This window comes from Mobula birostris, chromosome 32, assembly GCF_030028105.1.
Source record: "Mobula birostris isolate sMobBir1 chromosome 32, sMobBir1.hap1, whole genome shotgun sequence".
Classification (NCBI taxonomy): Eukaryota; Metazoa; Chordata; class Chondrichthyes; order Myliobatiformes; family Myliobatidae; genus Mobula; species Mobula birostris.
Genome location: NC_092401.1, coordinates 8087800 through 8231978, shown reverse-complemented (window position 1 = coordinate 8231978; position 144179 = coordinate 8087800). Strand labels below are relative to the sequence as shown.

General features: G+C 44.5%; 3 long non-coding RNA genes across 4 annotated transcripts in view; 2 read left to right on the top strand and 1 right to left on the bottom strand.

Annotated features, from left to right (window-relative positions):
- Nucleotides 1–7940, top strand: part of LOC140191214 (uncharacterized) — a 9054-nt gene extending 1114 nt beyond the window's left edge. Inside the window, exons 2-3 of the long non-coding RNA XR_011883787.1 lie at nucleotides 1867–1934; nucleotides 7353–7940. This is a non-coding gene — a long non-coding RNA (uncharacterized lncRNA). The remainder of the gene's footprint in view (nucleotides 1–1866; nucleotides 1935–7352) is intronic.
- A 30912-nt stretch (nucleotides 7941–38852) lies between these two features.
- Nucleotides 38853–47929, bottom strand: LOC140191168 (uncharacterized). Its single transcript, XR_011883769.1, has 3 exons — nucleotides 47830–47929; nucleotides 45994–46060; nucleotides 38853–39263 (listed from the first exon to the last, which is right to left on the bottom strand). It is a non-coding gene; the product is annotated as an uncharacterized lncRNA (long non-coding RNA).
- Nucleotides 47930–48078: 149 nt separating this feature from the next.
- On the top strand, nucleotides 48079–125299 carry LOC140191167 (uncharacterized). Of its 2 annotated transcripts, XR_011883767.1 has the most exons (4): nucleotides 48079–48438; nucleotides 49110–49273; nucleotides 114991–115269; nucleotides 124874–125299. It is a non-coding gene; the product is annotated as an uncharacterized lncRNA (long non-coding RNA). The 2 variants fall into 2 exon arrangements; XR_011883768.1 differs by lacking the exons at nucleotides 114991–115269; nucleotides 124874–125299 and adding an exon at nucleotides 102504–102925.
- Nucleotides 125300–144179: the final 18880 nt, after the last annotated feature.

The window sequence follows — 144179 nt, the reverse complement described above, 5'->3', positions numbered from 1 at the left end:
TTTTGACTGAATAATATTGCCAGTGGGCATGAAGTCGCACCCTGGTAAAGTATGCATTGAATAGAAAGTAGAATAACAACTTTCAGAATCAGAATTAGGTTTAATATCAGCTGCGTATGTTGTGAAATTTGTTAACTTTGCAGCAATGCAATACATAATAATAGAGAGCGAAAAACTTACAGTAAGTATATATATAAATAGCTAAATAAATAGTGCAAAAATAAAAATAATAATAAGTATTGAGGTAGTGTTCATGGGTTCAATGTCCATTCAGAAATCGGATGGCAGAGGGGAAGAAGCTGTTCCTGAATCACTGAGTGTGTGCCTTCAGGCTCCTGTACCTCCTTCCTGATGGTAACAATGAGAAGAGGGCATGTCCTGGGTGGTGGGGAGCCTTAGTGATGGCTGCTGCCTTTTTGAGTCATTGTTCCGTGAAGATGTCCTGGATGTTATGGAGGCTGGTGTCCATGGTGGATCTGACTGAGTTTACAACTCTCTGCAGCTTACTTCTATCCTGTGCGGTAGCCGCCCCTCCCATATAGGCACTAACGCAGCCCGTTGGAATGCTCTCCATTTCCACCTCTGTAGAAGCTTGAGTGTGTTTTTTGGTTACATGCTAAATCTGCTCAAACTCATGATGAAATATAACCGCAGTCTTGCCTTCTTTATAGCTTTGAGTGACAAGCTGCAAAATTAATGGCTCATGATCTTTCGAGTCTGCCTGTCATCTCTGAAATCCAGGCTAAACAACTGGGCTCACTCTCCCACCTGCTCTCCTCACCTCACACACACTGATCTCCACACCCTGTGAGACACACGCCCCTGGGCCACTGCCAGAGAGGTGTACGTTAATGGTAAGACAGAGCAGCCTTATAGTGAAGGAAAAAACATCATGAGTAAGATTTCGGGGAGGTTGACACAAAAAAAGCACAAATATTGTAAACTGATACCAAAAAAAAATCAAATTTCTCAAGGATCTCAACAGGTCAGGTCACATCCATGGGGGCAGAGGGATGGATGACACTTTAGATTTATTCTCGGTATCAAGACCGAATATTGGGTATTAAAGAAAATGCATTAAAAATTTTAAAGGGAAAAGATATCTATCAGGCATTTCTGGCAGTTGACTACCTTGTTCAATGACGGTGTGGGGAAATAGAGCAGCCCTCTGCCTTTGAACAGAAAATACTACAAAAGGTAGTGGATTCGGCCCAGTATGGGGAGAGCCCTCCCAAGCACTGATGAAACACTGTGACAGGAAAGCAGCATCCATCATCAGAGATCCTCATCTCCCAGGGGCCTTGTTCTTTTCTCACTGCTGCCATCAGGTAGAAAGTACAAGAGCCTCAGGACTGACACCACCAGGTTCGAGAACAGTTGCTACCCGTCAACCACCAGGCTCTTAAACAATGGGATTAACTACACTCACTTGTCCCGTCATTGAAATGTTCGTACAACCAATTCTAAGAATTCTAAGAAGTCTTTGTCTTCTTATCTCATGTTCTCATTAATTATTGCTATTCATTTGCACAATTTGTTGTCTTCTGCACTCTGGTTGATCTTTCATTGATTCTGCTATAGTTACTATTCTATAGGTTTGTTGAGTATGCTCACAGGAAAATAAATCTCAGGGTTGTATATGGTGATATATATGTGCTCTGATAATAAATGTTACTTTGACTTTGACTTTGACTTAATGCTTGATCTGAGTTGGATATGCAAATCCATCTTCCTCTCAAAGAAGTCAGCAACAATGTTGATTCAGCGCTAACCCTGTGAATTGTTGCATGAGAATTGTTCAGCTGTCAGCATATGTTCTGTGGCAATGAAAACCACTGATATTTCAATCAGCCTCTTTCTGCTTAGCAAGGTGTAAAGACTGCTACGTCACTGGACCAGTGCTTCGGTCTCACTTGGAGGAAAAAGGTTCAAAGGTAAGCTTGACCAATTCGCTGATTGTACGTAGATTGGTAGGAAAATGACATAAGGCTGCTGGGAATGGATACTGTAGATATGTTGAGTGAATGGGAAGATATCTGGCAAATGTGGTTGAATGCGAGACAATGAGAAATTGTCCATTTTAGACCATAACACCATAAAACATAGGAGCAGAATTCAATCCATCAAGCCTGCTCCACCATTCCATCATGACTGTTTCATTATCACACACAACTCCATTCTCCTTCTTTCACCCCTTAACCCCTTTCCCAAAAACCTATCAACCTCCACTTTAAATATACCCAGTGACCTGGCCTCCTCCATATCTGCCTGTGGCAATGAATTTGGCAGATTCACCACTCTGGCTGAAGAAATCCCTTCTCATCTCTGTTCTAGATGGACATCCTTCTATTCTGAGGATGTGCCCCCTGGTCCTAGGCTCCCCCACCATAGGAAACATTTTCTTTTGGCAAGAGATTTAAAAAAAGAAGCATAAAAGTTCAAAGTAAATTTTATTATCAGAATACATACATGTCATCACATACGACCCTGAGATTTGTTTTCCTGTGGGCATAGTCAGCAAATCTATAGAATAGTAACTATAACAGGATCAACGAAAGATCAAGTTGAGCGTAAAACAACAAACTGTGCAAATGCTACTTATTTATATTTGCATTTGCAATAAATAACAGGAACATGAAATAACAAGATAAGGAGCCCTTAAAGTGAGATCATTGGCTGTGGGAACATCTCAATAGATGAGTGTAGTCATCTTCTTTTGTTCAAGAGCCTGATGGTTGAGGGGTAGTAACTGTTCTTGAACCTGGTGGTGCGAGTCCTGGGGCTCTTTCTTGATTGTAGAGTTTGAAGATGCACTTGGATGTTCTTGTACATGATTCATAAAAGACTCGTTTTCAGGTACAACAAATTATTAAGAAATCAAAGTGAACGTTATTTATTGTGAGAGGAATTGAATACAAAAACAGGGAAGTTATGCTTCAGTTATTGAAGGAATTGGAGAAATCATTTTTTGACTGCTGGTATAGTATTGGTCTTCTTATTTGAGGAAGAATGTCAATACATTATGACAATAGGGAGAATATTTACTTGACCAGTACCTAGAATAGATGGGTTGAGTTATGAGGAAAAGCTTGTATCTACAACTTAGAGGAGTGAAAGAGGTCTTGATCAAAACGTATTGAGCGTATGAGAAAGAGTGGAGTGGAGAAGATGTTTCTACTTGTGGCAGAATCTAGTACTACAGGGCCACTATTTTTTAAAAAAGTGGCGGCCCACTTAATTTGTTTTATCTTGCAGTCCTTGAAATTCTCTTGCTGAAAGGGCAATACAAGCAGAGCCTTTAAAGCAGAGGTAGTTCCAAAATGTCTAAATAAACCAGAGATTTTACTCTTGAGAATGCAGGTTCAGTCATCGCTAGCGTCAGATGTTGCATCAAGGTCCGAGAGTGGAAAACAGACCGGTGTTCAGAGCTGTCTGCCGGCGTTTGACCCGTCTCCCTCTCTTCCCGCTACAACCATTGGGCTGAGTCGCAGGAGCCCCGGGTCCCACACCGCTAGGTTGCCATACAGCTATCAGGCTCCTGGACGGGCTTCGCTCACCTCAGCACTGCGGCTGTGGGCTCACTTTCAGGGACTATGCATCTCACGTTCTCGTTACTATTTGTTTATTTCACGATTTGCCCTTTTTTGCACATTGAATGCTTGTCGATCTTTGTTATGTGTGGCTTCTCGTGGATCCTATTGTTTTTCTTTGTTTTGTGGGCGCCTGCAAGAAGATGAATCTCAAGGTTGTTTATGATTGTTTATACTTTGATGATAAATTTGAACTTTGAACTTTGAGATTTATACCTGATGAACAGGTATAGAGATGTTGTTTGGCCAGAGAAGGTGGTTAGGGGTCAGGTTATGATTTAGGGACCTGGATATAGGGTCATTTGAGAACAGGACAGAGTCTAAGCCTCCACTCTGCATTCAAAGGCTAGTGGTATGGGCATGGTTGGATTTTGGGCTGGCATACCGGCGACTACGTTCAGGGTCCTGACAATGATGACACCACAGTTTAAGGCCTAGCTTTCAGGCTCTCATCATTGGCGAGTCCGGTATTCGAGGCCTGGAGTTTGGGCCCTCATCCATGGTCCTCATCATTGGCGAGTTCAGCGCACGAGGCCTGGAGTTCAGGCCCTCATCCCTAGTGCTCATCATTGGTGGGTCCAGCATTTGAGGCCTGGAGTTTGGACCCTCATCCACGGTCCTTATTTTTTCATCATCGGTGAGAATTGGGCCAGTGCCGGAGAGTGAAGCCTGAAAGTTGATTGGAGGTCCAGATCAAAGCCTGAAGATTGATTGAAGGTACAGAAGTCAAGGCCTGAAAGCTGAAGCCCCAGTATGCAAGTCTCCACAAGTCTGTGGGGTAAGTCAGGGCCTAGTGTCTGCGAACCCATAATTTGGAGAACTGTCTGTGTGCGTGGATGGGTGGGAGGTTGCTGGGGGAGGGGGAGCAATGAGGCATGTTTTGTCGTTGTTGCCTTGTTTGTTGTTTTCTGTGCTGTTCTGCTAGGTTGGCCCCGGAATGGGTGGTGACATTTGCATGCTGTCTTTAGTACATCCCTGGGTGTGTTGGTTGGTGTTGTGTATTTAATATTTCAGTAATATTTGAGTAATATTGTAGATATATTGTTTGATTGAGCATTCTTTGTTGTTTGCATAGATTATTACTGGTTATATGTTCGTTTAAAGTAAAAACGAAGCTAGACTTGCACTCTTGGTGACTTAATTTTCCTTTCAATTAGTTTTTGTGTTCTGGATTACAAATCATAAGCGTGGTGACAAGGAAGTTTTAAACAAACCAGAAATGACAGCCTACCTGCTGAAGCACGGAAATACACTCAAGTTAAATAAACAGAGCAGTGCGTGTCTTTTCAGAAAAGGAGAACGAGATGAAAGGGTTAAAGAAAAGGCAGGAAACAGATATATTCATGGGTTTATAAACAGTGAGTACTGGGTGATAATAAGAATACATTTAAAAACAAGAGCAGAAGTGGCTGGCTACATTGGAAAGATTAACACATTAGATTGCACAAGAGACAACGGGATCTTGTAATCTGAGTGAATTGAGCAGTATTTTGAAGTAAGTGAAATAATCAATGAGAAGCAGGTGCCAGTTTTGCTGAGTGCATTGGGTGGAAAGACATACAGTTTAGTTAGGAGTCTGACTCCTCCAACTAAACCAGCCGAAATGAGCTTTGCTGATATCTTAAAAGTAATGCAGGAACATTTAGAACCAAAACAATTGTTGATTGGAGAACACTTTAGGTTTCAGGAGCAGAATTAAAAGGAAGGGGACTCCGAGCACTGTGAGGGTCATGTTCTTTGACTTCTCCAGTGCGTTCAACACTATCCACACTGCTCTGCTGGGGGACAAGCTGACAGCAATGCAGGTGGATGCTTCCCTGGTATCATGGATTCCTGACTACCTGACTGGCAGACCACAGTACGTGTGCTTGCAACACTGTGTGCCCGCCAGAGTGATCAGCAGCACTGGGGCTCCACAGGGGACTGTCTTTTCTCCCTTTCTCTTCACCATTTACACCTCAGACTTCAACTACTGCACAGAGTCTTGTCATCTTCAGAAGTTTTCGGATGACTCTGCCATAGTTGGATGCATCAGCAAGGGAGATGAGGCTGAGTACAGGGCTACTGTAGGAATCTTTGTCACATGGTGTGAGCAGAATTATCTGCAGCTTAATGTGAAAAAGACTAAGGAGCTGGTAGTAGACCTGAGGAGAGCTAAGGTACCGGTGACCCCTGTTTCCATCCAGGGGGTTAGTGTGGACATGGTGGAGGATTACAAATACCTGGGGATAGGAATTGTGAATAAACTGGACTGGTCAAAGAACACTGAGGCTGTCTACAAGAAGGGTCAGAGCCGTCTCTGTTTCCTGAGGAGACTGAGGTCCTTTAACATCTGCCGGACGATGCTGAGGATGTTCTACGAGTCTGTGGCGGCCAGTGCTATCATGTTTGCTGTTGTGTGCTGGAGCAGCAGGCTGAGGGTAGCAGACACCAACAGAATCAACAAACTCATTCGTAAGGCCAGTGATGTTGTGGGGATGGAACTGGACTCTCTGACGGTGGTGTCTGAAAAGAGGATGCTGTCTAAGTTGCATGCCATCTTGGACAATGTCTCCCATCCACTACATAATGTACTGGGTGGGCACAGGAGTACATTCAGCCAGAGACTCATTCTACCGAGATGCAACACATAGGAAGTCATTCCTGCCTGTGGCCATCAAACTTTACAACTCATCCCTTGGAGGGTCAGACACCCTGAGCCAATAGGCTGGTCCTGGACTTATTTCATAATTTACTGACATAATTTACATATTACTATTTAACTATTTATGGTTCTATTATTATTTATTATTTATGGTGCAACTGTAACAAAAACCAATTTCCCCCAGGATCAATAAAGTATGACTATGACTATGACTATGACTATGTTAGTGTATGTGTCTGAACTGAAGAGATCTTCTGAGTATTGTCAATCCAATGATTAATTTGTGGAATCTTACAAGGAAACATTCAAAAAAGACTTCTAAGTGAAGTACAATTTACATTTAAAAGAGCAGTTAAAATTACCGTATCAATGGAAACAGCAGACAGAGATGCAATTAAGCTGCAGTCAGGAATGAAGGTGAGCGTGAACAAAATTGCAATGTAAACAGAAACCGGCCTGGCTGAACAAATTGTGTTACCTTTGTGACAGGGTCTCACATACACCAGACCAATGTAGGTTTAAAGGTGAATCTTGCAGAAAAGGCAACAAAGTTGGACACATACAAAGATCATGTCGGGCAGACAAAAGCAAAAAGCACAGGGAAGAGAGAAAAGATAAAAAATTAAATTGCAGTTTCAAAAAGAGCAGTAATCTGTATACTTTTGATTTAAAAAAAAATCTGATAATAATGAGAGTGACACAGGGCTAAGTAGAGTAACACCCACAACATGCTGAAGGAATTTAGCAGGCCAGGCAGCATCCAGAGTAATAATCAAATCACAAACAAGAGAACCCAGCATCTGCAGATTTCCTCTTGTCCAGGAACTAAGTAGACCTGAGATCTATAATATAAAGGCTAACAGTAGACAAGCAATATGGCTTACACTAGAAGTGAACAATGAATGAATTAAAATGGAATTGGACACCAGCTTGGCTATTTCAGTCATTCCACAAAATGTGTTTGAACAGCTTTTTCATGGTACTGAAGATATCCAACAAAGAACTTATACTGAAGAAAAGATAACTCCTGCTTTCCATATAACTCAGGTCCTCCAGACCCAGCAATTTCTGTAAAATAAATCCCATTGTGACCCTTAATGTTTTTTTTAAACTTCCAGGAAACTAAAGATAACTCATTTGAAGAGAAAGAGGAACTTGTCATCAAAGAGTTAATAATTTGAACAAGTTCTGATTAAGACGGTTCTCTGCAGAAGTCGGCTATTTTTGGTAAAATGAATTGGCTTCCTAGAATTCTGTCGGAGGTGACTGAAGCACGACAAGACACCAGAGGAGCAGCCGTTTCTGACCCCCATTTCAGACAAAGCCTGTGATTATCTTTCACAACGCTGTAAATATGGACAAAATAATGCTGGTGTCGTGAAGTTTTACCGTCCTTTAACTGTGCTGTGTGTGTACATAGGCTGACATTGTGAGCGTCTGATTAGGCAGAATCACTCAATACTGACTGCAAAAATACTCAGCAAACTCATACCGGCTTGCTTTAGCAGGTATCAGCAGCTGAATCTCTCTGGTTAAAACAGAATAAGGTACAATTGAAGAAGATTCAACATTTATAAGGTGCGCTCTTATTTTTAAATGTCAGCACTTCTGTCACCCTTCTCATATGCGATACCAATAACTCCTTCATCCGGTGGTCTAATTTCTATGAAGCCACATAAAAGCTATCAGTGATTGTGGTTACAAAGCAGGGCAATAAATAAAAATACAAATCCTGAGTCCTGATGAATGAACATTGCATATTTATTTCTTTCCATGAGACTCTGGCTTACACAACGGGCACACAAAATCCTGGAGGAACTCAGCAGGCTGGGCGGCATCTACGGAAAAGAGTAACAGTCACTTGATCGACCAAGGGAAGCACCTCCAGGAGGACCACAACCTTGTCGTTGGGTTTGGAGACTTGCGTGCCTCAATGACCTGGAGAGCGATTTTAGCTGGAGTCAGGGCTTTATGCTTTGGCTCTTGGTAGGGTCGCCCATGCCAAACAGGTCAAAAGGTAGAGGCCAGACTAAGAGCAGTCCACGTTCAGGGGGTTCAGCTCAGGGCTAACACCCCTGACTGGTAAAACAAAATTGTTATGGAAACAGCCATGAAAAATCCTCCCGCATCTGAGTGTGACGGTATTCCAGAGTCTCCATCCAGGACTTGCACAACTGACTGTAGTGAAAACCGAGGGGAAGCGAATGACATGATGAAGGAAGCCCTGGCCACCGCCTGAGATGGAATCCCTTCATTGCTGCCCTAGATGCCAACAGTGTAACAGGTGGTAGGTACAAAGCAAAGCAATGCAGATTTGTCGATAATTATTCATGAATACAGGTTGTCACTGTCACTCCACTATTACCCTTCAGTAACTAGTCTTCTGTGCTCTGCAGTCGCTGTGATACACATTAAAATAATGTGGCTTTGTGGAGTTTCATTAACTCTTTATTTCGCACTGTCTTAATGGAATTCACTACGGTTTCATGGGGTGACAGGATGATTATCGCAACTGATAACACCCCCCCAAAGTCAGAAACACAAGAGATTCTCTGGAAACCCAGAGCAACACATACAAAACCCTGGAGGAACCCGGCATGGATCGACGGCTTTCATCAGGATTGGAAAGGTGGGGGTGGGAAGAAGGCAGAATAGGAAGGTGGGTGGAGGGGAAGGAATATAAGATGGCAGGTGATAGGAGAGACTGGGTAAAGGGGAGGAGGAATGAAGTCAGAAGCTGGAAGGTGATAGGTGGAAGATGTAAAAGGCTGAAAAAGAAGGAATCTGATAGGAGAGGAGAGTGGACTATGGGAGAAAATGAAGGAGGAAGGGAAACAGAGAGAAGGGATGGGAGGTGATAGCTATAAGGAATCATATTTATTTGAATCTATCAACTTTCAGCCTCTCTGTGGCTCTACAGTTGCCCTGATTATCCTTATGTCAGATGGAGTCGTTTCTCCGACACAGCTCCCACTGTGAGGCCTCATTTAAGAAGAGGAACTTCAAATGGGCCTGGTGTTCTGTGTCGAGTTCTTTCTCTCTGATTGCTTGTGGCTGTGAGTTACGATTTGCAAAATTAAGTTGTGCCCTTGACTCAGTCATAACCAAACAAGAATAAATCAGGGCAAAGATGAAGTGTGAGGAGGCTTTCATTTCCTTAGAAAAGGTTGGATTTGAAATTCTCAAAGCTGACATGGAAATATTTACACCGTCTGCCAGAGTACAGAAATTTATCTTAGAAGATCTCGGTTCCAAGCTGGCTCTCTGGTGAAAGATCATCCGTCAGGCCCACAGTCTTGGATTTAGACCATTTTACATTTGTATAAACTATAACCATCACCACTGCAGTCTCAATCAGAACATGTCATGCAATTTGTTGTCTTTGCAGCAGCAGTACAATGCAACACCGAATAATAGAGGAAAAACTGTGAATTACAGCATATATACACACACTAGTGGAATTAAATAAGTTGTGCAAAAACAGAAATTAAAAAAAGTTGTGAATGAGGTTGTGTTCATGGATTCAATATCCATTCAGGAATCAACTGGCGGAGGAGATAATCTGTTCCTTAATTGCTGAGTGTGTGCCTTCAGGCTTCTGTACCTCCTCCCTGATGGTAGCAATGAGAAGAGGACGTCCTTATTGATGGAAGCGCCTTTATGAGGCATCGTTGCTTGCAGATGTTCTGGATACTACAGAGACTAGTGCCCATGATGGAGCTGACGAAGTTTACAACTTTCTGCAGCTTATAATGATTCTGTGCAGTAGCCCCTCTCCATACTAGACAGTGATGTAGTCAGTCAGAATACCTGTAGAAATTTGTGAGTGTTTTAGGTGACACACCAGAGCTCCTCAAACTTCGAATGAAATGTAGTCACTGTTGTGCCTTCTTTAGAGCTGCATCGATATGTTGGGATAGATCCTCAGAGATTCTGACCCCCTCAGGGAGATTGCACTGATTTCAAAGTACCGCGATGGTTGCAAATGCTTTGGATACAAGGCTGCTTCCTGGGGTAGGGACAAAGTTAGAGGCTAGATTAGAGAGGCTAGGAATAGTTACTTTTGTGAAGAGAAGGCCAAGGGATGGTTTGATGAAAGCATATGAAATGATGAGGTGTCTGGACAGAGTGGAGAGTGAGAGGCTGTTCCCTTTGGTGGAGGGATTATGGGTCGTAGGTCACAGTAAAATAACAGGGGAAAGGATGACAAATGACGTGAGGGAAAACTTCATTTTGAAATATGTGGGGAGAAGGTACAGGAGTGCTAGGTCCCACGCCAGCTGGTTTAGAAACAGTTATTACCCTTCTGCCATCAGGCTCCAGAACCAGGCTGGATAACTGGACTGATTCCAAACTTATGGACTCACTTTCAGGGTACCTACAACTCATAAACATGAGAAATTCTGAAGATGCATGGAAATCCAAGGCAACACTTACAGCATGCTGGAGGAACTCAGCCCGTCTCAGCCCGAAGCATTGTTTGTTTATTCTTTCCCATAGATGCTGCCCGACCTGTTGAGTTCCTCCAGCATTTTGAGCATGTTGCTCCCCCACTCTCTCTGCTTTCCGCAGGGATCGCTCCCGACGTGACTCCCTTGTCCATTCGTCCCCCCCATCCCTCCCCACTGATCTCCCTCCCGGCACTTATCCTTGTAAGCGGAACAAGTGTTGCACATGCCCTTACACTTCCTCCCTTACCACTATTCAGGGCCCCAAACAGTCCTTCCAGGTGAGGCGACACTTCACCTGTGAGTCAGCTGGGGTGATATACTGTGTCCGGTGCTCCCAATGCGGCCTTCTATATATTGGCGAGACCTGACGCAGACTGGGAGATCGTTTCGCTGAACACCTACGCTCTGTCCACCAGAGAAAGCGGGATCTCCCAGTGGCCGCACATTTTAATTCCACGTCCCATTCCCATTCTGGTATGTCTATCCACGGCCTCCTCTGCTGTAAAGATGAAGCCACTCTCAGGTTGGAGGAACAACACCTTGTATTCCGTCTGGGTAGCCTCCAACCTGATGGCATGAACATTGACTTCTCTAACTTCCGCTAATGCCTCACCTCCCCCTCGTACCCATCCATTATTTATTTATTTATATACACCCATTCTTTTTCTCTCTCTCCTTTTTCTCCCTCTGTCCCTCTCACTATACCCCTTGCCCATCCTCTGGGTTTCCCCCCCTTCCCCTTTTCCTTCTCCCTGGGCCTCCTGTTCCATGATCCTCTCATATCCCCTTTGCCAATCACCTGTCCAGCTCTTGGCTCCATCCCTCCCCCTCCTGTCTTCTCCTATCATTTTGGATCTCCCCCTTCCCCTCACACTTTCAAATCTCTTACTAGCTCTTCCTTCAGTTAGTCCTGATGAAGGGTCTCGGCCCGAAACGTCGGCTGTACCTCTTCCTGGAGATGCTGCCTGGCCTGCTGCGTTCACCAGCAACTTTCATCTGTGTTGCTGGAAATTCCAGCATCTGCAGAATTCCTCGTGGTTGCTCCTGCACCTCATGTTCTCAGTATCATTTATTAACTTGTTGGTTTCACAGTTTGTCTTTTGCACATTGGTTGTTTGTCCGTCTTTCTGTGTAGTTTTTATTGACTCTACTGTATTTTTTTGTTCTACTGTGAATGCCCACAAGAAAATGAATCTCAGGATGGTGCACGGTGACATATATAGACTTTGATTATAAATTTACTTTGAACTTTGAGATTTGAGTATAGAGTGCACCATCTGCAGACGTAGTGGGGGCAGGTTTTATTGCGGCCTTTAAGAACGAGCGGAGGAAATACTGTGACGGCAGAAACATCTGCACGGGCAAAGGGATAATAGGTGAAACCGGGGAGTCGTTCTGGTAGAGAACCAGCACAGATATGATGGGCAGAGTGGCAGGACATGCCCTGTTCTCTTTGTTACCATCGGGAAGGAGGTACAGAAGCCTGAAGGCACACACTCAATGATTCAGGAACAGCTTCTTCCCCTCTACCATCAATTTCTGAATGGACATTGAACCCACGAACACTACCTCACTACTTTTTCTTTCTGTTATTTTTTTTGCACTGCATATTTTAACTTAACTATTTAATCGACATATATACTTAATGTAACTTAGTTTTTTTCTCTATATTTATTTATCATGTATTGTACCGCACTGCTGCCATTAAGTTAAAAAGTTTCCCAACGTATGTCAGTGATATTAAACCTGGTTCTGAAGGTTCAACAGCATTTAGCAGCAGGATCTGGGTCAGTGGTCAACATCTGCCTCAAAGTCTGATCTCATTAGCTCTCATAGTTTATAAGGTTAAAAAGCTAAGCGGATAGGAAACAAGGGGATGAGTAGCTGCCCGCCCATTCAGTTTGAAACATTTTACAGTTAACATTTGACTCCCACCTTCTCGCAGTCCCCCCACTTGTAGATTCAACCTATGCCGTGTCTAAATCTCCAGCGTTACGAAGACTCGCCCCCACCACTCCCTTGCTCTTTTGTTCTCAGTAGCTGAATTATGTGTTATTTGACTTGCCGAATAGAGAACGTTCAACATCTGTAAGTACTTTAATCAGGCCCATGTGAAATACTCTTGGCTCTGAGGGCTTATCTTGACAGTTCTGATGTCACGGGCTCTTTAGTGCTGAGCTGGGGCTCATTAATGTCAACCATTCTCCAGCCACTTTCTCCGCCCTTAGCAATCTGCGTTATCACCTCCGCTGGCTCTCCCACTCTGTAACCCGGCCAATAATAGATGTCAATTTACATTTGATTGCATCCTTAACAAGGCGTAGGCAGTCACCAAGTGATAGACTCGAGACAGAAGGCAGGGCGAGGATAACAAAGTTTCCAGGAAGTTTTTTTTTAAGGTGGATGATATCAGTTCCAGTCTGTCCAGTCATATCGTTGGAAGCTCTCTCTCCTGATACTGGTGAAATCAGGACATGAGGAAGGAGGGGTTGCTACAGAATACCAAATCAGATTTCCCAGATTTCTCAATCTTTTTTCACAGCATCGACACAAGAAATTCTGCAGATGCTGGAAATCCAGAGTAACGCACACAAAATGCTGGAGGAACTCAGCAGGCCAGGCAGCATCTATGGAGAGGGATCAGTCAATGTTTTGGTCCAAGACCCTTTGCCAAGACTGTTTAGACTATCAGCTCCATGTTGGCTCACAGAGCAACTGCAACTCATATGTCATCCGGTAGAATCTTCTCTCAAATAATCATCAACTTTGCCCTGATTTTCCTGTCACCAACTTGATCAATTAGTTGTCTGTCATATCCAACAATGCCATTTGAAAGGAACCTGTGTGGGAGAGCTTTTAAAGTGGAAAGCCATGGCAGTGGGGCAGTCCCACTCTCTCAACCATGGAAGTCTAGGTATTGTGGTGTGAGTAGTTATCTCAACTGGGGTTTTCCTTGGTTGCAGTGGATGACCATGACTTCTTTTGTGCCTTGTTGTGTCTCACGCTCTCCATAAAGCATTGCAGGACTGTCTCCCTGGCCGTTGGATCTCACTGTTGATCTCATCTGCCCAGTCTGTCAGAACTGACAGTGTACACTAGGATATGAAACCCAACAGCTACCTTCACCGGGTTTAGCCTGCCTGTCAGAGCAGTGCACTAGGGTGTGGTCGCTGTCATTTGCAAATAGCTACTTACAGCCACAGGTGAGGTCTAAGTGGACCAAAGGTGAGTGAGCTGCTCAAGAATGGACACGACAAACGCCTCAACTAGAGGTGCTACCTTTCCCTGGACACCCCATACACCCCAAATCAACCTGCACCAGGAGAAATTTACAATAATCAGTTAACATGCATCTCTGGGATGCGGTAGAAAACTGAAGCATCCAAGGCAAACCCATCCAGTCCTGGAAGGAACTTGCAAACACCACATAGAGAGCACCAGATGTCAGGATTAAATGTAGATGGATATGTAAGGAAAGCAGGAATGAATAGAATGGGATTTGTAAAGACTGGGCACAGCAGAGTGCTGGGATGTGGGGATTGGGAGAGTGATATGGGAGGAGTTTGACCATGGCAAGTCAGAGCTAAAGCAAGTAAACGTCAGGACTGCACAGGCTGGCACTTCCCAGTCTCCACCCATCATTCATTTCCAGCATCACCTGCAGCCTATTTAAACCCAGTTCTCATCCGCAGCCCTTTGTTCGCCCAGCAAACCAGCCAGCCTCAACCAGTTGCTCCTAGCCTTCAGTTACCTTGTTGCCCTGTTGTGTTAACTCTCTGTTTTCTCTTGTTGTGTGGCCCCTTGTGGCCTGTTATTTTGCAGTTTATTATTAAGGTATTGTTTACTGATAAGCTGCCTCTGCCGCTCTGCTTTTGAGTCAAACCTCCTCTGCCGTGTCTGACAATAAAGCAAGGGCAGAGCTGATTCGGCGGCACAACAGATAGAGTTCAGACATGATCTCTGGAGTTGCGTGCGTGGAATTTGCACGTTCTCTTTGTGACTAGGTTTCACTTCTGTGCACTGCTTTCCATCCATGTTACAACAGTGGTAAGTTAGCTGGATACTCTAAATAGCCCCTAGTGTACTAAGGTGATTAAAAGGCAGTTAAGGAAGTTAGTGGAGATGCAGATGAAATAAGCTATGGGGAACTCAGTGGGGAAGTGGTAAGAGCCAGCATGCAATTGATGACTTCCTTCTCTATCATAAGCAAATAGTCAGGCAGCATTTAAAATTCGAAAGGAGCAAGCTTGTGGAAGTAAAACATAGAACATAGAAACATAGAAAACCTACAGCACAATACAGGCCCTTCGGCCCACAAAGCTGTACCGAACATGTCCTTACCCTAGAACTACCTAGGATTACCCATAGCCCTCTATTTTTCTAAGCTCCATGTACCCATCCAGGAGTCTCTTAAAAGACCCTATCATTTCTGCCTCCACCACCGTCACCAGCAGCCCATTACACTCATTCACCACTCTCTGTGTAAAAAACTTACCCCTGACATCTCCTCTATATCTACTTCTAAGCACGTTAAAACTATGCCCTCTCGTGCTGGCCATTTCAGCCGTGGAAAAAAGCCTCTGACTATCCACACGATCAATGTCTCTCATTATCTTCTACACCTCTGTCAGGTCACCTCTGTCGCCCCAGGGAGAAAAGGCTGAGTTCGCTCAACCTATTCTCATAAGGCATGCTCTCCAATCCAGGCAACATCCTTGTAACTGTCCTCTGCACCCTTTCTATGGTTACCACATCCTTCCTGTAGTGAGGCGACGAGAATTGAACACAGTACTCCAAGTGGGGTCAGACCAGGGTCCTATATAGCTGCAACACTACCTCTCGGCTCTTAAACTCAATCCCACGATTGATGAAGGCCAACGCACCGTATGCCTTCTTAACCACAGAGTCAACCTGCATAGCAGTTTTGAGTGTTCTATGGACTCGGACCCCAAGATCCCTCTGATCCTCCACACTGCCAAGAGTCTTGGCGAATGTATTTGGTGAAGGAGAGAACTGTTCTGAAGATTTTCGAATACCACATAATCACACTGAAGGTTGGATTAGTCAATGCAATAGTATCTTCCTGTACATTCCAGATCTTATCCTCAGCCACTGTGGCCACACTGATTTAGTCATAGAAAAGTACAGCACAGAAACAGGCCCATCGGCCCATCTAGTCCATACCAAGCCATTTAAACTGCCTACTCCCATCGACCTGCACCAGGACCATAGGCCTCAATAACCCTTCCATCCGTGTACCTATCCAAACTTCCCTTAAAAATTGAAATCGAGCTCACATGCATCAGGTGCTGGCAGCTCGTTCCTCACTCACAACTCCCTGAGTCAAGACGTTTCCCCTCATGTTCCGCTTAAACTTTTCACCTTTCCCCCTTAACCCATGACCTCTAGTTGTAGTCCTACCCAACCTCAGTGGAAAAAGCTTGCTTGCATTTACCCTATAACACTCATTGGTTTGTTTGATTTCTTGGGTAACAGGAAGACGGATATTGCTGACGTGGAGAAATGGGAAAATGAGGACAGATGTTTATTTATGTATTATGTACATGAAGTATATATAAGCAGATAACTAGCCATGAAAATAGAAATCAAACAAATATCTGAGGGCATAGTTTAACATGGTATTTACAGAGAGGTTTAAGTTTGGAACAGCCACGGAGGTTTTGGGAAGGGGGGTATGGAAGGATGGGGCTGAACCGGATAAAGATTGGGGCAGAGAAGAAATGCATCCAGTTAAGCACAGAGCCAACAGTCGGCCGTTCAGCCAATCGAGTCTGCTCTGCTATCTGATCACGGCTGACTTATTTTCCCCCTCAGTCCCATTCTCCTGCCTTTTTCCGCTAACCTTTGTCATCTTTCCCAACCACAAGCCTATCAACCTCCACTTTAAATATGCCCAGCGATTTGGCATCCACAACTGCCTGTGGCAATGAATTCCGGAGAGTCACCGCCCTCTGGCTAATGAATTCCCTTCTCACCTCTGTCCTAAAGGGGCATTTTTGATTCTGAGGCAGCGCCCTGTGGTTCTAGATTTTCTCCCTATTGGAACATTACATCCTCTTCACATCCGCTCTGTCTGGGCCTTTCAATATTTGATAGGCTTCAATGAGATCCCCCTGAATTATTTTAAACTCCAGCGAGGACGGGCCTGGCGGCTACTATGCTTGTGATATTGTGGTCAGAGTAATGGGGCTGGGGGGCAGCAGAAAGGAGACTAGGAGACGAGGGATTGAAAATGGCTTAAAATTAAGGCAAGGGTTAGAACAGGAAGCTGAGACTGGGTGCAACCATCCAGGATACGAGGATAGTTTTTACAAATTTGAGAATCGGGATTCTTGTGGTAGAAAGAATAAGAACCGAGGAGCTGGGTCTCCTGGGACCGATGAGCCTGGAAAACCAAGAGAAACTTCTAGATAATAAGTGTTTATGTTTAATGTGGAAGAAGTAGAGGAAAGACTGGTGGGAAGAAGACAAAGAGGGAGGCAGCTTCCCAAATAGGAACGATTCAAAGGTTTCTCCCCATTTATTCTTATTAATGGGAGTGGAGGGGCAATGGATGAAAGCTTCGTGGGATTATCAGTAGGCTAGAAAGATACGCCGTGTATCCTGAGGGCTTTCGGAGCAGGATCCGAGGGAGTGATATGTTTGAAAATCAGAACTCTGCAGATGCTGGAAAACCTGAAATAAAACCAAACAGTCAGCAAGCCAGGCAGCGACCGTGAAAGTTTCTGCAATCACAGGCATTAAACACGGGAGCAAGGGAGCAACACACGTACAAAGTGCTGGAGAAACTCAGCAGGTCAGGCAGCATCTGTGGAAAGGAATAGGCTGTCAGTGTTTCAGTCCGCGACCCTTCATCAGAACTGGGTAGAAAGTGGGAAGAAACCAGAATAAGAAGGTGGGAGAGGGGAAAGGGTACAGGTTGGCAGGTGATAAGAGAAGCCAGGTGAGGGGGAAAGGTGGGCAGGTAGGGTGAGGGGGGGGTATAGGTAGAAAAGGTAAAGGGTTGAAGGAGGAGGAATCTGATAGTAAAGTATAAAGGTTAATATGGTGACTAAAGACATGGAGCTACCGTGTAGGCATAGACAAGGACAGAACAGAAGGACCTGTGGGAAGAAAAGGGCACATTTAACATACAGTGAGTTAGAAACAGAAGTGGCCACACAACAGTGACAAGTACAATCAGCCAAACAATGCCTATCTGTGGAGCCGGCACTGTGAGAGCTTTTAAAAGGGTTTTATTCAACTGGAAGGTCACCCAGAATATCCCCAAACAACAAAGAGGCATTAGATTATCGGCAGAGTTTATACTGAGACGGGAAGTTGATGCTATTAATAGGCTGAGAAATCTGAGAAAACGTTTTGTTGCTGGCTTTCCAGAGTAAAAAACTGTGGTGTAACGGTCATCACTCGGACTGCGTTCCTGTGTATAGTCCACAACACACAGACAACTGGACATACACAGGCACAAACCTGGTATCACACCAATACCTGGGAAACCACCAGCACCCACTTTATCAGGTACACCCAGACACCCGCTTGTTATTGCAAATAACTAATCAGTCGATCATGTGGCAGCAACTCGATGCATAAAAGCACGCAGACATGGTCAAGAGGTTCAGTTGTTGCTCAGACCAAACATCAGAATGGGGGAGAAATGTGATCAAAGTAACTTTGACCATGGAATGATTGTTGGTGCCAGACAGGGTGGTTTGAGTATCTCAGAAACTGCTCATCTCCTGGGATTTTCACACACAGCAGGTTTTCACTCTCGTTTACGGAGAATGGTGCAAAAATGCTGAAACAGAAATCCAGAGAGTGGAAGTACTGTGGGTGAAAATACCTTGTTAACGAGAGAGATCAGTTAACAGATTCAAGCTGACAGGAAGGCGACAGTAACTCAAATAACCACACATTACAACAGTGGTATGCAGAAGAGTATCTCTGAATGCACAACACGTCAAACCTTGAAGTGGATGGGCTACAGCAGCAGAAGACAACAAACATACACTCAGTGGCCATTTTATTGGGTACAGGTGATACCTAATAAACTGCCACTGAGTGTGAATACCTGGGCAAACAGGTGGCATTCCATAGACACCTGGGCATACATTCAGTGCTCAAATGCTCAGGTGTGATGGCTAGGAGAGTACAAGGTATCCAGTTGGTACCCAGGCTGAGTTTAGTACCTCACAGATACTTAGCATAGTCCAAGTACCCCACACAAGCAACACCCATGGGTTCCAGTGCACGGACTCAGTACCTTAAACAAACGGGCACAAAGCCAATGCTTGTAGATAGCCATGCAAACACTCATAATCTGATAGCTGCAAGCACACTCTTGTTTTTTTCCAAAGATGTCTGGGCAAATATCCGCACCGTACATGCAGGGTGCTCCTGGTTACACTCCCGGTCCTACACCGGTACCGAAAAGGAGCAGAAGATTCGCTCTGGGTCTGGTGGAGTATGATGGGATTGGAGTGCGGCCAGGAAATTGTCTTTGTTCTTGGTATAGCCATGTCTTTCAGCCTCTCCGGCTGTGAAGTTGTGTTGTTTGCTGCTGCCATTATTTACCGTCTGGTTACTAAATCATGTTTATTATTGCAGGTTAGGGGCCAAAATGTGCTGAGGTCCTGCAAAAGAAAGCAGAATCAGGGTAGCCCCATTGTCCGGGATATCTGGTCCCCTCGGGCTCTTTTGATCTGATAAGGTTCCAGACACAACAATTTCATTAGTACGGGGCAGGACCTGGCAAAGGTAAACTGGAAGCATCTACTGACAGCTTTCAAAAGAGAACAGTGAGAAATTGAGGCTAATGTGTTCCTGTGAGGGAGAGAGCCAAGGAAAACAAGTACAGGGCATCCCGGATATCGAGGAAATTTGAAGGTTGGATAAAGAGAAAAGAAGCATATAGCACGTACTAGTTTAACAATATCTATGATTTTGACAATGTTTGTCTTAATCTTGGTTTATATTGCTACTGATATATATATTTGAACTAATTCTCCTCGATTATATTTATGCTTTTTTTAAAATCAATAACAAGTTTAATAAAGAAAGAAAGAAAGCAGGTAAAGGAAACTAAAGGTAAGAGAGACGCATCAAGAATATAGAAACATGAGAAATTCTGCAGTCCAAAGCAACTCATACAAAATGCTGGAGGAACTCAGCAGGTCAGGCTGCGATTTGCCCCGCTAATATGATGAACTGAATACGGAGGCTTTGGGCCTACACTGGTTTGCTCTGGGGATTTGGATCTCAGGACTCAATTTGGTTCAGAATACTGTTGTTGTTGCTTGCTTCAGTTGTTTGCATGATTTGCTTTTTTTTTTCGCTTTCTCTGTGCACATTGGGGGTTGGTCTTTATTTTTCAAAATTGAGTTCTTTCGGGTTCCTTGCTTTGTGACTGCCTGTAAGCAAACAAATCTCAATGTTATATAATTTACACATTTTTTGATAATAAATATACTTTGAATACTTTGAATCTATGGAAAAGTAAACAATCAACTTTTCAGGCCAAGACCCTTGGCAAATTAAGGGTTGATCCTTAAAAAGGAATTAGTAAGGAAAGAGAGGTAATGAAACATCACTGCAGACAGGATTACAGTAAATTCAGAATCAGAATTAGGTTTGTTATCACTGACATATGTTGTGAAATTTGTTCTTTTGTGGCAGCAACACTGTTCAATACATAAAAACATTACTCTAAGTTATGAGCAGTAACTATTCAAGAAAATAGCCGAGATTCCTGTCATTTATTTGGGACACTGTGCTACTTAATTGGGAGAAGAGACTGTTGCCAAATGGTTTCTAACTAGCGTCAGTCGTGAGCACTTGTGTGGCCATTACAAACACAACACTGCTTTGAGCAAAGGGTTTTTAAATAGCATCAGTTGTATTTGTGTTCAAAAAGCAGTGATTTTTTTGTCACTGATAGTTGACAAGAAATAAACAGAAAGGCAATTCAGAACTGTTTTGCTCACTATGGTTTCAAGCATTCAGGCTTGAAGATGCCAGAAACAGTGGGGAGTGAAAATGAAATGACTTCACTCCTTCAACAAGTTAAGAACTACAGTATGAAAAATTTGAAGATATCAACAATTACCTTGAAAGTTACAATGAAAATGAAGGTTTAAAGGACATAATCATCAAAAGGATTGTATGAAGGCAGTCCGTTATCTGCAGTAGGTGTCTGCACTGATTTTGTTCATTTACGGTCAATCAAAAGAACATGGCAGCATTTACTGGATGAATTCCTCCGTTGATAACTATTATGAACTAATACACAGTTTTATAGAACTGTAATCGTATTGATAATGCTCTAGTTTGTTCTGCATTTCATTTAAATGCATAATTTGTTATTCAGTTAAATGGTAGTGTGGATCGTGTGGATAGTCAGAGGATTTTCCCCAGGGCTGAAATGGCTAGCATGAGAGGGCATAGTATTATGGTGCTTGGAAGCAGGTACAGAGGAGATGTCAGGGGTGAGTTTTTTATGCAGAGTGTGGTAAGTGCCTGGAATGGGCCGGCAGCCGCGGTGGAGGTGGATACGATAGGGTCTTTTAACAGACTCCTGGATGGATACATGGAGCTTAGAAAAATAGAGGGCTATGGGTAAGCCTATGTTGTTCTAAGGTAAGGACATGTTCGGCACAGCTTTGTGGGCCAAAGGGCCTTTATTGTGCTGTAGGTTTTCTATGTTTCTATGTTCTATGTAGTTTGCCTTTTTTATACCTTTTAACTATTTCCATGAAATTATGGCTAATTGGGGCAGCTGCTTCCAGTGTGCTGCCAAAGTGTACTGGTTCCAGTGTCCCAGATAACTGGAATCCACTGTACGTGTGTGTATATATATTGTGCAAAAAGAGAGCAAACTACTGAGGTAGTGTACAGGGGTTCATGCATCATTCAGAAGTCTGATGGTGGAGAGGTCAAAGGTGTTAAATCAGTGTATTGACAAAAAAAAAAGTACGATTAAGGCCTAGTAGAGGCAAGAGGGCCAATCTGTGTACGGAGACAAAAGTTATACATGAGATTGTAAATAAACGATTTCCATCAGCATTCACAAAGGAAATGGACTTTGAAAATGGAGAACTTGGTGAAGGGGAAGGTAAAATAGAGAAGGGGAGTCAGTTCTTTATTTCTTATCAGGTTTAAAGGTAGCTAAATCTGCAGGAGTGGATGAGATGAGGAGGAAATTTCTTCAGACAGAGGGTAGTACGTGAGTGGAGCTACTTTACGCAGAGGGCTGTGGAGGCCAAGTCATTGGGTGTTTCCATATGATGTAACCAGTTTGGATACTCTCTACTGTGCATTTATAAACATTTGTCCACATCCCCTTCCAGCCACTGGCTTTACCTCCGACCCTCCCACACAGCTCCACCTGCTCTTTTCCCCTCTACTCTTACCTGCCTCTATCATCCATGCTCTCCCAACTCCACCGTCCCTGTCTCACTCCGCCCTCCATCCAGACATTATCTCCCTCCCTACCTGTTTCTGCCAGCCTATGCTTCACCCTCTCCCCCTCACCTCTACACTCTCTGCCTACCCTCTACGCTCTCTGTTCTGATAAAGGGTCCTGACCTTCTGCCTCTGTAGCTGCTGCCTGAGCTGCTGAGCTCTTCCAACAGTTTGCTTTTTATCTTTAGGTTAAAGCACTGTGGTCTTCTGGGATCGTCTGTTGTGTCCAGTGCTCCCGACGAGGTCTCTACATTTTTGCGAAACCCATCGTAAATTGGGGCGGGGGCACTTTGTCGAGCACCTCAGCACCATCCACCGCAAGTGGGTCTTTCTGCACAAGCATTTTAATTCTGATTCCCATTCCTCTTCTGACGTGACGATGCGCGGCCTCCTTTTGTGCCAAGATGAGGCCACCCTCAGGGTGGAGGAGCAGCACCTTATACTCTGTCTGGGTGGCCTCCAACCTGATGGTATGAATATCGATTTCTCCTTCCAGTGAATAAAAACTCTCCCCCACCCTCCATTCTGCACTCTGACCTATTACTTTCTTCTCACCTGCCTATTACATCCCCCCTCGGTCCCTTCCGCCTCCCTTTTCTCCTATCGTCCACTCTCCTCTCCAGGGTGGGTTAGTAAGTTTGTGGATGATACCGAGATTGGTGGAGTTGTGGATAGTGGGGAAGGCTGGCCAAGAATACAGCACAATATAGATCAGTTGCAGATAAGGGCAGAGAAATGGCAGATAGAGTTTAGTCCAGATAAATGCGAGGTGTTGAACTTCGATAGGGCAAATGCAAGGAGACAATACACTGTTAAGGGCAAGATCCTTAATAGTGTGGCTGAGCAGAGAGATCATGTCATCCAAGTTCATAGCTTCTTGAAAGCGGCTACATAGTTCAATGGGGTGGTTCAGAAGGCTTACAGAATGCCAACTTCTATTAGTCGAGTCATTGAATTCAAAAGTCAAGAGGTTATTTGCAACTTTTTGAAACTGGTTAGGCCACACCTGGCATATTGCATACAGTTCTGGTCACCCAACTATAGGAAGGATGTTGAGGCTTTGTGAGGGTGCAGAAGAGGTTTACCAGGATGCTGCCTGGTTTAGCAGTCATGTGCTATCACGAGAGGCTGGACAAAGTTTGGTTGTTTTCTCTGGAGTGTTGGAGGCTGAGGGGAGATCTGAGAGAGGTTTATAGGATTATGAGAGGCACAGTTAGAGTAGACAGGGAGTATCTGTTTCCCAGGGTTGAAGTGTCTTAATACCGGACAGCATGCATTGAAGGTGAGAGGGGGGGTGGGTTCAAGGGGTATGTGAGGGGTAAATTTTTTACTCAGAGAGAGGTGGATGACTGGAATGCTCTGCCTGGTAAAGTGAAAGACGTAAACACATTAGAGGCTTTTAAGAGCCGTTTAGATAGGCACATGGATGTGAGGAAGATGGAGGGATAGGGGCATGACGTAGGTAGGAGGGACTAGTGTTCGGGTGCCTTTAGCTGGTTCAGCACAATATTGAGGGCTGAAGGGCCTGTTCCTAAGCTGTACTCTTCAATGTTCTAATCTGTTTGCTGACAGGAGCTAGAGGATGATACTAAACTTCTGTCTTTGTGATTGTGGCCAATGATTTTCCCACAGGCAACAGTGCAGGACCCTGGCTGTCTGTAACATACATGAATGATCTGTACTTGGATATGGGAGGCTTGATCAGAAAAAATGTTAGGCGTTGTGAAGTTGCTGACAGTACGAAGCATGGTCTTAAGCTGCAGGGTGACACCAATGTGTCACATGAATCAGTGAACCAGACTGAGAAATAGCAGATCAGTAGTCTGATAAAGGTAAGGTTTAAATGTTAGATGATGCATTTTGGAAGTACCGAGCAGGTTAGAATATACACCATAAATGATAAGATTCTCAGAAGTTTTGAGGAACAGAAGAACCTTGGTATACACGTCCAAAAATCATTGAAGATGGCAGCACAGGCAACCCACGCATCCTCTTCAAAATTTCCATGTTCAGGGCGACACGGTCGCGTGGCGGTTCGTGTACTGCTGTTGTAACGCCGGCAGTCCGGCTCCATTCCTGCCACTGCCCGCAAGGAGCTTGTGCGCTCGGTCCATGACCGCGTGGGTTTCCTCCGGGTGCTCCGGTTTCCTCCCGCAGTCTAAAGACGTATGGGTTGGTCGGTTGTGGGCTGGTCGGTATGGTACATATGGGTTGGTCGGTTGTGGGCTGGTCGGTATGGTACATATGGGTTGGTCGGTTGTGGGCGTTCTATGTTGGCACTGTAACTGCCCCCAGCACTTCCTTGGGCTGTGTGGGCCACTGATGCAAATGGTGTTTCGATGTTTATGTGACAATCTGACAAGTGACAAGTGATCATGTGACAAACAACGCTAAATTTATTTTTATTTATCGAGATACAGTGTGGGATAGGTCCTTCCGGCCCTTCGTGTCACACTGCCCAGCAAACCCCCACACCCCCCCTCCCCAGTTGTTAACCCTAACCTAATTACAGGACAATTTACAAAGTCCAATTAACCTACTAACCACTATGTCTTTGGACTGTGGGAGGAAACCCACGTGGTCAACGTCCAAACTCCTCACAGTCAGCGGCGGGAATTGAAGCTAGGTCACCAGTATTATGCTACCTGGCCACCCTTTTGGCCCTTGGCCTCTTCTTTGTCACAATGAGGCCACCTTCAGGGTGGAGGAGTAAGACCCTATACTCCACCTGGGTAGCCTCCAGCCTGATGGCATGAATATCAATTTCCCCTTCTGATATAAAAAATTCCCTCCCCCTCCCCTCTTCTTTTATTCCCCACTCTGACATTTTATCCCTTCTCACCTGCCGATCACCTCCCCCTGGGTCCCCTCCTCCTTCCGTTTCTCCCATGGCCCACTCTCCTCTCCTATCAGATTCCTTCCTCTCCAGGCCCTGACCTTTCCCACCTGCCTGGTTACCTTTGCAAAAATCTCTTCAAAATGGCGGATGGTAAACTGGCCTTTATTAGTCGGCACAGTAACCTCCTTTCTCTATGAGGGCAACTAGAACTGCACACAATACTCCAGGTGTAGCCCACCTCTATAAAGCCATTCATGACATCCCAGCTCTTATTCTTTGCCAAGGCCAATGAAGGAAAACTACCCAAGTGTCCTCTTCAAAAGTTACATCCTCACAGAAGATAGCCAATGAAGAGGCATGCAAGACCAGACGCCCAGAAAGCCTGTACGCAGTGCCGTGATAGACCAGGTTCATTACCTCTGGATGTGGTTGCTCACTGTTCTGGCCACAGACACACTTAATAGCATTAATCTGATCAGGAAGGAGCTTGATTTCTGCTGACAGCAGCTGATCAGGAATGCAGCGTCTCACTGTTTCATGTTTAGTGCAGACAGTTCGAGTGGAGGTAAGTGTGCCCTTATCTCTCAGACTCAAACGACTCGGGACGATAAAGACTGCACGAAAAGTTTTGCAAAGCCTACGGTAAAACTTTGGCCAAGTCCGATTGAAAGCATAACCATGTTTTTATTTCACTATTTTGGATAGCAGTCTGCATAGTGTGGGGCTCTAAGTGTGACTGGGATCTGAGTACGGTGAAACCTCACTAGGAGCAACTTTCTACTCTTGTCAAGGCCCAAGTTTCAAAGGAACTGGCCTTCTGCATGCTGTTTCGCTCTGTGAGTTCCTGTAGGCCGGGACGGAAGGGAGTTTGGGTATCCTGTTGTGGGCATGGTGGGCCAAGGACCTACTCCTGTGCTGTACAATGTGTAAAACTGATGATTATCCAATCACCCTAAAGTAAAGCATAAATTCCTCTGGTTCCACTGTAGATGGGGGCACTATCTCTGCTAATGAGGAATATGAAGAAACCTCTCTCAATGCAGCTAAGTTTCCAGCTACTGGTAATCAATTCTCTCACGTGGAGAGGCTCTTCGTGGCTTTTCAAGTTTTGTTTGTTTAAACAGAAATCACGGCCCGCAGGTGCTGGTGAAGTGCAGGCTTTATGCCTCTTTCTTTTGATGCACCAGACACTTTGCAAACTGGCTAAGTTCATACCTGCAGGGTTTAATTGCCTCATTATAGACGGGAAATGGACTGTGCAACATGGTCATATGAGAATGCCTGTCTCCTTGAGCATGCCACCGTGATGCAGGCTGTAGATAACATCGGTGGAACTGTTCCCACTGTATGGAGGGATACGACCTGGGCGTTTCTGCGAAAGTAGGAGTTAAAGTATATGTGTTTGATGTGAATTCTTATCACGGTTGCGGTCACACGCTTTACGCTCTCCTGAATTGTTAGATCCACTTGGGTGGCTACCTGTGTGTCTGGGGCTGTCTGTGTTGCTGCCTTGTAGTTGCTGCCGGGAGCTTTTGCTTTAATGATCTGTAAGATTAGGGGTCTGTACTGGCTTTCAGGATGCTTTCACGAACTGTCCCGGTTTCCGCTTTGTCTTTGGCTTTTGCTATCGATGCCATCTTGGTTTTGCAACAGTCACAAGCCAACCCGATAAAATAAAGAGCTGAAAATAGCCATGGGTTCACGACAGAGTAACAGGCCCTATGGCGCACGATATCCGTGCCGGCCACTAAATAATCGTTTGGAATAGTGCTGTTTTCCAGCATTTGGCCCATAGCTGCCTGTGCCTCGATCATTCACCTTCATCCCAAAACTTGCTGAACGTTTTGAGAGTGGTTCCCTCTACTGTTCCCTCAGACAGTATTCTGGTCTCTGACCTCCCTCTGGATATATAAAAAAAATCAGATCACCTCTGGATCTGGCTCCCAACACCCTATCCGTCCGTGTTCTCATTTCCGACATGAGCACACGAGGCCGAGAGTCAATTTCACACTGGTGACTTCACGTTCCTGTATCCATGGGTGGATTTAAGCCAGTATCTCAACAGATCAAAAAAGCTGGAACTTTTTATGAGGTCATGCATGGAAATCGGAAATCTTCTGCCTACTGCTACTGCCCAGCCCCCTAAAGGCCTTAACCTAGGCTCATTATCACTTCTGACTACCTTGGTTCGCCAGTGGAGCACAGGACAGTACTGGCCACACATTCATGCTCATGAAAAGGATGCTACCTATAACTTTTTCCAAAAAGGAAACAAATATGATAATAAAAAGTGAACAGATACCCTTTTATTCCTGATGTCTGAGCGTCTGCCATGCTGCTCTTAGCGCTGACCACTAGGGCGGCACTATTCCGCCCTCTTCCTGTACCGCCATTGTCTGGACCCAAAGTCACGAGAGCACTTTTCTCTGGAGAGAAGCAAGATCCTGAAAGGGTTAAAAGAATGGGAAACATTTTGAAAGGATGGTTTTACATGACTTGTTGTGTGTTCCATTTGCATCACTTGAACAGCACACTGCCAAAATCACCAGCTGTATCTTGTCTCTGGTAAAATGGTGCAGACTCTGTTTTCATTGCTGGAGTCTACAATATTTAATTCAAAGCTTTTTAACTCAATACTGTTGCAGTCATACTTACGCTAAGTAAACAATAGCTGGAATAGCAGCCGTGACGGCAACCTAAACAGACAAGTTTCAACTTATCCTGACAATATCAAACTGGATGCCTTCAAACTCATGATGCAGTCATGGGGCTGCTAACGTTCACATCAGTTGTTTGCTTTCCAAAAATTCCTCCTAATCAGTTTGCGCCATTTCCAGAGAAGAACCAGAGATCTTAGACATTGAGGAGCTAAAGATGGCACCAGAGGGAGACTTCTTTGAGTTCATCTGTGAAACAGTTTACATTTTCTTTCTTCTCTTTAATGTCTCTTCTTTCCATTTCAAGGTGGCTGGGGTCCTGTTGGAGTCCGTGATCTACAGCTGCCCGCAAACTGCAGTTCTTCATGGCAGTGGGTTCCTGCTCTTGGAGGTCGATGTTGGAATTGGATTCTTTGCCGGTGTCATTGACTGAAGTGTCACGGGAGATTGAAATGTCGAGACAGCAGTGTATGCTGCTGTTGAAGTAAGCGGCATTGTAAAATCAAAACAGCAAGCTTTTGATCTCCCCTCTTGCTGTGGCAGGAATGATACCTCTCTCTCCTTTGTAGTGAAAGAGAGAGCTTGGGGATGTCAAAGTGAAAGTACAGTGTTTTTTGATGGACTCTCGATCATGGTCTCTTTGGGGGATTTGCTGTTGCTTGCATGGTGAGGGTGGGAGTGCTGATGCTTTTGCTGAAGGAGGTGGGGTAGGGGGAGAGGGAAGGTAGATGCTTTTACTGCAGCCTGTGCGTGGGAGGGGTAGGGGGCTTTGGGAATGCTAAAATTTCCCTGTCATTCATTCTTTGGGGGTCTTCTTCTGTTAAATGGAATTTCAGATTGTATATTGTATACATTCTCTGACATTAAATGGAAACACCAAACCAATGAATCATTGTGTAAAACATCAGCAAGTTCCAGCTGTCTGGTAATTGTGGGGAAGCAAATGTTTCAATGGTTCAATTTAATATCAGAAAATATATGCAGTATACAACCTGAAATTCTTACTCTTCACAGACACATCCATGAAGCAAAAACCCCAAAGAATGAATGATAGTAACTTCAGAAACCTAAAGCCCCCCCCTTCTCCTCTTATGTACTATTTAGTTATCGCCTGTTACATCACTGGCGTTAAGGGCAGAAATGAAGGTCGTCTATCTCTGTTTGTTCTTCGCCATCTTCTGTATCGTGCCCCAAGTGTGGTTCAGGGTCCTCATCTCTGCCTCTATGGTACGGCGCCGAGTTGTCTTTGGGCTTCTGAATTTCCTCTGCCCTTTAGGGATGCATGAAGTGCCATCTTGATGAAGGAGTTGGCCCCTCTTCTCATCAGCTGCCCAGTCCATCTCCAACACTTCCTCGTGATGATTGCGGCCGTATCTTCTTGGTGACACTGATGGACGGAAGTCTTTCTTGGCGAAAAAATACAGAGGAACTTATGGAGGCTCATGGTGTGGAATGACGACAGCTTGGCAAGGTGCCAGCATTCTGACCCTACAAGAGTGGGGACAGGCAGCAGTGGAAGCAACACTCCTCCCCTGCCCACACTTGCACCGGCAAGAGCACTGACTCCCACGCCCAGCAGCAAGCAATAGCAAAAGCCATAAGACCGTAAGACAAAGGAGCAGAAGTCGGCCATTCGGCCCATCGAGTCTACTCCACCATTCCATCATGAGCTGATCCATTCTCCCATTCAGTCCCACTCCCCCGCCTTCTCACCATAACCTTTGATGCCCTGGCTACTCAGATACCTATCAATCTCTACCTTAAATACACCCAATATCTTGGCCTCCACTGCTGCCCATGGCAACAAATTCCATAGATTCACAACCCTCTGACTAAAAAAATTTCTTCGCATTTCTGTTCTGAATGGGCGCCCTTCAATCCTTAAGTCATGCCCTCTCGTACTAGACTCCCCCATCATGGGAAACAACTTTGCCACATCCACTCTGTCCATGCCTTTCAACATTCGAAATGTTTCTATGAGGTCTCCCCTCCTTCTTCTAAACTCCAAGGAATACAGTCCAAGAGCGAACAAACGTTCCTCATATGTTCCTCATAAGCCCTCAAAGAGACCTTGGTCTGGGGTCCAGCAAAACTACAGTCCATTTCCCAGCATTCCCGTGTCTCAGATAGGCTTTCTCTCTCCCTCTCTCTCTCTCACTCCCCATCGAGGGAAAGAGAGGTCACTCTCCTGCAACAGTGAGGGTGGAGACCAGCAACTCCTGGTTCTGACGTTACAGTCATCTGTGCTGGTTCTCCAAGCTCCACGATTCAGGGACTGATGGGCTCTCACCATCCATCAAGACAGAGAGAGAGAGAGAGAGGGGAGCAGAAGTTGCTTGAATATTGGGGCCTTCTTCTGACCTCAGCACATGCAGCCTGCTGTCCTGATGTTTCAGTCTCCAGCGACGCTTCAGTTGGTGACATTGGCGAGGAACCAGGTCGTCTACGGGGCGGCTCCCCGAAGGCGCAAGTCTTCCAGGCTGCTCCTGGAGATCGCAAAGTGCCAGGCCGCAGTGTATGGCTTAGAGTCCAGAACAGTGAAATAATTCTGCCCAGACTGGAATGGCTGAAAGACCCACCACATTCTGCGTTGGCGTTCTCAGCTCTTTCCAGATCCACATGTAGGCTAGGGATCCTGCTTTCTTCATGGGGCACAGGTTCACATACAGAGTAAAGATCGCTCTGATATATCCCATCAGTGGATCCCAAGTCCACATGACCAGAACCTGGATACAGAGTAAAGCTGCCTATACAACTGTCTCGTAAATCAGACACAGGTAGGGTCTGGAGAGTTAGATACAAGGTATCTTAATTGTCCCATTAAACATTCTTACAATACAGTGGAAAACTTTCAAAGTTCAAAATTCAAAGTAAATTTATTATCGAAGTACAAATATGTCACCATATACAACCCTGACATTCATTTTCTTACAGGCATACTCAATAAATCCAATATGCCACAATAGAGTCAATGAAAGACTGCACGAACCGGGGGGACAACTGGTGTGCAAAATGTGAAAGTACATAAAGAAAGTATAAATACATACATACATAATTATTGAGAAGAAGAGATGAGGAGTTCTTGAAAGTGAGTCCGTAGATTATGGGAACAGTTCTGTGATGGGACAAGTGAAGTTATCTCCTTTGATCCAAGATTCTGGTGGGTCGAGTGGTAGTAACTGTTCCTGAACCAGGTGGTGTGAGTCCTGAGGCTCCTGTACCTTCTTCCTGATGGCAGCAGTGGGAAGAGAGCATGACCTGGGTGGTGGGAGTCCCTGATGAGGGACGCTGCTTTCCTGGAACAATGCTCCATGTAGATGTGCTCAATGGTGGGAGGACTTTACTGGGTGATAATCTGGACCATATCCGTTACTTTTTGGAGGGTTTTCCATTCCAGGGTATTGGTGCTTCCACACCAGATTGTGATGTGTCCAGTCAATATACTGTCCATCACACATCTGTAGAAGTTTGTCAAAAATTTAGATGTCACGCCAAATCTTTGCAAATGTCTAAGGAATTGAGGTGCTGCTGTGCTTTCTTTGTAATTGCAGTTACAAGCTGGGCCCAGGACACGTCCTATGAAATGATAACACCAAGGAATTTAAAGTTGCTGACCCTCTCCAACTCTGATCCTCCAATGAGTACTGGCTCACGGACCTCTGCTTTCCTCCTCCTGAACTCTTTCATCTTGCTGACATTGAGTGAGGGATTGTTATTGTGACACCACTCAACCAGATTTTCAATTTTCAATCGATATGCTGATTTGTCACCACCTTTGATCTGCCCTACCACAGTGGTGTCATCAGCAAACTTAAATCTGGCATTGGAGCTGTGCTTAGCCTCACAGTGATAAGTGTAAAGCGAGTAGAGCAGGGGGCTAAGCACACAGCCTTGTGGTTCCTCTGTGCTGATGGAGATTGTGGAGGAGGTGTCGTTGCCAAACCAAAATGACTGGGGTCCGCAAATGAGGAGATCGAGGATCCAAACGCACAATTGCTTTCTCTTTACAGCCTGAGAAACACAGCCAGGGTAGAGCTGGCTACAGGGTTAAACTCCATTTCCATTCAGACACTCCCAGGGATGGTACAGTGTGGGTTAATTGTACAGTCCCCTCTACACTTTCCCAGAAGACATACTGAAGACAAACACTGTAGGTGTCAAGTGCAGAGTAACAATCCGTCTTCATTAACCCACTAAACAGATACAGTGCAGGGTCAGATAAAAACTCCCTACAGACTATAGGACCTTGGAGCAGAATTAGGCCATTCACCCCATCTGGCCTGCTCTGCCATTCCATCATGGCTGACTTATTATTCCTCTCAAACCCCATTCTCCTGCCTTCTCAATGTAATCTTTAACGTCCTTACTAATCAAGAACCTGTCAACTCCTGTTCTAAATATACCCAATGAGTTGGCCTCTGCAGTCATCTGTGCCAATGAATTCCACAGGTTCCCTACCCTCTGGCTAAAGATCACCACCTCTGGCTTCAGTCTTTGCCATTAAACACGCCAAGACAGGCACACCATGGGTTAAAGAAAGAGTAAAGCGTTCTCTCTAATGTATTGTTATTCATTTACAGGATGTGGACATGTGGTATTTATTGTCCATCTCTAATTGACTACATTATTGGACTGTGTGTTGAGTCATACTGCTTTCCCCACTCAGGAGTACATGCCATATCTAACTTTCTTATTTGGAGAACATTCGTGACCAAGAAGAGTCTTTACAACAAATCAATAGTTTTAGGTTATTGTTACTATGACGAGCTTTTGATATTAAAAAAATTAGCTTCCAGATTTCAAAGTTCAAAGTAACTTTTATCATCAAAGTACATACAGTATACGTCACCATATACAACCAGAGATTTATTTTCCTGTGGGTATACTCCGTAAATCTATAGAATAGTAATTATAACAGGGTCAATGAAAGATCAGCCGGAGTGCTGAAGACAACAAACTAACATGCTAACATAAATAATTAGGAGTAAATAGGGAGGACATGAGATAATGAGATAAACAGTCCTGACAGTGAGATCATTGTGAGAAATTAGATTCTCTCATTGCAACATTGAGACTCAAATTCATGCCCCCAGACCAGTGTTCAGAATTTAATTTGCGTGTCCATTAACCTAATTACTACATGGTCTGCCGCAAAAAGAACACAGGACAGATTAACAATTCCATCCAGGACACCTCAAGGCAGTAGCCCCCTCTAATGTTGTCTTACAACAGGGCTTAACTCCAGCCCAGTCTGATGGATCTTTCTCATCGGTCCAGTGAATGAAAAGTGTCTGAGCAAACTGGAGATTATTCAGCTTGTTATTCCTTGGCCTAACCTGGACCACTCCAAAGTTCAGGGCCCTCTACCTCTTCCTGGAGCAAAGGTCCAACCAGTTTCTCCCCACAAGTGCAATTACTTGCCATAAGCGTTGTCACTTTAAACAACTTCAGCTCCATTCACTTTCAAGGCCTTCAATCCGAAACGATTGTTTCTGTTGTCATTTTGGTTTCAAGTTCTTGCTTTCTCCTTGCAGTTATATTCAGTATCAGAATCAGGTTTATCACCACTGGCATGAAATTGGTTGTTGTGTGGCAGCAGTACAGTGCAAAGGCATAAAGTTACTTTAAGTTACAAAAAAGAATGAATAACAAGGTAGTGCTCGTGGGTTTATGGACCGCCGTGAATCTGATGATGGAGGGGACCAGATCCCTGAGGGTTGGTCTTCAGGCTTCTGAAGGTAGTAATGAGAAGAGAGCATGTCTCAGATGATGGGTGTCCTTACTGATGGAAGCTGCTTTCCTGAGGCGCTGTCCCTTGATAATGTCCTCGATGGTCAGGAGAATTGTGTTTGTGATGGAGCTGGCTGATTCTGCAATGCTCTTCAGCCTCTTGAGATCCTTTTGCATTGGAGTCTCAGTAAATCTATAGAATAGTAATTCTATAGAGGGTAGAGGGTAACAGGGTAAAATGAATGCAGCAAAATGCAGGGAAATCCTGCAAAAGAACTGTGACTTGGGAGAAGATTTGTTTTCCAGCAAGACAATGGCCCCAAGCATAAAGCTAAAGCTACGCAGAAATGGCTTAAAAACAACAAAGTTAATGTCCTAGAGTGGCCAAGTCAAGAGTCCAGTCCTCAATCCAACTGAGAATTTGTGGCTGGACTTGAAAAGGGCTGTTCACTCACGATCCCCATGCAATCTGACAGAGCTTGAGCGGTTTTGAAAAGTTGCAGTGTTCAGATGTGCAAAGCTGATAGAGACCAATCCGCACAGACTCAAGGCTACAATTGCTGCCAAACGTGCATCTACTAAATACTGACTTGAAGGGGGTGAATACTTATGCAATCCGTTATTTTGTGTTTTATATTTGTAATTAATTCAGATCACTGTAGAGATCTATTTTCACTTTGACACTAAAGAGTCTTTTCCTGTTGATCAGCATCAAAAAAGCCAAATTAAATTCACTGTGATTCAAAGTTGTGAAACAACAAAACATGAAAACTTCCAAGGGGGTGGGGTGGGGTGGTGAATACTTTTATAGGCGCTGTATGTTGGGCCTAGAACCAAACCACCAAAATGTTCCTTGTCTTCCTATCATGCCTTGGTGGACATTTCATCCTCCCATTAGTAACTGCCGGACGGCATTCAGACTGATGATGGAAAATTCCAGGAAATTCAAACATAGCATTAGGTTCCAGGCAAACATCATCTATGCCTATACTGACATTGAGTAACTCTATGACTGATCTGATTGTGATCTTAACTCTGTATTCCCATCTAGCCATGGTGACCCTTCACTCACTTGCTTATCAAGAACATGTCTATCTCTGCCTTAAAAGTATCGAAAGTGTCTGCTTCTGCCAACTTCTCCGGCAGGCATTCCAAACACACCTAGATTCTTTTGGAGAAAAATATTCTGCTTCACCTCTGTGTTATTGGTAACTAATGGCCCTAGTTCAGGACTAGCGTCATTTAATGTACTTACAATCGGTCTGTATTCAAGCAAATCTTATGTATTTATATTTGATGTGTTTTTATCGCATTCTTTGTACTTATTGTGTTCTTTTATGCTGCATCAGATCTGGCATAACTAACATTTCACTCTCCTTTACACTTGCCTATTGAAGAAAGACAATAAGCTATCTTAAATCTTGAATCTTGATGAAGAAACCTCAGAATGAGAATCAGTTTTAATATCACTGGCAAATGTAGTGAAATTTATTAACCTTGCTGTAGCAGTAAATACGTGATTATAGAGAGAAAAAAACTGTGAATTACAGTAAGTCTATACACAAGCGTATATATGTATGTATATGTGTGTGTATGTGTGTGTATATATATATATATGTGTGTGTGTGTGTGTGTGTGAAATTAAATAAGTCATGCAGAAAAATAGTAAATAAAAAATAGTAGTGAGGTAGAGTTCACTGCTTCAATGTCCGTTCAGAAATCGGATAGCAGAGGGGAAGAAGCTGTTCCTGGATCGTTGTGTGCGTGCCTTCAAGTCTCCTGTACCTCCCCTCTGCAGGTAGCAATGAGAACAAGGAATGTCCTGGTGATGGGGGGTGGGGGGGGTCATTAATGATGGATGCCAGCTTTTTGAGGCATCGCTCCTCGAAGATGTTCTGGATACTAAGGAGGATAGTGCCTGTGATGGAGCTGACTAATTTTATAACTCTGCAATCCTGTACAGTAGCCCCCTCCTCCACCCCCAGTTAGAATATTCTCCACAGCACCTCCTCTCCACATTCTAACAAGACCTCTCAGGTTCTCATATATTTCAAACTGAAACTGTTCAACCTTTCCTCGTTTGACAAACGCCCCATTCCAACTATTAGCTTACTAAACCTCTAAACTACTTCTGATGGTTTAAGATGTCACTGGTGTGGGTATAGATCTTTTTTTAATAAAATTGTTTACATTCTAATATACGAATTAATCTAATCTATATGAATATAGAGTAAGGAGTTTGTTAATGTGATTCAATATACTGTAGTTGGTATTATTATATTTTTTCTTTTTTTATAACACTATGTAATTTCTTGGACTTTGTATTCTTCTATATAGATTCAATAAAAATATTGAAAAGATATCGCTGGTGTTAGCAAGAAAGAAAACAACTAAATACTTTACCACGAGGAAATACTTTACTTGCTGCGTTCACCAGCAACTTTTATGTGTGTTGAACTAAATACTTTATTAATAACACCTTTTCTTGTAAAAGTTATGGTGAACGATCACCACAAACAGAGGTGAGCGAAGGCTGTGTTGAATCCTACGGGTGTGAGGCAAGGTCGAGAGGAGGTCAAGGCAAGTAGAGTGGAGTAGGGGCAGATTCCAAGCCCGTCCGCCTAAACAGATAGTGAGGTTTGACCGATCAAAGTGCCAGGCTGACTTGGAAAGGCAAAGTACAGTCCGAAATGTGGCGGGGTCCAGGCCCAGAACGTATTGATGCGACAAGGCCCAGACCCTTGTGCGAGGAACGATCAGATGTTTGGACGATTTAAACGTGGGCCAGATGGATGAGAAGGAAGGGTGTCGGGAGCAGAGGCGAGGGTCGGGCCGACTCTGCCTGCTGCCGTGTGATGTTTACTCGGCTCTGTGCTGAACTGAGGTTAAGGCTGTGACCAGCTCCTGCTGCTCCAGGCTTCGGGTCTATGGACTCATTTTCATTCTGTATGTTATTTGCAGGATTTGTTTTTTCTTTCCTCTTTGTACAAACGTACATTGGGGGTTCTTTTTTAGAATGGGATTTTTTGGGTCTATAAGGACTCAATTTGGTTCTGAATGCTGTTGCTTGTTTCAATTGTTTGCATGATTTGTGTGTTTTTCCTCTTTCTCTGCACATTGGGAGTTGGTCTTTTTGTTAAATTGGGTTCTTCTGGGTGTTGTTTTATGGCTGCTTGTAAGGTTGTATAATTTATATATACTTTGTTAATAAGTGTACTTTAAGTCTTTGTTTTATGGCTGCCTGTAAAGAGGCAGTTGTATGTAGCTTACATACTTTGATAACAAATATACTTTGTATTTTGGGTAGTTACGCCCCTAAATAAGGGGACCAGTACTTTACAAAGGACTCTAAATGTGATCTCAACCAATGTAATGAAAAAGCTACCTCCCCACTTATGCATTAAATTCTCCCCACTAATAAACAAGAGCATTGCATTAGCTTTCCTAGCTACTGTATAATTGTAATTAATAATTACTGCAATTGTAATATTGTAGATTGTAACATTCTATTAGCCTTTTGCTTTATCTACAAACTAGCCTTTTGTGGATCATGGTCTAGATATTCAGATGTCTCTAAGCCTGAGTTCTGCAATCTCTGTTATTTAGATTATTTTAATTCTTCCTGCTAAAATGGACAATTTCATGTGCCCATGTTTACATTCCACCTGCCAGATTTTTACCATTTACTATCCGCACTCTCCAATCTCCGCAACCCTCACTCAGTGAGCCACTTCATTACAAACCAGATGCACCTCATGAACCTAATAAAGCAGGTACTGAGTGTATATCTGTAGTTTTCCGCTGCTGTAGCCCATCCACTTCAAGGTTGGACGTGTTGTGGATTCAAGATGCTCTTCTGCACACCGCTGTTGTATTGTGTGGTTACTGCCACCCTCCTGTCAGCTTGTGAAGCCACTTTGAAGGCATTATGGATCTATATTCCCAGATTCCTTTGTTCTACCATTCACTGTATAAGTCCTACCCTGGTTGGTCCTCCCAAAGTACAACTCCTCACACTTGTCTGCATTAAATTCCATCTGCCGTTTTTCCAGCTGGTTCAGATCCCACTGCTAGCTTTAATAGTCTTCCTCGCTGTCCACTACAGCCCCATCTTGGCCACATCTGCAAATCTGCTGATTTAATCTATCACATTATCATCCACATCATTAAGTAATTAATTTAGTTATTGAGATACAGTGCAGAATAGACCCTTCCAGCCCTTTGAGCAGCACTGGCCAGCAATTCCCCGATTCAATCCTAGCCTTATCACGGGACAATTTACAATGACCAATTAACCTAACAACTTTTGGACTGTGGGAGGAAACCGTAGCACCCAGACGAAACACATGGGGGGAACATACAAGCTCCTTACAGGCAGTGGCGGGAATTGAACCACTGTGCGGTAAAGAATTGTGCTAACCAATACACTACCGGGCCACCCCAATATCAATACAGATAACAAACAGCAGCATTGATCCCAGGGGCACAGCACTAGTCACAGGCCTCCAGTCGGAGAGGCAACCATCTACAGTCACTCTCTGGCCTCCCCTAATGTATAATCCAATTTACTACTTTATCCTGAATGCCAAATGACTGAACCTCCTGGGCCAGCTTCCCACGTGGGACCTTACCAAAGGCCTTGTTTAAGTCATGTAGACAAGGTCCAGTGCTTTTCCTTTATTGACGTTCCTGGTAAACTCCTCAAAAAGCTCTATAAGATTGTCTCGATGCAACCTTGCACACACAAACCCGTGTTGCTTATCCCTACTCCAGTCCTGTCTATCCAAATACTGTCCTTTCCCATCCTGTCCCTATGAGCACTTTTCGATAGTTTAGGCAGTACTGACAATAAGCTCACTGACCTATAATTTCTTTTATTCTTAGTGTCTTTCTTGAACAACGGAGCAATGTTAGCAATCCTCCTGACCTCTGGCACCTCATCCATGGTTAAGGATGTTTTAAATATCTCTGCCAGGCTCCCCCCAATTTCTGCACCAGCGTCCCCCAAGGTCCGAGAGGGTCACCATGTCAGACCTTGGTGACTTATCCATCCTAATTTTCCCCAGGACAGCAAGCATTTCCTCTTCCCACCAGATTTACAAACTCGCTCTCCACTCCATGTTGACAAATACAGTACCGTGTAAAAGTCTTAGGCACATATGTGTAGCCAGGGTGCCAAGGCTTTTCCACAGTACTGTATTCATCAAGATGGAGCAGGGAGTGGGTGAGTGTGTAAATCTGGCAGCAGCGAAGGTGTTGGCAATGGGAGGGGTCTGGGACAGGTGGCAGAGAATGAGTGCCAGGGTGGGGAGTGGTGTGGGTGCAGACACACCCAGTCATGAGACAACAGGCAAGGTCATTTGATTCCAAACAATTGGTTTATTAATCATTACAGAATGTCCCTCTGCTGCTTCCCACTCCCTACCCTCTTCCTTCCCCTTTTCCCAACCATGATTCCCCTCTCCCTGCCCCTTTTCCACTCTCACTCCACAATAGAGACCCATATCAGAATCAGGTTTATCACCACTCACACATGTCATGAAGTTCTTCTTTTTGTGTGTGGCAGCAGTACCGTGCAGTATATAAGATTACTACAGTACTGTGCAAAAGTCTTAGGCAACCCAGCTACAGTATGTGTGACTAAGACTTTTGTCCAGTAATGTACCTCCCTCTTGTTAATCAAGCTCTCTTTCTCCAGAATGATCTGGAGGTCATTCGACTTCCAGTTCCAGTTTCCTAATATGTTTTTGAGAAGCTGCAGCTGGATTCATTTCTTTCCGGTACGTTTGTCAGGGATACTGGAGGTCTCCTTGTCTTCCCACGTCCCACAAGAGGAGTGCTCAACTGTCCCAACCGTCATTCCTGATGCTCTAACTGTGCAATAAAAAAGAAAGAAAGAAAGAAAGAGAGAAATAAATAAATAAACAAACTTACCAGAAACTTCATAGCCTCCGTTTCTTCTCGCCGAAGCCACTTGAGACGAAGCCTCAGCTTCCCACTGTAACCCCAGCCCACTCCAACAATAACCGCTCCCATAATGACTGCTCCACTCAAACCTAGTTTATTTTAACTGGCCCATACCAAGTGCCTAATAACTCAAATGATCTCCAGCTCCGCAGAAAGTCCCAACAGGCCCAGGTCACTTTTTACAACTGGCATGTTACCCTCCACAAGTAAGTGACTTGTGATCTCAGGCTTCTCTGAAAGTTGGTGGAGCTAAGTGAAAGAAAAATCATAGAGTGTAAAAGACAATAAGGCACAGGGTACAGGTGATGGAAGGGAGGGCAAATGCTCTAACCCCAGGAGCCACCAGGGCAACTGGACTTGTTCAGTGTCATGAAAAGGTGTTCAAACCATGTCATGTGGCAACCATTCTTTGAAGCAAATCAATGTGATTGTTACGTAATCCATTGTGTAGATGAAATCATTTTCTGGGTTTCTACTGTTTTTTAAGTTAGGTAGACATAGCTCTCCTCCAAGAGGACCACAACCTTGTCATTGGGTTTGGAGGCCAGCGAGTCTCAACGACTCGGAGAGATATGTTGGCTGGAGGCAGGGCCTTGTGCTTTGGCTCTTGGTAGGGTCACTCAAGTCAAACAGGTCAAAGGGTAGAGACCAGACTGGGAGTGGTCTACCGGCCTTCCAGGTTTAGGGGGTTCAGCTCAGGGCTAACAACAACGCTGACTGGTCAAAACACGGTTGCTATGGAAACAGAATTGAAGGATCCTTCTATACAGACAGGGATGGAGGGCCTTCCTTGCTGCCCGTAACACCAGTGGCATAACGATCAGTGAGAGGATAAGTCACAGCTCTAGCACGATCTGTTTACTGATTGCACTTTTGTTGAAATACGACTGGCTCCTCTGATCTGACAGGTTATCAGATCCACTGTGCCTGGTGTCCAGTGTCTTAGCTCCAAAGTGTCCAGAGCACTCAGCACTGAACATGTTACTTTATGAAGCGACTGGAAAATCTCCTCAGCGGTGGCCTGGGTCAACAGGATGTGATGAGAGAACATCCTCCTTTATTGGACCTTAGTGAATCTTCTGTATTTAATGATGAGCTTATTTTGTTTTCCTAGATTTTATAGCTAAGAACGATGGCTAGTGATAGAACTCACTGAATAAACTGATACTTTATTAATCCAAAGTTCAAAGTAAATTTGATTATCAACGTACATATATGTCACCACATACAAACCTAAAATTCATTTTCCTTTGTTTTAACTCCAGGGAGCTCAACCAAGCATACACAATCTCTCTTTGTTTGACAGACAGGCCAATAGTGGAACCATCTGTGTTAAGTATATTCTGCCTTAGGCAAAAAGAAAAAGAACTTTTCACAATGTTGTGTGCGGTCTCGCCAAAGTCCTACACAACTGCAATGAGGCTTTCTTACCCCTGCGGTCGGGTCCTCATTAATAAAACTTAACATAAAATTTGGCGTCTCAATGGTGTCCTAGTGTGCAACTACATCTAAATCCTTTCCAACATCAACACTGCACAATCTCTTTTATATCCAGCAATGTGGATAATTCCCCATTTTTAGATGTTATATTTGATCTGCTGTATTCTTGCCCACTCATTCCGCTTGAAGCTCTCCGAAAAGCTTTTTTATATTCTCCTCTCTATTTAGAATCTCGGCTGGTTTAGTGACTTCAGCAAACTGCCGAGCTGAATTGTGGATACCTAATCAGTCTCTCCCCCTGGCTGAAAAGCTCCATCTCTGGAAACGTCCTGGAGAATATCCTGCAGCCCACCTGCAGGACAATAACACTCTTTTTACTGTAGGATGACCAGAATTGCGTACACTTTTCTGCTTGTTACCAAACTATCGAGTAGTGTATCACCGCCTTCCTGCTCCAGTAACACATACACAAGGCTCGTGAACAAAAGGTGACAACTTCACTTTGCTTCATGCCTCATCGTTGAAATGTTCCCGCAACCAACGGACTCACTTTTGGGGACTCTTCATCTCACATTCTCTTTATTCATTGCTGTTTATTTATATCTGTATTTGCACAAGTTTGTTATCTTCTGCACTCTGGTTGATCTTTCGCTGATCCTGTCTGTGGATTTGTTGAGTATGCCCACAGGAGACTGAATGTCAGGGTTGTATATGGTGACATATGTACTTTGATAATAATATTTACTTTGAACTTTGAAATGCTGGAGGAACTCAGCAGGTCAGGCAGCATTTATGGAGAGGAATAAAGAGCGGACGTTTCGGGCCGAGACCCTTCAGAGGATCTCAACCTGAAACCTGCTTAGTTCCACAAGCATCTTGTACGCGTTGCTCTGAATTTCCAGCATCCTCAGAACTGCTTGTGTGATATTACTTCCTGTTCTTGTGATCTTCGCCCAGCCAATCAATGCAAGTATCCATTGTGCTTTATTAGCCAGTACTGCCACCTTCAGGAATCTTTGGAGATGTACACCATGATCCCTCTGTTCTTCTACACTCACCATCTGCTGTCCTCTGACAACCAAGTCCAGCTCCTGGCCTCCACGTGTGGTTCAACTGCTAAGCCCGGCAGAACCATTTCTAGTGACAGGCGAGTGAGCAAAGGTGGGTTACAGGCGCCTTACAACCAGTCACTTCAGGCAGATAGTGCTTATCCACCACGGGAAACTCTAATCTCAAACCTCTACCGCGGCCTTGCCACTATACCCACTCATGGGGAAGGGTCTGGGAGTAAAACCCGAGGGTAAAATCAGAGCGGAGTCCCTAAGGCAGTCCTACGTTGAGTTCAACACTGACTGGCGACTGCTGGTGTTAAACCGTATTGGTCTCCTGTTCCTTTGGACTCGTCAGACATGTGGGGAGGTGGACCCTGCTCTCCACATTGGACCGCCCTGGCTTTGCGTATCTGAACAGCTAGGATGCAATACCCATGGTCAACCCTGATTGAGAGGGTCCTCATCATTCAGCACCTAAGGCCAAGCACTATTACAGTAAACCTCCGATAATCTGGGTCGTTCAGAAACTGTAGATGTTTGATTATTGGATGTTAAATCCCTAATGTATATTTAGAATCAGAATCACTTTTATTGTCACTGACATATGTTGTGAAATGTGAAGCAAAAAGTACATTGACTATCAAAATGTGTATAAATTATACAACCTTGAGATTTGTCTCCTTACAGCAGCCACAAAACAAGAAATCGGGAAGAACCTTATTATAAAAAACAAGACCAACGGACATCCAATGGACAGAGAAAGAGAGAAAAAAGATCACTAATTGTGCAAACAATGAAAGCGAGTAAGCAGCACTCAGGATGAACTTGAGTCCGTAGACCCGAAGCCTGGAGCAGTCTCCCAGCCTCAGCCTGGGTGCTGTGGAGAGCGGAATAAACACCGTGGGGCAGTGAGCAGAACCGGCCCCACACCCTGTCTCCGGTCCCCACACCCTGCCTCCGGTCCCCAACTTCTGTCTCCGGTCCCAACCCCTGTCTCTGGTCCCACCCCTGCCTCCGGCCCCACACCTGCCTCCAGCCCCACACCCTGTCTCTGGTCCCCACTCCTGCTTCCAGTCCCCACCCCTGTCTCCGGTCCCCACCCCTGCCTCCAGTCCTGACACCCTGTCTCTGGTCCCCACACCTGCTTCCAGTCCCCACCTCCTGTCTTCGGTCCCGACCCCTGTCTCCGGTCCTGATACCCTGCCTCCGGTCCGCAACCATGTCTCCGGTTTCCCACCCCTGCCTCTGGTCCCCAACTTCTGTCTCCAGTTCCCACCCCCTGTCTCTGGTCCCCACACCTGCTTCCAGTCCCCACCCCTGTCTCCAGTTCCCCACTCCTGCCTCCGGTCCTGACAACCTGTCTCCGGTCCCCTCCCCTGTCTCCAGTCCCCATCCCTGCCTCTGGTCACCCCTGTCTCTGGTCCCCACCCCTGTCTCCGGTCCGACACCCCTGTCTCCAGTCCCCACCCCTGCCTCTGGTCCCGACACCCCTGCCTTTTCAGTCCATCGGGCCCAGGGTTTAAATTGTCCAGACACCGGGTGGTTTGCAGCAGTCCATTGCAAAGACATAAAGTTACTGTAAGTTACAAATAAATAAACAAATAGTAGAAAATGGGTAAATAGGTGATGTTCGTAAGAACAGGGACCATTCGGAAATCTGATGGTGGAGGGGAAGAAACTGTACATCTTCCCCGGTGGTAGTAACGCAAACAGGCCATGTTCCAGATGGTGAGGGTCTTTAATGATGGGTGCTGCCTTCTTAAGACACGGCCCCTTGAGGATGCCCTCGATGGCAGGGGGAGTTGTGCTCATGATGGCACTGGTCAGGTTCACAAGCCCCTGGAGTCTCCAGTGATCCAATGCGTCGGAGCCTCTATACCAGGCTGCAATGCAGCCAGTTGGAATGCTATCCACTGTACACCTGTAGACATCCACAAGAGTCTTTGGAGATGTCCCAAATCTCCGCAAGCTCCTCACAAGGTGGGGCCACTAGCATGCTCTCTTCACGACTGCATCAGCGTGTTAGGCTTCTGCTCTGTTCAAGCCCAGGAAGTTGAAGCGGTTTCCTATCATCCAATCAATTTCTGATCCATTTTGCCAAATCACCTTGTATTCCATCTGGGCTCCTACAAGGCACCTACACGGACCTTTGTTAAAGATTTATTTAAGCTGATGGAGATTACATCAACCACATTGCCATTACTGACACACTGTCACCATCTCAAACAAAAAATTTGAATTACTCAGACATGACATTCCCTTGACAGCAGCAAGCTGGCTAGCCCTGCAGCTCCAAATGCAGATTAATCCTGCATTTTAGAATTTTTAAATAATAATAATAGCATTAATAACTATAACAGTAATAAAACCTCCCTACCACTAATACTAGACTTATCAGACTGTAATTACCTGGCTATCTCTGCTACCCTTCTTGGACAAATGCACCAAATTCTTTGACCTCCAGTTGTCTGGTTTCTCTTCCATGCCAGAGAAGATTTCAACATTTCTGTCAAATAAGTAATCTCTCCCTTGCCCCCCCCCGCCCCTTTGGGATATACTTAGAGTCATAGAGTTATAGAAAAGTACATCACAAAAACAGGCCTTTTGGTCCATCCAGTCCGTGACAAGCCACCTAAACTGCCTGCTCCCATCAGCCTGTTCCGGGACCATAGCCCTCCATACCCCTACCATCCACGTACCTATTCCAACTTCTTTTAAACATTGGCATCAAGCTCGCATGCACCAGTTGTGCTGGCATCTCATCCCACACTTTAATAACCCTCTGAGTCAAGACGTTTCCACTCATGTTGCCCTTAAACTTTTCACCTTTCACCCTTAACACATGACCTCTAGTTGTAGTGCCTTCCAACCTCGGTGGGAAAAGCCTGCTTGCAATTACCCGATCTATACCCCTCACAATTTTGTATAACTCTATCATATCTCTTTTCAGTCTTCTATGTTCCAAGGAATAAAGTCCTAATCTATTCAATCTTTCCATATAACTTAGGTCCTCCAGACCTGGCAATATCCTTGCAATTTTTCAATCTTATTTTCCTATCTTTTCTGTAGGTAGGTGACCAAAACCTCACGCAATACTCCAAATTAGGCCTCACCAATGTCTTACACAACTTCAACATAACATCTCATCTCTTGTACTCAATACTTTGTTTTATGAAGGCCAATGTGCCAAAGGCTCTCTTTATAAAACCATCTACACCACTTTCAATGAATTGTGGACCTGTATTCCCAGATCTTTTTGTGCTTCTGCACTCTGCAATGCCCCACCATTCACTGTGTAAGACCTACCTGAAGTGCGACACCGCGCTCTTGTCTGCATTAAATTCTATCTGCCATTTTTCAGTCCATTTTCCAACTGGTCCAGTTTCTGCTGCGAGCTTTGATAGTCTTCCTCGCTGTCCACTACACCCCCAATCTTGGTGTCATCCACATATTTTCTGATCCAGTAAATCACATTATCACCCAGATCGTTGACATTATCATCCAGATCGTTGACATGGATAAAAAACAATAATGGACCCAGCACCGATCCCTGCGGCGCACCACTAGTCAGGGGCCTCCCAGTCAGAGAGGTGACCAGCTGCTACCAATCTCTGGCTTCTCCCACAAAGCCAATGTCTAATCCAGTTTATTACCTTATCTTGAATCCTGAGCAACTGAACCTTATTGACCAACCCCCCATGCGGGACCTTGTCAAATGCCTTGTTAAAGTCCATGTAGACAACATTCACTACCTTGCGTTCATCCACTTTCCTGGTAACTTCCTCGCAAAACTATAAGATTGGTTAGACATGACCAACCACACATGAAGCCATGCTGACTATCCTTAATTAGCCCATATCTATCCAAATAATCATATATTTGGTCCCTTAAAATATCTTCCAATAGCTTTCCCGCCACTGATGTCAGGCTCACCAACCTAATTTCCTGGTTTATTTTTAGAGCCTTTTTTAAACAGTGGATCACCATTGGCTATCCTCTAATCCTCTGGTACCTCACTTTTCGCTAAGGGTGTTTTATCTCTGCTAGGGCCCCTGCAATTTCTGCACTTGCTGTTGGGTCTGAAGGAACACCTAGTCAGGCCCTGGGGATTTATCCACCCTAATTTGCCTCAAGACTACAGATACCTCTTCTGCTGTAATGTGTATAGGGTCCATGAGGTTGCCTCACTCCTATGGTCTCCGTGTCTGTCTCCTGAGTAAATACAGATACAAAAAATGCAGTTAAACTCTCCTCACTTATTTTGACTACATGCACGGATGACAATTCTGATCCTCCATAAGACAAGTTTTGTCCCTTTCAATCCCTTTTGCTTTTAACATACCTGTAGAATCCTTTGGGATTCTCCTTCACCTTGTCTGCTCAGGTAACCTCATGCCTTCATTTAACCCTCCTGCGTCCTCTTCTATACTCCATTTCAACTTGCATTTCTTACACTCCATGAGCACCTCATTTGTTCCTCCCTGCCTAAACCTGCAATGCACCTCCTTTTCTTCCCTATCCTGGGCCATAATATCTCTTGAAAACCAAATTTCCCGACAACGGTTATCTTTACCTTTTATTCTGACAGGCACATACAGACTTTGCACTCTCAAAATTTCACTTTTGGAGGCCTCCCACTTACCAAGTACACCTTTACTGGAAAACAGCCCGTCCCAATCCTCACTTGCCTGATCTTTTCTGATGCCGTCAAAATTGGCCTTTCTCCGATTTAGAATCCCAAATCGCAGACCAGACCTATCCCTTTGCATATTGACTTTGAAATTAATGTTATTGTGATCACCAGATGCAACGCGTTCCCCTACACAAACTTCTGTCACTTGCCCTGTCTCATTCCCTAACAGCAGATCAAGTATCGCACACACTCCGGTTGGGACCTCTATGTACTAATTAAGAAAACTTTCCTGAGCACATTTGACAGACTCTATCCCGTCTACTCCTCTTACAGTAAGGGATTCCCAGTCAATATGTGATTAGATTAGATTAGATTCAACTTTATTGTCATTGTGCCGAGTACAGACACAAAGCCAATGAAATGCATTTAGCATCTGATCAGAAATACAAAGAATAGTGTTATTTATAAAATAACTGCGAAACTGGAAAGGTAAAATCACCTACTATGACAACCTTATGTTTCTTGCAACAGTCTGCGATCTCTCTACAATTTTGGTCCTCTAAATCCTGTGGACTATTGGGTGGTCTGTAATATAGCCCAATTAATGTGGTTATATCTTTCTTATTTCTCAGTTCCACCCACAGCGCCTCACCAATCGAGTTCTCCCGTCTACCCTGATTGAGCACTGCCGTGACATATTCCCTGATTAGTAACGCCACCCCTCCTCGTTTAATCCCTCCCGCTCCGTCACATCTGCAACAACAGATCCCTGGAATATTGAGCTGCCCCTCCTGCAATCAAATCTCACTAATATCATAATTCCAGGTGTTGATCCTTGCCCTAAACTCATCGACCTTTCCTGTGATAGTTCCTGCATTGAAATATTCGCAACTCGGGACATCAGTCGCACCATGCTCAACCTTTTGAATTTTTGACTTTGAGGTTGTAATAACATCCACTATCTGTTCTGGCACTCTGGTTCCCAACCCCCTGCAACTCCAGTTTAATTCCTCCCCGATCCCCGCCTGTGCATCACGAGCAAAACTTCCCGCTAGGGTATTAGTCCCCTTCCAGTTCAGGTGTAAACCATCCCTTCTGTACGTGTTCCACATTCTCTGGAAGAGAGCCCCCGATCCAAAAATCTGATGCCCTCCCTCCTACACCAACTCCTCAGCCACGTATTAAACTGTATAATCTTCATAGTTCTGGCCTCACCAGCACGTGGTACAGCCAGTAACCCCGAGATCACAACTCTGGAGGTCCTTCGCTTTAACTTTGCACCTAACTCCCTGAACTCCCTGTGCAGGATCTCGTCACCGTGTCATAGACCACGACCTCCGCTTCTCACCCTCCCACGTAATAGTGCTCAGGACTCGATCCGAGATATAGCAGACCCTGGCAACCAGGAGGCAACAGACCGTCCGGGAATCTCATTCTCACCCACAGGACCTCCTGTCCGTTTCACTAACTAACAAATCTCCTGTCACCACAGTGTGCCTCTTCTTCCCCGCCCCCCCGACCCACCCTTTCTGAGTCACAGAGACAGACTCAGTGTCAGAGACCCGGCCACTGTGACTTTCCTCTGTTAGGTCATCGCCCGTCACCCCCACCAACAGTATCCACAGTGATATACCTGCTGTTGAAGGGGACGGCCACAGGGGTACTCTGCACTGGCTCCTTAACCCCTTTCCCCTTCCTGACTGTCACCCAGTTCCGTGTCCTGCACCTCGGGTGTAACTACCTCTCTATATGTCCTGTCTATCACCCCCTCAGCTTCCCAAATGATCCAGAGTTCATCTAGTTCCAACTCCAACTCCTTAATGCGAAACTTCATCTTGATCTGAAATTTGTTCATCTTTAAGCCAGCTAATACCTTTAACAGACAACGGAAATGATTGGTGCGCATTTTTAAAGAGTGACTTCACGGAGATCTTGCCACTTTAAATCTGAATCCTTGGTAAGTTCTTAAAGTCAGGCAATTTACGAGCCACAAACTTCTCCAAATGGCCGCTCCATCATCGTATCCCCCCCTGTGGTGGCCGAGCAACCTGGTGTTCATGGTCCTCAGACGTGAAATACAGCCACACGGCCAGCAAGGATTATTGAGGGTGCAGAGTTTGTACCCCACAAAACAGAGGAGAAGGGCATTGGAACTTTGTATGAGTGTGGGTGGGGAGCAGGGGAGGGCGGGAGGTGTATTATGGCATCACTGAGAAGAAATTATGGTGTAGGCGCGCCATCTGCTGGCTATTCTGTGTAGCACACGTTTAACCCTTGACTTTTTAAACCTGCATTTCTCTATCATTAATAATTCTAACCGTCCATGTTTCCTTACTACAGAGGTGAAGGCCATTTGGCCCATTGTCTGTGATAGCTCTAGGAGCATTCCAGGCTCACCTCTTCATGCTTGTTTTCTTACTCTCTCTCAGTTGCCCACCAATTTTGCAACCACCCCCACCCCCACCTCCTCTCCCAGAAGAATTTGGCACCAGTGAACAATCTTACCACAGCTGACATTCTCCAGATAGCCTACATAACTGTTTCTTTCACTTACGTCGTCTTTTTCTTTCAAATGTGGTTCTGGTACTGTTGGAGCCTGTGATCTACAGTTTGATGGTGTGTTTTCAGGCTGATTGAGAGATCTGGTGCTCTGCTGTCTCCAAGAAGGTTCCAGGAGCAAGCGGCCCCAAGGCCAAGAAACTTAGAGGACATGGTTGACTCCATTTCTCACCGATTTTGCCGATTAAAGTGTCGATGAAGATTGATAACATCGAGGCGAGTATTGAAGACCGGTGAGTGTTCAGCACTGTCCACCATCTCGCTGCTGTCGGAGGAGGGCGTCTGTATATGATGGTCTCTCTCCCTCTCTCTCACTCACTCCTCCCAAGGGAAGGCCCCTACGTTTGAATGGTCTCTCTCTCTCCTTCAATTGTGTCAGAAGGTGGTACCGGCTCTGGGTTTGTTGATTGTGAATTGGACCGTAGCTCCTGGTTGCTCCCTTTTCTGCTGCTATTTTAGGTGACTCTGAATGGGGGTGGTCTGCAGATAATGAACATTGAGCTGCGCTGAATATGGACTCTTTTAACTTTGTGCTTTTATTTTCTGTGTTCTCACTCATTCTTTCTTGTTGCCGTTTGTGTGATTTGTTTTTTTTTCTGCAGGGGGTGGGTTGATGCTTTGTTGCTGTTTGTGCAATTAGTTTTTTTTGGGGTTGGGGTAGGGTTAATGTTTTTCTTTGAAGGGGGTCCATGGTTTTCTTTGTTTTGTGGCAGTCTGTGGGGAAGATGAATCTCAGGGTTGTATACTTCAAACATAGATAATAAATGTACTTTGAATCCTTTGAATCCCCGACCTAGGACACAGCTGGAGATTGTTGCATATTCACTGCCACAGGAGGAGTGCCAGAGGAATGGAGGGTGGAAAATATGATTCCTTTGTTCAAGAAAGGTGATAGGGATAACTCTGAGAATTATCGATCAATGAGTCTTATGTCAGTGGTGGACAAACTATTGGGGAGGATTCTTAGAGACAGGACTTGTGAGCATTTGGAGAAGCATAGTCTGATTAGGGGTAGACAACATGGCCTTGGGAGCGGCAGGTCGTGTTTCATGAGCCTGATTGAATTACTTGTGGAAGTGACAACCATTTTGATGAAGGTAGTGTGGTGGATGTGGTGTATGTGGAGTTCAGTAAGGCATTGGACAAGGTTCCACATGATGAGCTCATTCAGAAAGTGTCACTCCTGGTCGGCTTATTATTGGAAGAACATACAAACTTTAGAGAGGGTGCAGAGGATGGTGCTTAGACTGGACAGCATCTCTTATGAGGGTAGGTTGAGCGTTTCTCTTTTGGAGAGGAGATGAGAGGTGACTTGATAGATGTGTTCAAGATGATAAGAGGCATAGATAGAGTGGACAGCCTGAGACTTTTTCCCAGGGCAGAAATGGCTAATGCAAGGGTCCAGACTTTAAGGTTTTGGGAGAAAAGTACAGGGGGACATTTCAGGGTAAGGATTATTAACATGGAGAGTGGTAGGAGTGTGGCGATAGAGAAAAATACAGTCGAGACATTTAAGAGGCTATCAGATAGACACATTCATGAAAGAAAAATGGAGGACCATGTGGGAGGGAAGGGTTAGATTGATCTTGGAGCAGATTAATGGGTTGTGGGCTGAATGGTCTGTACTCTGCGGTACTATTCTCCGCTGTATAAAACTTCCCATTTGGTCAATTCAGTATTTCTGCAGAGTGGCATACAATTGCGACTTTCTACAATAAAACCATGTCGAAACTTGTTGAAAACAACTTATTTTATGTATTTCATGGTGCCGAAGCGTTCAGTAACTTTTATTTGATTTTACAACTGCCTGAGTACACATTCACCATTAAGCACCACCAGCCCCCTTCCTCCTGGCATCCAAGTTCAGTGATTACTCACCTATTGAAACTAGAGGAAGTACGGGACGTTCTGACATTCAGAGCTGAATGTTTATTTGTGAGGGGAATGTTAGTACAGGGAACTCCTGCATCAAAAGCCTGTCGGCCGAGCAGTCACATGCTCCCTCTCTGTCTGCCTTGTGCTAACAAGCTCCTGAGATGCGCTGTCCACATAGTTCCCAATATCATAGATGTCTTTGAAGTTAACATGATACATAAAGATGTCTTTGACTCATAAAACCGCGAGTACAATTGGCTTTAAGCCAGCAGTATGTTAACTAACCCAGTTAAGGTAAATTTGCCCACTTTTAGACCAGGTTCCTCCTTAGCGAGAGTACTGTAACTGTTTACGTATCATGTTAACTTTAACTCTTCACTGAAATTCCCTTTATTTGTAATAAGATACAGGAAATACTCCTGATTTCTCACCAAGGAATCAGGATTATTTTCTGGTTTTCCTGTATATAATTAACTATTTGTGCGGGAATAATTGCCCTCCTCTTTCTTAGTCTTCGTTAACCTTACACAGCACCACTCAGTCACAATCTTCGTGTCTCAGCAGTTTCTTAAGCTGTTGTGCCTTCTCACCCGCCCAACCACATTTAACTACCAGCTGTAGGAAGTCAGTGGCGATGAGCCAGTCCTCATTAGGGGATTGGAAGTGAAGAGGGCCTGTCCTTGCCATTACTGTATCAGAGGATCCATCCGGGAAATAGCAAGCAAAGCAAGCAAGTGAAGGAAAAACACTGCCTCTACTTCGAAGTTTGCGTAGATTTGGCATCTCATCTAAAACCTTGACAAAGTTCTATTGGAGAGTATCCTGACTGGTTGCATCCCAGCTTGGTATGAAAACAAAACAATCGCCAGGTTTAGAAACCTCTACGAAACGTGGTGGGTGCAGCCTAGTCCATCACGGGTGAAGACCTCCCCATCATTGCACATGTTTGCAAGGAGGACTGCCACAGAAAAACAGCATCCATCGTGATCTCTTCTCGCTACTACCATCGGGCAGCAGCCTTAGGTCCCACACCACCAGGTTCAGGAATAGTTATTACCCTACAAACATCAGGCTCCCGTACGAATGTGGATAACTTCATTCACCTCATCACTGAACTGGCTCCACAACCTATAGGCTCACTTTCACATGCTCTGCAACTCATGTATTCTGTTTTATTTATCCACTTTCTTATTACTTGCACAATTTGTTGTCTTCTGCGTGTCGCTTGTCAGTCTTTGTTATGTATAGTTTTTCATTACTTTGTTAGGGCATTTTTGGGGTTAGCACATATAGCAAATAACTTCAGCCACCAATATTCAGATCTGAACATAGACTGTAGATTAAATTCAAAATGCAGCTCTGAACAGTGGGTCCTAGGAGCCGTGAGCCACAGATAATTGGAAGACCGGACAATGCTGATTTAAATTCTTTTGGGTGTCTGTGGTGTGGGTGCGAAGTGGGAGGAGAGAAGTTTGTGTGTACTTCAAAGAAAGCATTGTGGATGTATTGTAAATATGGAACTGTCCCGAATTGTCCTTTGATCTTAGCAGATAGAATGCCATGTGGTGTTGGGTCAAGCAGGCTTCTTCTTCTGAAAGGGTGTCAATATGATGCCTGCTGTGTCTCATTTTTTGAATAAAGAGATGTCTACCAGCTACTTCTCTCCAGTGACGTTGTTCACGTGACAACTTCAATTGTATTTCTTTACCTTCCCTGAATGTCTGCAAGAAAATGAACTGCAAGGTGGGATTTGGTGACACATACATATGCTGCTAATAAAATTACTTTGAACCATGGCAGAGCACTGTACATACAGCCAGGACGTGTGCTGGCAATGTCAGAACCCAAGTGCGGAGGAAAGACAGACTCCAACGTAGAGACAGCAACCAGAGTTTATTCCAACAGAATATTGGAGGCTCGACTGAGCGACACAGCGAACTGCAACATTTTCAAAACTAGGACCCCACGATTCGCACTGCTTAAATAATACAAGTAACATAGAGTCCCTGACCCTATCAAAATAAACTTAAACAGAAAGCACCAGGAGATTGTGAGACACTTGAAAAAACACAAGGATTTCTAAATGATTAACAACTCTCGTTAAACAACAATTGCCAATCCGGGTGCTCTATAAACCTCAGAACCCAATGCTCTCCGGCGCCCCACACAGGCCTGAAGAGCATGTTACAACAGACCATTGGCAGTGGCAGCAGTTTTCAGTATGGGCTGAGGTTGAGCTGCTCAGTAGAATCTCCAGCCCTCTGACAGCACACAGTTGGAAAGTGAATAAAGAAAGGTGCGGCCTGCATGACTCTCTACTTGAGTGTGGCACCGGCAGAGTTGTGAGGTCAAGGTCACATGGTGATCAGAGGTCAGGGTTGGGAGGATAGTGACTTTAGTAGGGCCTGAAGCCCAAGATAGATAGAAGTTAATGGTACACTCAGTCGCCAAATTATTTGGTATCTCTTGTATGTAATCAAGTAGTCAGAGTGTAGGTTCATGACCTTCTGTTACTGAGCCCACCAGCTTCACGGTTCGACATGTTGTGCATTTTGGGATGCTCTTCTGCACACCACTGTTGTAACACATGGTTATTTGAGTTACTGTTGTCTTCCTGTCAGCTTGAACCAGTCTGGCCATTCTCCTCTGACCTCTTCCATCAGAAAGGCATTTTCACCCACAGACCTGCCACTCACTGAATGCTTTTTTGTTTGTTTTTCACACCGCTCTCTGTAAGCTCTAGAGATCGTTGTGCATGAAAATCCCAGGAAATCAGCAGTTCCTGAGAGACTCAAACCACCCCGTCTGGCACCAACAATCACTCCACAGTCAAGGTCACTTAGATCACATCTCTTCCCCATTCTGGTGTTTGGTCTGAACCTCTTGACCATGTCTGCATGCTTTCATGCATTGACCTGCTGCCATGCGATTGGCTGATGAGATATTTGCATTAATGAGCAGTTGTTCGGGTGTACCTAATAAACTGGCCGGAATGTTTATGTTGGAGTTAGGTGTGGATTCTGATAAAGCATTCAATTTAAACAGTCCGGTTGATTTGCTTCACGTTCGAGCATGGGTCATCTGTTTTTGATCAATGCTTGCTGTTTCATTATCATAAAAAATTGTGATGGAAACTTATTTTTATTGCAATGCATTGGTACAGGAAGTACTGTCTCGGGATGTTGGGCTTTCATTTTATAATGAAACATTTTATATTTTGTAACTGGGCTCTTTATTTTGGGGATAGAAGGTCAGGGGTCAGAATTGGGAGGGTTAGGGGATTCTCAGAAAATGAGAGATCGGATTTTCAGGGTCATATGGTGGGACCTCAGGATTAGGGGTAAGAACCTCTGGTAAGCTATACTGTATATGTTTTCACCATAGGGATTCTTCAGATGTTGGTCATCTAGACTGCAGGCAGGTGTGCTGTTGACCAGCTGATGGAATCTAAACACCAGAGATTCTGCAGATGCTGAAAATCCAGAGCAAAACACACACAAAATGCTGGCGGAACTCAGCAGGTCAGGCATCATCTATGGAGAGGAATAAACAGTTGGTATTTCAGGCTGAGACCCTTTGTCTCAGTCAGAATAAGAAGATGGGGAGGGGAAAGAGTACACACGGGCAGGTGATAGGTAAAGCAGGTGAGGGGGAAGTTGGGTGGGTGGGGGAGGGAGAATGGAGCGGGGTGATCAATGGGAGAGGTAGCAGGCTGAAGAAGAAGGAATCTGATAGGAGACAGTGGACCATGGGGGGAAAAGGGAAGGGTGAGGTGATGTTGTGGACGTTCAGTATGGCAAGAATCAAGATGAGAAGCTGAAAGAGACAGTATGCAGATATAGTGCGGTCACCTAGGATGACACGACCCCTGAAGCCAAACTCTCCTTTGTACAGCCTTTTCTGTTTAAGCCTGGAACCCAACCTCACCAGGCATACCAAGTAATGAAAGCTCATTGACACTTTTAACTATTGCACAGTTCTTTCACCAATTCTAGGATGTTATTGGCTTTACTGCAAAGATGTTATTGGTTATTAATACCTGAAATACTATGTAATATGATTTAAATATGCAAGTGAAGGGATTTAAAAGGGCACAATATTTCTATTGGATCAATAACTGTATAAAATGGGCAATTTTGAACTGTAATTTTGAGCAGCACAGTGACAGGGGTTGCCAATGTAAAGGCATAACATTGGAATTGAGGCTGGGTGCAGAATACCTTCTTCTCTGCAAGTCTGGCAATGAAATTTCTGCTCATCACCCTGGGGTTTCAGACGCCAAATAACATGAGCCCTTCCCGCCCCAGATGCCAGCTCCTGCCAGACGGCTGCTTATATGCCCAGCTCGGTAAAACGTTTGTGCATTCACTTCAGGAACTTCGGGCTGAACCAGTACAGTGCCCTGACACCATGCTAAAGCCAAGGGTGAGATTGCATGAGAGGTTAAACTCAGAACATGTGAAGAGCCCTCCGTGATAGTCTGGCTAATATTGGCCAGTAAGACAGGTTACTTAGTTATTATGAATCTGTAATTCATGGAAATTGGCACAGGTGGAGGAGAAGATTGGCATAGGGGAGGAGAAGATGACGGCGCGACGCAATGCGCACGGCCACTCCGAATTGATATCGTATTTGTGAAGTAGGATGCCGTGCACAACCCTGATTTGATGGAGACAGCCGTGAGAAGCACGGAGGAACGTCTGGAGAAACTTCTGAAATGCCTGCTTCGCTGCCGCTGCTACTGTGCGATCGCGAATCTCCGGAGGGGAAGGCCCCAAATCTTCGGCTTTGCCTATTGCTTGGCCGCCGGGGCTGGGGTCGAAGTGCTCGGCAGAGATGGTGCTCGGTGCTCGGTGTCGGAGAGCTGGTTGGAGGCTCGAAGTTTTCGGACGGACTTGGAGTCGGACTGTGATGGGGTGCTTCCAGGATGCTGCATCGGCAAGTTTGCGGCGCTGGAAACTCATGGCAGGGAGAGTTTCCTTCCTTCAACCATCTGCGTGACTTTCGAGAGACTTTGAGATTCTTTTTTACCGTGCCCACTGTCTGTTCTATCAAATTATGGTATTGCTTTGCACTGTTGTAACTATATGTTATAATTATGTGGTTTTTGTCAGTTCTTTTTAGTCTTGGTTTGTCTTGTGTTTCTGTGATATCATTCTGGAGGAACAAATTGTATCATTTCTTAATGCATGCATTACTAAATGACAATAAAAGAGGACTGCATGTCCTCATAATCTAATCTAAAATCTGAAGTCAACTCTCGTTACAGCAAGAAGAACAATAGAGATGGACGCAGAGGTGCCGGAATAGTCAGATACGTCTTGGCCACTCTTCAAAATTGACACCTTTTGTTACCTTGGGATATCCTCATCCTATGGAAACTTCTGTAAAAGCTTCCTGTTTACAGTGTGAACTGTGAAGCAGAAGGCCTGGCCCACTGTGCATGGCTTGTCACACTCTCACCCATATTGTCGAGCTCCTGGTAAACAAATGTTGCAGACAGGTGGAGACACTCAGCGATTCAGGAACAGCCATCCAATTTCTGAATGGGCATTAAACCCACAAACACTGCCTCACTACTTTTTTATTTCCCAGTTTTTTTTGCACTCCTTATTCTAACTATTTCATATACTTACTGGAATTCATTGTTTAGCGTTGTACAGCTGCTGCAAAGTTAACAAATTTCACGACGTATGCCAGTGATATTAAACCTGATTCTGATTACTCGTAACTAACGTCAAATTCACAAAAAACAACTTTCCAGTCTGACAGCTAAATTCATTGTTAAGAAGGATTGTCAGATCATCAGATAAACCAGTTAATTCACTCTGAATTCCCCCTACACACAGTTTAATGGAACAGTAAAATGGTTACTAAATTACAGAACAAGCAGCCAGGATTCCAGGTTATTGATCCAGGCATTTAAATCTCACCGAGGCATCTGGGGAAACTGCAATTCCAGTAATTTAAAATTAAACCCTCGTCTTGGTAAAGCTAAGTGTGAAGCGAGGGTATTGTTCAAAACCCAGCTGAATCACTAATGGCCTACGGGTCACTACTAGGCCCGAATCCCATTGCATTTCCGCTCGTTCAGCTGAGCTGCATTGGTGTGCAGCAGACGTGGGGAGAGACGGCATGTGAAGTGGAAAATAGGGTTCCTCCTAGTATTGCAAATACACCCAGTGGCCACTTTATTATGTACTTCCTGTGCCTAATAAAGTTGCCACGGAGTGTATGTTCATGGTCTTCTGCTGCTGTAGCCCGTCCACTCCCAGGTTCGACTTGTAGAGCATTTAGAGATGCTCTTCTTCTCACCACAGTTGTAACGTGTGTTTTTTTTTTGAGTTACTGTCGCCTTCCTGTCAGCTTAAACCAGTCTGGCCATTCTCCTCTGACCTCTCTCATCAACAAGGCGTTTTCACCCGCATTCCTGCGGATCTCTGGATGTTTTTGTTTATTACATGACTCTCGGTAAAATCTAGAGACCTGCCTTGCCTTGCGCCCTTAACTCCTGGTGGAGTCGTCGGGGTGCTGTCATGTCAAGCTTTGGGTTTAATTTTAACCTAGAGACTGCTCTGTGTGAAAACTTTCCCGTATTTAATATTTAAACAATGTTTGCGTAATCTTGCATATATATTGGTTGACTTAACATTCTTGTTAAGTTAAATAATTTCATCATTTTGACATGTCATCAAAAACCTTGGCAAACTGCTATAGATGTGTGGTGGAAAGTGTGCTGACTGGCTGCATTAGGCCTGGGATGGGAACACCAAAGCCTTTGAGCAGAAAATCCCACAAAAGGTTATGGATTCGGCCCAGTACATCACGGACAAGGCCCTCCCAATCATTGAGCACATCTACATGAAACGTTGCCGTAGAAAAGCAGCATCCATCATCAAAGATCCTCACCACCCAGGCCACGCTCTTTTCTCACTGATGCCATCAGGTAGAAGGTACAGGAGCCTCAGGACTCGCACGACCAGGTTCAAGAACAGTTACTACCACTCAGGCTCTTGAACAAAAGGGAATAACTACGCTTATTTAAGGACATTTTATCTTGTTATTTCATGTTCATTATTTCTTGCTATTTATTTATACCTGCATTTGCTCAGATTGTTGTCCATTGATCCTGTTTGCAGTTACAGTTCTATAGATTTGCTAAGTATGCCTACAGGAAAAGGATCTCAGGGTCGTATGTGGTGACATGTATGTACTCTGATCATAAAGTTTCACTTTGACTTTGACTTTTCTGTATGTATAAATATGTGAAGGCATACGTCATCACACTACCACATGGTACTTGTGCGCCTCACTTTAAGTAAACACAAAGTTAGACCTCCATTTCCCAGACTCCCGTGTCTTCCTTTGAATTAGTTTAATGTTTTGAACTTACAAAACTTACCAAAAAATCTCACATGATCAGCTGTTTCTGAAATACTCAAATCACCCTATCTGGCACCAACAATCAGTCCGTGGTCAAAATCACTTAGATCACGTTTCTTTCCAATTCAGTTCACCAGCAAGCTGAACAACAATTGAACCTCATGACTGCGTCTGCAAGCCTTTACACGTTGAGTTCCTGCCACATGATCGGCTGATAAGGTATTTGCATTAACCAGCAGGTTTGCTGGTGTATCTGATAAAACAGCCACTGAATACACTCTAACCAGACATGAGCTGAAAGAATTTCTTCCACATCCCAAAGACACGCAGAGTTTATTGGTTTCTGTAAGATTAATCTTAGTAAGGCTAATGACAAAAAGGAAATTAAAGACAAAGTGATGGACACGTGTATGAGAGAATTGGGTGTCGGGGTGCCGGGCAGAAAAGAGGAGGACAATGAGAGAAAAGGGATTTCTCTCCTGGGAGATGGCATGGATCCTAAATAGGCCAAATAGCATCCTAGAACATAGAACATAAAACAATACAGCACTGTATAGCCCACAATGTTGAGCTGACCTTTTTAATGTAGTCCACAATCAAATTAGCCCTTTACAATATTTCTTCATCTTTGGGACGTATCTTTCCTGCGCCTTTTAAATTGCTCACAGAAATTCCAGCCGTTGCTGTTCTGCCATCATTCCTGCTAGTGTTCCCTTCCAATCAACTTCGGCCAACTCCCCTCGCATGCCACTGTAATTCCCTTTACTCCACTGTAATACTGATACATCCAGTTTTAGCATCTCCTGCTCAAACTGCAGGGAGAATTCTATCATATTATGAACAATGCCCCCTAAAGGTTCTTTTAATTTGCCATATCATCTGCCTGTACTTCCTCACAGTTTCACTACAAACTGTGTCTACTTGTATACCATCTGCTCCATCCTCAGTCCTATCACTTTGGTTCCCAACCCCCTGCTACATTAGTTTAAATCCCTCCCAAAAGTTCTAGCAAACCTGCCTTCAAGGCGTAACCCATTCCTTTTATACAGGCCATACCTTCCTCAGAAGCGATCCCAATGATTTAGAAATCTGAAACCCTGCTCCCTGCACCAATTCTTCAGCCACACATTCATCTGCCAGATCATCCTATTCTTGCCCTCACTGGTGCATGGCACAGGCAGAAATCCCAAGATTACTGCCCTGGAGGTCTTACTTTTCAGCTTTCTACCTAACTCCTTGTTTCTCTCTTCAGGACCTCCTCCCTTTTCCTACCTAAATTGTTGGTACCAATATGTACCACGACTTCCGACTGTTCACCTCTCCCTCTAGAATGCTGCGTCCAGTCCGAAACATCCCTGACCCTGCCACCTGGGTGTCTCTTCCATGTTCAGTGAACCTGCTGTCTGCTCTTCTAACTATGGAATCCCCCGTCACTACTGCCCTCCTCTTCACCCTCCTTGCTTTACTTTTTTTTCAGATCTTTTTATTGTTATATTAGACAAAAGAAATAACACGAGTACATTGAAGTAACAACACTTACAATGTCTCAAAAAAGACATTATCTTAAAGGTTGAAAAAAAATTGTGATAACAAAAAAAAAACGTACTGAGCAGAAAAAGTGAGAAAAAAAAACCCATTAGGTGTACAACCCCGGAGCCACGCGTCATACAAAAAGCTTCTAAAAATAAACATCAAACCGCCAGCAAGAAAAGAAAATATACTAAAAGAGTTTACAATTAGATCATGGAAAAAATCTATCAATTAGCTCAAGTGATAATAACGAGCAAATGAGCCCCATCTTTTCTCAAAATCAAATAAAGATTCAAAGGTTTGACTTCTAATTTTCTCCAAACTAAGACATAGCATCAATTGAGAGAACCATTGTGACAAAGTGGGAGCTGATGTATCCTTCTACTTCTCCCCCCTTCCATAGAGACAGACTCAGTACCAGAGATCAGACAGCTGTGGCTTCCCCTTGGTAGGTGACCCAACAGTATCCAAACCTGTACACTTATTGAGGGGGGCAGTCACAGGGGTACTGCTCTGCACTGCTCCCTCTCCTGACAGTCACCCAAGCACCTGCCTCCTGCAACATAGGGGTGGCTAACTTCCTGTAGCTCCTCTATCACCACCTCATTTTCCCACGTGAGTCAAAGGCCATCCAGTCACAGTTCCAGTTCCCTAATGTGATCTCAGGAGCTTCAGCTCAGTGTGTTTCATGCTGATGTAGTTATCAGGGAGACTGGAACTCTCTCAAAGTTCCCACATCTCACACAAAGAACATACAGATTACTCTGGACCCATTCTCGCCACACTAGCTATGTACTAACAAAAAAATGCCTCTGTCTTTGCTTGCACAAGCCTATTTTTGCCTAAACCTGTTGGGCCAAAGCTTGATCACTCTAAAGGCCAGTTTATACTTGTGCTTCAAATTGACGCTGTGGGTATGGCGTAGCTGTGTACCCTAAACCAAAGCCTGACGCGCACCTCCCTAAAAATGTAACTACGCGTCGCGGCGACTCAGACCGCAACAACTGTGATTGGTCCGCTTGGTAGCATCGCATTTCCTCCTACGCTGCAATAGCTTCCCATTGGGCGACTGAAGGGCAGGGAAGAAACTCTGGCTGCAATGCTTTCCATAAAGTATGGAGGACTTGTGGAGAACCCTGTGCTTGACGCCAGTTTGTAGCTGGCTGCTGCAGCCTGTTGACTTCCACCTGAAGCTAAAACTCGAATGGTGATTGCCAGTCTCTGAGTATACTGTGCGTACACTGATGCAAAATAAATGCTTGGAGATGATGAACCAAATCGTCAAATCTACCTGCCGACATCCGAAAATATTTGAAATGCATTTCTTCGTCCATGTCTCTCAGCAGCCGGACAAGCACAGAAAATTCCCCCTCCTTCTGTTTCCGTCGCCATTGTTTGAAGTTTGAGTTTCAACACAAAGAAACTCAATACAGTGGCATAGAAACCCCACCGCCAACTAGCATTTTGGCGGTGAATTGCAGAGCGACGCAGACACACCAAAGCACAAGTATAAATGCTCACAACAGCATAGCCCACTTGCGTAGGCTACAGCGTAAGCTAGTACACACAAATATAAATCAGCCTTAACACTGTCCACTCCTGCAGTGTCTACTGTGCTTACACCTCATTTCCCTTTATCGGTCCCCCCAAGTGCCTCATAGACCATTATGACTGCAACCTGCCAAAAAGTCCAGTAAACACCCGAGCTCTTTCTAAAGCTCACACTGCATCACCAATGACTGACTTCTAGCGTTGATTGTAGCCTGCCTCACTTGTCAAGTACCCTACCATCTTTTCCTGTCTTAGTGGGACAAACTTATCCAGAATTATGTGCAGGAGGTCGCTAAATAATCTCCAGATTTCCATTGTACGATTCTCTGAGAACATCTGTTCCCAATTTACACTCCCAGATTCCTGCATAATATAATCATAATTAGCCCTTCCCCAATTAAATATTGTACTACAGACCCTCCCCCCCCAATAGTCACCAGGACATTGAGGAGCAGATATGATATCAGATTAAGGAAATGTGTAAAAGTAATAGGGTTGTTGTCATGGGGGATTTCAACTTCTCTCATATAAACTGGGATCTTCTTAGTGTAAGGGCTTTAGATGGGCAGAATTTCTTAAGTGTATCCAGGAAAGTTTCTTAAATCAATATGTGGGTAGTCCAATGGGGGGGGGGGGTGCGTACTGGACCTGGTTTTGGGTAATGAACCAAGGTGACTGACCTTTCAGTGGGCAAGCAGTAAGGGAACAGTGACCACAACTTCCTACCTAATGTTGCACCTAATGTTAAGAAAGGTACGAGGGAAAATCCTGTGAACTGTAGACTGGTGGGTCTTACATCAGTTGTTGGAAAATTGCTGGAGAAAATTCTTAGGGATAGGACATAATGGCATTTGGACCCCCGGCCTAATTAGGGAGAGCCAGCATGGCTTTGTGCAGGGCCATGATTGATGGAGTTGTGGATAGGGTAGAAGACTGGCAAAGAATATAATATGATATAGATCAGTTGCAGCTATGGGCAGGGAAGTGGCAGATGGAGTTTAACCCCAGATAAATGTGAAGTGTTGTACCTTTGTAGGGCAAATGCAAGGAGACAGTACACTGTTAAGGGTAAGATCATGTTGCTGAGAAGCGAGAGTTTGGGATCCAAGTTCATAGCCCCTTGAAACCGGCTACACAGGTCGATAAGCTGATTAAGAAGGCTTAATGAAAGCTTGTTTTTATTAGTCAAGGCAATGAGTTCAAAGGTTATCTTGCAACTTTATACAACTTTGGTTAGGCCACATCTGGTTGCCCCAGTATAGGAAAGATGTTAGAGTCTTTGAAGAGAGTGCAGAAGAGGTTGAGCAGGATGCCGACTGGTTTAGAGGGCAGGTGCTAACACGAGAGGCTGGATAAACTTGGGCTGTTTTCTCTGGAGCGCCTGAGGTTGAAGGGAGATCTGGTAGAGGTTTTTAAGATTATGAGAGGCATAGATAAGAGTGTACCTGTTTCCCAGGGTTGATATGTCTAATACAAGAGGGCATAATTTAAAGGTGTGAGGAGGTAGGTTCAAAGGGGACGTGGGGGTAAGTTTTTCACTCGGAGAGTGGTGGATGACTGGAATGCACTGCCTGGTATGGTGGTAGAGGCAAATACATTGGAGGCTTTTACAAGATGTTTAGACAGGCACATGAATATAAGGAAGATGGAGGGATATGGACATGGTGTAGGTAGGAGGGAGTTGCGTTTGGGTGCTTTTGATTTGCTTTTTAGCTGGTTCAGCACAAAATTGAGGGCCGAATGGCCTGCTACTGTGCACTACTGTCCTATCTTCTGTGTTTTGAATTCCTTCCCACATTGTCCACTCCTATCCTTGTCTATGGTTATGCTGAAGGTAATGGATTTGTGGTCACCGTGACTGAAATATTTGCCCATTGAGAGGTAAATCTCCATATTTAGTCTTCAGGACTTCATCCCTTTTCCTCCCTATGGTATTGATACTAATGTCTACTGTGACTCCTGACAGCTCATCCTCCCCCTTAAGAATGTTGCTGACTCATTCTGAGTCATCCTTGACCCTGGCATTTGGGAAGCAACGTGGCTTCCGGCAGACTCATTCTCATCTACAGAACCTCCTTTCAGTTCCCCTAACCAATAAATCCCCTACATTTCTGCCCTTCCCTTCTCCTCCTTCCCCTTCTGAGCCACGGAGTCCTGCCCGCTGCGGCTTTCCCTGAGTTATCCACCCCTCCAACAGTATCTAAAGCAATATACTTATTATGTCACGTATTAAGATCTTTCGCACCTTTGTTCTTGCTCTAAGGTGCGCAGGGTTGAACAGCCGCCCATCAGACCTGGTGTGCATGTAGATGCCTTCTGTCGACGTCCCAAACGCGTGCTTCAATAGCAGAGAGAAGAAGATGCCGAATCATGTTGGGGCCATCACGCATCCTTGTTTGACTCCACTACGAATAGCGAAGGGTTCTGATGTGCTGCCATCGTACTGAACAGTAGCCCTCATGTCGTCATGGGATGGCTTGATGATACTTTGGAGTTTCGGGGGACAGCCGATCTTGAGGAGAATCTGAAAGAGCCCATCCCCGCTGACAAGGTCAAATGCCTTGGTCGAGTCGATGAAAGCGACGTAGAGGGGTTTCTGTTGTTCCCTGCGCTTCTCCTGGAGTTGACGGAGTGAGAAAATCATGTCGACAGTTGACTTCCTTGCACGAAAACCACACTGGGACTCAGGGTAGACCCGTTCTGCCAGAGTTTGCAGACGTGCCAGAGCTACAGGAGCAAAGACTTTGCTGACAATACTCAGGAGGGAGATACCCCTGTATTTATTGCAGTCGCCCGTATCACCCTTGTTCTTGTACAAAGTGACGATTTTGGAGTCGCGCATATCCTGTGGTACGGCTCCTTCCTTCCAGCACTGACGGAGGACCTCATGTAAAGGTTGGAGGAGTGAGCTCTTGCAGTGTTTGATCAGGTCTGGAGGGATCCCATCATTGCCAGCAGCTTTCCCTGGGGCCAGACTGTCAAATGCCTTGCTGAGGTCCTCAATGGTTGGTTCGGAGTCGAGTTTATCCATGACTGGTAGACAATCGATGGCATCAATGGCTGAGCTAACAACATTTTCCCTCGAGTAGAGCTCAGAGTAGCGTTATAGCCGATGACGCTGCTATAACCTCACACACCAAACAGCAACTACAAACTCTCGTGGACTGCTTCTCTAAGGCATTCAAGGATTTCGGGCTTACCATCAGCCTAAAGAAAACAAAATGTCCTTGCAGTGGAGACACCAGTCATTACCATCGACATTTACGATCTAGAAGTGGCCCACGAGTTCACATTCTTGGGGTTGACCATTAGCGACACTCTCTCCCTCGAAGCTGAAATCAATAGGCGTATCGGCAGAGCAGCATCGATCCTTGCTCGACTCTCCTCGCGGGTCTGGGAGAATCTGAAACTCACTGCAAAGACCAAGACCGCGGTGTACAATGCATGCATTATCAGCACCCTCCTGTATGGTAGCAAGACTTGGACCATCTACTCCAAGCAGGAGAGGAAACTCAATAGTTTTCACCTCCACCGCATCCTCGGCATCACCTGGAGAGACAAAGTCCCAAACTCTAAGGTACTCTCCCGCGCTGGACTTCCCACAATGTTCATGCTTTTAAGACAACACAGACTGCGCTGGCTGGGCCACGTCTGTCATATGAAGGACGGTAGACTGCCAAAGGACACCCTCTACGGAGAACTAGCAACAGGCAAGAGGAACGTTGGTAGACCCAGCTTCGCTTCAAGGACCTCTGCAAGCGCGACGGGAAAGCCTTAAAAATCAACGCAGAGTGCTGGGAGGATACAGCAGATGACCACAACAAATGGCGAGATACTCTTCAGCAACACCTAGAGCAAGGCGAGAGAGTGATCCTGAGTCAGTTTGAGGAGCGCAGAGCTAAACGGAGAGCACAGCGGACTGCGGACAACAATTCCACAACGCCCTACACTTGCAGCAACTGTGGCAGAGCCTGCCATTCCAGGATCAGCCTCAATAGCCACAGTTGACGCTGCTCAACAAACCAGTGACTACCAGAGGCGCAGTACCCCATGGTCGACCACGACCGACGGAGGCCACAGCATATTAAGGGAATGGCCCCGGGGGTACCCTACACTGATCCCATTTCTCACTCCTGACGGTCTCCCAGCTGCAATCTACACGTGCCTACCTCTCTGTAACTTCTGTCTCGCAACCCTTCAATCTTCCAAATGACCCATAGGTCACCCAGATCCAGTTCACAAATCTGGTCAGTAAGGAACTGCAGCCAGCGGCTACAGCACCTTCTCATAGACATAGCCATCAGGGACAACAGAGGACTCCCCGAGTGCCCTCGTTCTGCAGGAGGAGCATACCACTGCCCTGGCTGCGGTGTTGACTGACAACTCCTGGTGAGGTTTCAGATATAAAAAGAGCAAGATCTTGGATGGTCAACGTTTAAGTATAAAAGTATTATTTTTCCTGAATCAATGGATAACATCACAGATAACATCATGGCTGCACCACGGCCTGATATGGGAACACTAATGCCTTTGAATGGGAAGTCCTTCCAACCCACTGAGCACATCTGAATGAAACGCTGCATCCATTACTTGGAGATCTCCACCACCCAGGCCATGCGCTTTTCTCACTGCTGCCATCAGGTAGAAGGTACAAGAGCTTCACACCACCAGGATACTACCTCTCAACCATCAGGCTTATGAACAAAAAGAGATAACTACACCCACTTGCCCCATCATTGAAATGTTCCTACAACCAGTGATCTCACTTTAAGGACTTTAACTCATTATCTCGTGTTATTATTATTTACTGCTATTTATTTATATTTACATTTGCACAGTTTGTTTTCTTTAGATTATGAAGACACACAGTCCTCTTTTATTGTCATTTAGTAATGCATGCATTAAGAAATGATACATTATTTCCTCCGGTGTGATATCACAAAACACAGGACAGACCAAGACTGAAAAAAACTAACCAAACCACATAATTATAACATATAGTTACAACAGTGCAACAATACCATAACTTGATGAAGAAGTCCATGAGCACAGTAAAAGTCCGAAGTCTCTCAAATGTCCCACATCTCACGCAGACAGGAGCAGGAAGAAAAACTCTCCCTGCCATGCCAACCACAATCCGACTCGGAGCCATCTGAAAACTTCAAGCTCTGATCAGCTCTCTGACACCGAGTACTGAGCGCCATCTCTATCTGAACAATTCGACCTCCATCTTGGTTACCAACAGCAGGCAAAGCCAGGGATTGTGAGGCCTTCCCTCTGAAAGATTCCCGACTGCGCAGTAACGACAGCAGCGAACAAGTGTTTCAGAAATTTTTCCAGATGTTCCTCTGTGCTTTCACGTCCATTCTCCATCAAATCAGAATTGTCCACGGCCCCTATTTAATGGATACGATATCATTTTTCACCGGAGGGCTGCGCACACACAGCGCGCTGCTTCTCTCTCCTCCCACAGACTGTCTTCTGTAGTCTGGTTGATCTTTCATAGATCCTGTTATAATTACTTTTCGATAGATTTGCTGAGAATGCCCGCAGGAAAATGAATCTCAGGGTTGTATGTATATGTACTTTGATCGTAAAGTTTACTTTGAACTTTGAACATATCAACTTGGAAAATAATTTAATCCTCTCAGTGGAGTGGAACACAGAGAAAAGAAGAGGATGTGTTCTGTGCTGTGCTGTGAATATTGAGAACTGGCCTCCAAATGCAGATTAACTTGTTTTATTAAGCCAAGTGATTTTCATCTTAGTCGTTCACTTATATGTTGACCTGTAGTCAGATCGTATTCAACCTTAGCTCCCAGCTGACAGAGAGAGTTGATACCAGGAGTGAAAGCTAGTCAAGGACTAGGGGTCAACTTTATTCACCATATACATTAAGATGGATTAGGAGTTTGCTGTGTGTTGGAGCAATATGCAACAAAAATATTCAACAAATATAATCAATAACAATCATATAAAAATAAAGTCAGACGTATGGATATGGAATAAAATATCATAAAGCATAAATATCAACATGTATTTACAATGTAAACATTATAACAAGAGGCTTAAAGTGTTTACAGTGACTGAGGTTATAGATAGAGGGGAGTGGGGTGGGAATCATTAGAATGGTTGATCAGAATAATTGATGGGGGAAGAAACTTCCAGGGTGGTGCAATTTTTTTTTTTGTTTTAATAGCCCTATAGTGCTTTCCAGAAGGGAGTTTTCGGAAAAAGAATTTGCTGGGTGGGTAGTGTCCACAATGAATTTTTCCTGCCTGCTTCTTTGTTCTGGACAAATTAGAATTAGGAAAGTAAAGGCACCCCAATAATAAAGGAGGAGGAAGCAGTGGTGTGGCGCTAATGTGAAAGCAAATAATACTGGAAAATCTTTAGAGTTTGGAATTGTTACTTTATAATTATGAACCTTCTCCAGTCCTGGTTCCAGACAACTTCCTGAGAGCCCTGGTCTCAGTCAAGCAGGGTCTTTTTGCCACACAGTGGCAATTGGCATGCAGATTCTGTGCACTGATAATCTCTGAGGGCTCGGATCACTGGTAGAGGTGCCTGCTGGTACCAAGACTGAAAAATTAGAAGTGGCCAGTAGAGAAGCAGGTGACTGCTTTGCCAACAAGCTGGAGTTCAGATGGATGCTACTTCTGCAGTGAGAAGGGATCCTGTTTGCAGGGCCGTGTTATGGCCGGAAGGTAAGGTAGCTACGTCAGTAACTGGTCGTCAATAGATAATCAGATTTAGCCCAATCTTGACATGCTCGCCACTGGTAGGAATTACTTTCACCACCAGATGGAGCCTGGGCTCTGTCCCACAGCAATCCACAACGTAATAAATTTCAAATCAGCTTGCAATTAGAATGCGTATTTAACATGATAACTTTTCCGGAAGTTTTCACTGAGGTCTTATCATATAATATTTGGAACTGTCTAGGCTGCCGGTCAAAGAATTTTAAGTCGGTTTAAAGGTGGCATCGTGGTGCCAGGGAAGCTGTGGCAACATGGCTCCAGAGACTCGAGTTTGATGAGGACACTATCTCAGACCATCTCACTCTCTGCTTCAACTTGTTTTGTTCTTTATTATCTATCTATCTATTTATTTTTGTGCTATTTTAAGTTGCATTTATGTTAATTTAAGTTCATGTTAATTGGGACTGAAACAGTCGGCAGTGCTGTCGGAAGAAGGCCTCTGTACTCAAGTGATCCCTCTCCCTCTCCCTCGCTCTTTCTCGATGGAGGTTGAGAGCCTATCGCAGACATCTCACCCTGCAAAGACTCATTTCAGGGAGGTAGCACCATCAATTTGCGGGAGACTTCCGGGAGAGGTGGGATGTCTGCAATAGAGTAGCTCCTTAGCAGCTGGCCAGCTAGTTTAAATAACGTTAGCTATGCTAATGAACGAATGACACCTGTTAAACTCACCTCAACATGTCTTTTACAGTCTTAACCCACCATGGGCAATAGAAAAGTCACTGTTGCAAACAGTGCAGCGAGCAACACTGTCATTAGTTTGACCCCTGTTAGGCAGGGGTACACTTTAGTGTAGTCTGGGGTGACATACATTTTATATTTTTTTTGGAACACTCTGCCATGGCGCGCTCTCACTTGCGCGTTCTCAAGCGCTCGCGCTTGCTTTCTCTCTCGCTCTCTCGCTCGCGCGCTCTAACTTGCTTTCACTCTCGCTCACACGCTCTCGCTTGCTTTCTCTCTCGCGCGCGCGCTCTCTCTCGCGTTCTCTCTTGCTTTCTCTTGCTCGCTCTCAAAAAAATTGATTTCTGTGATATTGTATATAATTTGCGGGCATCAGGGAGCCACTATTAATATGCGGGAGACTCCCAGAGCTTCCGGGAGAGGTGGGATGTCTGCTATCAGTCCTCGAGTCGGGGATCTTGGAGAAGCGATGTGGAAGATTGTAACATCGGAACAGTGAGATGCTGGCCTCCTGCTCTCATTTGTTGCAGGAGTGACCTCTCTCTCTCTCTCTCCCTCACTAGTGAGAGAGAGCCTGTCTGACATAGCGAAGTGTTGAGTTAGGGACCGTAGTTTTCTGATGGAATCTAGATCAGGGTCTCTGGGCTTTGCTATTGCAGTCGTGATGGGTGGTGCTGGGATTTCATGTTTCTTGTCATTCATTGTTTTTTATGTTTCATGGATTTCTCTGTGAAGAGTAAGAATTTCAGGTTGTATACTGTATACAGTACATTCTCTGATATTAAATTAAACCATTGAACTTGTGTTTGTCATGTCTGTAACAAACATGATAATAAACTTGAACTTCACAGTAAACCTGAACTTGCTCTCCCTTGTTGTATGTGTGAAGTTTGCATGTTCTCTCTGTGACTGCATGACTTACCCTGAATGCTCCTGTTTCCTCCCATGTCCCAAAGATATGGTAGCTGGTTTACTAGTTAACTTCTATCACTTGCCTTTAGCGTAGATGGGAAAAATCAAGGGGAGGGGATGGTTTAACGCACTGAGAAGGGAGAACTGGTTACTTGGAAATAAGTGGGGAATGGGATTGATAGGATTCCTCAGGGAGTCTGCAGAGACTAATTGACAGAATTGTCATATTCTATGTTATAACAAAATATGATAGAGGAGAGAGAGAGAGAAGTAGAAAAGTGAAGAAGTTTTGGGAGGCAACTTCAGAGCTTAGTCAGCAAATGATCTGCAGGAGGAACTCAAAGTCTCTCTGGCAGATTGTTTATGGCTCTGGATTCCAGCATCTGCACTCCCCAGTGTCTCCTGAATTTAGGACCTCATCACTGAGGATATAGCTGCCTATGGGCGAAGGACTAGACTGAGGAATGAGCAAGAAGATTGGGGAAGCACAAAAGATCCTGGAAGACAGCAGGCCTGGAGGTGATTGCAAGGACAAGGATAGGTGACGAAATTTAGAAGCAAAGCTTGGGGATTTTAAATACATAGAAAACAAGAGCAGAAGTTGACCATTTGTCCCGGCTACCCTGTTCCACATTGAGCATGACAATGGGCGACTATCTACTTCATTACCCTCTTCCCACCCCAATATCACAGAAATCACTGATCTCCTGGGATTTTCACACAAAACAGTCTCTAGAGTTTAGAAAGAATGGTGTGACGAACAAAATAAAATCCATTGAGTGGCAGTTCTGTAGGCAAAAACACCTTGCTAAATGTTCAAAGGTTCATTTTTATTATGTATGCAGAATACAACTCGGAGATTCATCTTCCCCAGATATCCATGAAATATAGAAAACCATGGAAGTTGTTGAAAGAAAAAACATCAACCCCCCCACATGAAAAAGAAAAAGAAACAGAACTTACAGACCCCAAATCCTCCAACCCCTTCTTCACACAAAGCCACCTGGACATGACGGCTAAAACATCAAACTATAAACCCCAAGCTCCCCCATGCAAAAACAAAACAGCGACAATAGCACAAACACGAGGAATTCTGCAGATGCTGGAAATTCAAGCAACACACATCAAAGTTGCTGGTGAACACAGCAGGCCAGGCAGCATCTCTAGGAAGAGGTACAGTCGACGTTTCGGGCCGAGACCCTTCGTCAGGACTAACTGAAGGAAGAGCTAGTGAGAGATTTGGAAGTGGGAGGGGGAAGGGGGAGATCCGAAATGACAATAACATCAAATCGCCAACCTCTTTCACCCACAAAAATCTAACAGAGCGCTCACATGGAAAAACACCAACCAGAACATCAGACCTGAAATTCCCAACCCCTCCCTCGCACAAAAGAGTAACGTTCACCCACCCGCCTATCAGCAACATGAAAGAAAACACAGAAAGCGGAAGGAGACCAAGGTAAACGACAGTCCACACCAATAATCACATACCTCAGAACTTCAAAAGCCATCCTCCGTCAGCATCGCGGAGAGCGACTGCTGGAGCTCATTTTGTCCGTCAGGAGTGACCGCAAGCCTCTCTTGATGAGCAGGGTCAGCGGAGAATTGTCAGACTGGCTCAAGCTGACAGGAAGGCAACAGCAACTCAGATAACCGCGTAACACTCACAACACGCTGGAGGAACTCAGCAGGTCGGGCAGCATCCGTGGAAATGATCAGTCACGAAGGGTTCCGGCCCGAAACGTTGACTGATCATTTCCATGGATGCTGCCCGACCTGCTGAGTTCCTCCAGCGTGTTGTGAGTGTTGCTGTGTCCCCAGCATTTGCAGATTATTTTGTGTTCAAATAACCATGTGTTGCAACAGTAATGTACAGAAGAGCATCTCTGAATGCACAGCACATCGGACCTCGAAGCAGATGTGTTCAAGCAGCAAAAGAGCACGAACATATAGGAGATACCAAATAAGGTGGCCATTGGGAGTAGTCATCCACAGATCCACGGCTCTCTTTTGGATCGGGACTACAGAGCGTCGTGGGAGCTGAATTCTGAAGGAGGGCAGTTTTTTTAGAAACTTCTTTGAGTGCAAGAAGGGCGAGACTGCGCAGGCGTGTGATGTCAACAGGACCGCGTGGAGAGTTTAAAAAGGAAACCACCCTATACAGCGGGCAGCGGAGTGAGCGGTAGCAGAGTGTAGGGCTTTGGCTTCAACGGGCTTCGGTGGTAAACGGGAAGAGGCGAGAGCGAGGCACCAACTCTTTTTTTTTCATCTCCCCCCCCCCCCGCCCTTCGCGAATCAGCCTGGACAGACAGGAACAGCAGGGCTCTCACAGCTAACGGTATGAGCTAACGGTTTAAAAAGTTCATCTGTTTAGCGAGGTAAGTGGGTGAGTAGACTTATTTTTCCTGTTTCATTCCTGTAGAATTAGATAACATGCCTGCAGGGTTAGTGCTTTGTTCAGGGTGTCAGATGTGGGAATCCTGGGAGACTTCCCGCCTCCCTGATGGCCACATCTGCGCCAGGTGCACCGAGTTGCAGCTCCTCAGAGACCGTGTTAGGGATCTGCAGCTGCAGCTTGATGACCTAGTGCTTATCAGGGAAAGTGAAGAGGTGATAGACAGGAGCTACAGGGAGGTAGTCATCCCTAGGCTACAGGAGTCAGAAAACTGGGTCACTGTCAAGAGAGGGAAGGGAAATGCCTGGACAGTGGAGAGCACACCAGTGGCTGTCCCCCTTGGCAACAAATATCTTGTTCTGGATGCTGTTGAGGGGGATAACCTGACAGGGGACGCCCACGGTGACCGGGTCTCTGGCACTGAGCCTGGCGCTGTTGTGCAGGAGAGAAGGAGGGAGAAGAGAAATGCGGTAGTCGTAGGGGATTCCATAGTCAGGGGAACGGACAGGAGATTCTGTGAGCCTGATAGAGATAGCCGCATGGTGTGTTGCCTCCCAGGTGCCAGGGTATGGGATGTCTCGGAACGGGTCCTGAATATTCTAAAGGGGGAGGGTGAGCAGCCAGTTGTCTTGGTACATGTTGGTACCAATGACATAGATAGGACAAAGGAGGAGGTCCTGAAGAGAGATTTCCAGGCGTTAGGAAGGAAGCTGAGAAGCAGGACCTCCAGGGTAGTAATCTTGGGATTGCTACCTGTGCCACGTGCTAGCGAGGGCAAGAATAGTAGGATCAGGCAGATGAATGCGTGGCTGAGAGACTGGTGCAGGGGGCAGAGCTTCAGATTCTTGGATAATTGGGATCTCTTCTGGGGAAAGTATGACCTGTTCATAAAGGACAGGTTACACCTGAACCCGAAGGGGACCAATATCCTGGCGGGAAGTTTAATAGAGCTGTTAGGGAGGGTTTAAACTAATTTGGCAGGGGGATGGGAACCAGAATAACAGAGTGGAGGAAGGGGAAAACAGAAATAAATCTAAGATAGTGAGCAGTAAAGATGTCAGGAAAGACAGGCAGGTGATGGGGCAAATTTGTAGCCATTGGGATGAGTTACAGTGCAATAAAGTTGCAGTGAAATCAAAGCGAACGTATCAAATATTGGTCTTAAGGTGTTATACTTAAATGCACGCAGCATAAGGAATAAGGTGGATGATCTTGTCGTACAGCTACAGATTGGCAGGTATGATATTGTGGCCATCACTGAGACCTGGCTAAAGGATGCATGTCTCTGGGAGCTGAATGTCCAAGGATACATGGTATATCGGAAGGATAGGCAGGTAGGCAGAGGGGGAGACGTGGCTTTATTGGTAAGAAATGATATTAAATCATTAGAGAGAGGTGATATAGGATCGGAAGGTGCAGAATCTTTATGGGTTGAGCTAAGGAATAGCAGGGGTAAAAGGATCCTGATGGCAGTTACTTATAGGCCTCCAAACAGCTGCAGGGATGTGGACTACAAATTACAACTGGAAATAGAAAAGGCTTGTCAGAAGGGCAGTGTTATGATAATTGTGGGGGATTTTAACATGCAAGTGGATTGGGAAAATCAGGTCGGCACTGGATCTCAAGAGAGAGAATTTGTAGAATGTCTGCGAGATGGCTTTTTAGAACAGCTTGTTGTTGAGCCCACTAGGGGATCGGCTGTACTGGATTGGGTATTGTGTAATGAACTGAGGTGATTAGAGAGATTGAGGTGAAGGAACCCTTAGGAGCCAGTGATCATAACACGATTGAGTTCACTGTGAAATTTGAAAAAGAGAAGCCGAAATCTGATGTGTCAGTATTTCAGTGGAGTAAAGGAAATTACAGTGGCATGAGAGAGGAACTGGCCAAAGTTGACTGGAAAGGGACACTGGCGGGAAAGACAGCAGAGCAGCAGTGGCTGGAGTTTATGCGAGAAATGAGGAAGGTGCAAGACAGGTATATTCCAAAGAAGAAGAAATTTTTGAGTGGAAAAAGGATGCAACCGTGGTTGACAAGAGAAGTCAAAGCCAAAGTTAAAGCAAAGGAGAGGGCATACAAGGAAGTAAAAATTAGTGGGAAGACAGAGGATTGGGAAGTTTTTAAAACCTTACAAAAGGAAATCAAGAAGGTCATTAAGAGGGAAAAGATTAACTATGAAAGGAAGCTAGCAAATAATATCAAAGAGGATACTAAAAGCTTTTTCAAGTATATAAAGAGCAAAAGACAGGTGAGAGTAGATATAGGATCAATAGAAAATGATGCTGGAGAAATTGTAATGGGAGATAAGGAGATGGCAGAGGAACTGAACGAGTATTTTGCATCAGTCTTCACTGAGGAAGACATCAGCAACATACCGGACACTCAAGGGTGGCAGGGAAGAGAAGTGTGCGCAGTCACAATTACGACAGAGAAAGTACTCAGGAAGCTGAATAGTCTAAAGGTAGATAAATCTCCTGGACCAGATGGAATGCACCCGCGTGTTCTGAAGGAAGTAGCTGTGGAGATTGCGGAGACATTAGCGATGATCTTTCAAAAGTCGATAGATTCTGGCATGGTTCCGGAGGACTGGAAGATTGGAAATGTCACTCCGCTATTTAAGAAGGGGGCAAGGAAGCAAAAAGGAAATTATAGACCTGTTAGCTTGACATCGGTGGTTGGGAAGTTGTTGGAGTCGATTGTCTAGGATGAGGTTACAGAGTACCTGGAGGCATATGACAAGATAGGCAGAACTCAGCATGGATTCCTTAAAGAAATATCCTGCCTGACAAACCTATTACAATTTTTTGAGGAAATTACCAGTAGGGTAGACAAGGGAGATGCAGTGGATGTTGTATATTTGGATTTTCAGAAGGCCCTTGACAAGGTGCCACACATAAGGCTACTTAACAAGATAAGAGCCCATGGAATTACGGGAAAGTTACATATGTGGATGGAGCATTGGCTGATTGGCAGGAAACAGCGAGTGGGAATAAAGGGATCCTATTCTGGTTGGCTGCCAGTTACCAGTGGTGTTCCACAGGGGTCCGTGTTGGGGCCGCTTCTTTTTACATTGTACATCAACGATTTGGATTATGGAATAGATGGCTTTGTGGCTAAGTTTGCTGATGATGCGAAGATAGGTGGAGGGGCCGGTAGTGCTGAGGAAACGGAGAGTCTGCAGAGAGACTTGGATAGATTGGAAGAATGGGCAGAGAAGTGGCAAATGAAGTACAATGTTGGAAAGTGTATGGTTATGCACTTTGGCAGAAAAAATAAACCGGGAGACTATTATTTAAATGGGGAAAGAATTCAAAGTTCAGAGATGCAACGGGACTTGGGAGGCCTCGTACAGGATACCCTTAAAGTTAACCTCCAGATTGAGTCAGTAGTGAAGAAGGCGAATGCAATGTTGGCATTCATTTCTAGAGGAATAGAGTATAGGAGCAGGGATGTGATGTTGAGGCTCTACAAGGCACTGGTGAGACCTCACTTGGAGTACTGTGAGCAGTTTTGGTCTCCTTATTTAAGAAAGGATGTACTGACATTGGAGAGGGTACAGAGAAGATTCACGAGAATGATTCCGGGAATGAGAGGGTTAACATATGAGGAACGTTTGTCCGCTCTTGGACTGTATTCCTTGGAGCTTAGAAGAATGGGGGAGACCTCATAGAAACATTTCGAATGTTGAAAGGCATGGACAGAGTGGATGTGGCAAAGTTGTTTCCCATGATGGGGGAGTCTAGTACGAGAGGGCATGACTTAAGGATTGAAGGGCGCCTATTCAAAACAGAAATGTGAAGAAAATTTTTAGTCAGAGGCTGGTGAATCTATGGAATTTGTTGCCACGGGCAGCAGTGGAAGCCAAGATATTGGGTGTATTTAAGGCAGAGATTGATAGGTATCTGAGTAGCCAGAGCATCAAAGGTTATGGTGAGAAGGCAGGGGAGTGGGACTAAACGGGAGAATGGATCAGCTCATGATAAAATGGCGGAGCAGACTCGATGGGCTGAATGGCCGACATCTGCTCCTTTGTCTTATTGTCTTATTGTCTTACATATTGGGGGTGGGGATGCTGGAGGGCTCTTTCTGTCTATGGAAGACAGCAGGAATGGAGGAAATTACAAGGACAAGGATGGGTGAAAGTGCAAGAAGGAATTTAGAAACAAAGGTCAGTGATTCTGAATACATAATAAACAGTGATTAAATCCAGGAAGTACCAGATAAGGTGGCCACTGATATGTGGTCATTCACTTATCTATTAAAGGGCGGGGGGGAGAGGGCTCTTTTTGTGAATGCTGAACATTTACTGTCATTATAATTTAGCTAGGGAGAAGAGCAAATAAAACAATACTATGACGATACTATTTTTGGGAATTACTGTAGGAAGAACGAGGAAAATAGCTAGTATTGAAGGTTATCATTGCAGTGCACTAAGAGGACAGCAGGAAAACATACTTAGTTACTGGCAGAGAAGAGTCAAGTTAATTATTGTTCAATAGTCTAAGCCGAGTCAAAAGGAAACGACAGCTGAGTCCAATCTTATTCGAAATTGACATGTGCAAGCAAGTTAGCGCATTCCAACAGACATCACTGTTTAGAGAAAAGGGTCAAAATTATGGCTGATCACCAGCCTATCAAGATTACGATTTCTTCCATGTAAGGTCATTTTACATATCACAGAATGGTGGGGGCTGTGCGAGGCATTGTTTTAAAAAGAAAAGCAGAATATACAGTATTGTACTCAGTAAGAATAACAACGGTGGCCTTCTGGTTCCGCAATGATTCTTGTAACTACCAGTAGTCTGATTACTGCTCACTTCCCACTTCTAAACAACTTTCTGCAGGTCATGTGGGATGATGTTTGGTTGAAGATGTTAAGGGAAAATCTTGCCTGACGAACCTGTTGGAATTCTTTAAGGAGATTACAAGTAGGATAGATAAGGGGGATGTAGTAGATGTTGTATATTTGGACCTTCAGAAGGCATTTGACACCCAGGAACATAGTCATAGTCATAGTAATAGTCATACTTTATTGATCCCGGGGGAAACCCTCCAAGGGAGGATTTGTAAAGTTTGATGGCCACAGGCAGGAATGACTTCCTATGACGCTCAGTGTTGCATCTCGGTGGAATGAGTCTCTGGCTGAATGTACTCCTGTGCCCAACCAGTACATTATGTAGTGAATGGGAGACATTGTCCAAGATGGCATGCAACTTAGACAGCATCCTCTTTTCAGACACCACCGTGAGAGAGTCCAGTTCCATCCCCACAACATCACTGGCCTTACGAATGAGTTTGTTGATTCTGTTGGTGTCTGCTGACCTCAGTCTGCTGCCCCAGCACACATCAGCAAACATGATCGCATCAAACATGAGGTGCCACTCATGAGGCTGCTTACCAAGTTAAGAGCCCATGGTATTACGGGAAAGTTACTGGCACAGTTAGAGCATTGGCTAATTGGTAAGAGGCAGAATAAAAGGATCCGTTTCTGGTTGGTTGCCAGTGTCTAGTGGTGTTCTGCAGGGGTCAGTGTTGGGACCACTTTTTATGCTGTATATCAATGATTTAGATGATGGAATAGATGGATTTGTTGCCAAGTTTGCAGATGATACGAAGATTGGTGGAGGGGAAGGTAGTGTTGAGGAAACAGGAAAGCTGCAGATGGACTTAGACAGATTAGGAGAATGGGCAAGAGAGTGGCAAATGAAATACAATGTTGGAAAGTGCATGGCCATGCATTTTGGTAGAAGAAATAAATGTGCAGACTATTTTCTAAATGGGGAGATAATCCAAAAATTTGAGATGCAGAGTGACTTGGGAGTCCTTGAGCAGAACACCCTAAAGGTTAACTTGCAGGTAGAGTTGGTGGTGAGGAAGGCAAATGCAATGTTAGCCTTCATTTCAAGAGGTCTAGAATACAACAGCTGAGATGTTGTGCTGAGGCTTTATAAGGCACTGGTGAGGCCTCACCTTGAGTATTGTGAACAGTTTTGGGATCTTTACTTAAGAAAAGATGGCATTGGAGAGGGTTCAGAGGAGGTTCACAAAGATAATTCTGGGAATGAAAGGGTTATCTTATGAGGACTGTTTGATGGTTCTTGGCCTGTACTTGCTGGAATGTAGCACGATAAGGAGGGTTCACATTGAAACCTCCTGAATGTTGAAAGGCCTAGAGTAGATTTCCCATGGTGGGGTAGTCTAGGACAAGAGGGCACAGCCTCAGGATAGAGGGGCTTCTACTTAAAACAGATGTGAAGAAATTACTTGAGCCAGAGAGTGGTGAATTTGTGGAATTTGTTACCACAGGCAGCTTGTGGAGGCCAGGTTGTTGGGTATATTTAAGGCAGAGCTTGATATGTTCTTGATTAGACACGGCATCAAAGGCTATGGGAGAGAAGGCCAGGGAGTGGAGCTGGGGAGGGGGAGAAAGGATCAGCCATGATTAAATGTCGGAGGAAACTCGATGAGCTAAATGGCCTAATTCTGCTCCTATGTCTTATGGTCTTATGTTCTGGTGAAGGAGAGTGGAGAGAGAGAAGGGTAGGGAATAGATTTATGGGGATTATGAAGAGAATTCACTCCCCTAATTAGTGATTTAGAGTTAATGGGCGATAAGGCTCAATCTGGATTGGCTTCTCTTATATTGACAGAAGCTTTTGATTATCCAGTGGCAATTTTATTGGGTTGTGAGTTACCCACAGGAGAAAAGAATGCAGATCTGTTAGGTTTGAAAACCTGCAACTCCCAAGCACAGAAAGCTTTGCTCCCTTCAGACACTTATCCCTGCAAGAGCCGAAAGGCTACACCTGCCCATACACCTCTTCCCTCATCTCCAGTCAGGGCCCCCAACAGTCCTTCCAGGTGAGGCAAAACTTCAACTGCGAATCTGCTGGGATCGTCTGTTGTGTCCGGTGCTCCCAATGTGGCCCCCTCTACATTGGTGAGGTTTGTTGTAAACTGGGGTACTGGTTAGTCAAGCACCTTCACTCCATCTGCCACAAGACGGACTTCCCAGTGGCCAAATATTTCAATACCGATTCCCATTCCCATTCGGACGTGTTGGTCCGTGGCTTCCTCTTGATAAAGATTAAGCCACCCATAGGGTGGAGTTGCAACACCTTATATTCCGTCTGGATCAGTGGTCCCCAACCACCGGGCCGTGGACCGGTAGCGGGCCGCAAAGCATGTGCTATCAGGCTGCGAGGAAATGATATGATTTGGCGATATGAAGCTATATGAGTCAGCTGCACCTTTCCTCATTCCCTGTCACGCACTGCTGAACTTGAACATAGGGTTGCCAACTGTCCCGTATTAACCGGGACATCCTGTATATTGGGCTAAGTTGGTTTGTCCCATACGGGACCGCCCTTGTCCAGTATTTCCCCCGCTAAGGTAGAGCGTTCCTGTGAAACCGTTCGTGCCAAAATGGCATAAAGCGAAGAAGCAATTACCATTAATTTATACGGGAAAATTTTTTGAGTGCTCCCAGACCCAAAAAAAGTAACCTACCATACCAAATAACACATAAAACCTAAAATAACACTAACATATAGTAAAAGCAGGAATGATATGATAAATACACAGCCTATATAAGTTAGAAATAATGTATGTACAGTGTAGTTTCACTTATCAGAATCGGGAAGATTAAGTCAAAACCGATTTGTAGAAAAAAATCGGCACGTACACGTATGCTCACACAGGTGTCTGCGCAAGGCTTCATGGTCATGGTAGTCTTTCTTGGGGTAAACACAAGTGTCCCGTATTTGGCTGCTACTTTTGTCCCTTATTTGGGAGTGAGAAAGTTGGCGACCCTACTTGAACACCCCCCACCTCCCTGTCGGCCGGTCCGCAAGAATATTTTCAATATTAAACCGGTCTGCAGTGCAAAAACTGTTGGGGACCCCTGGTCTGGATAACTTCCAATGAACATTGACTCCTCCTTCTGGTGAAGAGGATTTCTCCCCACCCTTCCTCTATTCCCCACTCTGACCTTTTACTTCTTTTCACCTGCCTATTACTTTCCCCCTGGGTCCCCTCCCCCTTCCCTTTCTCCTATTGTCCACTCTCCTCTCCTATCAGATTCCTTCTTCTCCAGCCATATGACCATAAGACATTGGTGCAGAATTAGGCCATTCAGCCCATCGAGTCTGCTCTGCCAATCCATCATGGCTGATCCTGGATCCCACTCAATCTCATACACCTGCCGTCTCGCCATATCCTTTGATGCCCTGACTGATCAGGAGATGATCAACTTCTGCCTTAAATATACCCATGGACTTGGCCTCACCACAGTCTGTGGCAGAGCATTCCACAGATTCTCCATTCTCTGGCGGAAAAAAATCCTCCTTACTTCTGTTCTAAAGGGTCGCCCTTCCATTTTGAGTCTGGATGCCCCCACCATAGGAAACATCCTCTCCACATCCACCCTATATAGTCCTTTCAACATTCGGTAGGTTTCAATGACATCCCCCCCCCACCGCACTCTTCTAAACTCCAGTGAGTACAGGCCCAAAGTTGCCAAATGCACCTCATATGTTAACCCCTTCATTCCTGGAATCATCCTCGTGAACCTCCTCTGGATTCTCTCCAATGACAATACATCCTTTATGAGATGTGGGGCCCAAAACTGTTGACAATACTCCAAGTGCGGACTGACTAGTGTCTTATAAAGGCTCAGCATTATCTCCTTGCTTTTATGTTCTATTCTCCTTGAAATAAATGCCAACTTTGCATTTGCCTTCTTTACCACAGACTCAACCTGTAAATTAACCTTCTGGCATGAGGACTCCTAAGTCCCTCTGCATCTCTGGTGTTTGAATTTTCTCCCCATTTAGATAATAGTCTGTACTTTTGTTACGTTTACAAAAATGCATTATCATACATTGCCCAACCCTGTGTTCCATCTGCCACTTTTTTGCCCATTCTTCCAATTTGTCGAAGTTCTGCCGCAATCGCATTGCTTCCTCAGCACTACCTACCCTTCCACCTATCTTCATGCCATTCGCAAACTTTGCCACAAAGCCATCAATCCTATTATCTAAGTCAATGACGAAGAATATGAAAAGTAGCTGTCCAAATATTGAACCCTGAGGAACACCCTAGTCACTGTCAGCCAACTAGAAAAGTCACGTTTTATTCCCACTTGCTGACTCCTGCCTGTCAGCCTTCCATTATCCATACCAGTATCTTTCCTGCAACGCCATAAGATTTTATCTTGTTCAGCAGCCTCATGTGTGACATCTCATCAAATGCCTTCTGAAAATCCAAGTAACTGACATCCACTTCCTCTCCTCTGCTTGATACTTCCTCGAAGAAATCTAACAGATTTGTCAGGCGAGATTTCCCTTTATAGAAACCATGCTGACTTTGACTTATTTTATCAGTAGTCACCAGGTACTTCGAAACCTCATTGTTAATAACAGATTCCAACACTTTCCCGACCACTGAGGTTAGGCTAACTGGCCTATAATCTCCGTTCTTTTTGTCTTCCTCCCTTCTTAAAGAGTGGAGTGACATTTGTGATCTTCCAGTCCTCCGGGACCATGCCAGAATCAAGTGATTCTTGAAAGATCATGACCAATGCATCCATTATATAACCATATGTATAACCATATAACAATTACAGCATGGAAACAGGCCATCTCAGCCCTTCTAGTCCGTGCCAAACTCTTACCCTATCCTATTCCCACTGACCTGCACTCAGCCCATAACCCTCCATACCTTTCCTGTCCATATATCTATCCAATTTAACTTTAAACTTTATCTCTTCAGCAACCTCTCAGGACTCTGGGATGCAGTCCATCTGGCCCAGGTGACTTATCCACCTTAAGACCTTTTAGTTTTCCTAGCACTTTTTCCTTTCTAATAGCAATGGCACTCCTGCTTCCTGACACTCATGGTGTCATGGTCCAGTCCGTGGACTCAGGACTCTGGGTCTTCCAGCTGTCCCTTGTTTGAATTAATCATAGGCACCTGATTCCCATCTTTGGGCTTGCAATATAATTAGCCTTGGGATGAATGTGGGCTGCTGAATTCAGTATCCAAGCAGAGCTGGTTGTGAGTGGGAAGATAGGCTGAGAGAGGAGTTGAGTTGTGACTGGAAAATGGTGGAGAGAGAGAACATCAAGGAAAGAGCCAAGCCGTTGAAGGAAGTTCTTGGCGAGAGTGGAAGTGAACTAGAGATGGAGGTTGGTGGGAAAGGGGAACGGAATGGAAAGAGGAAGAAAAGAAAGCAGAGGTACGGGATATCAAACTCTGAGGAATCAGTGGATGATCAAAACAGGACAGCAAAACAATGGAAAGAAGATGAAATTAAAGCAATTATAAAACTAAGAGAAGACGGGGCATCTTTTGGTGATTGGAACCTGATTTGTTTGAGGAAGATGCTCAACAAAATTTTAGGCGAGATTAAAGGAGCAAAGATTTTATGAAATGGATCGCTATTAGTGATTTGTCAGGATAGTTCCCAGCAAGGCAAAGTGATAAGATTGTGTAAAATAGATGGCAAAGAAGTACAATACTCAATACCCAACAATAGAAAGTGGACTAGAGGAGTTATTTCGGGGATACCAACAAAAGTTACTATGGATGAGATTACACAGAACATAAAAGGAGCAAAAATTATTGAGGCCAAACGTTTGAAAGTTACAAGAAACGGGAAAAAGTGTGATAGTTTATCAGTAATGATTAACTTTGATGAAGAGAGATTGCCCACTAATGTTTTCTTAGGGTATATGTGTTATGCGGTTAGAATATATATACCACCGCCTTTAAGATGCTATAAATGTCAGAAATTCGGGCACATTGCAGCGGTCTGCAGAGGAAAACAAAGATGTGGGAGATGCACTGGAGAACATGAATATGGGAAATGTGACGCGGGAGCTAGGTTGAAATGCTGCAATTGTGGTGAGGAAAACAGCACAGCTTATCGAGGGTGTGTTTATAGCAAGAAAGCGGCTGAGATACAATATGTAAATATAACTCAAGGAATCAGCTATGCAGAGGCAGTGAAAGAATTTGATGAAAAAAGGCTGTCAAGCAAACAAATATAGGGAATAATAAACTGGTGAATTGTGAGAGCTGTAATATGAAAAATAAGGATACACTATTAATGAGTAGAAAGGATTTTGTGCTTTTTATGGTGGATGCAATTAATTGTTCAGCGCAAACAAGCAAAAGAACTGAGAAAATTAAAATTATCGTCAAGTCTGCAGAAAAGTATCTTGGTATTAAAGGGATTAGGTGGGAAGAGGTCAAAGAAACGCTGAATGGAGGATCCAACAGTCCACAGGTGGGGGAGATGGAATCTTAATGGGAGTATATTTATTGCAAATGGTCAAGAATTTAAGAAATGTTTCAGAACTTGCAGGGTAAATGTGCAGAGCTCCAACAACAAATAGAAGTACCCGACAAGAACAACGATGAGTTGGAAAGAGATTGGAAAATGGAGGATATTATTACAAGGATACAAAAGGAAAAGGAATTTGTTGCAAAGTGAATTATCTACATTCAGGTTATAAAATGAAAACATGAAAGCAAATGAAGAAGAACTCTGAGGTCTCAGTAAACAACTGCAGGCTACGATCCAAGAAAAGGAAAACCTGAAAAAGCAGATAGACTTGGAAAAACAGCAATTTTAAAAGTATAACGTGCGATAATTACTATTCTTTAACAAGACGATTTTAGTCTTACAAGTGATGTAGATGAAATCAATGTAATTGAGGTAATGCAACTACACGAAAACATGTGACAAAATTAGGGAAGAATAGCAGTTTGCGGCATTATCTAATGAGCGCATTAAGCAGTCACGAGGAATTGCAATTACAGAGTGATGCTAATAGAGAACTGCAGACTGAACTAGATTGTCTAAAGGAGAGAACTCCAGGACATATTTGGTTGGAACACAAGAAATCTAGCAGGTGGCGGTAATGCACTGAAAACTGGTTGCCAACCGCCGTAAGACAAAAAAGAAGAAGAAGAGGAAGTGTGGGCTGCTGGTTTGTCTTGTCAGTCCCCCTTGGAGCAACCTGCTGATGGAAGACTAGTGAAACCAGTTGTGATCTCTAGGCCTGGTTGGAGGACCATTGCCTCATGGACCCTTGTTGCCACTTGTTAGCGTGGTCTTTGCGTTATGGATTCGGCTGTTTCCCGGGCCAGCTGAGTGGCTGCCAGCCACCCCAAGCTGGGTAGGGATCTGGCTGTTTCTGTAGCCAGCTGAGATTGCTGGCCGAACTGAGACTCGGAGCTTCCCCGGAGCAGAGATGGAACTGTCTGGTGTTCTTTGGTGTTTGTCACTTCTTGTCCTCGCCTCTCTGGGGTAAGCTAGGCCGTTTTGCCATTGCCCTGCAGGGGGATCTGTCTTGTCTTGTTCTTGCCTCTGTTGGGTAAGTCCAGCCATTCTGCCGTTACCCGACAGATGGTCCTGTCCCACCTTGGCATGGAGAAGTTGAGTCCCGGCTCTATGTCTATGTACTAACCTGTCTCATGTTGGTGTCATGTTAACAATGAGTCCCGGCTTTTTGAAGGACAAGTCTCGGCTCTATGTTAATGTTCAGTTCCCAGTTGGTCTCTCAGCTCCAGCCTCCAAGTTATCAGCCTCTGCATTTCAAGTTGAAGATCCCTCAACCAAGCTCCAAGAGCCCAAGCCCCGAGGATCCTGCAGCCAGGCTCAAGACCCAAGACCCCAACCTCAAGCCAAGCTCAGGCCTCTAGACCCCAGCCACGTCCTGTCCTGAAGCCATGTCATGTCCTTGCCTGGTTCTGGGGTCTGAGCTGAGGCAAGACCCAGGTTCTGGGTCCTTGTCCAGTCTCGGGCTTGGAGTCCAAGCTTTGTCCCCTAGTCCATGGTTCCTAGTCTTGGTCCCACTTTCCCTAGCCTTACTGTGCGTTCTTGTCCCTGCTCCTTGCCTGAATCCTGTCACATCCCTACTCTAGTCAAGTCCTGTTCCATGTACTTCAGTGTCCGTGTCTCGCATTTGGGTCCACTCCCAGCACCCCCTTGTGACACACGGACCTTTGGTACACTGCTAGTGCCTTCCACTGTAAAGACAGATGCAAAATACCTATTAAGTTCATCTGCCATTTCTTTGTCGTCCCCCCCCCATTACTATCTCACCAGCATCATTTTCCAATGGTCCAATATCAACTCTCCCCTTTTTACTCTTTATATAATTTATTGGCTAGTCTGTCCTCATATTTCATATCTTCTTATAGCTTTTTTAGTTGCATTTTGTTGGATTTTAAAAGCTTCCCAATCATCTAACATCCCACTCACTTTTGCTACCTTACATGCCCTTTCCTTAGGTTTTATGCAGCCCTTAACCTCCTTTGTCAGCCACAGTTGCCTACCCCCGCCATTTGAGAACTTCTTCCTCTGTGGGAGCTATCTATCTTGTGTCTTGTGAACTATTCCCCGAAACTTCAGCCATCTCTGCTCTGCCATCATCCTCACCAATATCCTCCTCCAATCCACCTAGGAAAACTCCTCTCTCATGCCTCTGTAATTCCCTTTATTCCATTGTGATACTGAGACATGTGACATGCTTCTCCCTCTCAAATTGCAGTATGAATTCAATCATATTATGATTACTGTCTCCTAAGGGTTCCTTTACGTTAAGCTCCATAATAAGATCTGTGTTATTACACAATCTAAGATAGCCTTTCCCCTAGCAGGCTCAAGCATGAGCTACTCTAAATAGCTATCTCATAGGCATTCAACAATTCCCTCTCTTGTGATCTGACACCAACCTGATTTTCCCAATCCCCTTGCATATTGAGGTTCCCCATTACAATTGTGTCATTACCCTTTTTACATGCCTTTCCGGCTCCCTTTGCAATCTCACCTCCACATCTTGGCTACCACTTGGAGGCCAATATGATTTCCATAATGTTTTTTTTTACCCTTGCAGTTTTTTAACTCCACCCACAAAAATCCAACATTCTCTAACTCTATGTTATCTCTTCCTAAAGTAAAGGCATCCGATAGTCTTGCGAGACCATGGATCTGCACCTGGAAAGTCTTCACTCTCCAGGGTGCAGGCCTGGGCAAGGTTGTATGGAAGACCGGCAGTTGCCCATGCTGCAAGTCTCCCCTCTCCATGACACCAATGTTGTCCAAGGGAAGGGCATTAGGACCCATACAGCTTGGCACCAGAGTCGTCGCAGAGCAATGTGTGATTAAGTGCCTTGCTGAAGGACACAACACGTTGCCTTGGCTGGGGCTCGAACTCATGACCTTCAGGTCATTAGTCCAATGCCTTAACCACTTGGCCACGTGCCCACACTCTCTTTCTAAAGATGTACTGTAATTCCATCTCTCGCCAACAGAGTCACACCACTGCCTATGCCTTCCTGCCTGTCCTTTCGATACAAAGCATATCCTTTGATGTTAATCTCCCAACTATGGCCTTCTGTCAGCTATAAACTCAGTGATGCCCACAACCTCATAATGACCAATCTCTAGTTGTGCCACAAGTTCGTACACCTTAAATGCTACGCACATTTAAATACAGCACCCTCAATCCTGCATTCTTCGTCCTTTTGAATTTTGCCTCTGTGGTACAATTTAACTCTTTGCTCTGTCTGTATTTATACCCAATCATTGATTTGCCGTTCCTTACAATCATGTTACACCCGTCATCTATTTGTAAACCTGCTGGCTCATCCTCAGCTCTATCATACTGGTTCCCATCCCCCTTCCATTTTGTCTTAAACCACTCCCAACAGCTCTAGTAAATCTGCCGCAAGATTATTGGTCCCCCTCAGATTCAGGTGTAACCCGGCCCTTTTGTGCAGGTCCTACTTGCCCCAGAAGAGGTCCCAATTATCCAGAAATCTGAATCCCTGCCCCTGCTCCAATTCTTCAGCCACACATTTATCTGCCACCTCATTCTATTCCTATCCTCACTGTCGTGTGGCACAGGCAGCAATCCTGAGACGCCTACCTTTGAGGTCCTGCTTCTCAGCTTCCTTCCTTACTCCCGGTATTCTGTTTTCAGGACCTCCTGCCTTTTGCTTCCTATGTCACTGGTACCAATATGTACCATGACTTCTGGTTGCTCACCCTCCCTTTTCAGGATATTGTGGACAGGTCAGAAACGTCCCAGACCCTGGCACCTGGGAGGCAAACTGCCATCTGTGTTTCCTTTTCGCGTCCACAGAATCGCCTATCTGTCCCCCTGACTACAGAGTCCCTATTGCTGCTGCCATTCTCTTCAGTTCCCCACCCTTCTGAGCCACGGCCACTGTTGCCCTCCGCCACCCCCAACATTACTCAAAGTAGAATAATTATTGTTAAGGGGGATGGCCACAGGGGTGCTCTCTGCTACCCGACATTTTCCCTTCCCTCTCCTGACAGTTACCCATATTTCTGTCTCCTGCAGCCTTGGGGTGACTACTTCCCTGTAGTTCCTGCCAATCACTGCCTCGCTTTCCCTAACAAGCCGAAGATCATCGAGCTGCAGCTCCAGTTCCCTAACACAGTCTTTAAGGAGCTGCATCTCAATGCATGTGGTGCAGATGTGGCCAATGGGGAGGCTGGGAGGCTCCTGGACACCCCACATCTGACACCCAGAACAGAATACTGGCTCTGTAGACATACCACCTATTCTCCCTGGAGTTGAATAAGAAATAAGGAATTAACTTATCTTGCCTCCACCCATTCTCACTGAAGCCTTGTTGAGCCAAGTCTTACTACTCTGACTCAAGACTACTCCGATGACAACCCCTCCCATGATGACCGCTCCACCAGGCGACAGCTCTCTTTTTTTCGAGACTAGGTTTTTTAAAGCTTTTCGCCAGACCTACACTGGAATGCTCCTGTTACGTCTGTGCAGTACTCCAATCAACCCTTGACCTTTCCCACCCACCTGGCTTCACTTATCACCTTCCAACTAGCCTCCTCCCCTTCCCCTCACCTTTTCATTCTGGCAACTTCCCTGTTCCTTCTCAGTCCCGAGGAAGGGTCTCGGTCTGAGACGTTGACTGCTTATTCATTTTCAGAGATGCTGCCTGACCTGCTGTGTTCCTCCAGCATCTGTGTGTGTCTTCCATTATTTAACTTGTAGAAGATGTTGCATTCTTGAACGGGGAGCAATTTAGATAAATAGATATACTTTATAGATCCCGAGGGAAAGTGGGTTTCGTTACAGCTGCACCAACCAAGAATTGAGCATAAATATAGCAATACAAAAACCACAAACAATCAAACAACAAAATGCAAACTATGCTAGATGGAAATAAGTCCAGAACCAGCCTATTGGCTCAGGGTGTCTGACCCTCCACGGGAGGAGCTGCAAAGTTCGATGGCCACAGGCAGGAACGACCTCCCATGACGCCCAGTGTTGTATCTCGGTGGAATATGGCCGGAGTCCAACAGCAAAAAGTTCAATATCCGGTCTACAAACACGTTCCTCGATCATAATATGACCAGGGTTGCACCACCAGAACAGCAAGCCCCCAACTTCTTTACGCTTACCGCTCTCAGTGCACTTCCGGTCAGCCGGATTTCTATCATGGAGAAATAGAATAGAAAAGCAGAGCTAATCAATGAAACAAGCATACTTGTCTGAGTATGAGAAGAAATACTAAAGTGCCGTGGAACACTTTTGACGCATTCATTCATAAACGACAGTGGCGCTGCGGGTAGTGCTGCTTCCTCGTTGTTTCAGTGACTTGGAGCACAGCTACTTTGCCACTTAGCACGGGGTTTTTATGTGCCAAGTGGTGCTGTCATTGCAATTCTGCCAAAGAACACTTGAGGTGATTGTATATCCAAAGAGTAATCCACCACAACTTTGTGGTAAAGACCACAAGACTGTAAGATATAGAAGCAAAATTAGGCCATTTGGCCCATCGAGTCTGCTCCACCATTTCATCATGGCTGATCCATTTCCCCCTCAGCCCCAATCTCCTGCCTCCTCCCTGTATCTCTTCTTGCCCTGACTAATCAAGAACCTATCAACCTCTGCCCTAAATGTACATAAAGACGTGGCCTCCACATCTGCCTGTGGCAAAGAATTCCACAGAATCATCACTCTCTGGCCAAACAAAGTCCTCCTCCTCTCCGTTTTAAATGGACATCCCTAGATTCTGACGCTGTCTTCTGGTCTTAGACTCTAACATCATAGGAAACATCCTCTCCAAATCTACTCTCTCACGGCGTGTCAACATTTGAAAAGTTTCTACGAGATCACCCCTTATTCTTCAGAAATCTAGGGAATACAAGCCCAGAACCATCAAATGCTCCCGATATGACGAACCTTTCAATCCTGGAATCATTTTTTGAGAAGCTCTTCTGAACCCTCTCCAATGTCAGCACATCTTTTAGATAGGGGACCCAAACTTGCCTACAAAACTCCCAATGATGCCTCACCAGCGCCTTACAAAGCCCTAACATTACGTGCTTGCTTTTATATTCTAGTCCTCTTCAAATAAATGCTGCCGGCCCAACCTGCAAATTCACCTTCAGTGAATCCCGCATGAGGACTCCCAAGTCTCTTTGTGCTTACAGTTTCTGATACCTGGGTTTCAGAACACTTGAAATGATGCATCAAAAAAATATTCAAGTATTCAAAATTGATCTTACAGTTAAGGTACGCTCTCAGTGTAAATGCTCCTTCTGGTATCTGGGCTGAACGATACACAGTCGTCCTGAGCTTTATTACAAGTAGGGAACATGCATCATGTCCAAATTTTTGTTCCTTTAAATAAAATTTAAGTTACTGTGAGGGGAAGTTAAACAGAATGTAATCCGTGTGGAATGTGAAAGCTGTTTTCCAGCTGTTCCCCTTGCTCAGAAGTCCTGGCTAAATACCAAGATTCTTAGTACATTTTGTATAAACTACTGTTCATAGGAAGACTGCAGGATATAATAAGTTAAATAGAATTAGTGGAATTTTTATAATTTGGCTGCTTTCCTAAAATTTGCATACTCATCCACCATATGATCCATTCACAATCTGGAAAATTTCTGTGTGGACTTTCCCTATTCAGAGACATGGTGGTGTAGTGATTAGCACATCACTTTACAGTACAGGCGAACCGGGTCCAATTCCCACCGCCGCTTGTCAGGAGTTTGTACGTGACTGCGCGGGTTTCCTCTGGGTGCACCAGTTTCCTACTATGGGCCAAAGACATACCGATTCGCAGGTTAACTGGTCATTGTAAATTGTCCTGTGATTAAATCAGGCAATTGCTGGGTGGTCCGTCCTCAAAGGGCCGGAAAGGTTTGTTTAACTCTGCGCCTCTAAGTTAATAAATAAAATGATTCATCCTACCTGGGCAGTAAAACACACCCATGGCCACTTTATCATGTACAGGAGGAACCTGATAAAATGGCCGCTGAGTGTATGTTCGTGGTCTTTTGCAGCCGTAGCCCATCCACTTCAAGGTTCAGAGTGTTGAGCGTTCAGAGACGTTGTTCCACACACGCTGTTGTAACGCCTGGTTATTTGAGTTACTGTCGCCTTCCTGTCAGCTTGAACCAGTCTGGCCATCCTCCACTGACCTCTCTCATTAAAAGTTTTTCTCTCTCTCTCTATTATTATGTATTATGTGTTACTGCTGCTGCAAAGCTAACAAATTTCATGACATATGCCGTGATATTAAACCTGATTCCTGATTCCTGTGGCACCAACTCTGCCCTGCTTTTCAGTTTAAAAATATTCTCGACCTCCTCTGTAAACTACAAGCTGTGGTTTCCTCAGGGAACCCCTCTTTCTAATTGAGACAATTCTGCAGAATGTGATTGTCTGCCACTGTTCCATCTACTGACCTGTCTCATCGCTTCTTTCCCCCAGTCTGTCTCATTGTGCACTCAATGGCCACATTAGTAGGTACCTGCTGTACCTAATAAAGTGGCCACTGAGTGTATGTTGCTGCTGTAGCCCATCCACTTCAAGGTTCAACGTGTTGTTACACACCACTTTTGTAATGCGTTGTTATTTGAGTTACTGTCACCTTTCTGTCAGCTTGAACCAGTCTGACCTCTCTCATTAACAAGGTATTTTCATCTGCAGAACTGCTGCTCACTGGAAACAGTATCTGTTTGTCTTTCGCACCATTCCCTGCAAACTGTAGAGATGGTTGTGCGTGGAAATCCCAGCAGATCAGCAGTTTCCAAGATACTCGAACCACCCCGTCTGGCACCAACCATCACTCCACAGTCAAAGTCACTTAGATCACATTTCTTGCTCGTTCTGATGTTTGATCTGAACCTCTTGACCATGTCAGCATGCTCTTATGCATTGAGTTACTGCCACATGATTGGCTGATTAGATGTTTGGATAAATGAGCAAATGTACCCAATAAAGTGGCCACTGAGTATAATGACTCCTGTTACCTTGGCAACTAAATACGCTGTCCATGGGAAATGTGTAGATTTATTCAATGATTAGGCAAAGGATGAACATTCTTTTTTATTGGATAGTTACAATTACTGATTCTCAAGCTGCATTGGGCTTCAATGTTTGGACTCTAAAATAAGTTGCAACACTTTCTGAGAGAGCAAGAAACTGTTAAAGTGCAAGTCAGTTACTGGAAATGCCTACATTCTCAGTTCTCGTGGTCTTCAATAAAAATGAACTTCTTATCTAACTCTAGATCAACTTTATGTCAACGGGGAATTACAGTATTACTCAACAGCAGATTCACTTCTGCAATCATGTTTATTTTTGTTGGACAATGATGGAGTTTACCAGATATGCAGCATTTTTCTTTTAAATTGCTTTGACCGATTTTCACTTTTCTCACCTCTTGAAGCTGCCATGAGCAAGTGCTAATTATTCAGCTGTGTTCTAAACTTGTAGGACTAAAACACAGAGAAAATTTGCAAGGATGTTGCCGGGTCTGGGGGACCTGAGTTATAAGGAAAGATCAAAAAGGTTGGGACTTAAACATGACAAAGTCTGGATATCCAAAGCAACACACACAACATGCTGGAGGAACTCAGCAGGCTAGGCAGCATCTATGGAAAAGAATAAACAGTCGATGGTTTGGCCCAAGATACTTCTTCAGGACTGAGGAGGAAAGGGGGAGATGCCTGAATTAAATGGTGGGGGGCGAGGGGAAGGAGGCTAGCTGGAAGGTGATGGGTGAAGCCAGATGGATGGGAAAGGTCAAGGGCTGGGGAAGAAAATCTGAAAGGAGAGGAGAGTGGGCCACAGGAGAAAGGGGAGGGGGAGAGAAGTTTGGATAGGTACATGGATGGTTGGGGTTTGGAGTGCTACGGACCCAGTGCAGGCCGATGGGAGTAGGTAGTTTAAATGACACAGCATGGAGTAGATGGGCTGAAGGGCCCATTTCTGTGCTGTAGTTTTCCATGAATCAATGACTAAGAGTTTATTTGTGTGCTACATGTGTGTAAGTATATTCGCATGAACTTGACTGTTTGTAAAAGCCACGTGAGGTCAGTGCTAAGAAGCTTAATCTAACAACGTCCAGTGAATGCAGAGCCAACTGGAGTCTTGTCAATCTTCAAGCACCACACATTGTTGAGATTTTTCGTGAGACCATTCTTGTTTGATCTGGTCTAAATATGGCTCCAGACCACTTATTATTAATCAGAGGAACTAGGAGCTGACTATGAGCTGCCAATGCCATCCATATCTTGTGAAAGAAAGAGCTTTCTGTTATTAATCATCCGCTTGAGCACAAGCACAGTGGATGCAGGAAACAACAAGAAAAGATGAAAGGACAGTATTGTTTGTCACATGTACATCAAAGCATGTAGTGAAATGACTCATCTGTGTCAAATCAAATGAGTGAGGTTTGCACAACTGTTGCCACAATTCTGGCGCCAACATGGCATACCCACAATTTACTAATCTTAAACCATATGTTCCCAGAATGTGGGAGGAAACCAGAGCACCCGGAGGAAATCTATGTGGACATGGGAATAATGTTCCGACTCCTTACAGACAAGGGCAGGAATTAAACCCTGATCTTACAGTATAACATTGTGCTAACCATTATGTTACCGTGCTGCCCTAATCAAAATATTAGACAATGTCATACATTTATACCAAAATACAAACAAGCAGTGGACAACTGGTACCGTCCTTTCGTACCGTGAAGAACTCTAGCGTGGATTGCTGCTCACCTCTGGTGGAAGAAGTTTCATTTGGTCATCAAGGGCAGCACGGTAGTGTAGTGGTTAGCACAATGCTTTACAGTGCAGGCGACCCAGGTTCAATTCCCGCCACTGCCTGTTTGTGTCTAAAGATGTACTGGTTGGTATGTTAATTGGTCATTGTAAATTGTCCTGTGATTAGGCTAGGATTAAACCAGGAGGATTGCTGGGCAGCAGGGCTCGAAGGGTTGGAAGGGCCAATTCCAGGCTGTATTTCAATAAATAAACTCCAAACAACCCTGAGTGCACCTAGGATCAATGGCTGGCAGACAACTACAAAGGTGATAGTGTGACAGGGTGACAGTGGTGGGAAGTCAAAACCCTTAAACCTCCAGGGCAAGGAATAAATAGTCTGAGTAACCTAATCACCAATCCTCTGCATCCCAAAGGGTCTGTGGCAGCCAGGTCCAACCTTCACCCTGAGAATAACTCAGTCTGTGGACAGTTTCGGGTCCCCACTACTGTTGCTGTTACCTGTTGTTGGAATGTGTTTTTTTCCCTCTCTGCACGTGGCTGTTTGACAGTCTTCATTTTTAATGGGTTATTCGGTGTTTCTTCGTTTTGTGCTTTGTTTCTTTGCTTAACGCTGCCCACTAGGAGACAGATCTCAGGGTTGATAATAAATATACTTTGAAGAAAGCAGGAAGCCAAGAGTTAGTTCACAACCTGAAGGAAGAGAATTGAGAGGAAAAGAAACCATGCCACGGGCACTGGAAGGAAAAGCCTTTAAAGCTTCCAAGGAACAGACTCTGCCTGTGGACTTTGTTAAATATTGCTTCCTAGTACTGAATGCAACATACTTGATAAATCTGTTGCAAATACTGTCAGTGGGCACTTTATTAGGCATCTCCTGTATCTGAAAAGCGGCCATAGAGTATACCAAAGACACGAGAAAATCTGCAGGAACTGAAAATCCAAAGCAACACCTGCAAAGTGCTGGAGGAACTCAGCAGGTCAGGCAGGTTCTATGGAAAAGAGTGAACAGTCAATGTTTCAGGGTGAGACCCTTCATCAGGACTGGAAAAGAAGGGGAGAAGTCAGAATAAGGAAAGTGGGGGGGGGAGAGGGGGAATAGGGGATGGAATCCTATACACCAAAATCCCCCATTTTGAGGGCCTTAAAGCTCTCCACTTCTTTCTGGACAACAGACCCAAACATGTCCCCTCCATCACCACTCTCCTCTGTCTGGGCCTTACCCTCAACAATTTCTCTTTCAGGTCCTCCCGCTTCCCTCAAACCAAAGGTGTAGCTATGGGCACTCGCATGGGTCCCAGCTATGCCTGCTTTTTCAGCTATGTGGAACTATCCATGTTCCAAGCTTACACTGGCATCATTCCCCAACTACACTGATGGCTGCATTGGTGCTGCTTCCTGCTTCCTGCACCCATGCTGAGCTCATTGATTTCATCAACTATGTCTCCAACTTTCACCCGGCCCTCAAATTACCCTGATCTATTTCTGAACTCCACCCCCCCCCTTATTGATCTCTCTATTTCCATCTCTGGAGATGATCTATTTACTGATATATTTATAAACCAACTGCTTCTCATAGTTACCTGGACTATACAGTACCTCTTCCTGCCCTGTTACTTGTAAAAATGCCATTCCCTTCTCTCAGTTCCTCCCTCCACCTTATCTGCTCTCAGGATGAGGCATTTCATTCCAGAACTAATGAGATGTCCTCCTTCAAAGGAAGGAGCTTCCCTTCCTCCACCATCAACACTACCCTCTCCTGCATCTCTTCCATTTCACGCAAGTCGTCTCTCACCCCGTTCTCCCATCACTCTACCAGGGATAAGGTTCCTCTTGTCCTCACCTACCACCCCACCAGCCTCCGCATCCCGCATATAATTCTCCGTACTTCTGCCAGCTCCAACGGGATCCCACCACCAAGCACACCTTTTTCTCCCCCTCACCTTCTGCTTTCTGCAGGGATCTTTCAAGCGACTCCCTTGTCCATTTGTCTCTCTCCACTAATCTCTCACACGGCACTTAACCTCGCAAGTGGAACAAGTGCCACATCTGCCCCTACACCTCCTCCCTCACTACCATTCAGGGCCTTAAACATTCCTTCCAGGTGAGGCGACACTTCACCTCTGAATCTGTTGAGGCCATCTACTGTATCTGGAGCTCCTGGTGTGGCCTCCTGTATATTGGTGAGACCCCACATAGATTGGGAGACCACTTCGTTGAGCACCTTGACTCCATCTGCCACAAAAAGTGGCACCTCCTGGTGGCCACCCATTTCATTTCTACTTCCCGTTCACTTTCCGACCTGTCAGTCCATGGCTTTCTCTACTGCCGCGATGAGGCCACACTCAGGTTGGAGGAGCAACATCTTATGTTCCATCTGGTTGGCCTCCAACCTGATGGCATGAACATCGATTTCTCAAATTTCCAGTAATTACCCCTTGTTACATACCCCGTAACGGGTTAAAGGACCAGCAGAAATGGAACCACCTGGAGTCTGGCATTGCTGTTAACTAAAGCTATTTTATTAGTGACTACGGAATACAGTAATATAAAAATCAGATAAATCAAACAGGTTAGCAAAGTTCGTGCATATGTAAGTGTGGAAACATAAAAGCCAAGCCTCTTCAAGCTTAGGAGGTAATGGATACAGTCTTACGATAATGGGTAAATGAAGTCAGTTGAGTTCGTAGTATTGAGTTGAGTAATGTTGGAAAGAGAGAGGTGTTTAGTTCTCCAGGTAAGCCGATGCTGCTGATCCTCCGTTGTCCTCTGAAATCCTTCAAAGTCACTGAATGTGACCACAAAAAGGAAACCGTCCTCTGTGGTAAAGCTATCAACCCAAGCGAGGGTTGGACACACTGATAACTTTCCACCGGTCACCCCTTTTCCACACTGCGGGAGCCACTGATCGATTCTTCCGATCGATCCTCCAAAACCCACCCTTCTGCGGGCACAGAAAGCTTATCCAGTGTCCGAAACCATGTGTGTCTGTCTGACAACCAGCGGAACCTTGTATTTATCCAAACATGCTGGACACCAGCTGTCCATCAAAGAACGCCGCCCTGGGTCACCATGGCGACTCACGAGCTGCTCGTTGTTCTCTCTCTGTAAGAACTCACGAGCAGGCAGCATCCTTGTATAAGTGTAAACATGCTTCAGAGTTCGTATAAACACCATCTCAAAGCAGACTTCGTCCTGCCCTCTCTCTGTAACAGCTCTAACAGTATCCAAAAGTCAGTCTCATCCTCCCGACGTTTTAAAGTGGCAGTCCACAGAAAATACGAACCCCAGGGGTACATAACACCCCTCTCCTCTCGTTCACCATTCTCCATTCCTCTATCCCTCTTTCACCTTATCTCCCTCTGGTGCTTCTTCCCCCTTCCCTTTCTTCCATGGACCTCTGTCCTCTTGTATTAACTTGGCCAGTCCTTTATCTCTTTCACCAATCAATTTTTCAGCTCTCCCAGTTTCACCTATCATCTGCCACCTTGTACTTCTTCCTCCCCTGCCCGCTACCTTCTTATTGTGACCTCTCTCCTACTTTTCCAGGCCTGATGAACAGTCTCGGCCTGAAACGTTGACAGTTACTCTTTTACATGGGTGATGCCTGGCCTGCTGAGTTCCTCCAGCATTTAGTGTGGGCCGCTGAGCGTACGTTTGTGGTTTTCTGCTCTTGCAGCCCATCCACTTCAAGGTTTCATGTATTGTTGCTTCAAAGATGCTCTTCTGCACACCACAGTTGTAACACGATGTTATTTGAGTTACTGTCGCCTTCCTGTCAGCTTGAACCAGTCTGGCCATTCTAGAACATAGAAAAACTACAGCACAATACAGCCCTTCAGCCCACAATGCTGTGCCGAACATGTACTTACTTTAGGAATTACCTAGGGCTCTTTATTTTTTGAAGATCCATGTACCTATCCAGGAGTATCTGAAAAGACCCCATTGTATCTGTCTCCACCACCATCGCCGGCAGTCCATTCCACGCACTCACCACTCTCTGCGTCAAAAACTTACCCGACATCATTGTATAAGGGCTAAGAGAGTTGTAAAAGAGCGCCTGAAGGCTTTGTGTGTCAATGCAAGGAGCATTCGTAATAAGGTGGATGAATTGAAAGTGCAGATTGTTATTAATGATTATGATATAGTTGGGATCACAGAGACATGGCTCCAGGGTGACCAGGGATGGGAGCTCAACGTTCAGGGATATTCAATATTCAGGAGGGATAGACATGAAGGAAGGGGAGGTGGGGTGGCGTTGCTGGTTAAAGAAGATATTAACACAATAGAAAGGAAGGACATAAGCCAGGAAGATGTGGAATCGATATGGGTAGAGCTGCGTAACACTAAGGGGCAGAAGACGCTGGTGGGAGTTGTGTACAGGCCACCTAACAGTAGTAGTGAGGTCGGAGATGGTATTAAACAGGAAATTAGAAATGTGTGCAATAAAGGAACAGCAGTTATAATGGGTGACTTCAATCTACATGTAGATTGGGTGAACCAAATTGGTAAAGGTGCTGAGGAAGAGGATTTCTTGGAATGTATGCGGGATGGTTTTTTGAACCAACATGTCGAGGAACCGACTAGAGAGCAGGCTATTTTGGACTGGGTTTTGAGCAATGAGGAAGGGTTAATTAGCAATCTTGTCGTGAGAGGCCCCTTGGGTAAGAGTGACCATAATATGGTGGAATTCTTCATTAAGATGGAGAGTGACATAGTTAATTCAGAAACAAAGGTTCTGAACTTAAAGAGGGGTAACTTTGAAGGTATGAGACGTGAATTAGCTAAGATAGACTGGCAAATGACACTTAAAGGATTGACGGTGGATATGCAATGGCAAGCATTTAAAGGTTGCATGGATGAACTACAACAATTGTTCATCCCAGTTTGGTAAAAGAATAAATCAAGGAAGGTAGTGCACCCGTGGCTGACAAGAGAAATTAGGGATAGTATCAATTCCAAGGAAGAAGCATACAAATTAGCCAGAGAAAGTGGCTCACCTGAGGACTGGGAGAAATTCAGAGTTCAGCAGAGGAGGACAAAGGGCTTAATTAGGAAGGGAAAAAAAGATTATGAGAGAAAACTGGCAGGAAACATAAAAACGGACTGTAAAAGCTTTTATAGATATGTAAAAAGGAAAAGACTGGTAAAGACAAATGTAGGTCCCCTGCAGACAGAAACGGGTGAATTGATTATGGGGAGCAAGGACGTGGCAGACCAATTGAATAATTACTTTGGTTCTGTCTTCACTAAGGAGGACATAAATAATCTTCCAGAAATAGTAGGGGACAGAGGGTCCAGTGAGATGGAGGAACTGAGCGAAATACATGTTAGTAGGGAAGTGGTGTTAGGTAAATTGAAGGGATTGAAGGCAGATAAATCCCCAGGGCCAGATGGTCTGCATCCTAGAGTGCTTAAGGAAGTAGCCCAAGAAATAGTGGATGCACTAGTGATAATTTTTCAAAACTCGTTAGATTCTGGACTAGTTCCTGAGGATTGGAGGGTGGCTAATGTAACTCCACTTTTTAAAAAAGGAGGGAGAGAGAAACCGGGGAATTATAGACCGGTTAGCCTAACGTCGGTGGTGGGGAAACTGCTGGAGTCAGTTATCAAGGATGTGATAACAGCACATTTGGAAAGCGGTGAAATGATCGGACAAAGTCAGCATGGATTTGTGAAAGGAAAATCATGTCTGATGAATCTCATAGAATTTTTTGAGGATGTAACTAGTAGAGTGGATAGGGGAGAACCAGTGGATGTGGTATATTTGGATTTTCAAAAGGTTTTTGACAAGGTCCCACACAGGAGATTAGTATGCAAACCTAAAGCACACGGTATTGGGGGTAAGGTATTGGTGTGGGTGGAGAATTGGTTAGCAGACAGGAAGCAAAGAGTGGGAATAAACGGGACCTTTTCAGAATGGCAGGCGGTGACTAGTGGGGTACCGCAAGGCTCAGTGCTGGGACCCCAGTTGTTTACAATATATATTAATGACTTGGATGAGGGAATTAAATGCAGCATCTCCAAGTTTGCGGATGACACGAAGCTGGGTGGCAGTGTTAGCTGTGAGGAGGATGCTAAGAGGATGCAGGGTGACTTGGATAGGTTGGGTGAGTGGGCAAGTTCATGGCAGTTGCAATTTAATGTGGATAAATGTGAAGTTATCCACTTTGGTGGCAAAAATAGGAAAACAGATTATTATCTGAATGGTAGCCGATTAGGAAAAGGGGAGGTGCAACGAGACCTGGGTGTCATTATACACCAGTCATTGAAAGTGGGCATGCAGGTACAGCAGGCGGTAAAAAAGGCGAATGGTATGCTGGCATTTATAGTGAGAGGATTTGAGTACAGGAGCAGGGAGGTACTACTGCAGTTGTACAAGGCCTTGGTGAGACCACACCTGGAGTATTGTGTGCAGTTTTGGTCCCCTAATCTGAGGAAAGACATCCTTGCCATAGAGGGAGTACAAAGAAGGTTCACCAGATTGATTCCTGGGATGGCAGGACTTTCATATGAAGAGAGACTGGATGAACTGGGCTTGTACTCGTTGGAATTTAGAAGATTGAGGGGGGATCTGATTGAAACGTATAAGATCCTAAAGGGATTGGACAGGCTAGATGCAGGAAGGTTATTCCCGATGTTGGGGAAGTCCAGAATGAGGGGCCACAGTTTGAAGATAGAGGGGAAGCCTTTTAGGACCGAGATTAGGAAAAACTTCTTCACACAGAGAGTGGTGAATCTGTGGAATTGTCTGCCACAGGAAACACTTGAGGCCAGTTCATTGGCTATATTTAAGAGGGAGTTAGATATGGCCCTTGTGGCTACGGGGGTCAGGGGTATGGAGGGAAGGCTGGGGCGGGGTTCTGAGTTGGATGATCAGCCATGATCATAATGAATGGCGGTGCAGGCTTGAAGGGCCGAATGGCCTACTCCTGCACCTATTTTCTATGTTTCTATGTTTCTATCTCCCTCTGCACCTTAAAACTGTGCCCTCTTGTTATAGCCACTTCAGCCCTGGGAAAAAAGCCTCTGACTATCCACATGATCAATGCCTCTATTCTCCTCTGATCTCTCTCGTTAACAAGGTATTTTCGCCCACAGAAATTCCACTCACTGGATTTCTGTTTAGGTGTTTTTGCACCCTTCTCCTTAAACTGTAGTGACTGCAGTGCATGAAAATCCCAGGAGATCAGTAGTTTCTGAGATACTCAAACCACCCTGTCTGGTACCAACAATCATTTCATGGTCAAAGTTACTCCGATCACATTTCTCCCCCATTCTGATGTTTGGTCTGAGCAACAACTGAACCTCTTGACCATGTCTGCATGCTTTTATGCATCGAGTTGCTGCCACATAATTGACTGATTAGTTATTTGCAATAACAAGCGGGTGTCTGGGTGTACCTGATAAAGTGGGTGCTGGTGGTTTCCCAGGTATTTGTGTGAAACCAGGTTTGTAACAATGCCCAAGAATGGAAAAGTCATGAAAACTTTTAACTGCACATTTATCTGTTCAGACATTTTTGTGTTTTCAACAAACCACATACACCGAGTGTTAGTTACTGTATGCTTCATCAGTCCTGAAGAAGCATCTTGGCCTGAAGTGTTGACTGTTTACTCTTCTCCATAGATTTTGCCTGACTTGCAGAGTTCCTCCAGCATTTTGTGTATGTTGCTTTGGATTTCCAGCATCTTCAGATTTTCTTGTGTTTGTGATTTATATACGCTAATCAAAATAGGACGTACATGGGAAATGGAAGGGCATTGAAGAATGCAGTAGAACTGAGGGATCTATGAATAATGGTGCATAGTTCTCTGAGGGTGGAATCTCATGTGGATAGGATGGTGAAGAAAGCTTTTGGTATGCTGGCCTTTATAAATCAGAGCATTGAGTATAGGAGTTGGGATGTAATGTTGAAATTGTACAAGGCATTGGTGAGGCCAAATTTGGAGTATTGTGTACAGTTTTGGTCACCCAATTATAAGAAAGATGTCAACAAAATAGAGAGAGTACAGAGGAGATTTACTAGAATATTACCTGGGTTTCATCACCTAAGTTACAGAGAAAGGTTGAACAAGTTGGGTCTGTATTCTTTGGAACATAGGAGGTTGAGGGGGGACTTGAAAGAGGTATTTAAAATTATGAGGGGGATAGATAGAGTTGATGTGGATAGGCTTTTTCCATTGAGAGTGGGGGAGATTCAAACAAGAGGACATGAGTTGAGAGTTAAAGGGCAAAAGTTTAGGGGTAACATGAGGGGGAACTTCTTTACTCAGAGAGTGGTAGCTGTGTGGAACGAGCTTCCAGCAGAAGTGGTTGAGGCAGGTTTGATGTTGTCGTTTAAATTGGACAGATATATGGACAGCAAAGGAAAGTTATGGGCTGAGTGCAGGTCGGTGGGACTAGATGAGAGTGAGAGTTCGGCATGGGCTAGAAGGGCCGAGATGGCCTGTTTCCGTGCTGTAATTGTTATATGGTTATATAAATGGCCACTTGATGAGGTGCATTTGTATACCTGCTCCTTAATGGAAATAGATAGATAGATAATACTGAGAACATAAGTTGTGGAGTCGCCTGACCAGTGTTGAGGTGAGTGAAGTTATCCGTGCTTGTTCAGGAGCCTGATGGTTGAAGGGTAATAGCTCCCTGAACCTGATGGACAATCTAAGGCTTCTGGACTTCCTTTCCGATGGTCGTAGTGAATGACTAAGACACATCGAACCTTGAAGCGGACGGGCTACAGCAGCAGAAGACCACAAAAGTACACTCAGTGGTCACTTTATTAGGTACAGGAGGTCACTAATAAAGTGACCACTAAGTGTACAAAGGAGAACAGCCGGCTTTCAAACACTGGGCTGGAACCCACAGGCTAAGACCAGTGATTCTGAGCAGGAGTGACTGGGATTAGCATTTAAAATTAACGTGAGCTTGGGACTTTCACCACTGGGCTTCCTGACCTGGGTGTGCAGGACTTAAAGATCTGCGGGACTAAAGGTGGTACTTTTCTCCACTGGCAGGCCATAATCTCACCATGGAAGGCTGGCAGTTGCATTGTACGAGATCTACCCTGTTGATTTATAAGGGGATTGAAGAGAATATATTTAGGATGTAATGGGAAATAAAATTACTTTCTTAAAATTATTTTGTTTTAATTTGACCTTATGGTCAAAATGGCACCAGTGTAGAATCTCCTCTTGGTCGACATTTTCCAGATAACAAATGAAAGTATCTTTTTCACCTCTTTTATGTCTGGTTTTCACCTTAAATGTTTCCAGGACTGTCGGAACCTGTAATTTACATGATTGATTGAGTGAGCCAGTGCTTTGGTGTCTCTAAGATGATTCTGGGAAGCGAGCACATACTCGGACGGCCTCGGTGTGAAGAAACTTTGAGACTGGGTGCAAGCCGATGTTTGACTCCATTTCACTGGTTAAGGCATCAAGGCAGATTGAGACATCAAGGCGAATGCCGAAGGCGAGCGAGAGTCCAGAACCGACTGCCTTCCTTTTGATTTCCGCCAGAGATTGAATCTGTGAGCGGCCTATCGCTGTGTGGCAGGCGGGTAGGCCTCTGCACTGGTGGGGTGCCCCGCTCTTTCGATGAATGTAGATTGTATCATAGAATGGTATTGTAGTTCTGCGTTTATGGACTATTGTGCTTATGGACTGTGGACTTTTTTCAGACTTATGGTTTTTATGTTCTGTGTTTTTTTTTAATCGCCCATTGCTTTTCCATTTTGTTGTGAGAGGGGAGGGTGTTTGGGGTTGATGTCCTGTAGTTTTTTTGTGTGGTGGAGGGGTGTTTTGGGGGGAGTGATGTTCCTACTCCATTTTGTGTGTGGGAGAGGGGTGTTTTGGGGAATTGATGAATCGGGATGCAGGCCTTTTTTTAAGGGGGGGTGGATGGGTCTGAATGTTTCTCTCTGAACAACTTTCATGTTCTTTTTTTCGTGGCTATCTGAAGGATAAAAAAATTGAGAGCTGTATATGGATACATGTTTTGATAATAAATAAACCTTTGAATCTTTAAAGTTTTAAAAACTGTTAATTTTAATTTTAGTTGTTCTGAAGTGTCTTTGAGTCTCGATTAAAATTGGTTAGATCTGAAAGGCCTCTCACCTGCTCTGAAAGAAGCAATCTGTTTTTTTCACTGGGTGGGAGTGTAGAACTTCCTTATGGCAGCCAAGATTAAAGAGGCTGCTCAGAACAATATTCTGCTCCACAGCACAATGCAGAGCAAGGAATGAGCTAGTCTGATCTGAATCTGGATAAGGACATGGAGATGGCTGGAATGGGAGTAGTACGCAGCAATTCTCAGAAAAAGATGATGTCAGCAAGATCTGGCAGCAAAAAAACATGCAATTTCTGGAAAACTACAAGAGTCACTGAATAAACTTAAGGTACCTCACAGATTATTTAGTCAGAAAAAGAAATGCGATTTCTGTGGAATGGGTAGCAAAAAAAAACATGTCACACCAAGGCCGGATTGAAAGTAAAACAAACATATTGTGGGCTCAACTTTAACCCTGGGTGTGGAGGATTTACCAACTTGGAAGACGAGGTTTGTTATCTTTCTCTAGTGACAGGCTTTAGTCTTGCTGTGGAAAGCTTTAAAGGTTTTAAAGGTGAGCTTTATTTGCCATGTGGACATCAAAGCATACAGTAGGTGTGTTAGCCAACACAGTCTGAGACATGCTGTGGGCAGCCTGCAAGTGTGGACTTGCTTCCGGCCCCAAACAGCATGTCCACGATATACTAACCCCAACCGGTAGAACTTTGGAATGTGGGTGGGAACTGCAGCACCCAAAGAAAACCCACATGGGTCATGGGGAGAACATACACACTCCTTACAGACAGCAGTGAGAATTCTTTTGACCAGCAGGGTGACTAATGTCTCTCTATTGTCAGCACTAAAAAAATACTTTGTGCACGTAACCATGGAAACTGAGAGGTACTGAATAAACTTAGGGATTATTTCTTTGGAACATAGGGAACTTCATTAAGATGCATTAAAGGATGAGGACCCTGGATAGACTAAATAAAAAAGGCCACTTTCCCTTAACAAAGGAGGCATAGATTAAAAGTATTTGGTGGAAAGGTTGGAAGGACGGAGATGTTGTTTCTTTCACCCACGGCTGAATGCAATTGCCTGAAAGAGTGGTGGAGACAGAAGCACTCAACACACTTAGGAAGCGACTAGAAGTGTGTTGAAGAGCTGTAGACCACAGGGCTACAGATCCGGCAAACCAAATTGGGATTAGGTCGGGTACGCAGGCACAACAGTTAAAGAGACTTCCTTCCGTGATGTAAATTTTTGATGAGACTTTGACTCTTCTGAGAGTGCCTTTGGGGCTGACCTACAGCTACCGAAACACGCACAGTAAGTGAGAGACGACAAGCTGGCTGAAGCCCTGCAAACCGTCAGCGAGTCGTGCCGTCCCAAAGTCCGGATGTGTGAACGTCAGATGGCCATTAACAATTCAACATCCAGAAGGATCTAGGCTGTGTTGAACTACATTCCACTGGGCAGGAGGTACAGCCTTAGATCCCACACCACCAGGTTCCGGAACAGGTAATACCTGCAAGCATCAGGCTCCTGGGCCAATGTGGATAACTTCACTCACCTCAACACTCAGCTGACTCCTCAACCTGCAGGCTCACTATCAAGGATGCGACAACTCACGTTCTCAGTATTATTTACTTATTTTGATTATTTGCACTATTTGTCTTCTTTTGCACATTGGCTGGTTGTCAGTCCTTCTTATTTACAGATTTCCAGAAACTCTATTGTGTTTCTTTATTTCCCTGTAAATGCCCACGAGAAAATGAATCTCAGGGAAGTATATGCTGACATATAAGTACTTCATTCATAAATTTTCTTTGAGTTCGACTTCGCTGATTATTTTGTTAAAAGTAAGTTATTCATCACGTACCTGACTGGTTTCCTAGAGCATAAGACCTTAGGACATAGGAGCAGACCTGGCCCATCGAGTTTGCTCTGCCATTCAATCATGGCTGATTCTTTTTTTTAATCTCCTCCTCAACCCCAGTTCTGGCCTTCTCCACGTAACCTTTGATGTCATGTCTAATCAAGAACCTATCAATCTCAATTCACCCAATGACCTAGCCACCACAGCTGCATGTGGCAACAAATTCCACAAATTCACCACCCTCTGGCTGAAGAAATTTCTCTGTATCTCTGTTTTGAAAGGGCGTCCCTCTATCCTGAGGCTGTTCCCTCTTATCCTAGACTTTCCCACCAGGAGAAACATCTTTTTCACATCTACTCTGTCTAGACCTTTCAACGTTCGAAAGGTTTCAATGAGATCCCCCTCATCCTTCTGAATTCCAGCGAGTACAGACCCAGAGCCAACAAACGTTCTTCGTATGATAACCCTTTCATTCCTGGAATCATCCTTGTGAACCTCCTCTGGATCCTCTCCAATGCCAACACATCTTTTCTAAGATGAGGGGTCCAAAGTACTCAAGGTGAGGCCCAGCAGTGCCTTATAAAGCCTTAACCAGGTGACGTGGTCAGCAACTTCTGATGTGATTGAATGGAACTCCAAATTCAAGGCAGAGTTACAATACTGTCATTCGACATCAGCTTTCCAATGAATAATAATGGGTAGGCTCTTGTGGAACATCAAGGGGACAAAAATTTCTTCACCAAGTCCTGTTAAACTTGGCAAGGAAGGGAAATGCGATGTTATCATTCATTTCAAATGAATTAGAGTATAAAAGTAAGGATGTCATGCTAAAGCTTTCTGAGGCACTGATGAGACCTTGAAGTATTGTGAGCAGTTTTGGGCCCCTTATGACCATGTAACCATATAACAATTACAGCACGGAAACAGGCCATCTTGGCCCTTCTAGTCCGTGCCGAACTCTTACTCTCACCTAGTCCCACTGACCTGCACTCAGCCCATAACCCTCCATTCCTTTCCTAGCTATCCAATTAAACTTTAAATGACACTATTGAACCTGCCTCAACCACTTCTGCTGGAAGCTCGTTCCACACAACTACCACTCTATGAGTAAAGATGTTCCCCCTCATGTTACCCCTAAACTTTTGTTCTTTAGCTCTCAACTCATGTCCTCTTGTTTGAATCTCCCCCACTCTCAATGGAAGAAGTCTATCCATGTCAACTCTATCTATCCCCCTCACAATTTTAAATACCTCTATCAAGTCTCCCCTCAGCCTTCTACGCTCCAAAGAATAAAGACCCAACTTGTTCAACCTTTCTCTGTAACTTATTAGATGAAACCCCAGGTAACATTCCAGTAAATCTTCTCTGTACTCTCTCAATTTTGTTGACATCTTTCTTATAATTTGGTGACCAGAACTGCACACAATACTCCAAATTTGGCCTCACCAATGGCTTGTACAATTTCAACATTACATCCCAACTCCTATACTCAATGCTCTGATTTATAAAGGCCAGCATACCAAAAGCTTTCTTCACCACCCTATCCACATGAGATTCCACCTTCAGGGAACTATGCACCATTATTTTAGATCCCTTTGTTCTACTGCATTCTTCAATGCCCTACCATTTACCATGTACGTCCTATTTTGATTAGTCCTACCAAAATGTAGCACCTCACATTTATCAGCATTAAACTCCATCTGCCATCTTTCAGCCCACTCTTCTAACTGGCCTAAATCTCTCTGCAAGCTTTGAAAACCTACTTCATTATCCACAACTCCACCTATCTTAGTATCATCTGCATACTTACTCATCCAATTTACCACCCCATCATCCAGATCATTAATATACATGCCAAACAACATTGGACCCAGTACAGATCCCTGAGGCACACCTTTAGACACCGGCCTCCAATCTGACAAACAGTTATCCACCACTACTCTCTGGCGTCTCCCATCCAGCCACTGCTGAATCCATTTTACTACTTCAATATTAATACCTAACAATTGAACCTTCCTAACCAACCTTCCGTGTGGGACTTTGTCAAAGGCCTTACTGAAGTCCATATAGACAACATCCACCGCTTTACCCTCATCAACATTCCCAGTAACCTCTTCAAAAAATTCAATAAGATTTATCAAACATGACCTTCCATGCAGAAATCCATGTTGGCTGTTCCTAATCAGACCCTGTCTATCCTGATAATTATATATACCATCTCTAAGAATACTTTCCATCAATTTACCCACCACTGACGTCAAACTCACAGGCCGATAATTGCTGGGTTTACTCTTAGAACCCTTTTTAAACAATGGAACAACATGAGCAATACGCCAGTCCTCTGGCACCATCTCCGCTTCTAATGACATTTGAAATATTTCTGTCAGAGCCCCTGCTATTTCCACACTAACTTCCCTCAAGGTCCTAGAGAATATCCCGTCAGGACCCGGAGACTTATCCACTTATATATTCCTTAAAAGTGCCAGTACTTCCTCTTCTTTAATCGACGTAGTTTCCATAACTACCCTACTTGTTTCCCTGACCTTACACAATTCAGTATCCTTCTCCTTAGTGAATACTGAAGAAAAAAAATTGTTCAAAATCTCCCCCATTTCTTTTGGCTCCACACATAGCCGTCCACTCCGATTCTCTAAGGGACCAACTTTATCCCTCACTATCCTTGGGATTTATTTTCACCTTACTTGCCAAAGCAACCTCATATCTTCTTTTAGCCTTTCTAATTTCTTTCTTAAGATTCTTTTTACATTCTTTATATTCCTCGAGCACCTCATTTACTCCGCTGCCTATATTTATTGTAGATCTCTCTCTTTTTCCGAACCAAGTTTTCAACATCCCTTGAAAACGATGGCTCTCTCAAACTTTTAACCTTTCCTTTCAACCTAACAGGAACATAAAGATTCTGTACCCTCAAAATTTCGCCTTTAAGTGACCTCCATTTCTCTATTACATCCTTCCCATAAAACAAATTGTCCCAATCCACTCCTTCTAAATCCTTTCGCATCTCCTCAAAGTTAGCCTTTCTCCAATCAAAAATCTCAACCCTGGGTCCAGTCCTATCCTTCTCCATAATTATATTGAAACTAATGGCATTGCGATCACTGGACCCGCAGTGCTCCCCAACACAAACCTCCGTCACCTGACCGATCTCATTCCCTAACAGGAGATCCAACACCACCCCTTCTCTAGTTGGTACCTCTATGTATCTAAGAAAGGATGTCACTGGAGACGGTTCAAAGGAGGTTCACGAAAATGATTCTGGGATTGGAAGGCTTTTCATATGAGGAGTATTTGATGGCTCTGGACTGTACTCACTGGAATTCAGAAGAATGAGCGGTGACCTCATTGAAACCTTTGAAATGTTGAAAGGTAGAGTGGATGTGGAGAGGATGTTTTTAAAGATGGCTGGAGTCTAATACCAGAGGACACTGCCTCAGAATAGAGGGGTGTCCTTTCAGAACAGAAATGAGGAGGAATTTCTTCAGCCAGAGGGTGGTGGATTTGTGGAATTAATTGCCACAGGCGGCTGTGGAGGCCAAAGCATTGGGTATATTTAAGGTGGGGGTTGATAGATTCTTGTTTAGTCGGGGCATGAAGGTTTACGGGGAGAAGGCAGGAGACTGGGGCTGAGAGGAGAAATGGATCAGCCAAGATGAAATGGTGTAGACTCGATGGGCCAAATGGCCTAATTCTGCTCCTATATCTTATGGTGTTACTATGGCCTGTTCATCTAGGCTGAAGGTATTTGGTTAATCCTGTCACGAGGAATCGTGAGGACTGATACAGAAATTCGGTGAATGGAGTACCTGCAGATTTGGTGCTGATTTTAATGGTGGACAGATGATAGGAGAAAAAAAGTTATCACCGCTTCTGCTTCCCACAAGATACTTGAAGCCTACATTAGATAGAACGGAAGTCATCAGCAACGGTTTACTGAAGTTTCCAATGTTTGATTTTTGTAATGGAAGCGATCTCAGAAGGCATTATACAAAAGCCCCTTTTGGGTCTTTGCGAAAAATCCCAAGAAGCCTTTTAAGATTTGATTACATCAACAGAGAGTTATAAAATATAAACAACAAGTGGGTGGACAATACTGAGCAGACACAATTCCAGGAGTCAGTATCGCAGACTGCCCTGCTTCAGAGAACGCTAACATGAACATTCCTATAAAGGTGACGAAGCTTGCAGATGCTGGAAATCCCGAGCAACACACACACAATATGTATCTATGGAAATGAATAAACAATCAATGTTTCTGGCCGAGACCCTTCTTCAGAACATTTCTATGCTCGGAGGATTTTTTGCCATAAGGATGCTGCAGAGCTATTAATTATGTTTAAGTAGCACCAAATTACAGACCACTAACAATGGGAATCTAAAAGGAGAATTTCCTGAGGCAGATGAGAAGGAAATTACAGAGCCGATATGACTCCATGTACTTCAGCTTAAAGGATATGGCATCATCTTTTCCACCTTCAGTGCCAGACTGAAATGCATATGCCGAATGTGCCAGATCCTGATACCGATACTGGCGAACACTCCGGTAGCGTCGTGGTTATCGTGACGCTATTGCAGCTGGGGGCACGCTGGAGGTCGCAGCTCGGTTCCAGTGCCGTGCTGTGATCGGTCCTCCGTGGAATGTGTGGGTTTTCCCTGGGTGCTCCGGTCTCCTCCCACAGTCCAAAGACATACCGGGTAGGTTAACTAGTCATGGTATATTGTCCCGTAATTAGATCAAGGTTAACCAAGGACATGGCTCAGGGGCCGGAAGGGCTGTACCACTACATAGATAAATAACAAGTAGCCCCCTCCGGCTGCAACTTTGGACTGACGGAAAAGTGGATAGACTCTTCTCTCCACCAGTATGTGAACAGATTTACACATCTGAGGATTATTCCAGCCCCTGATCTTTGCCACCTCTAACAACCGCGATATCAATTACTCAGGTCCATGTATCAGTGAGATCTCATCGCTTTTCCTTCATCCCATAGGAGCAAGTAGAATGATACAAGCTTTTCCAAAGACAACAGCATCTTGTAATGTTTCCTCCTCCTTTTGTCTACCTGCTTCCGGAGTGCCCGGTTGCCATACAGGAAATCCTGATGAAGAACATGCAATATATTTATGATTATTGTGTCTTTATGCTTATTGTAACTTTTAATGCCACGGCGGATCTGGAGTCACAATCGTTTTGTTCTCCTTTACACTCGAGTAATGAAGAACGACAATAGACAATCTTGAATCTTGTGTTGGTTCTGTTCTTCACAATGCCATCCAAGTTCCTCGGAACCCTTTCTCCCAGCCCTATGCTATCAGTCCGACTGCAGATAAATCTTCAGCTGGTAATGTGTGTGTGTGTGGCTATGCAGAAGTACCCAATCTGGGGTCTGTGTACCCCTTGGTTAGTGGTCGGAGTCCATGGCATTAAAAAGGTTGGGAACCCCTGTTTTAGGGACAATCACTCACAGTCACAGCTGTGGGGATAAACGCTAGCAGCACACTGTTTACAGGACACAAACACACGGTAAATATTGACTTTGCCCTTAAAGTAGTTCTGGCTCAGTGGAGTTTGCACGTTCCCTCTGCAACTGCATTGGTCTTTTTCAAGTGTTCGGGTCTCTTCCCACATCCCAAGGATGTGCAGGTTGGAGGTATAGGTAGCCACTTTACATTGGCAGTGGTGTGTAGGTGGGGGACGGGCTCGTTGACGGAACTGCAAGGTGAATAAATTTAATGCAAGGTTAGATTACAGTGTGTTCAATAGCACCACACAGGGGTTGATGTCCTTTGTTACCAGTTGGCATGTTTTGATTTCTGTTACATTTTAATAGTTTTTGGTGGGAGGAGTGGAGTTTGGGGTTGACGATTGTGTTGCTTTTTTTGTGCATGGGGTAGGTTTGATGTTATTCTTTGAACAACTTCATGGCTTTCTTCATTTCATGGCGATCTGGAGAAGACGAATTTCAGAGTTGTATACTGCATACATACTTTGATAATAAATGACCCTTTGAACCTTTAGGTGTTGGACTGAAAAGCTTAGTTCTATGCCGAATGATTCATTATGAAAACAATATGTGATCCTGACAACACACACAAAATGCTGGAGGAACTCAGCAGGTCATGCAGCATCCATGGAAAAGAGTACAGTCGATGTCTCAAGCCGACACCCTGTTGAAGGATCTCAGCCTGAAATAGCCAGACGGTTTACTCTTTTCCTTAGATGCTGTCCACCCTGGTGAGTTCCTGCATTTTGTGTGTGCTGCTTGGATTTCCAGTATCTGCAGATTTTCTTGTTTATGATCCTGACAAAAGGTCTTGGCTCAAAATGTCGACTGTTCACTACCTCACTACTTCTTAAATTTTTTTAAATTTTTGCTCTACTTATTTAACTATTTTATATCTATATACTTAATGCAATTTGCAGCTTTTTTCTCTATTATTATGTATTGCATTGTACTGCTGCCTTAAAGACAACAAATTTCATGACATATGCCGGTGATATTAAACCTGATTCTGATTCTATTCTGATTTCCGGAGATGCTGCGACCTGCTGATTTCCTCCAGCATTTTGTGTGTGTTGAGATAGTCTGTGTTGTCTTATCCATAGGCAGATATACAGTACTGTGCAAAAGTATTAGGCACACATATATATTGTGAACTGAGAGTGAGAAGAGGGCAGGGAGAAGGGAATCATGGTTGGAAAAAGGGAGATGGGAGGGAGCAGGAAGCACCAGAGAGACATTCTGTAATGATCAATAAACTAATTGTTTGGAATCAAATGACCTTGCCTGGTGTCTCAGGGTTGGAGGTGTCTGAACGTGCCACCTCCTCCCACCCTCCCCTGGTATTCCTTCTCTGCCAGCTGTCCCACACTCCTCCCACAACACTTCACCCTCGCCATTCCAAACCTCGCCTTTGCTTCCGCTAGATTTACAAACTCACTCTCCACTCCATGTTGACAAGTGCAGTACTGTGCAAAACCCTTAGGCAAAAATATCTCTATATACCTGCCTTTTGCACAGTACAGTACATTGGCATTACCTGCCTCTTCTCTTCTCCTCACTTGCCTATCACCTCCCAGCTTCTCACTTTATCCCCCTCCCACCTACCTTCCCCCTCACCTATCACCTGTCAGCTTGTATGCTTTCTGCACCCTCCCCCATGCATCCTTTTTCTGGCTTCTGCCCCTTCCCTTCCAGTCCCGATGAAGGTTTTCAGCCTGAAACATTGACTGTTTATTCCCATCTATAAATGCTGCCTGGCCTGCTGAATTCCTCCAGCATTTTGGGCATTGCATTGGTATGATATTGGTATATTCTCCATCACCCTTATTGTCTTTAAAATGCCCAGAACCTTCCTCCCAACTCCACCTTTCCTTTTCTAAACAAAGCAGTGAAGTGGGAGCGGGCATTTTTTCATGCCAAATTTGAGAAAACAGATTCACTACTAGCTTGTGAGACGCAAACACTGAAGCTGTTTTCTTCAAAGGCGGTATGTTCAACATGCATCTTCTGCTAAATTTGTTCTTTCAAGAATGAGTTCTCTTTCTCAAACCTCTCGGCACCCCTCCCACCTTCCTGAGTTTCAGACAAAGCCAGAGATCCATTCCCGATTGAGGCCTCCTGCCACTCCATTTTAAGTAATTAATTTATTTAGAGACACAGCACGGCCCTTCCGGACCCGAGCCAACCCCGACCAATTACACCCTTGTGAACTACTACCCTACCATTCCGTATGTCTTAGGAGTGTGAGTGGGACCCCCATGTGGTCACGGAGAGAACCTACGATCTCCTCACAGCCAGCAGTGGGTATTGAACCCGCACTGCTGGCCCTGTAAAATTGCTTCGATTGCTGTCATGCTACCATACCACCCACAAAGAATTGATGGGTGGGACCAGGATCGCTGATAGAGGAAGCCAGACAGCAATGCGAGAGGCAGAAGAATCTAGTGGCATGAGGAAGGACAATCTCTCTGAATGGCGTCTGTCAAAAAATGGATGTCAGTACAGAGCTAGACAGATTGGGCAGTCAGCTCTATAACAAGCTGCAAATTCTATGTGGCAGGATTGGGATTGACGCTGCTGATGTGCGGAGCAAACATAAATCAGCAAATGGATAAAATCTAAACTGCTAACTTTCCCTGTGGTTGTTCCAAGTCCTGAACAGCCAAACCATGTACCTTTAAAGGGGGAGAGTAATGCTTATTAAGATGCACACAAAACATTTTTAATTCATTCTTGCAAGGACTGGAGGTCCTGGGTTGGAGCTGTGTGGTGTGTGTGTGTGTGTGTGTGTGTGTGTGTGTGTGTGTGTGTGTGTGTGAGAGAGAGAGGGGGTGGGTTGGCAAGAGGTTGGGAAGGTGATTGTCCTGTATGTTCTGCTGTTGTTGTGGCTTCTGTTACAGAGACATAGAGCACTACAGCACAGAAACTGGCCCTTCAGCCCATCTAATCCATCCCAACCTATTAGTTGGCCTAGTCCCATCAACCTGCACAGCCCACCATACCTCTATATAACCATATAACAATTACAGCACGGAAACAGGCCATCTCGGCCCTTCTAGTCCGTGCCGATCTCTTACTCTCACCTAGTCCCACCGACCTGCACTCAGCCCATAACTCTCCATTTCTTTCCTGTCCATATACCTATCCATTTTCTCTTTAAATGATTATATCGAACCTGCCTCTACCACTTCTACTGGAAATTCGTTCAATACTTACTTCAAGCTCCCCTGTCCTCCCCTGATAATTGACTTATCACTATATTCATGCGAGGAAAATATGCGCTGTGTGTTTAATATTAAATTCGTTAGATAAACCCTTTTAGAAACGAAATTGAGTGTATTAGCCACTTATCACCTATATTCCGGTCGTGATTAACACCCCCCCTCCCGAAAAGAATCGCTAAAATCGATTTGTAGAAAAAATTGGCATGTACACGCATGCGCACTGGTGCCCGCGCAAGGCTTCATGGTTATTGTAGTCTTTCTCGGGGTAAACACAATGTATTTGACTGCTACTCTTGTCCTTTGGCAACCCTACCCCCCCTCCCACCCCCTGGGTTGGCCGGTCCGCAAGAATATTGTCAATATTAAACCGGTCCGCAGTGCAAAAAAGATTGGGGACCCCTGATCTGAAGAATTAGTTCCTCTCCATTCAGAACCACTCATGCCACTTTGCCTGGTGAGCCTGCCTTTACAGCTCGCTTTCCTGAGCTCTGCATTGATACTTTCCAATACCAGGCAGTTCCCGTCACAGGAAAAGTCAACAAGGAGCTTCTGGTCAACAGCTTATTATGTTAAATAATGCAGGTATTGGAGTTTCTAGTTCTCAGCGCAATACAGAGAGATTTTGGGCTTGACATTTTGCTAGTCCCAAGAGCCCACTGGATGTGAATTTTCCAATGATCTACCACAATCTGAGGCTGGAAATGTCACCCCTTCTCCTTCAACTAGTGGGTATAGAAGCATTAAAACAGCCTGCCTTCACTGTATGATCATCTATTTGTATATCATTTCCTTCACCTATTTTATTTATTTTCATGTCTCCGTATCCCTGGGTCAGATTCACTCCAGGTGTACAGTGTACAATTCCCATCTCTGTACCTCTGAGTCAGATTCACTCCAGGTGTACAGTGTACATTTCCCGTCTCTGTACCTCTGGGTCAGATTCACTCCAGGTGTACAGTGTACATTTCCCGTCTCTGTATCTCTGGGTCAGGGGGCACAGGAGGAGAAGGTAGAAGCGTGTGTGCAGAAATGCCATGGCACAGATTTTCCATTCCCAAACACTCACCTCTTTCCCTCCATCTTCCAGGAATCCACCAGCGACTCGCCACCACCACCAGCCGGAGTCTGTACTGTGAGGAATCCTGCTGCGTGTTTGGATGTGGATCTCACAGATCACTGAAGTAACACCGACACGGGGCAGCCATGCTCCAGACCGCTCGGACCAAAGCCCGGAGATTAGCAGGAGCTGGAGTCGCACGATGACATTGGAACTTTGCAATTTTCTTCAGTTTTTTCAAACACACACGGGGGGACTGTGCCTGGAATGTGCTGCCAAGGATTGGCTGCAGAGACTGATATGATGGAGGTATGTAAAAGTCTCCCTGTCCCCTTCCCCTCTCATCCAAGTTTCTCTTAAAATGTTGAAAATGGTCCCGCACCCACCACTTGCACTGGCAGCTCATTCCACACTCTCACCACCCTCTGAGTGAAGAAGTTTCCCCTCATGTTTCCCCTAAGTATTTCACCTCTCACCCTTAATCCATGACCTCTAGCTCTAGTCTCACCCAACCTCAGTGGAAAAAGCCTGTTTGCATCTACTCTATCTATAACCCTCATAATTTTGTATACTTCTATCAAATCTCCTCTCAATCTTCTATGTTCTAGTGAATGAAGTTCTAACCTATTCCATCTTTCCCAATAACTCAGGTCCTTAATTCCTGGCAAACCTGTAAATTTTCTCTACACTTTCATTTCTCTGACATCTGTCCTGTAGGCAGGTGACCAAAACTGCACACAATACTCCAAATCAGGCCTCAGCAATGACTTATACAACTTCAACATAACTGCCCAACTCCTGTGCTCAGTACTTTGATTTATGAAGGCCAATGTGCCAAAAGTTCTTTTTTTCCAACCCTACCTACTTGTGGTGCCACTTTCAAGGAATTATGGAGCTATATTCCCAGGTCCCTCTGCGCTACCACCCTAATGTTTGCTGTGTAAAACCTACACTGGTTTGTCCTCCCAGACTGGAACACTTCACACTTGTCTGCGTTGAATTCCATCTGGCACTTTCAGCCCTTTTTCCCAACTGGTCCAGAGCCTGCTGCAAGCTTTGATAGTCTTCCTCACTGTCCACTACACCTCCAATCGTGTTGTCACCAGAAAATTTGCTGATCCAGTAAACCACATTATCATCCAGAGCACTGATATAGATGACAAAAGACAACGGACCCAGCACCGATTCCTGTGGTACACCACAAGTCACGGGCCTCCAATCAGAGAAGCAACCATCTACTATCACCTTCTGGCTTCTCCCACAAAGCCAACGTCACATCTAATTTACTACCTCATCTTGAATGCCGAGCAACTGAACCTTCTTGACCAAGCTCCCATACGGGATCTTGTCAAAGGCCTTGCTAAAGTCCATGTACACAACATCCACTGCTCTGCCTTCATCAACTTTCATAATAACTTCATCAAAAGACTCTGTAAGATTGGTTAGACATGACCTACCACACACAAAACCATGTTGACTGTCCCTAATCAGTCCCTGTCTATCCAAATGCTCATATATCCAGTCCTTTAGAATACTATCCCACTACTGATAGGCTCACCAGCCAATAATTTCCTGGGTTATTTTTACAGCCTTTCTTGAGCAACAGAACAACATTAGCTATCCCCCAGTCCTCCAGCTTCTCATTCATGGCTAAGGGCATTTTAAATATCTCTGCTAGGGCCCCTGCAATTACTGCACCGACCTCCCACAGGGTCTGAGGGAACATTTTGTCAGGCCTTGGGGATTATCCTCCTTTGTAATCTGTACACAGTGCATGACTTCATTGCTACTTTCCCCCATTTCTATAGACGATGTCCATCTCAATAGTAAATAGAGTTGCAAAAAAAAATCCATTTCAGATCTTCATCTCATTTGGCATAAATGACCACTCTAATCTTCCAAAGGACCAATTTTATCCTTTGCTAACCTTTTGCTCTTAATGCGTCTGTAGAAGTGCTTGGGAGTCTTCTTCACCTTGTCTGCTAGAGCTACCTCATGCCTTCTTTTAGCCCTCCTGATTTCCTTCCTTAGTGATCTCTTGCATTTCTTACTCCTCAAGTTCCTCATTTTCTCCTTCCTGCCTATATTGGCTATGCACCTCCCTTTTTCTTAATATCTCTCAAAAACCAAAGTTTACTAAACCTATTATCCTTGACGTTTATTCTGACAGGAACATACAAACTCTGAACTCTTAAAATATCACTTTGGAAGGTCTCCCACTTACCAAGTACACCTTTGCCAGAAAGCAACCTTTCTCAATCCACACTTGCCAGATCATTTCAGATACCATCAAGGTTGGTCTTTCTCTAATTTAGAATCTCAATCCGAGGACCAGACCTATCCTTCCTCATAATTACCTTGAAACTAATGTTATTATGATCACTAGGTGCAAAGTGTTTCCCTACACAAACTTCTGTCACCTGTCGTTTCTCATTCCCGAATAGGAAATCTAGCATCAAACTCTCTCTAGCCGGGACCTCTAAATTCGGATTGAGGAAACTTCACTGAACGCAGTTGACAAATTCTATCCCACTCAGTATGAAAGTCCCAGCCAATATGTGGAAAGTTAAAATCACCTACTATTAGAACCTTATGTTTCTAGCAACTGTCTGCGATCTCTCTACAAATCTCAGGAAATTAGAAATGTGTGCAATAAAGGAACAGCAGTTATAATGGGTGACTTCAATCTACATGTAGATTGGGTGAACCAAATTGGTAAAGGTGCTGAGGAAGAGGATTTCTTGGAATGTATGCGGGATGGTTTTTTGAACCAACATGTCGAGGAACCGACTAGAGATCAGGCTATTCTGGACTGGGTTTTGAGCAATGAGGAAGGGTTAATTAGCAATCTTGTCATGAGAGGCCCCTTGGGTAAGAGTGACCATAATATGGTGGAATTCTTCATTAAGATGGAGAGTGACATAGTTAATTCAGGAACAAAGGTTCTGAACTTAAAGAGGGGTAACTTTGAAGGTATGAGACGTGAATTAGCTAAGATAGACTGGCAAATGACACTTAAAGGATTGACGGTGGATATGCAATGGCAAGCATTTAAAGGTTGCATGCATGAACTGCAACAAATGTTCATCCCAGTTTGGCAAAAGAATAAATCAAGGAAGGTAGTGCACCCGTGGCTGACAAGAGAAATTAGGGATAGTATCAATTCCAAAGAAGAAGCATATAAATTAGCCAGAGAAAGTGGCTCACCTGAGGACTGGGAGAAATTCAGAGTTCAGCAGAGGAGGACAAAGGGCTTAATTAGGAAGGGGAAAAAAGATTATGAGAGAAAACTGGTAGGCAACATAAAAACGGACTGTAAAAGCTTTTATAGATATGTAAAAAGGAAAAGACTGGTAAAGACAAATGTAGGTCCCCTGCAGACAGAAACGGGTGAATTGATTATGGGGAGCAAGGACGTGGCAGACCAATTGAATAATTACTTTGGTTCTGTCTTCACTAAGGAGGACATAAATAATCTTCCAGAAATAGTAGGGGACAGAGGGTCCAGTGAGATGGAGGAACTGAGCGAAATACATGTTAGTAGGGAAGTGGTGTTAGGTAAATTGAAGGGATTGAAGGCAGATAAATCCCCAGGGCCAGATGGTCTGCATCCTAGAGTGCTTAAGGAAGTAGCCCAAGAAATAGTGGATGCACTAGTGATAATTTTTCAAAACTCGTTAGATTCTGGACTAGTTCCTGAGGATTGGAGGGTGGCTAATGTAACTCCACTTTTTAAAAAAGGAGGGAGAGAGAAACCGGGGAATTATAGACCGGTTAGCCTAATGTCTGTGGTGGGGAAACTGCTGGAGTCAGTTATCAAGGATGTGATAACAGCACATTTGGAAAGCGGTGAAATGATCGGACAAAGTCAGCATGGATTTGTGAAAGGAAAATCATGTCTGACGAATCTCATAGAATTTTTTGAGGATGTAACTAGTAGAGTGGATAGGAGAGAACCAGTGGATGTGGTATATTTGGATTTTCAGAAGGCTTTTGACAAGGTCCCACACAGGAGATTAGTGTGCAAACTTAAAGCACACGGTATTGGGGGTAAGGTATTGGTGTGGGTGGAGAGTTGGTTAGCAGACAGGAAGCAAAGAGTGGGAATAAACGGGACCTTTTCAGAATGGCAGGCGGTGACTAGTGGGGTACCGCAAGGCTCAGTGCTGGGACCCCAGTTGTTTACAATATATATTAATGACTTGGATGAGGGAATTAAATGCAGCATCTCCAAGTTTGCGGATGACACGAAGCTGGGTGGCAGTGTTAGCTGTGAGGAGGATGCTAAGAGGATGCAGGGTGACTTGGATAGGTTGGGTGAGTGGGCAAATTCATGGCAGATGCAATTTAATGTGGATAAATGTGAAGTTATCCACTTTGGTGGCAAAAATAGGAAAACAGACTATTATCTGAATGGTAGCCGATTAGGAAAAGGGGAGGTGCAACGAGACCTGGGTGTCATTATACACCAGTCATTGAAAGTGGGCATGCAGGTACAGCAGGCGGTGAAAAAGGCGAATGGTATGCTGGCATTTATAGTGAGAGGATTTGAGTACAGGAGCAGGGAGGTACTACTGCAGTTGTACAAGGCCTTGGTGAGACCACACCTGGAGTATTGTGTGCAGTTTTGGTCCCCTAATCTGAGGAAAGACATCCTTGCCATAGAGGGAGTACAGAGAAGGTTAACCAGATTGATTTCTGGGATGGCAGGACTTTCATATGAAGAAAGACTGGATGAACTGGGCTTGTACTCATTGGAATTTAGAAGATTGAGGGGGGATCTGATTGAAACGTATAAGATCCTAAAGGGATTGGACAGGCTAGATGCAGGAAGATTGTTCCCGATGTTGGGGAAGTCCAGAACGAGGGGTCACAGTTTGAGGATAGAGGGGAAGCCTTTTAGGACCGAGATTAGGAAAAACTTCTTCACACAGAGAGTGGTGAATCTGTGGAATTCTCTGCCACAGGAAACAGTTGAGGCCAGTTCATTGGCCATATTTAAGAGGGAGTTAGATATGGCCCTTGTGGCTACGGGGGTCAGGGGGTATGGAGGGAAGGCTGGGGCGGTGTTCTGAGTTGGATGATCAGCCATGATCATAATAAATGGCGGTGCAGGCTCGAAGGGCCGAATGGCCTACTCCTGCACCTATTTTCTATGTTTCTATGTTTCTAAATTAGTTCTTCTATGTCCTGCAGACTGTTAGGTGGTCTATAATATAATCCCATTAATGCGGTCATCCCTTTCTTATTCCTCAGTTCCAGCCATATAGCCTCAGTACTACGATACTCTTTGCATTAAAATACACACAACTCAGAACAGGAGTTAAACCATGCTCCACCTTTTGATCCCTGTCTTTGTATGTAGGTAAACAACATATTTCCCCACAACCACTCTGTTATCTGCTCTGGCACTGTGGTTCCCATGCCCCTGCAACTCTAGTTTAAACCACCCCATGCAGCATAAGCAAATGTACCCACAAGGATATTACTTCTCCTCCAGTTCAGGTGCAAACTGTCCTTTCCCTGAAAGGCAGCCCAGTAATCCAAAAATCTGAAGCCCTCCCTCCTATGCCTCCTCCTCACCCATGTGTTCAACTGTGTGATTATCTAATTGCAAGTGGCATGGCTAGCACTCCTCAGCCCACAACCTTGTAGGTCCTGTCCTTCAACTTAAGACATAGCTCTGTGAACTCACTTTGCAGGGCCTCGTCACCCTTCCTACCCATGTTACTGGATGGCCATTTCCTCTGGCTGCTCACCCACCCACTTAAGAATGTTGTTGACTCATTCCGAGATGTCCTGACCCTGGCATCAGGGAGGCGATCTAGCATCTGAACATCTCATTCTCGTCCACAGAACCTCCTGTCTGATCCCCTAACTGATGAATCTCCTATCACTACAGCTTGCCTTTTTCTCCCCTTCCCTTCTGCGTCTCGGAGACCTGACTGCTGTGGCTTTCCTCTGCTAGGTCATCCTATTCCCCTCGACAGTATCCAGGGTGGTATATCTGTTATTGAGGGAAACAGCCACCAGGGTACTCTGCAATGGCTCGTATCCCCTTACCCCCTCCTGATGGTCACCCAGTTAATGGACATGTTGTACCTCTGAACATTGTAAGCATGCTATGCTCACACCAGAATGTGCTGTGTGTCACGTGTCCAGCAACAATGAATATAGAATTGAGTCAGGTTTTATAAACAAACATAAACATTTATTAAACTCTGCTCAACAATAGTGAAAAGTATTCAAACGACATGACGTTATTGCTGATCCCGTCCAAAGGATTCACGATAAAGGAAATAAAACGGCTTAAAGGAACTGACCTTTTTCCTGGATGGTGAACACTGCACAAACCTTGCTGATCTTGCAGGAGTTATCTCAGATGCAGGCCACTATTCCTGAATGAAGATTCAATAAGGTCGATAATTTATAAAACCGTTGAACGACACCAACTCTGCTCAATTCTTTGGGTTCCCATACTTTGCTAAGTTCTTCACTCTGCAATACTAGACTGTAAAGGTAAATCAAAGGTGCAACGCACAAAAACTGGCAGTGATTGGTGAAACTGTCGGCACAACAATTTTTACTTTACAATGGAAAGTAAAACTCCACTTTAAAATGAAACTGGCACATCCTTGGTTGTGTTGGTTTATTTCATGGTATACTTTGACGTTCATGTGATAAATAAACTAGAATCTGGATCTGATTATTCATTGCAATACACACAAAATGATGGGGGAACTCAGCAAGCCAGGTAGTATCTATGGAGCTGAATAAGCAGTTGCCATTTTGGGCCGAGGACTGGAGGAAGGAGGAAAATGTCAGAACAAAAATGTGGGAGGGGGGAAGAAGGACCTGCTGGAAGGTCACAAACAAGAGAAAATCTGCAGATGCTGGAAATTAAAGCAATGCCCACAAAATGCTGGAGGAACTCAGCAGGCCAGGCAGCCGTCTATGGAAAAGAATAAAAAGTCTACGTTTCAGGCTGAGACCCTTCATCAGGACACCAGTGAAGGTTGTTGGACTGAACCACCAGCTATTTACTCTTCTCAATAGATGCTGCCTGGCCTGCTGAGTTCCTCCAGCATTTTGTGTGTATCGCCCCGCTAGAAGGTGACAGGTGAAGCCAGGTGGGTGGAAAAGGTAAAGGGCTGGAGAAGAGTGAACCTCATTGGAGAGGAGAGTGGACCATGGGAGAAAGGGAAGAAGGAGAAGGAACAGCAGAGGTGATAGGCAGTTCAGAAGAAGAGGTAAAAGGCCAGAGGGGAAAATGGAAAAGGAGGGAAGGGGGAGTGAACAAAAAAGATTACTGGAAGGAGAAACTGATATTCATGCCATCAGATTGGAGGCTACCTGAACTGAATACGAGGTGTTCCTCCTCCACCCTGAGAGTAGCCTCATCACTGCAAATGAGGAGGCTGTGGACAGACATGTTGGAGCGGGAATGAGGACAGGAATTAAAATGGTTGGCCAGCGGGAAATTCCACTTTTGGCAGATGGAGCAGAGATACTTGTTGCCTACCTCAACTACGTTTGGGCATTGTGGTGGGGCACTCAGCATAGTTTACACAAGTTCATATTTTGTGTAGTTAATTTGTCCAGCATTTGTATGATGCAGACTTGTCCCTCATCAATGAATGCCTGTATTGCTTCTTAGTCTTGCAGCTCCCAATCTGGTGAAAGTTGTGGGATTTGAAACAGGCAAAATATGTTCAATAAAATTGTTTCTGCTAGCATGCCTAAGTGAATGTCAGTTATAAACCCTACTAGAATCTCTGCTTCACATGAACTAGGAACTCTGCCAGCACCCTCCTGAGTATTAAATAGTACTGTACGTATTGTTTCAATTAACATTAACTGAAGTTAAAATGTCAAAAACAAGAACCTGGTGCTCAGCCCAGTTCAATGGTGGGGTCTCAACTACAAAATATTGTTGGGTTGCCAGTGCTCGACAAGAGCTGACAAGAAGGTCATTGATTAAGATGTAGGATAGGCAATCTAGCCAGAGTATGGGAGCCTAAAGATGCACACTTGTTTCAGGAACAGCTTCTTCCTCTCTGACATTACGTTTTCCGAATCGTCCAAATCCTCACTATTTTGCCCCCTTTTTGTGCAATTTATTTATTTTTCACAGTTATTTCTGTAAACTATATATATTTTTAATGTACTGCACTGTAGAGCTGCCACAAAACAACCAATTTCACAACATACAGTATGTTATTAATGATAATAAACCTGATTCTGATTCTAATTTTCAATGACTTGGTCTGGAATCATTGGAATTTCAGCCTCCAAATCTGTTATTTACCAATGATCAAACAAAGGTAGAAGTGTAATTTCCTAATTGCTGGACCATCTGGACACTATCAACAGGTCCACAGAGGATATTAATCTCCGCCAACAGAGGAAGACTTACATGAAAAGTTCACTTGAGTTAAGGCTCACATGAAAATATGTGTCATTTCCTAAAATGCTGACAATTGCCTTGCATGCAATATTTTCTCATTCTTTTAATATTACAAATTGTTGAAATATTGGAAACATGACACTTAGCTTCATTTGATTAGCCATAATGAAAGTACATAGCATAATCTAGAAGTTAATAAGGGAAGTTTAGATTTATTCTGGCCAGGAATATTTATGTGAAATATTTAACAAGTTGCAAATGAGAAAATCTGTAAACGTTTATAAAACTAACAGATCTCACAGCCTGGAAAATAGCCATTCAGGCCATTGTGAGTGGGCCAGACCTCTGGTAAAGTATAAACAGTAAATGTTGGGGTTGCATTTGAATCGCAAGGGGACCAATATCCTCATGGGGAGGTTTGCTAAGGCTACTGGGGTGAGTTTAAACTAGGATTGCTGGGGGTGGGAACCAAACTGAAGAGACAGAGGAAGAGGCAGTTGGCTCACAAATAGAGAAAGCTTGGAGGCAGTGCGAGAAGGATGATGGGCAGGTGATAGAGAAGGGCCGCGCTCAGACCGATGGTTTGAGTATTATGAACAAAGTGGATGAGCTTAGAGCGTGGAACAGTACTTGGAGCTACGATATTGTGGCCATTACAGAGACTTGGATGACTCAGGGGTAGGAATGGTTACTTCAAGTGCCAGGCTTTAGATGTTTCAGAAAGGACAGGGAGGGAGGCAAAAGAGGTGGGGGCATGGCACTGTTGATCAGAGATAGCGTCATGGCTGCTGAAAAGGAGGAAGTCATGTAGGGATTGTCTTCAGAGTCTCTGTGGGTGGAAGTTAGGAATGGGAAGGAGTCAATAAATCTACTGGGTGTTTTTTATAGACCACCCAATAGTAACAGGGACATCGAGGGACAGATAGGAAATGCTATCACAATGCTATCTCCTTTACCATAGCATTGGAGAGGTATAGGAACAAACAAGTTAGGAAAGCGTTTAATTGGATTAAGGGGAAATATGAGGCTATCAGGCAGGAACTTGGAAGTGTAAGTTGGGAACAGATGTTCTCAGGGAAATGTACAGTAGAAATGTGGCAAATGTTCAGGGGATATTTGCGTGAAGTTCTGCATAGGTACGTTCCAATGAGACAGGGAAAGGATGGAAGGGTACAGGAACTGTGGTGTACAAAGGCTATTATAAATCTTGTCAGGAAGAAAAGAAAAGCTTATGAAAGGTTCAAAAAACTAGGTAATGATGGAGACCTAGAAAATTATGAAGCTAGCAGGAAGGAGCTTAAAAAAGAAATTAAGAGAGTCAAAAGGGGCCATGAGAAGGCCTTGGCGGACAGGGTTAAGGAAAACCCCAAGGCATTCTACAAATATGTGAAGAGCAAGAGGATAAGGCATGAGAGAATAGGACCAATCAAGTGTGACAGTGGAAAAGTATGTATGGAATCGGAGGAGATAGCAGAAGTACTTAATGAATACTTTGCTTCATTACAGAAAAGGATCTTGGCGATTGTAGGAATGACTTACAGCAGACTGAAAAGTTTGAGCATGTAGATATTAAGAAAGATGACGTGCTGGAACTTTTGGAAAGCATCACGTTGGATAAGTCACCACGATTGGGCAAGATGTAACCCAGGCTACTGTGGGAGACGAGGGAGAAGATTGCTGAGCCTCTGGGGTTGATCTTTGCATCATCAATGGGGACAGGGGAGGTTTCGGAGGATTGAGGAGTTGCGGATGTTGTTCCATAATTCAAGAAAGGGAGTAGAGATAGCCCAGGAAATTATAGACCAGTGGGTCTTACTTCAGTGGTTGGTAAGTTGATGGAGAAGATCCGATGTTTCTAACACTTGACCTTCAGTCCGTATCTGTGGGAAGGGAAATTGAGCTAACATTTATGTCAAAGACTTTGTCAGAAATAGGAAGGAATCAAAAGCAGTTTGCAGGGTGGGTAAGGGAGAGGATACATGATACGTTTGATTTTAGCAAAAAGTTTCAATAGGTACATTAAATGTCGGAGAAATGTATGTAATATAGAAACATAGAAAACCTACAGCACAATACAGGCCCTTCAGCCCACAAAGCTGTGTTGAACATGTCCTTACCTTAGAAATTACCTAAGGTTACCCATAGCTCTCTATTTTTCTGAGCTCTATGTATCTGTCCAGGAATCTCTTAAAAGATCCTATCGTATCCGCCTCCACCACTGTTGCCGGCAGCCCATTCCACGCACTCACCACTCTCTGCATAAAAAAAACTTTCCCCTGGCATCTCCTCTGTACCTACTTCCAAGCACTTTAAAACTGAGCCCTGTCATGCTAGCCATATACATCCTGAAATTCTTTTTCTTCACAAACATCCCCCAAAACAGAGAATTGCCCTGAAGAATGAGTCACAATTAAATGTTAGAATCCCAAAGACCCCTCCCAACTTCCCCCTCCCACGCATAAGCAGCAACAAAACAACGACACCCCCCACAAGCAAAAAGCATCAGTGCCCCCCATTGAGCACTCAAGTGTGCAGCAAAGCATCAAACAAGACACAGACTTGCAGCACCCCAAAGACTACTCGTTCACCCGGTAATTCGACATACCTCAGGTTCTCTGTCTCTCACTGAAGAGGGAAAAAGAGATGCCTCCGTTTCACAGCAAAAGGGGAGACATAACAAAACAACTCGCTTATTTGCGGTGTTAAAAGTCTGTTGCATCGCATTTTCTGAGCTCTGTGCCCAAAGAACTTGGGTCTCTGGACACGCAGCCAGCAGCCAACTTGATACTTTAGATCTTCGAGGAACTTTGCGATGTACTGTAGAGGAAGAAATGAGGACCCTGAATCACACCTGGGGCATAATAGAAAAGATGGTCAAGAAGAGACAGAGGTGGAGAACCTTCACTGGCACTAAATGCCAGTGGTGTAACAGGCAGTTAGTAAGTAAGTTGTGAGAGGCGGGTTATAAAAGCAGGATTACCAAGAGATACACCATAAATAAGATAATCCAGCCAATGAGTGAACGGAGTGATAAGGGGGAAAAGGTGGGGGTTAGGTGGAGCCCATCCGAGCCAATACCATAGATTTCCATAGGCTTTAAAACTGGCATTCCCTTGGATATGATAGCAGAAACAATTTTACTGAGCATATTTTATCACTCTCAAATCTCACAAATACACTTGTCAGATTGGGAGCTGCAAGATATTTGCTGCTGTCCCGAGCAGTTGACAAGAAAGAAAAGATTAAACAAGAAGATAGTGTAGATATACAGGCCTATGTTGACATGATTGTCACCTCCCTTTCAGTATCTCCTGATAGAACAGAGCAGATGTAAAAAATGAAAGTGTTGATCAAAATTCTCAGAAAGACACAAATATTGATGCATCAAATGCAAGCAATACACCTGTGGAAACAAATAGCAAACTAAAAAAGACCATTACACCACCTCAGAGACTAACTGAAAGTTATGAGTGGATAAGGGACTGGAGATGTTCTTAACAATTGAAGTCAAAAATTCAAAAGAAAAAGCAGAGGAAAGAGACCAGCTACAGAATGTATATATCTTTGTTGGAAGGAATTATTGTTTCTTGTAGGTTTAGGAGGACATAGTATTCTGTTTGTTTTACTTTAAAGGGGGAAGATGTGTTCTTATGTGTATGCAATAAAGAACTTCAGTTCCCAGTGGGCAATGCAAGTGCTTCAACTGGAAGCTAGTGGTGAGCTGGTTGCATGGGCTCAGTGTTGTGCAGCAGTTCAGTAATAAAATGTTCTAACGAAAACCCACTCTGAACTTGACTTTATTAAGAACAAACAGCAAGCATTGACTGATACAATGACTGCATCACACAAGTGTTCAAAAAATGACCTGCACGTGATATTCTGTGCTTTGGCCCCCTCCATGCCAGATGGTAATGTAACCAGTCAGAATGCTCTCCACGGTCTCTCTAGAGAGATTTGCTAGAGTCTTTGGTGGCAAACCAAATCTCCTCAAACTCCAAATGAAATGCAACCACTGGGGTGCCTTCTTCATAATTGCATCGATATTTTGGACCCAGGGTAGATCTGAGATGTTGACACTCAGGAACTTGAAGCTGTTCACCCTTTCCACTACTGTTCACTCGATGAGGACCGGTGTAGTTCCTTCAACTTCTCCCTCCTGAAGTCCATAATCAATTTTTTTTTGTCTTACCGGGGTCGAGAGCAAAGTTGTTGCGATGCCATTTGACCAGTCAATTGATCTCATTCCTGCAACTCACTTGCTTAAAAAGAATTCTCTTTCCCCTCTTCTCCTTACTCCTTATGGTCTTAGTCTGTATTTGACTCCAACATTATATCCCTACAGTTCTTCAAAATGTTAAAGCATTTACAGTATACACTCAGTGGCCACTTTGTATGGTACCTCCTGTATCTGAAAAAGTGGTCACTGAGTGCATATTCATGGTTTTCTCTTCTATAGCCCATCCACTTCAAGGTTCGATGTATTTTGCATTTAGATGCTCTTAAGTTACTGTCACTTTCCTGTCAGCTTGAACCAGTCTGGCCATTCTCCTCTGACCTCTCTCATTAACAAAGCATTTCCATCCACAGAACTGCCACTCACTGGATGCTTTTTGCTTTTTGCACCATTCCCTTAAACTTTAGAGACTGTTGTGTGTGAAAATCCCAGGTGATCAGCAGTTTTTGAGAAACTCAAACCACCCCGTCTGGCACCAACAATTATTCCATGGTCAAAGTCACTCAGATCAAAGTTCTTCCCTATTCTGACATTTGGTCTGAGCAACAACTGAACCTCTTGACCATGTCTGCATGCTTGTATGCATTGAGTTGCTGCCACATGATTGGCTGAAATGAGCAGGTGTACAGGTGACTATGTAACTTTCGCAACAGCTATAGATAAAGATAGCTATGGTCCTTGTAGGATAGTTTTGAATTGTAGGGCAAATTATAAGGGCATTCATAAGGCAGAAGCTAAGGAGAGTTAATTGAGAACATTTTTTTTTCTGGCAAGTGCACATCAGACATGTTGAGGGTGTTTAAAGATCAATTACACAGAGCATAGGAAAGATACGTTCCTGTAAGAAGGAAGGACGGAGATGGAAAGACAAGAGAACCTTGGATGCCCAGAGAAGCGATAAATTAGGTCAAGAAGAAAAAGGAAAAGTATATAAAGCTTCAGAAGTTAGGATCAAATAAAGCACATGAGGAGTATAAAGAAATCAGAAAAGAACTAAAGAAGGGAATTAGGAAGCCAGGAGGGGCCATGAAAGGTTCTTGGCAAGTAGGATTAAGGTGAATCCCAAGGCATTCTATACATACATCAAGAGTGAAAGGATAACCAGGGAGAGGGTGAGACCATTCAAGGATAAAGAGGGGAACATTTGCTTGGATGTGGAGAATGTGAGTGAGGTACTTAATAAGTATTAACCATTCCATGTTTACCAAGGAAAAGGATATGGATGACCAGAAGATCAGTGCTGAGTGTATAAATATGTTAGGGCATTTAGAGGTCAAGGAGGAGGAAGTGTTGGCTTCCTAATGAGTATTAAGTTGGATAAACCCCAGGGCCTGATGGGATTTACCACAGGTTATTAAAGGAGGCAAGTGAAAAGATTGTTGGAGCTTTATCCTCTCTAGTCACCGGCGAGGTCCAAGAGGACTGGCGAGTGGTTAATGTTGCTCCTCTTTTTAAGAAGGGAACAGGGGAAAACCCTGGGAACTACAGATCAGAGAGTCTCACGTCAGTTGTAAGGGAATTGCTGGAGATAATTCTTATGGATAGGATATATGAGCATTTGGAAATCCATGACCTAACTAGGGAGAACTAGCATGGCTTTATGAAGGGCAGATTGTGTCTTACCAACTCGATTGAGTGTTTTTTGACAAGGTGTTGAGAGAGATTAACAAGTGTAGGGCAGTTGATGTTGTCTACATGGATTTTAGTAAGGCGTTTGTAATTAGTGGAGTTTCACAGGGAACTGTGCTGGGACCTTTGCTGTTTGTGATGTATATAAATGACCTGGATGAAGATGCAGATGAGTGGGTTAGTAAGTTTGCAGATGACACCAAGACTGGTGGAGTTGTGGATAGTGTAGAAGACTGGCAAAGAATACAGTTCGATATAGATCAGTTGCAGATATGGGCAGAGAAACGGCAGATGGAGTTTAATCAGGATAAATGTGAGGTGTTGCACCTTGGCAGGGCAAATGCAAGGGGACTGTACACTGTTGGGGGCAAGATCCATAACGGAGTGGCTGAGCAGAGAGATCTTGGGATCCAAGTTCACAGTTCCTTGAAAGTGGCTACACAGGTCGATAAGGTGGTTCAGAAGGCTTATGGAATGCTTGCTTTTATTTGTCAAGGCATTGAGTTCATAAGTCAAGAGGTTATGTTGCAACTTGATAAAACTCTGGCTATGCCAATCTGGAATATTGCATACAATTCTGGTCACTCCACTATAGGAAGAACGTTGAGACTTTGGAGAGGGGATAGAAGGGGGTTACCAGAATGCTGCCTGGTTTAGAGGGCATGTGTTATCGTGAGAAGTGGATAAACTTGGGTTGTTTTCTTTGGAGTGGCAAAGGCTGGAGGTACTCAGCAGGTCAGGCAGCACCTATGGAAAGGAAGAAACAGTCTACATTCCAGGCCAAGGCTCTTCATAGGAAGGCAAGGAGAAGCCAGAATAAGAAGGTGGAGGAAGAGAAATGGAAGGTGAAAGGTGAAGCCAGATGAGGGGAAATGAGATGGCTCGGGGACGAGGGATGAAGTGAGAAGCTGGATTGTGATAGGTGGAAAAGGTAAAGGGCTGAAGAAGAAGGAATCTGATTGGAGAGGAGAGTGTACCATGGGAGAAAGAGAAGGAGGAGGGGCATCAGAGGGAGGAGCTGGGCAGGAGAGAAGAGAACGGGTAAGAGGAAAGACAGAATGGGGAATGGAAAAAAGAGGGAAGTGGGAGGGGGAGAGTTTACCGGAAGTTAGAGAAATCAAGACAACATCTGCAGAGGAAAAGAGATAATTGATGTTTCGGGCCAAGACTGTGCACTAGGACTGAGAGGTTAAAAGAGAGTAGCCACCACATCGAGGTGAAGGAAGGGGTCGAGCTGGTCCTGGTGGATCCAGGTGAGGAAGGTGGATGAAACCAGGTGGGAGGGAGAGGTGGAGAAAACGAGTGAGCCTGGGAGGCAACTGGTGGAGGCAATAAGGGGTTGCAGATTATGGAGTCCCACACCTGGCTCCATCTGCCCATGAACCCTCCTCTCCCTCCTCAAAGGAATTTGCTCTCCTCGTGCAGGATTCCCTAAAGGTTAACTTGCAGGTTGAGTCAGTAGTAAGGAAGGCAAGTGCAATGTTCGCATTCATTTCAAGAGGACGAGGATATAAAAGCAAGGATGTAATGCTGATGCTTTAGAAGGCATTGGTCAGACCGCACAGAGTATTGTGAGCAGTTTTGAACCTCATATCTAAGAAAAGATGTGTAGATATTGCAGAAGATCCAGAGGAGGTTCCCAAGAATAATCCTGGAAATGAAAGGGTTAACGTATGAGGAGCACTTGATGACTCTGGGCCTGTACTCGCTGGAGTTCCGAAGCATGTAGGGGTATCTCATTGAAACCTATTGAGAATTGAAAGGTGTGGTAGCATGTACGTGCATAGGATGTTCCAAAAGTGGAGGAATCTAGGACCAGAGGGCACAGCCTCAGAATAGAGGGACGTCCTGTTAGAACAGAGATGAGGAGGGATTTTCATAGAAACATAGAAAACCTAGAGCACAATACAGGCCCTTCGGCCCACAGAGTTGTGCCGAACATGTCCCTACCTTAGAAATTACTAGGCTTACCTATAGCCCTCTATTTTAGTAAACTCCATGTACCTATCCAAAAGTCTCTTAAAAGACCCTATTGTAGCCGCCTCCACCACTGTTGCAGGCAGCCCATTCCATGCACTCACCACTCTCTGAGTAAAAAACTTACCCCTAACATCCCCTCTGTACCTACTCCCCAGCACCTTAAACCTGTGTCCTCTTGTGGCAACCATTTCAGCCCTGGGAAAAAGCCTCTGACTATCCACACGATCAATGTCTGTCATCATCTTATACACCCTTATCAGGTCACCTCTCATCCTCCGTCACTCCAAGGAAAAAAGGCCGAGTTCACTCAACCTATTCTCATAAGGCATGCTCCCCAATTCAGGCAACAGCCCTGTAAATCTCCTCTGCACCTTTCTATGACTCCCACATCCTTCCTGTAGTGAGGCGACCAGAACTGAGCACAGTACTCCAAGTGGGGTCTGACTAGGGTCCTATGTAGCTGCAACATTACCTCTCCTAAATTCAATTCCACGATTGATGAAGGCCTATACATTGTATGCCTTCTTAACCACAGGGTCAGCCTGCACAGCTGCTTTGAGTGTCCTATGGACTCTGAGCTCAAGATCCCTCTGATCCTCCACACTGCCAAGAGTCTTACCATTAATACTATATTCTATCATATTTGACCTACCAAAATGAACCACCTCATACTTATCTGGGTTGAACTCCATCTGCCACTTCTTAGCCCAGTTTTGTATCCTATCAATGTCCCGCTGTAACTTCTGACAGCCCTCCACACTGTCCACAACACCACCAATCTTGGTGTCATCAGCAAACTTACTAACCCATCCCTCCACTTCCTCACCCAGGTCATTTATAAAAATCCGAAGAGTAGGAGTCCCAGAACGGATCCCTGAGACACACCACTGGTCACTGACCTCCATGCAGAATATGACCCGTTGACAACCACTCTTTGCCTTCTGTGGGCAAGCCAGTTCTGGATCCACAAAGCAATGTCCCCTTGGATCCCATGCATCCTTGCTTTCTCAATAAGCCTTGCATGGGGTACCTTATCAAGTGCCTTGCATAAATCCATATACACTACATCTACTGCTCTTCCTTCATCAATGTGTTTAGTCACATCCTCAAAAAATTCAATCAGGCTCATAAGGCATGACCTACTCTTGACAAAGCCATGCTGACTACTCCTAATCATATTATGCCTCTCCAAATGTTCATAAATCCTGCCTCTCAGGATCTTCTCCAACAACTTACCAACCACTGAGGTAAGACTCACTGGTCTATAATTTCCTGGGCTATCTCTACTCCCTTTCTTGAATAAGGGAACAACATCCGCAACCCTCCAGTCCTCCGGAACCTCTCCCGTCCCAATCGATGATGCAAAGATCATCACCAGAGGCTCAGCAATCTCCTTCCTCGCCTCCCACAAGAGCCTGGGGTACATCTCATCCGGTTCCGGCGACTTATCCAACTTGATGCTTACCAAAAGCTCCAGCATATCCTCTTTCTTAACATCTACATGCTCAAGCTTTTCAGTCCGCTGCAAGTCAGCACTACAATCACCAAGATCCTTTTCCATAATGAATTTTGAAGTAAAGTATTCATTAAGTACCTCTGCTATTTCCTCCAGTTCTATACACACTTCCCCACTGTCACACTTGATAGGTCCTATTCTTTCACGTCTTATCCTACTGCTCTTCACATACTTGTAGAAGGCCTTGGGGTTTTCCTTAATCCTGCTTGCCAAGGCCTTCTCATGGCCCCTTCCGGCTTTCCTAATTTCCTTCTTAAGCTCCTTCCTATTAGCCTTATAATCTTCCAGGTCTCTAACATTACCTAGCTCTCTGACCCTTTTGTAAGCTTTTCCTTTCCTCTTGACTAGATTTATTACAGCCTTTGTACCCTACCATAACTTCCCTGTCTCATTGGAACGTACGTATGCAGAACTCCACACAAATATCCCTTGAATATTTGCCACATTTCTTCCGTACCTTTCCCTGAGAACATCTGTTTCCAATTTAAGCCTCCAATTTCCTGCCTGATAGCCTTATAATTCCCCTTGAACGCTTTTCTAACTTGTCTGTTCGTATCTCTCTCTAATGCTATTGCAAAGGAGATAAAATTATGATCACTATCTCCAAAATGCTAGCATTTTCCCTAGCAAGCACCTAAAATACACAAGGAATTGACGGACAACTTCCATCTCTGGTGGTGCGATAGGTCCTGCTAATTCTGGACTAGTCTCAGGCGTCTACACTCTGATACACAAATTACTTTGAGGTCGGAAATTAATCCTAGACATTGTCAGGTCTGTGCATCTGCTTCCTGCTTCTTCACAGTCACAAAGGTTAGTTATTCATCCAGTTAAACTCCCCTCAATACATGAGGCTGTTTTCCCCTTGAAAAATAATAAGCAATCAACATTATTTTCTTATCTCACAAATTTCTACAGATGTACCGTGGATTCTAAGTGGCTGCATCACCATCTGGTCTGGAGGGGGTGGGGTGGGGTGCTCACGTACAGGATCAAAATAAGCTGCAGAAAGTTGTGAATTCAGTCAGCTCCATCATGGGCACTAGCCTCCTTAGCATCCAGGACATCATCAAGGAGCGATGCCTCTAAAACGTGGCATTCCTGTACCCATCACCCAGGTCTTGCCTTGTTCTCATCAGGGAGGAGTTACAGGAACCTGAAGCCACACGCTGAATGTTTCAGGAACGGCTTCCTCCTCACTGCCATCTGATTTCAGAATGGGCATTGAACCCACAGACACTACCTCACTATTTCTTTTGCACTACTTATCTAACTTAATTCATTATTATGTGTTGCAATGTACTGCTGCCGTAAAAACAACAAGTTTCAGGACGTATGCCGGTGATATTTAACCTGATTCTGATAAAGTCCAGGAAATGAAAAAATCTAGATACTGTATTGCATTATGTGTGTAATTCCCTGGTTCACAGCTTTACTGGATTTCCTTTGGAATATGCCTAAACATGCTATCATTTCTCGTAACAGGACCCGTTCCTGATGAGTAAGGAATACCAAACTAGTTCGGACAAGATAACTCAGAATTTGACACGTAGGAAACCACAGAACAAAAATGATTTTGCCTTGCTACACTTCACGCCCTCAGTTCCCCAGTCATCCTTTCTGTGTTCATGGCCAGCTATGTAGTTACTCTCCAACAACAATGTCTGCCACATAATGAAAATACTATAAATTACAATAAGAAATATATAAATTAAATTAGCGCAAAAAGAGTGTGGTAATTAGTGTACGTGGATTCATTGCCCATTCAAAAATCCAATGGCAGACGTGAAGAAGCTGTTCCTAAAATGTTGAATGCATGTCTTCAGGCTCCTCGACCTCCTCCTTGATGGCAGCAATGAGAAGAGGGCATGTCCTGGGTGATGCAGGTCCTTAATGATAGGTGCCACCTTTTGCTGCATCGCTTATAAAGATGCCCTCAGTGGTGGGGAGACTAGTGCCCCTGATAGAGATGGCTGAGTTGGCAACCTTCTGCAGTTTTTCCCGATTCCGCGCAGTAACCCCTCCATACCGGACAGTGATTCAACCATTTGGAATGCTCTCCGTAATACTTCTGTAGAAATTCGCAAGAGGCATACCAAATCTCCTCAAGATGGGGCGTGTTAACTATAAAGAGAAGGTGGACAGAATTGGATTATTTTGTCTGGAGCTTCAGAGGCCAAAGGATGGTCTTACAGACAGATGTATTTATGGGAGTCATAGATATCATAGATCAGCAGTCTTTCTTCCAGGGGGGAGATGTCAAATGCTAGAGGGCAGAGTTTTAAGGCAGAGGAGCGGAGTTTAAAGGAGATTTGCAAATAAAGCATTTTTATAGAGTGGTGGGTACCTGGAACATGCTACTGGGGAGGTGGTAAAAGTATATATGAGAACAATATTGAAGAGGTATTTAGTTAGCCAGCTGGTGATGTGGTGCATTCACACTGGATTCAAGGTGAGTGGCACCGAGTTCGAATCCAGCCAGTTCCTCGCACGCTTTCCACTTGTGCCGGATGGAGCAACGAGCTAGCAACTTGGCCTTGTAAAAAACAGACAAATGCTAAAGAAATGGCAAGTTTGCTGCCTGATGCACCACAAGGTGCAGAGAGGAACAACAATTTAGCTAGATTTACCCCCATAAGGTCCATAGACTTGTTGTAGGGTTTGGAGGCTTGTGTGCCTCAATGACCCAGAGAGCTATGTTGGCTGGAGTCAGGGCCTTGTGCTTTGGCTATAGGTAGGGTCACCCATGCCAAACTGGTCAAAGAGTAGAGGACAGACTAACAGTGGTCCAGGTTCGGGGGTTCGGCTCAGAGCTAACAACCCTGAATGGTCAACAAAAACTAACACAAACGGCAATGAAGGTTCCTTCTATATCTGAGTGCGATGGTAGGGACAGAGGAGATGGAGGATCTTCATCACCAGTGGCATAACAGACAGTAAGTAAGTCAGTACTTAGATACAGGAATAGGCAAGAAACAAGAGGATATTTATTATGCCTAGGCAGAAAGTATTAGTTTTGATTGGTGTTATTGTCGGTACAAACACAATGGGACGAAGGTCCTAAATCTGACCTGTTCGATTTTCTAATCAGGAAATAAGATCAATGTGCTTAAATATTACTAGATAAGGGTAATGATTTTTTTTTAAATTGCTGCAAAAAGCGCTTTTCCAGCTCACAGGCATAAAAGAGGCTGAATAGAAAGGCAAAGGATTCAGATAAAAAATTGACAGTCAGTTATTGGCATAATATTGTCAGTCTTTTTCAGGGAAAAAAATGTGGAAGTGGGAAATTTAGAAAGGGCACCTAGTCCTGCTGACAATTAGAGCACAACAAAGACAAAACCTGACCCAAATTTGGTGTTTGCAGCACGAGTTTGGGGTTTTTGCAGGAAGATGACACTTTGTGAAAGTTCAGCCATGATATTAGTAAATGGATCTTATAAACAGGAACTTCCACAAATTCATCTTCTAGCTTCTCATTAAATACTGTGCAATCATGTGAAGTACAATGAGTTTCTTCTTGCAAAATAACAGTAACTGGTCATCAGAAAGTGATTATATGGTGCACCTCGGGGATGTGTGCTTAGCCCACTGCTCTACTCTCTCCACACCCATGACTGTGTGGCTAGGCACAGCTCAAATGCCATCTATAAATTTGCTGATGACACAACCATTGTCGGCAGAATCTCAGACGGTGATGAGAGGGCGTACAGGAGTGAGATAGATCAGCTGGTTGAGTGGTGTCGCAGCGGCAACCTCACACTTAGCGTCGGTAAGACCAAAGAGCTGATTATGGACTTCAGGAAGAGTAAGACGAACCAATACTCACAGCAGGATCAGAAGTGGAAAGAATGAGCAACTTCAAGCTCCTGGATGTCAATATCTCCAAGGACCTAACCTGGAGCCAAAATATTGATGAAGATATAAAGAAGGCAAGACAGCAGCTATATCTTATTAGAAGTTTGAGGAGATTTGATATGTCGCTAAAAATATTTCCAAGTTTCTACAGATGCACTATGGAGAGCATTCTAACTGGCTGCATCGCCGTCTGGAATTGGGGGGAAGTGGGGTGGGAGCTACTGCACAGGATCGAAGCAAGCTGCAAAGAGTTGTAAACTTAGTCAGCTCCATCACGGGCTCCAGCCTCCGTAGTATCCAGACATTTTCAAGGAGCGATGCCTCAGAAAGGCGGCATTCATCATTAAGGACCCCCATCACCCGGGACATGCCTTGTTCTCATTGCCACCATCAGGAAGGAGGTACAGGAGCCTGAAGACACATACTCAATGATTCAGGAACAGCTTCTTCCCCTCTGCCATCTGATTTCTGAATGGGCATAGAACCTATGAACACTATCTCACGACTTTTTTATTTCCTATTTTTGCTCTACTTACTTAATTTAACTATTTGATATCTATATGCTTAATTCACAGTTTGTTTTTTTCTCTGTTATTATGTATTGCATGCAAAGTTAACAAATTCCATGACATATTCGGATTACATTAAACCTGATTCTAGTTCCAATTCTGGTTCTCACAAACAGGAACTTCCACAAGATTCAATTTTAGATTCTCATTAAGTTATTGTACAATCAGTTTCTGCTTACAAAATGCCAGTAACTGGTCATCAAAAAGTAATTATTTGACTATCATGAGCATCAAAAGGAACACCTGTATTTTCCATGCAGGAACACTCTGCTGGCAGGTTCTGATTAATGATGCCAGGAACTCCTCTGATGTTTGGCACTCAAACACAGGACAGAAATTCTGCACCAAAGGTGCCTGCGTGACTCATATGGTTTTAAATAAAAGATGAGAACTTTTTATTTTCCCAGACTTATGAAGCACAGATGCACTGAAGTAAATGATCTATTTGTTTTGGCAATAAGTCATTTATCCCATGAGAAATAAGCTTCTTGCTAATTTCATAATACATAACATGATCTTCATCGCTGAGCTGTGTTGGCTGAAGTTGTTTGGCAATTTGGATTGACCTAGCAAATTCTTCCTCACTGACTGAATAACACTAATGCTGCAAGTTTGTTGGTGAAGTCTTCTCCTTGGACAATCAGAATGAGGTTTATTATCAGTGATGTATGGGAGTCCTTCATTTAGGCTATGCTTCCATTCTCAGGGGCGCCCACCATCCAGGCAAGTCTCTCCTCTCACTGTTACCATCAGGAAGGAGCAACAGGAACTTTAGAACCCACACCACCATGTTCAGCACAATTATTCCCCTTCAAACATCAGGCTCCTGAACTTGTGTGGATAACTTCACTCACCTCAACACTGAACTGATTCCATAACCTATGGACTCACTTTCAAGGACTCTACAACTCATGTTCTCAGTATCATTTATTTAATTGTTTTTTTTTAGTATTTGCATAGTTTGTCTTCTGTTGCACATTGCTTGTTTATCAGTCTTTGACGTTTCAATGATTCTATTGTATGTCTTGTTTTATTGTGAATGCCCACAAGAAAATGAATCTCAGAGTAGTATATGGTGGCGTATACATACGTTGATAATAAATTTACTTTGAACTTTGTTGTTTTGTGTCAGTGCAAGACATAGAAATTATTGTGAGGTACATAAGAAAATAAATAATGCTAAAGACATAGTCATAGTCATAGTCATACTTTATTGATCCCGGGGGAAGACGATGAGATTAATGAGATAGGGTTCAAGGGCTCATGGCAGAGAGGAGACAAGGTCAAGGGTAACACACACAAAATACCGGAGGAACTCAGCAGGCCAAGCAGCATCTTTGGTAATGAATGGATCGTCCACATTCCGGGCTGAAATCCCTTAGGACTGATGAATGATCTCGAAGATGGCGTATCGTGTATGTGTATGCCTTTCTGTGTGTGTGTGTGTGTGTGTGTGTGTGTGTGTGTGTGTGTGTGTGTGTGTGTGTGTGTGTGTGTGTATATGTATGTATGTCAGGTTGTGAACAGTGTAGATAATACACAATAACAGAACCTTATCAAACTGTTGAAGTCTAAGCATTAACTCTGAGCTGTTTTTCTTAGTATGTTCTCCACCACCCTGAAGAGAAAGCAAAAAGCTCTTGGTGCACTGAAGGACATTGAAAGCCAATCAGTTAGAAATAACTGTGAAGTATACCTGGTCCGCTGCTGTGTCTACAGCAAATGAGGAAACTGCCCCCTCCAGCAAAAATGTTCTCCTGGAAGGCAAAAAGCAAGAGAAGGTGACTGTATTAGGACAAAATACCATGTGGTCTACCTTAATGCAACCAACTGGGGCCTCCATGCTAGGGATAGTGGCCCATGGAAGGGCACTGACACTGGTTTGCTTATGCCTTGGAATAAGTTTTGTGGAGATAACATAGGTGACATTTTTCTAGCACCAAGATGTAGGCAGTCCTGTTCTCAGATGCAGGTAGGATGGGAGGGATCTCAGATGCCAATTGCAGTCTCCACCTTCAAACACACTTTTCTTCAATTAACCAAAGGCAGGGAGGCATATTAAAGACAATCAGTTCAGTTATTGACTTCTGCCTTAATGAAAGATGGCCCCCAAGATCAAGGAAGTGTTCCATATTTTCCAGAGTCAATCAGCCTTTACTGCTAAGGGCAGTGAATCTGAATCGAATTAATATCACCGGCATACGTGGTGAAATTTGTTAATTTTGTGGCAGCAGTACAATATCCTCCCCCATACCAGAGCATGGTGCAGCCAGTTAGAATACTCTTCACCGTACATCTGTAGAAATTTGCGAGTATTTTTGAGGACATACCAAACCTTCCTGAACTCCTAATGAAATATCGCCATTGTCTTACCTTCTTTATAGCTGCATTGATACGTTGGGATCAGGTTAGGTTCTCAGAGATATTAACACCTAAGAACTTGAAATTGCTGACTCTCTACATCTGATCCCTGGTGTGTCTTCCCTCATCGTACCCTTTCTGAAGTCCACAATCTGCTTTTCAGACTTACTGATGTTGAGTGCAAGTTTATTGTTGCAACACCACTCAAGCAGCTGGTATGCTTCACTCCTGTACGCCCTCTCATCTCCATCTGAGATCCTGCCAACAATGGTTGTATCAACAGCAAATTTATAGATGTTCATGCTGTGCCTAGCCCCACAGTCATGGGTGCAGAGAGCGTGGAGCAGTGGGCCAAGCATGCATCCCTGAGGTGCGCCAGTGTTGATTGTCAGCAAGGCGGAGATGTGATTTCCAATCCTCACATATTGTGGTCTTCCAGTAAGGAAGTCAAGGATCCAGTTGGGAGGATCCAAAGAGAGGTACACAGGCCCAGGTTCTGTAGCTTTTTGATCAGGGTTGTAGGAATGATGGTGTTAAGCACTGAGCTACAGCCAGTAAACAGCATCCTGACATTGGTATTTGCATTGTCCAGGTGATCCAAGGCTGCTTGGAGAGCCAATGAGATCGCATCCACCATAGACCCATTGTGGGGATAGGCACATTGTAGTGGGTCCAGGTCTTTGCTTAGGCAGGAGCTGATTCTAGCCATAACCAACCTCTTCATCACCGGAGAGGTGAGTCCTTCTGGCCAATAGTCATTGAGGCAGCTCATCCTGTACTTTGCGGGCACTGGTATACTTGTTGCCCTTTTGAAGCCAGTGGGAACTTCCAATTGTAGCAGCGAGAGATTGAAAATGTCTTTGAACACCCCTGCCAGTTGGTTGGCACAGGTTTTCAGAGTCTTACCAGGTACTCCATTGGGGCCTGGTGCCTTGTGAGTGTACACCCTCTTGAAAGACAGCCTGATGTCAGCCTCTGAGACAGAGATTACAGGGTTACTGGGTACTGCAGGGATCCTCATAGATGTAGTTTAATTCTCCCTTTCAAAGTGAGCATAAAAGGTGTTGAGCTCATCTGGTAGTGAAGTATCACTGCCAATCATGATATTGGGTTTTGCTTTGTAGGAAGTAATGGCCTGCAAACCCTGCCAGAATTGTCGTGCATCTGATGTCGCCTCCAACCTCACTCGGAATGTCTCTTTGCTCTCGAAATAGTCATCTGCAAGTCACATGTGTTTTTTTTTTTTCCGTACAGGTCTAGGATGCCAGACTTGAATACTGCACATCTAGCCCTCACCAGACTACAAATCTAGACCTACAACGGCTTTTGGTTTGGGAAAGTACAGTAAGTTCTCATAGGCACACTCATCGACACAGGTTTTAATGAAGTTGGATACAGCTGTGACGTGTTCATTCAGACTGAGATAAATCCCCGAATACGGTCCAGTCCATCCTTGTCCTCAAGTAGTCCTGTAGTCCTGTAAGTACTCCTGTGCCTCCCTTGTCCATACCTTCTTGGTCCTCACTACTGATGCTGCAGTCTTCAGTCTCTGCCTATACTCAGGGAGTAGAAGTACAGCCAAGTGATCAGACTCCCCAAAGTGGGATAGCACAGTAGACCCTCCTGATGGTGGTGAAACAATGGTTCCGTGTGTTGAATCACAGATAAGAGAAAATCTGCAGATGCGGGAAATCCAATCAACACACACAAATCGCTGGGGGATCTCAGCAGGCCAGACAGCATCTATGGAAACGAGCAAACAGTCGATGTTTTAGGCCGAGACTCTTCCAGTGTGTTGGTTCCTCTGGTACTACAAGTCATTTGTTGGTAATAATTATTTAGAAACTTTTTCAAGCTGGCCCTGGTTAAAATCCCCCAAAATGACAGGGAAGGCACCAGGATGTGCTGTTCCATGCCTGTTGATCACATCACACAGTTCGTCTCGAGCCTGCCTGACATTAGCCAGCAGTAGGATGTACACAACAACCAAAGTGATCACTGAAATCTCCCGGGGCAGGTAAAATGGACGGCACGCGCTCATGAGGTGTTCCAGGTCTTGGTGAACAGGACTGGGACAGTACTACCATGTTTGTACACCATGAGGAATTGATCATGAGGCAAACTCCACCCCCCTTGGCTTTGAAAGACTCAGCAGCATGGTGTATGTAAAGTAAGAATTAAATGTGGTTCCTTCTTGGTATATGCTAAAATAAAATGGAAATCTGTCAGACAAAAAGGTTAGGCTGATGTGGGATTGTATTGTGAAAGTTAAAGGAGTAGAAGTTGACAGCCTTGAGAGTGAATAATGATGAAAACAGGTTTGTCTAGAGAAGATGAAGTCATTGTGGCAGAGCAGGTACAAAATGGTGCTGTATCATGAGAAAGTATTGGGGTAAGAATTATGTCAGAGTTTTGAAAGGATCTTGGAGTATAGAAAGGAGCACTTTCTTTGTGCAAAGTGGAATCTTCTCTTAGGCTGGGTCATGACTAGTGCTAGTTCTAAGGACTGGGGATAGACACAGGGACAGAGAGAGTGGTAGGGGAGAAGGGAATGGAGAGGGTGAGTGAGAGGGAAGGAGAAAGACGGAGAGAGAGAGAGGGGAGGGAGAGTGAGAGGAGGGAGAAGGAAAGAGAGAGAAGGGGAGAGAGAGAGGGAGAGAGGGGAGAGAGAGAGGAGGGAGGGGAGAGGGAGAAGGAAAGAGAGAAGGAGAGAGACAGAGGGAGGGAGAGAGGAGGGCAGGGAGGGAGAGGTAGAGAGAGAGGGAGGGAGGGGAGAGAGTGAGGAGGGAGGGGAGAGGGAGAAGGAAAGAAAGAGAAGGGGAGAGAAAGAGGGAGGGAGGGGAGAGGGAGAAGGAAAGAGAGAGAAGGGGGAGAGAGAGGGAGAGGGAGGGAAGGGGAGAGACAGAGGGAGGGAGAGAGGAGGGAGGGGAGGGACAGAGGGGAGAGAGAGGGGAGGGAGGGGAGGGGGACGGAGAAGGAAAGAGAGAGAAGGGGAGAGAGGGAGGGAGAGAATGGAGAGAGAGGGAGAGTAGGAGCGGGGTGGAGGGGAGAGAGAAAGAGTGATTGATAGTTATTGGATTTGTGGTTCTCTCGGGTATTCTGCAGCTCAGTGCATTTAGTGGAGGATAAGTATCAGCTTGTTTTCTATGTTACATAACCATTTGTTTTTCTTTCTGTATTGCATTATAATTCCAATAAGGTGATTTCTTGTGGTTTCACACTTTCCTAGTGACTCCTTTGTTTGTGAATATCCCTTTCTGAACCAGAAAAGGACACAGAATGAATTTTAATTTTCTTTCCCTTACAGAGTAGTGGGGTAAATTCATGAAAGACATTTGTCTTGTGGATGTTGTTTGTAACGGTTACCCCTCGCGCTGGTTTACGTGAAAATTTTGACAGCGGCTCAGAGAATTGTTGCTCTGAAAGTGACTCACACAATTCAGCTCCCCTGCTGGGTGCAAAGACAACTCACTCACTGTTTTGTAACTCATTGCGAGTTGTGGGCCATGAAGAAATTTACAGTGTTTGACAGCGGCACAAAGAGACCCGAAACGTGCACTCAACCTTTCTCTAACAAGAGAAAATCTGCAGGTGCTGGAAATCCAAACAACACGCACAAAATGCTGGAGGAACTCAGCAGGCCAGGCAGCATCTATGGAAAAGAGTACAGTCGATGTTTTGGCCGAGACCCTTTCTCTGGCTGCTGAGCAGGAAGAGTGTTTCACATGAAACGGTTAGAATTTCAAACTTTAAGAAAAGACGATGTCTTAGAAAGGCATGGGAGGTATTTTGCCCATCTGGTGCCAAGGCCGAGATTGTGCGGATAATTTAAATGTTAGTTACTGCCTGTTATGTCATTGGTATTTAGGGCAGCAAGGGTAATTTAAAAGGTTGCAATTTAATACCGTATAGATTTTGAAAATCACAATTAGTTTAGATAGAATAAGTTAGACAATATTGGTTTCAGTTGAAGATCTAGGAGAGGATGTTTCCTCTAGTGAAGGAGTCTAGGACCAGAGCGCACAGCCTCAGAATAAAAAGAACAGAAGCGAGGAGGTATGTCTTTAGCCAGGGGTTGGCAAATCTATGGAATTTATTGCCAAAGATGTGGAATGATTGTTGGTGTCAGAAGGGGTGGTTTGAAGATCTCAGAAACTGCTCTTCTCCTGGGATTTTCAAAAAAGGGTCTCCAGTGTTTATAGAGAATGGTGCAAAAAATACTGTGAGCTGCAGTTCTCTGGGCAAAAACGCTTTATTAATGAGAGAGGTCAGAGGAGAATGGCCAGATTGGGTCAAATTGACAGGAAGGAAATAGTATCTCAAATAATCACTCGTTACAACAGTGGTGCGTAGAACAGCATCTCTGAACACACAACACGCTGGACCTTAAGGTGGATGGGCTACAACAGCAGAAGACCAAGAACACACATTTCCTCTAGTGGGGGAGTTTAGGGGACAGCCTCAGAAAGAGGGATGTCCATTTAGAAAAGAGATGAGGAGGAATTTCTTTACCCAGAGGGTGTTGAATCCAACGGCTGTGAAGACCAAGTCATTGGATGTATTTAAAGCAGAGATAGATAAGTTCTTGATTTTTCAGGGTTGCAAAACTTATGGTGATAAGGCAAGAGAATGGAGTTGAGTTGGGATAATAAATTAGCCATGATG